Source organism: Notolepis coatsorum, assembly GCF_963971535.1.
Source record: "Notolepis coatsorum genome assembly, chromosome: 14".
NCBI lineage: Eukaryota > Metazoa > Chordata > Actinopteri > Aulopiformes > Paralepididae > Notolepis > Notolepis coatsorum.
The window spans coordinates 78,579,207-78,723,385 of NC_140178.1; the positions used below are offsets into that span (position 1 = coordinate 78,579,207).

Consider the following 144,179-nt stretch of genomic DNA (forward strand, 5'->3'; position numbering starts at 1 on the left):
ACATCCAATCTAAGGCCAATATGCATAAACATCTTAAAAGCTTCCCAAGATCTGATAACTCTGCATCCTTTGTTTCATAGTATGACGGGGTTGATTAAGGGGTGCTGGGTGTGTGAGGGTCAGTTGTGACACACTAGTGATTAATCCCCAACGCTGACGTGCAGACAGGGAGTAACTTTAGATCAACCAGTCACCAGAAGTCAATTTATTTTCAATAGAGCCAAGCGAGCTCTCGCATCGCCCCCACAACATACACATGATATGTTGGCGCTCAGCCCTTACCTGTGACGGTAACTACGATGTACTGAGGTGTGCTCTGAGCGTTCCCCGCCTGCGAGGGCGAGCCCTGAATCTCTGCAGTCACATACTGGGTCTGAAGCTGGGCCTGCACCACGGACTGGGCCTGGATACCGGCCGTGGGCTTCTGGGCAGCAGCGGGAGTGACTTGCTCGCTGGGTGCAGTTTGACCTGTGGGCGTGGCAGCGGCGGGAGTGACCACGGCGGTCTGAATCTCGGCCAGGAACTGAGGGGCAGAGGCGGAGTTGGACGCGGGCGACATGGTTACGACGGTAACGCCGACCCCCTGGGGCGTGGCTGTCGGCTGGATGTCGCCCACGTAGCCTGAGGTGGCCATGGCGAGAGCTAGGGGAAGAGAAGAGATGCACTAGTCATATACTGTAGCTCTGGCCACAAAGACAACAGGGAAATGTCATCAATTCAACATCTACTGACATTTTGAAAAGTGAGTAAAGTCAAATGAAACCAGTACCAACGGTTGCTTATCTACTACCTAACTTAATTTGTGTTTGTTTTCGAGACCTTTTCAGTGGAATTACACCGCTAGGGTCCAAGTTTATTTCCTGTCCACTTCTGATATTAGCAAACACCACAACAGGAAATACACTCTGGCCCGTTTGGGATGTTTATGTCGTTTGAAAAGGTCTATACTGAACTTAGTTTGATTTGATTGAGCCACGCAGGTTTTGCAGCTTCAACACTGGAGGCAAAAGGATTCATTCTACTTCCTCTTCAACAGCAACGTGGGACTGTGTCTGAGAGAGAGAGAACGCCTCTTCCTCAACTGTTCTGTGTCTGAGAGAGAAAGAGAGAGCTCCTCTTCCTCAACTGTTAACTGTGTCTGAGAGAGAGAATGCCTCTTCCTCAACTGTGTCTGAGAGAGAGAGAGCTCCTCTTCCTCAACTGTGTTAACTGTGTCTGAGAGAGAGAGCTCCTCTTCCTCAACTGTTAACTGTGTCTGAGAGAGAGCTCCTCTTCCTCAACTGTTAACTGTGTCTGAGAGAGCTCCTCTTCCTCAACTGTGTTAACTGTGTCTGAGAGAGAGAGAGCTCCTCTTCCTCAACTGTTAACTGTGTCTGAGAGAGAGAATGCCTCTTCCTCAACTGTGTCTGAGAGAGAGAGAGCTCCTCTTCCTCAACTGTGTTAACTGTGTCTGAGAGAGAGAGAGCTCCTCTTCCTCAACTGTTAACTGTGTCTGAGAGAGCTCCTCTTCCTCAACTGTTAACTGTGTCTGAGAGAGAGAGAGAGCTCCTCTTCCTCAACTGTTAACTGTGTCTGAGAGAGCTCCTCTTCCTCAACTGTTAACTGTGTCTGAGAGAGAGAGAGAGCTCCTCTTCCTCAACTGTTAACTGTGTCTGAGAGAGCTCCTCTTCCTCAACTGTGTTAACTGTGTCTGAGAGAGAGAGAGCTCCTCTTCCTCAACTGTTAACTGTGTCTGAGAGAGCTCCTCTTCCTCAACTGTGTTAACTGTGTCTGAGAGAGAGAGAGCTCCTCTTCCTCAACTGTTAACTGTGTCTGAGAGAGAGAGAGCTCCTCTTCCTCAACTGTTAACTGTGTCTGAGAGAGCTCCTCTTCCTCAACTGTTACTGTGTCTGAGAGAGAGAGAGAGAGAGAGAGAGAGAGAGAGAGAGAGAGAGAGAGAGAGCTCCTCTTCCTCAACTGTTAACTGTGTCTGAGAGAGTGAGAGAGCTCCTCTCAGAGTAGTTGTGGGGGAGGAGGACTGACGGGAAAGGCATTCAGTGTCCCGTTACCTAGTAATGTGATCACACAGCCACAGGCTCTGGGTTTCACCACAGTGTAGGCCTGTAGATGGGGGGGGATTCCTAATCTAATCTAATCCTAATATAAAACAACTAACCAAAATGTGATCTCATTGGATGTGCCCTGACAATTAATGCTTGTATATCTTATCGTGTGTTGTCATGTTTGTTTATATGTTTGTTTTAAAAAAGAATAAAAAAATAAAATACAAAAAAAAAAGATGGGGGGGGATTCCTAATCGCCTTCACGTTACGTCCTTATACTTTGTCCACAGGCGACATACAGTAAAAGAAAGGCCGGCCAGAAAGAAAGAAAAGGTGACATTTTGCCAGAATTTAGGCCAAGGGTCTTTTATTAGAACGCCCTTGGTGCCTTCTACAAGCCTTACTCTGTCTCTTTCAGGTGCACACACACACAGAGGAAGATAATACTATGGCTATGTCAATGTGAACGACGGTAATGTAAACAGCCTATTACATCAACTGCAAACAAGGCTGCTTTTTGTTATTGTTTGTTGTATTCATTGCATGTTCGAAATAAAGACTTCAAATCAAAATCAAAAAAGGCTGGTATAAAATACATTATTGACACACCTACAAAATAACAATGCCCCTTCAATGCCACGCCCTATTTCATATTTAGTGTCTGCCACCTGATATTTTCTCATGGCAATTTTTACTTTATATTATTCAATGCTGGTTATGTTGACGTTACTTTTCAAATAAATTCCGTAGGTAGCGTCAATAAATTGCCTACAACAATTATGAGGTGATACGTTTGTCATAACATGCTGTGTAGAATCAGACACGATGGCATTTTGAGTTATTAAACATAATACAATAGAATACAGCCACAAATTTACATAAATTTGCATATGACTCCAATCAGTTCACCAATCAGGATGCACCATCCCCCTTACTATCAAGGTCCAGCTCCACCAGTCTCCTGTCGCTATAGGGTGGGTAATTAAAAGGCTCATGACCTTGAATGAAGTCTTCTAGTATTGATTTCTCTCTTTGATAAGGCGAGGGATTTAAAATTTCAAAGCATCAATTTAAAAAAGAAAAGGGAAAATTCACAAAATAAAAAAAATAACTAGCTTAGCATTCCAGCACAGGTTCCCCAACGTCAGCAGCTTCAGTGCATTCTCATAGTGAGGGGGCATCCCCTCCTTTAGTGTTAGCAATGTGGCTCTTAACACAATCCTTCTATAAAACGTAATTTCCCTCTCATCACAACTGCACTGTAAACTACACAATTATTGGTAAACAGGAAAGGAAGAAACACTGCTAATTGTTGCCATATAGGCATGAAAAAATAAAAGAGCCAGGGGTTCCAGATTTCTTTCCCAGAATGATAACAAATGAGAGAGCTCTGTGGGACCTGCAACATTTGTCAATACTTGGGGAAAAACTACTGTCTATCATAATTTTTTTTACAACTGAGGCAGATACCATCAGTCATTTGATGGTTGCATTGTGACTGTAAAGTTTTATTGCAGGAATACCACTGCGCTCTGACCACCTGGTGCATTATCCTTGGATACATGCAGCTATCTTATATAGAAAGGGTCGCACTCAGTGACACATCATTCAAGAGCATTCATTTAACTGTCTATTGCACTGCACACAAAATGTTTTCGGCCATCAGGACTTGATGGATTGACCAAGATGAAGGCTGGGTGGCTGAAGTCGTTTTGTGAGCAACAGACAAGATGAACAATGAAATCATGATACATCACTGAGTGCGACCCTCCCTTTATAAAATAGATGTTTTATTGCATCACTGTGGGCTCTATGTTCCTGTGTAGTTCAATGGTCTTAACTGGAGAGGCCAATAGGACTGCCCTACAAATCTCATCTCATGACTGCAACTGAATATCTATACCCGTAGTTTACTGACTCATTTGATTCGATTAGAAAAATTGTATACAGAATATATGCTGACAATTGATAACTGAATACGTTCACTCTTTCATTGGCTTGTTTGGACAAACGCACGAGCACGACACACGCACGATTGGACACAGTGGACTAGATACATTCAGAAGGTGGTCCCTGGACTGGTGGTCTACCTAACGTTAGTCCACAGTGCCACAAAACATCTGGCCAGTATCGTGGGAACACTGATAGTTTTGTAACATACTGTGGGATTGCTGGGAGGACTGATAACGTTATCTTTATCAGTAGGGACAATTACTGGTGGCAACTCGTTCCATTGGAATAGTAGCAAGTAGCAAGTAGTTAGAATATCGCTAACGCTAGCTTGTTTCTCGTCATGACAGCTCCAGTGCTAGATGACCAGCTAGCACGGCAATTGGTAGCAACTGCAAGCTATGGTCTCTACAACAACCGCCATTTTGTAGCCTTTGCATTTGACATCGCCATAACAACGGCCTGCTTGGCCATGCATATGTCGCTGGGTCTTCATGGGAAGCATAATTTAGCATTACTCGACTATGCAGCCCCAACCAATTGCGCTCTAAATACGCGTTGCTGATGATCAATGAGCCAACGAGCTAGCAGGCTAACGTTAGCTAACATTGGAAGCCAGTTTGCTGTTATGGCTACTGAAACAACAAGCAAAAAACAACAGCAGCCTTTAAAACAAATGTCATTAGAAACCTTAGTCGACAGGAAAGATTTCTAATATGTTTAGAGTTTCACCTCTGATTCCGAGTGAATTTCCCACCGGTATTTTGCCTTTTTTTTTTTTTTTTTTAAGGATTCGGTTGTTGTTGTTGACTCTCGTTGCTGGGTTCTTGTCGCCAGGGCTACCGTGGCTATGGCGCTTCGTCCTCACCAGGGCAACTGTTGCTACCCACCCGGTGTAGTCCCGCCCCCTTCACCGTGCTGATTGGCTTAGTACTCGTGAACTGTCTTAAGGCCATAGGACCCGCACATTTGTCAATACAAAGCCTTCTATCTCCATTTGAGGGGAAATCCTGTCTATCATAATGATGAATTTTTACAACTGACGCGGATACCATGTCAGGGAAAGTTATTGGTGCATTATCCTGCTTATCAAAATTCTACATTCTGTGATTTGATAGTTACATTGTGACATGTTGTAATGTTTTATTGCAGCTGTACTCTGTAGATCTATACCCACAGTTTGACTCCATTGATCTGGTTAGAAAAACAACATTGCTTTCAACCCTTGTATTGGCTTGTTTGGACAAACCCACAAACGACACACACACACACACACACACACACACACACACACACACACACACACACACACACACACACACACACACACACACACACACACACACACACACACACACACACACACACACACACACACACACACACACACACATTTTAATACTTTATTTGGTTCCACAAATTATATTACATAAACCGGTCATGGTGCATTTGTGTACATGGCCAAGACTTCCGAACACAAGTACACTATATCTACACCTATACCCAAGGTCAGCCATCACACTGAGCAGTGGTTGGTATTTGATATACTTGTCCCGGAAGGCCTGGTCCATGTACAGATCAAAGGTACAGCCTACTTCTATGACCAGCACCTCCCTGTGGCTGGTGTCAACAAAAACAACGTCCGGTGTATTTGGTATGTTAGCAAAAACATCGTTGGTAAGGCCAAACCACTCTGGTTTCACTCTGGCATGTTTGTACATTGCTGCACCACACACACACACACACACACACACACACACACACACACACACACACACACACACACACACACACACACACACACACACACACACACACACACACACACACACACACACAGGGTAAACAAGAATACCCTGAAGACTCTGGCAGGATGTTGACAGAATCCAGCTATAGGGCGACAATAATGTGGTCAAGAGGCATGGTTTCTATCTTTAGCCTTTAAACGGCGTGGTTTATTCATTCACATGGTATAAGCAGTAGCACATGAGTCCTCCTCTCCGTGAGAGGTAGGTGGGAGAGAGAGGTAGAGTAGGAGGAGACATCTCTATTTATACTCGCCACCTGGTGGTGTCTTGAGTGGCTCCACCTAGAGCGCCCTCTAGTGGAAACAGTTATATATGCAGTTAGACAGTTACTAACAATCCTACATAGAACCCCTGACTTCAACACAGGAGCACTCATTCAAGGGTACTACGACTATGCTTGCACCTCATGGTACCAAAGCACCTCAAAGGCACTAAAAACTAAAGGTACCCATGTACATGTCAAAATACTTCCCAAAGGTCAGTGAATACCACGATCACAACACCAGAGGGAGCTCCACAAATCATGTTAAACCCAGATTCGGCTCAAACAAGGGACTAAACACGTTTCGCAATTATGCCACATCAATGTGGAACGCCCTACCCAAAGCTGTAAAGGAATGTGAATCACTACCCACTTTAAAAAACACTCTCAAAGAACACCTACGGGAGACTGCAATTCGAAACTGGCCCCTGCAAATGTCCTAACCCAACCCCCTCCAATGTACAGTAAATGTTATGGTTTGAAACCGACCCCAACAGCACGGCACAGACAGGTAGTTCAGAGTTAGCCAAAGACTAGGGCGTATTTATTTCTGAAACAGGAATGAGCGAAATAACAATAAGAACAACAAAGGGGAGAATGTTCTTGTGAGAGAAGTCGAACCGACTGAGGAAGCTGGCCCACCTTGCCTGCCGGCCGTTGAGGCGCTTGGAAGCACGGATGTACGTCAAGTTCTTGTGGTCCGTCCAAATGGTGAATGGTTCCTCGGCCCCCTCTAGCCAATGACGCCACTCCTCCAAGGCAGCCACTACCGCCAGCAGCTCCCGATTGCCGATGTCATAGTTCCTCTCGGCAGGGAGGAAACGACGTGAGTAGAAGGCGCACGGATGTACCTTCTGGTCCGTTGCCGACCGCTGGGACAAGATAGCCCCTAGTCCAGTATCCGAGGCGTCCACCTCCACAATGAACTGTCTCTTGGGGTCTGGGTGGAGCAAGACCGGGGCGGTGGTGAACCTCTTCTTGAGGGAACGCGGCGCAAGCCGCTGGGGACCAGTCGAACGGCAGGGAGGGAGAGGTTAGCCTGGTAAGTGGTTCCGCCACCTGGCTGTAGTTCCGGATGAATCTTCGGTAGAAGTTTGCGAACCCGAGGAAGCTCTGTAGCTCTTTCCAAGAGGTGGGTTCCGGCCACTCCTCCACGGCCCGGATCTTGCGAGGGTCAGCTCGGGTCAAGCCGCTCTCCACGATGAAGCCCAGGTAATCGACGGAGTCGGAGTGAAATCGGCACTTCTCTGCCTTGACGAAGAGCCGATTGTGGAGGAGGTGCTCCAGCACACGGCGGACATGCTGGACGTGTTCCTCGAGGGTCTTGGAGAAGATGAGGATGTCGTCCAGGTATACCACCACAAACTCCTCCAGCATGTCACGGAGGACGTCGTTCATGAGCGCCTGGAATACCGCCGGAGCGTTGGTGAGGCCGAACGGCATCACCAGGTACTCGTAGTGGCCCCTGGGAGTCTTGAAGGCGGTCTTCCATTCATCGCCTTCTCGGATACGGACCAGATGGTAGGCACTCCGGAGGTCCAGCTTGGTGAAGACGGTAGCCTGGGTGAGGGGCTCGAAGGTGGAGTTCATGAGAGGAAGAGGGTACTTGTTTTTTTTTTTTTTTTAAACTCAATTTTTATTTGCATTTTTGGATTCCAAGCATACAAACAACATCATCTTTGAATATTATTTTCATATCAGTCGGTCTTCCAGGTACATAATACATAGACATAATGTACAACACCGTTAAACAGACATAAACAATAAAGAAAAGATTTTAATACCCAAAAACAGAAATAAAAAATACCGACTTAAGCAAAAGTTCCACAGACATAAATAATAAATTGAAAAAAACATAAAACAATTGTCATACCCAAATAATAGAAATGGAAATTACTAACTAAAGCAAAAATGTGCGACATGGGTTCAGAGACCCTCCTTGAACCTCTTTCCTCCTTTACCCTTCGCCCTCTTGTGTTGCATTTGTTTCTTCCTCTGTGATGTCGTTTTCGTTCCCCTTATAATCCTCCCACTTTCCCCATCTTTCCCCAAATGTCTCTTCCTGTAGCCTCAGCATGTGTGTTATCCTCTCCATATCCTGTATCTCTTCCACTATTCCTACCCATATTCCTGTGCTATTGTCGGTGGGTCTTCTTTGTACCACAGTCTTGTTATTGCTTTTCTGGCCGCTATCAACATTATCTTTATTAAATATTTGTCCCCCCCTTGTATTCCCTCGTGTGTCAGGTCTCCTAAGTAAAGCACCAGTCCTGTTTGTGGTAACCCGTATCCTAATATTCTGATCATTGCCTCCCCTATCTCCTCCCAATACCCCTTCAGCTTCTGACATCCCCAGAATATGTGCGTGTGATTTGCCCCCTCCTTCCCACACATCCTCCAACATGCTCTTTGTGTTGGTGCATATTTTCCCTTCAGCTCTGGGGTTATAAAGAATCTGATTATGTTTTTCCATCCAAACTCTTTCCATATCCTCGATCCTGTTGTTGAATGTTGCACCTCGCATATGTTCCCCCATTCCTTCCCTGTTATTTCTATCTCTAGTTCTCTCTCCCATTTCTCCCTTATGTAATCGGTCGTGTGTCCCTTGCTGTTCATTATAGCCCGGTATATTGCTGATATTACTCTTCCTTGCCCCCCTTCGTATGCCCATACTATCATCTTGATTATTCCATTCTGTTCTTCGTCTTTGGCCCCCCTTATTTCTTTGTTGTAGTAGTCTCTAACCTGTAGATATCTGAAGTGGTCCCTGTTTTCTAGTCCAAATTTCTCCTTTAATTTTTGTAGTGTCTGCATTTCCCCCTTCTCTATCATTTTGCATATCGCTGTTGCCCCCCCCCCCTCTCCCACCTTCTGAATCCATGGTCTAACCTCCCTGGTTTGAATCTCTTGTGAGGGTACTTGTTCTTAATGGTGATCTCGTTGAGTTGGCGATAGTCGATGCAGGGTCGACGGTCTCCATCCTTCTTCCCAACAAAAAAGAAACCGGCCGCCACCGGGGAGGAGGAAGGCCGAATGAGGCCTGCTGCCAAGGACTCAGAGATGTACTTATCCATCGCTGCCTTCTCAGGGACGGTCAGACTGTAGAGGCGGCTGCCGGGAAGGGGAGCCCCAGAGCGGAGGTCGATGGCACAGTCGTAAGGCCGGTGAGGCGGAAGGGCCTGAGCCCGGGACTTACTGAAAACCTCCTCGAGGTCGTGGTATTCGGGGGGAATAGTCGAGAGGTCCGGGGGCGGCTCACAAAGGGAACTCCGGGGGCGAGGGACTGGACGCCGCCTGAAGACACTGGGCATGACAGGAGGAGCTCCACCCCCTGATGGTACCGGAGAACAACAGCACGGCACAGACAGGTAGTTCAGAATTAGCCAAAGACTAGGGCGTATTTATTTCTGAAACAGGAATGAGCAAAATAACAATAAGAACAACAAAGGGGAGAATGTTCTTGGCAGAGTTGTCTGCGGCTCTGCAGATCATCCCGGTATTGAGATGGAGAAGCGGCGTAGCGCCACTGCCTCTGCGGCTCTGCAGCTACTCCAGGATCCAACTCGGGGAGGAACGGAGAGAGAGAGAGAGTGGTCAATAAACAAGCCAACGGAATACAGAGGCAGTCCAGTCCTCCTTAGCTGAGTCCAGTATAAACACACGTGACTAAATCTTCAGTGTTACCAACACACAAGTTTAGCTGAGCCCAGTACAATCCCACGTGACTTAATCTGCAGTGTTACCAACACACAAGTTTAGCTGAGACAGTTGTTTAGTACAAAACAAAAACGGCAAATCTTCAGTGTTATCCAAACACACAGAAAACAGAGAATCCAAAAGGTTCGTTCCAAAAACTCACCAAAGCGCAAATGCGCAAAGCGGGCAACGAGGCACAGCTCCAACGGATGATAGAGATACACAACAGCGGCGACTTCCATGGACGTCCTGAAGAAAAACAGACGAGGCACAACAACGGGGGGAACAGGCAGTAGCAGTGGAAATCCAAAACGACCCGACAACGATTGACAGAAAGACCCGAGTATATGAAGGGCTCTGGGCGCTGATTACAAACAACCGACAGGTGCGTGACGGCAATTGGTACTTGACCTAGAAGCGTGTGGTGGCAATGAGCCAATCCTCCTCACAGTACCTTGAAGCGTGTGGCGGGAATGGGCCAATCCTCACAGTAAATGACCAAGTATGGCTTTGTCAATACTCCAATGTACAGTAACCTACTGTGGGATTTATAGAAGGGTCATTAGCTTTATGCATTATTTTAGTCCACACACCGTGCTGATTGGCTTAGTACTCGTGAACTGTCTTAAGGCCATAGGACCCGCACATTTGTCAATACAAAGCCTTCTATCTCCATTTGAGGGGAAATCCTGTCTATCATAATGATGAATTTTTACAACTGACGCGGATACCATGTCAGGGAAAGTTATTGGTGCATTATCCTGCTTATCAAAATTCTACATTCTGTGATTTGATAGTTACATTGTGACATGTTGTAATGTTTTATTGCAGCTGTACTCTGTAGATCTATACCCACAGTTTGACTCCATTGATCTGGTTAGAAAAACAACATTGCTTTCAACCCTTGTATTGGCTTGTTTGGACAAACCCACAAACGACACACACACACACACACACACACACACACACACACACACACACACACACACACACACACACACACACACACACACACACACACACACACACACACACACACACACACACACTTACAAGTACAGTCTCTGTTATAATTTCTTAATAATTTCGTACATTTATATAGCGCCTTTCAGGAAACCCAAGGCACTTAACAGAGGAGGGGGACAAACTAAGGGGAAGGAAATCAGAGGGACAATTGACTTGACTGGAGGCCATTGGAGGTGGATGAGGGTGGGTGTGATGTGGTGCCAGGGCTTGGTGTGGGTGAGAACCCTAGCAGCTGAGTTTTGGACATATTGCAGCCTGTTGCTGGGTAGCCCTGCAAGGACTGAATATTGGAGTAGTCCAGAAAGTGATAAAGAAGTGGATGAGTGTCTCTGCTACGAGGGGGAGCATGTAGATAGTGAAGAGGAGTGGACCAAGAACGGAACGCCTTGGTTGACTGGGGCAGGGGTGGAGTTACTGATGGAGATGGACTGTTTTCTGTCTGTAAGGTAGGTGTTATATTATTGTTCTCTTGGCCTCACCAGGTCACCCATTTGACACAGTAGATTAACCTAGTGGCAGATGTCCACTCCCCAAAATGCCATGTTGTGTGCTTGGTATCAACACATTAATTACAAATTCACTACCCCATTGTCATTTACCAAACGAGGGACCTTTGATTATATGAATACACAGATAGGGCCATGGGTTTATGCCTGCCTCATATTAGGACTTCTATGTTATCTGGCTTTGAAAATGTCACTGGCCCTGTCTGAGTCCCTCACACCTCACACCATAGGCTGTGTGGAGATTATGGGAGTTTGTCATGGCCACATAGGCATCAGGGTGAAAGGTGTGGATTTTATTGTGATACAAAAGCTGATGTAATTGACACAGTAAATTTCGCAGAGTAAATTTTACTCAAACTGAGTACATTTGACTCAAACTGATTTGAGTAAAATGTACTCAGTTTGAGTAAAATTTACTCTGCGAAATTTACTGTGTAGACTCCAGGGAGTTTTCACTTAGGGATAATTGAGGGAGCCACAGCAAAACCTCTGGATTAATGTCTTTGGTCAATGTTTATTAAAGGGCCCAAAAACACACTAATTTTGCCGTGAAACTGTTTCACAGGCTGTGTGACATACTGTACAAGCACATGGGCCAGAAATTCCAACAAACACTCCTGATTTGTACTGAACTTGTATCCCGAGGAGTGATGACCTGCTGTTCTTCAGCATGATTTCTTTCTGTCCATTACATTTACATTTGATTTGTCCTTCATTTCACTATATATCTTGTGTATGTATGTGATGAATAAACCTCTTGAATCTTGAATCTTCTTGATTTAGTCACTTCACTTTTCCACATGCTTAACCTTTATATTATAGACCTACCTGCCCATTACATAGATAATCCTTTTCTTTTTCATTGTGTGTGTGTCTGTGTGTGTTTTTAAAGTATTTAACCAAGTATGGAGGTACTAGCTTATTCCCTAACTGTGCTTATTATATCAGGCCCTCTACAGGAAGGGACAGAGTAGGCTGTTCTTCCGGAGGAGACTCAGGTCCTTCAATGTGTGCAATAGACTGCTGCAGTCATTCTACCAGTCTGTAGTGGCCAGTGTCCTCTTCTATGCTGTGGCATGCTGGGGGGGGCTACATCAACTCGAGGGACACCAACAAACTGAACAAGCTGGTGAGGAAGGCTAGCTCCGTGGTGGGAGTCGAGCTGGTCAGATTAGAGGCGATGGCAGAGAGGGGGATGAGAAGGAAGTTGGCTGCTATCCTGGAGAACCCCTCCCACCCCCTCTATGACGAGCTAGTCAAGATGAGGAGCACGTTCACTCACAGACTCATACCCCCCCGACACTCAACTAACCGCCTCGGACAGTCCTTCATACCAGCGGCCATCAGGCTCCACAACAGTGGGCAGGGACGCTGCCAGACATCCAACTAGAACTACTAGGAACCTAAAAAGGACAATAACACTACATTATGCATACTGCACCTTATGTGATACTGTGAATACTGTATATTTCAGTTAGTTAGATAGTAAATTATAACACTACCTTGTGCATACTTATGCATACAGCACCTTATGTGATACTGTGAATACTGTATATTTCAGTTAGTTAGATAGTCAATTATATTGACTTGTTATTTTTGTTTACACTGCTTGTGTTGTTTTTACTACCTGTACCCCCCCCCCCATCCCCCATGCTGCTATGATGCCTGAATTTCCCTAAGGGGATCAATAAAGGAATATCTTATCTTATCTCCATAAATTCTTGCCATGTTTTCTGTGCAAAATCTAGTAAAAGGAGTAAAAGTATAAAGTTCCCTAAAATGAAAATATGCACATTGATTGATTGATTGAAAACTTTATTAACAGATTGCAGAATGGGTACAATACAGTACGGCTCAATACAAAACAACTGCTAAGAGGATGCAGACCAGAAAAATACTTTCGTCTTGTTTACATCAGGGTCCCCCATTTTCAATTCATCAGGACATTTATGACATACAAGACATACAGATATACAGAAATGTGTAGTAAAAAGTACATAAAGTACAAGGAGCTCGAAAGTACAGTACTTGAGTAAAAATACATAGTTACTTTTCACCACTGATTTTCAAGAACACAATTCAACAGAACATCATTATAAGGTCTTGAAGGTCTGAAGATTGATTTCTTGTTGAAATAGTACCATAAAAAATGTCATGTTACTGGGAGTCACCTCTATTATAATGTATATTATGTTGGTATCAATATTTCGACTATTTCATAGGCTAATAATGCCAGTCATAGGGAGCCTTAGCTATGTTTACCGATGAAGTATTTAACCTTGTAGAAGAAACATTGCTCATGACATAAACCTAGACATACATGATTTATAGACATAAAGTAATGTAAATCTCCAGGGTCTAGTTGAGCGGCGTCCTGGTGAGTTTGGCACAGTAAATGGTAAGTGGCTGCTTTTATATAGCGCTTTACAATTTGTTCCTCACATTTTACCCATTCACTCACACATTCACATACTGACGGTGGAGGCAACCATGCAAGGTGCCAACTTGCTCATCAGGAGCAATTAGGGGTTAGGGGTTAAGTGCTCAAGGACACTTCGACACGCTGCCTGGGAGGAGCGGGAATCAAACTGGGAACCTGCGGATTACCAGACGACTGCTCTACCTCCTGAGCCACTGTTGCCGGCAGTAACTTCCCACCTTATGTGCAAATGGGTGAGGTAGAATATAATGCATCATATCTTCAGAAAGCTCTGAATTTGTGTTTATATAAGATAAGGGCCCCATATTTGATCTTGAAATGGGACACTGTCTGATTTTCATGTATCAACCTTTTTTTTTTATTATTATTATTTTTTTTTTTAATCCACTTTTTCTCCCATCCCAATTTCGTATCATCTAATTCAACCCTCCCCTGTCACGGACGCTGTTTCTTGCCTCCCACAAGCCGGCTGCAATGTGGACTAAGTCATACATAGCACAAGTCCCCTCCGGTACTTGAGGTAACAGCAGTCGCATCTTTTCACCTGCGCAGCTCGATCTCTCAGTGGCGAGGAGTAACGCGTGGGAGGCTCACGCTGCCCCCGACACTTCCTGATTCTACTGCGCAGGCGCACCAACCGACCTGTAGGAGTCGCTGTCCACAACGCCCGATCCCCACCCTTCAGTTTCCCTCCCTGTAATACGGCCAATGTGTATTACTGTGGACGACCAGCTAAACTGAAAGCAAATGTGGAGCGCTGGGCTCGAACTGACGAGCCCAGCGTCTCCAGCATTTCGTGGCGAGTGCCTTGCCCACTACGCCACGTAGCCGCCCCCTTTTTATTTTATTTTATATCTTTTACTGCAATATTTCTCTACGGAAATGTGTCAATTGGCTATCTCCAGATGACTTCTGAGCGAATGCGTTTTGGTTTCAGCGTGAACATCACAAATGAGATAATAGTCAGCATTAGTAAGTCAGTAGGTCAGTGAGTGAACCATATAGGTTAGTCTTTACACAACAAGGCTGACGTCAGATGCCCTTTAGGGGCCTCATATCAATATGTTGCAATAGTCACTGGAATTACCTATATGATAATAGCATGTTTTGCATAATTAGATGCACTTTAAGTGGGTTCTTACGTCATCGTGTGACTTACGTCATCTGCCCATAGAAAAGGGCCTGAAAATCGAGACCTGAAATGAAAGGCGTGCTTGACATCCTGAAATGTGTTTCCGGCACAATCAGATTACAGAGGCCTCTGACATCGGCTGTATTGGTTAATTATGCCAACTTTTGGTCCAGGTTTTTGTCTCCATAAAGGTCTCTGGCTCTATCTCTCTTATCTTTCTGCCGCTCTCACTGGGGTCTGTGTGCGCAGGTAGCATGTCTCCCTGCAGGGCGGCAGACTCCTTTATAAACCAAGCCTGGGTCACCTGAAAAGTCACACCACTTGCAGAGACAGAGAGAGAGACAGAAAGAAGCTCAAAACGACCAAACAACCCAACAGCGCCAGTTAGAAAGGAACGGAAGAATTTCCTCTCATTTCAACCGTCTCTCTCTCTCACTTCTATCTTCTCGGGGGCCCACTATGTGGAAAGCTGTGATGCTCGCTGTGTGTCTACTGGTGGCTGGCATCCAGGCTATGGAGGGCCCAACATACGGGGTGAAGCTGTGTGGCCGCGAGTTCATCCGAGCGGTAATCTTCACTTGTGGAGGCTCACGCTGGAAGCGGTCCCTCCGGAGCGCAGGTGAGATACGGGCTGAGCACTGCATTGTGGTGGGGTTTCAAGTAGTCTCATAGAGATTGAGATTTATTTTGGAAGACGTAACAGACATGCATGCAAGTTACAGACAGACAACCTCAAAACAATGAGCTAACCCTAGCTAAAAATGTATGTATATGCAAAAATAATATCACGGTATTTCAATCATTCTTGCTCACTGCGATGATGGTTGTGACCTAAATATGATGGAAATACCATAATCAAAATCAAATCAAATCAAATGTACTTTTAAGGCCCGACATGATACCATCTGTCATTAAATTGGATTATACCATGGGTATTATTTAAGTACAGAAGTGGTACCATACATAACTTTAACTTTAATTATACTATATAACAATAATAATAATAATACTTTTTTTTCTTAAGGCAAGAAACACAGTTAGTAACAATCAAATACAAATGTACACAAAAACGTTCATAGTTAGGGTACATTCCGAATTTTGAATTTCTCCTATTTCTACCAATGATGTTGACGATCAGTAGAGAGTAGGGACCTTTTTCAGCACAATCCATCCTGTTCTTCATACCCGCAGCTTCTGGCTAGTTAGCCACAAAACGAATTGTAAAGTAATGAAATTATATGCTGAAACGTACTCCACAGTGGAATCAAAGCAAAGAAGTTTGTTTTTAAGTATGTGCTTTTTACACATTAACATTAGGCTCTATTGGAGCTGGGCATCCAGTATGAAGCACAGCATGGCCTGTACTGAGAAAGGGCTCTACCCTTCGACAGCAGCATATAAACAACCCATAGGAAAATGTTGTTGCTTATTGGTGGCTCTTCAAGATTCAAGAGATTTATTTTGTCACATACATACACGAGACATAATAGTGAAATGAAGGTGGCCGTGCCCGCTTTGATTGTGCAAACAATTCAAATAATAATAGAATAGATAATAAAATAGACATGATAAAAAGTACTAAGATCAAATACAATACAATACTAAGCTTACGAATTAAAGGTAATGAGTCCTATATACACTATTATACAATATACAATTAGTTATACTATATCTAACTATGCTATACTAGCACTAACTATCAATTGTATTGCAGATACTTTACTGAGAGATACTTTACTGTCAGTTGCGCAGAGCGGTGGGCAGGACACACGCAACAGTAGATTAGAATAGATTAAAATGTATTGTCATTATACAGCACAAGTGCAGTACAATGAAAATAAGTTGGCATCCAACCAGAGTGCAAATGTAACAGTAAAGTGCAATAGTAATATACAATGTACAGGTGATTAAACTGAGTATAAAATATATTAATTAGTACTACTGGGTGTAGTACTAATTTATATATAGCTATCAGCTAGTAGCTGTAAGCTACATAGAAACCCACCAGAGACCCTCTGTCCCACTGTAAAACATTCTATTTAGATTTTCAAGTAACCTATTTGCATAAATTATGAGTCTGCTTTACTAATATTACCAATGTAAACAAATGTTTTACAGCCACAAAATACAGAGAATACAATAATGAAATACTCATATTTACCTGTTATCTAGTATTAGTCCTGTTATCAAGAGCTCAGCCAATCAAGAGAGATTGGAAACATGTCTCCCTTCCTATTTCTTATCAAGGAAACTATGAAATAAGATAGCGTCATCACGTCAGAATACCAGCGTTCTATGTTTGGTGGCAGTTTTATTGAAGCCTATATTAAAATAAAAAATACAGTATACAAGCTATCTGAGGAAATATACATCAACCAATATATAAAATGTTAGCTAGTTAACAATGCAAGAAATTACTGATGATTCTGATATCCGAGGTAATAACCTGTTTAAATGACGAGGAGATGGCTGATCCCATTCAACTCAATGTTGGCTGAACTGAAAGTTTGCCAGTGACGTAACGACCCTTCCTTCTTTTATAGTTTACTTGTTTCTTATTTTTGGTGGTGGGACTACCCATTTATTTACGTTTGAATCACCGATTGGGCCTTTAAAAAAACAACAATGCTGCTGTGCTGTCTCACCTGACCACCTCTCCCCTGTGTCCTCAGGAGAGCTTTCAGAGGACCCCTTCACCTCCCCCGAGGATGACTCCTCTGAGGGCTGGAGCCAGGACGCCACCCTGGAGGGTCTCTTCCAGCAGACCGGTGACCTGGGCCTCCACAGCCCGTCCCGGGACGGCCAGGACGGGGCGTTCAGGAGGCCTGTGCGTTCCCTCATCTCAGAGGAGATCCTGGAGGCCCTGCGCAAGGCCGACCGCAAGGGCCGCGACGTGGTGGTGGGCCTGTCCAACGCCTGCTGCAAGTGGGGCTGCAGCAAGAGCGAGATCAGCTCCCTCTGTTGAGAGGACCCCCCGCCCCCCATCTCTGTCACCTCTTCCTACACACACACACACACACAGGAATGGAGGCACACATACAGTAACACACACACATATAGATGTGCACACACATTGACCTACACACACACACATGTCACTTTCACCCACCCCTCCATGTTTCTTCTGTACTGTTTCTGTCTTGGTTTGTGTGGACTGTTGTGTGGACTGCCTGGAGAGGCTGATAATGTGTGTAACGTATAGAAAGGGCTGCAAGTGGTTGAAATACAGTATGTCTCCATGTTTCTATTTTTATTATTAAATGCATCCTGTCTCACCGTAGTGGACGAGTAGCCTTTTATTTTCATTCCACGACCGAGCTGTTTTATTGTCCACTTTTGTCACCTCAACTGTTTTAATAAAGACTTGATTTGCATTGCCTATATTCTGACTTTACGTTAAAGGGGAAATCCACCTGAACTCAGAAAACACACTGTGCTATACGTGACAGTTAAGTCAATTATCTATAAATGGTAAATGGTGCATTTATATAGGCCTAGTGCTTTACAATTGGTTCCTCAATTGGTACCCATTCACTCACATATTCACACACCGACGGCAGAGGCAACCATGCAAGATGCCAACCTACTCATCTGGAGCAGTTAGGGGTTAAGTGTCTTGCTCAAGGACACTTTGACATGCTTCTCGGGAGGAGTGAGAATCTAACCAGGAAACTCCGGATTACCAGACGACTGCTCTACCTCCTGAGCCACTGTTGCCGGCAGTAACTTCCCGCCTTATGTGCAAATGGGTAAGGTAGAATATAATGCATCATATCTTCAGAAACCTCTGAATTTTTGGTTGTTAATATAAGATAAGGGCCCCATATTTGATCTTGAAATGGGTCACTGTCGGATTACCAGACGACTGCTCTACCTCCTGAGCCACTGTTGCCCCAATCTATAAACGCCCTGAGCTGGAAATCAGAGCCTTAAGACTTGAATTTGTGGCGTCATGACGTGACACTTTTGGAGTCCGTTGACATTGGATTAGTGACCAACTTTGTGGGCTCACAGCATTTCTGTTTGAGGGAATCAGAATGAGAAAATGTATTCATATCCCAGTAAATCACCATGGGCACTACAGCACTGTCATAGTGTCCTAGGTGTTCTTCCACTATTCACTGTCGATGGAGCAGCTTCAGGAGGAGTCACTTGATGACATCATCACTATAGCCATGTCTCTCAGTTGTTCGGCTTAAAGGTCAGTTAGATATTTGATTGTTTAGAATGAGAGACATATAGACATATATAAACTCAAATCAAGTTAAAAAAGCATGTAATTATTGGTTGAGGCAAAACGGTCCTCACTGTTAGAGGACCTTAATGTGACAGCCGTTTAGACTCAACCTTGCTTACTTCACAAAGTCTAATGTGGTTTGAGTCTGCATAGTTCTTGTGGTAACAAGGGCTGGGGTAGAGGATGTCTCAATCAAATGACTCAACGTCCTGTATAAACACCTATAGAAGGTTTGATTGATTGAAAACTTTATTAACAGATTGCAGAATGGGTACAATACAGTACGGCTCAATACACACAATTGTTAAGGGGATGCAGACCAGAGAAAGATTTTCGTCTTGTTTACATCAGGGTCCCCCATTTTCAATTCATAATGACATTAATGACATACGCAACATACAGATATATATCTTGACATTTCTGACATACATGACATACAGGTATACAGTACTGTTACATTTGTGACATACAAGATATGCAAATATACAGTACTGTTAAACAGAGATCCTAACAGATAATATACATACGAGGGGGAGGAAACTGTACATTAGGAGGGGGTGGGTGGGTGGGTGGGAGGGGGGTTTGGACATTTACGGGGGCCAGTTTCGAATTGCAGCCTCCTGTAGGTGCTCTTTGAGAGCGGTTTTGAAGGTTGTGAGTAGGGCGTTCAACATTGGCATAATTGCTAAACGTGTTTAGACCCTTGTTTGTGCCAAATCTGGGTTGAACATGATTTGTGGAACTCCCTCTGGTGTTGTGGTCGTGGTAGTAGTGTATCTTGTAGACCAGGCCCATTGCAAGTTGCTGTACTCTGTCGTCTACTCTAAGCCATCCTAGGTTGTCAAAATGGGCAAGGGTGAGGTGGGTTTTAGGAGTAAGGTCAAGCAGTAGTCTGACCAGTTTGTTTTGTGATGTTTGTAATCTTGTTTTGAGTGCCATTGAGGTGCTTTGGTACCATGAGGTGCAAGCATTGTCATAGTACCCTTGAATGAGTGCTCCTGCTAGAGTCTTCAGGGCATTATTGTTTACCAGAGAGGAGATCCGGTACAAGAATTTTGTTCGTTGGTTGACTTTTTTATTACATTGGATGCCATTTTGTCACAGGAAAGATTTGCCTCTAGGATGGAACCCAGGTATGTAATTTCATCTTTCCTTGTGACAATATTGTCACCCAGTGTAACAGAGAAGCCGTTAGTTTTGCTGAGTTTGTTATTTGATCCGAAGAGAATAGACTCTGTTTTACCCAGGTGTAATGATAGTTTGTTATCAGCGAGCCAGGTGCAGATTCTGCCGAGTTCTGAGCTGAGGGGTTTTTCAACCTGTAACTTGTTCTTGTCAGAGACCAGCAGGCTGAGTCGTCCGCGAACAGGAACAAGTTGCAGTCACAAGCTGACGACATGTCATTTGCATAAATTAGGAACAGTAACGGTCCTTGTGGAACACCACAGCTCACTGGGAGGGGGGGGATTATGGGGATAGAGTACCGTTTACCTCTACCATCTGTTCTCTCCCCTCCAGGTAGGATTGCATCCAGCTCACTGATAAACTATCAAAACCAATTGCTTTTAGCTTGTCAATCAGAATGGAGTGATTGACAGTGTCGAAGGCCTTTTGTAGGTCCAGCATGACCATGCCACAGTATTTGCCCGCGTCCACCTCGTTTGATGTGGTCGTTCAAATAGAGGAGGCATGTGTCAGTGGAGTGGAATGTTCTGAAGCCAGATTGGAATTCGTAGATTCGATTTTTTTCCGCTAGGTACAATCTTTTCCATGACTTTCGAGATGGAGGTAAGAATAGAAACAGGGTGGTAGTTGCCTGGGTCTAATTTACTGCCTTTTTGTGCAGGGGGGTCACTCTCGCAATTTTGAAGTTTTTGGGGACGTGTCCCTGTTTTATGGAGAGGTTTATTATGTGTGTGATGACTGGGGTGATGGCGGCTGCTGAGTCTCTGAGGAATTTGGAGGGGATATTGTCATGGCCAGTGGCCTTGTTAGGTTGGAGGGTGCTCAGTTTTTTGAGCACCTCATCTGTTGTTACCATTTCAAGTTTGAAGTCGTCTTTGCGGACCCCTAGGTTTTTGTAGTAGGCTAGGATGTGTTCTACCCCGAAATGCCCTGAGTGGGAGGGTAGTTTATTAACCAGTGTTGTGGCTATGTTTGTAAAGAATATGTTTAGGTATTTGGCCACATCCAGCTTGTCTGTGATGAGCGTGTTTTCTGTCTTTATTTTAGTGTTTTGCTGCAGCCTAGTTGGTTGTTGAGTAATTTCCAAAGTTCACAGGGTTTGTTTTTGTTTTCCTCAGTTTTGTCATTGATGAAATGTTTTTTTTTGCGGATTTGATCATGGTATTTACATCGTTTCTTACCCTGGTGGTTCTTGTTGTTGAGTATTGTTGTGAATTTGTTTGAATCCAAGCCATGTTTCTTCAACTAGTGTACCACTGAGCTCATCTGACCAGTCCAGGCTCTCCGGTTCTTGGTTAAAGGCCTCGCTAGAGTAGGTTTTGAGGTCCCTAGATGTGACTGTTTTGTGACAGCCGGCCTTTTGTCCCGGCAAACAAGCCACACTTTCCTTTTTGCATTTCCCATCTGCATTCAACCCTATCCACATGTTTTAGTTTAATTCTGTTCCACTGGCTCTGCTCAGGGCTGTCCTGTCCTGAGGCCTTCCTCCAACTAAATATCACAAAGACCCAGGATATGGCCATTGAATTATCACCCACCATCTCAGACCTTCATCAAAGGTTCTAGCATAACATTTGTAGAATATAAATAATGCAGTATATAAGAAGGGGCATTTAGTTGTACTTCCTTAGGATTTAGTAATGTGTGTTGTTCAGTGTGTTCAGTGTGTTGTATGCCCAGGTTAATTAATTATATTATAGTTTTTTTGTAGTACTTGTGTTGTTTTTTTGTGCCCAAGTTTCCCATCTGGGATAATAAAGTGACTGAAGTATATTCTAGGGTGGATTTTCACTGTAAGTCTCAAATGTCGTTCTGGGGTCAGTTGAAATTAGCCAGTGTCTTTTTATAGGGCTTTGGCCGGGACATACTAGTCTTGATAAAGGAGAGGGGGGGCGGATGAAATGAAATGACCTGTTGACAGAAATCTCTGAAAAGGGGAGTAGGCAGAGCCGCAAGCCCAACATCTGGGCGGGGCTTCGTGGCTTGTACTCTGTTTGAGGGAGTAGGGTATATCTGCAGAGCCACAGAGCCCAACGTCTGGGCGGGGCTTCGTGGCGTGGACATGGCTTGAGGCGGGGCTTCGTGGCGTGGACGTGGCTTGTGGCATGGACCTGGCTTTGCACTACTGCGCATGCGGATGAGGGGGGGGAGGGGGGGCGCCAAACAGCCTGCAAACTACCTGGCGTTCTATCGCCATGCTCTAAGACAAACTCTAACCTTAACCAACTTCGAAAGAGTGCCTAAGCTTAACCGTCGAAAGAACTTGCCGTCACGCTCTAAGACAAACTCTAACCTTAACCAACTTCGAAGAGTGCCTAAGCTTAACCGTCAAAAGAACTTGCCGTCACGCTCTAAGACAAACTCTAACCTTAACCAACTTCGAAGAGTGCCTAAGCTTAACCAGTGTAGAAACAGGCCTTTATTAACAGATTGCAGAATGGGTACAGTGACCGTCACAGGCCCGGATTGATTGATTGATTGATTGAAAACTTTATTAACAGATTGTAGAATGGGTACAGTGACCGTCACAGGCCCGGATTGATTGATTGATTGAAAACTTTATTAACAGATTGCAGAATGGGTACAGTGACCGTCACAGGCCCGGATTGATTGATTGATTGATTGAAAACTTTATTAACAGATTGTAGAATGGGTACAGTGACCGTCACAGGCCCGGATTGATTGATTGATTGATTGATTGAAAACTTTATTAACCTATTAACACACCTTTCACACCTATCATACCTATCACACCTCTCACACCTATCACACCTCTCACACCTCTCACACCTATCACACCTATCCCACCTATCCCACCTATCACACCTATCACACCTATCCCACCTATCACACCTCTATACCCATTCTGCAATCTGTTAATAAAGTTTTCAATCAATCAATCAATCAATCCGGGCCTATGACGGTCACTGTACCCATTCTGCAATCTGTTAAATCTGTTAATAAAGTTTTCAATCAATCATTCAATCAATCAATCAATCAATCAATCCGGGCCTGTGACGGTCACTGTACCCATTCTGCAATCTGTTAATAAAGTTTTCAATCAATCAATCAATCCGGGCCTGTGACGGTCACTGTACCCATTCTGCAATCTGTTAATAAAGTTTTCAATCAATCAATCAATCAATCAATCAATCAATCCGGACCTGTGACGGTCACTGTACCCATTCTGCAATCTGTTAATAAAGTTTTCAATCAATCAATCAATCAATCAATCAATCAATCAATCCGGGCCTGTGACGGTCACTGTACCCATTCTGCAATCTGTTAATAAAGTTTTCAATCAATCAATGAATAAATCAATCAATCCGTGCCTGTGACAGTCACTGTACCCATTCTGCAATCTGTTAATAAAGTTTTCAATCAATCAATCAATCAATCAATCCGGGCCTGTGACGGTCACTGTACCCATTCTGCAATCTGTTAATAAAGTTTTCAATCAATCAATCAATCAATCAATCAATCAATCCGGGCCTGTGACGGTCACTGTACCCATTCTGCAATCTGTTAATAAAGTTTTCAATCAATCAATCAATCAATCAATCAATCCGGGCCTGTGACGGTCACTGTACCCATTCTACAATCTGTTAATAAAGTTTTCAATCAATCAATCAATCAATCAATCAATCAATCAATCAATCCGGGCCTGTGACGGTCACTGTACCCATTCTACAATCTGTTAATAAAGTTTTCAATCAATCAATCAATCAATCAATCCGGGCCTGTGACGGTCACTGTACCCATTCTGCAATCTGTTAATAAAGTTTTCAATCAATCAATCAATCCGGGCCTGTGACGGTCACTGTACCCATTCTGCAATCTGTTAATAAAGTTTTCAATCAATCAATCAATCAATCAATCAATCAATCAATCCGGACCTGTGACGGTCACTGTACCCATTCTGCAATCTGTTAATAAAGTTTTCAATCAATCAATCAATCAATCAATCCGGGCCTGTGACGGTCACTGTACCCATTCTGCAATCTGTTAATAAAGTTTTCAATCAATCAATGAATAAATCAATCAATCCGTGCCTGTGACAGTCACTGTACCCATTCTGCAATCTGTTAATAAAGTTTTCAATCAATCAATCAATCCGGGCCTGTGATGGTCACTGTACCCATTCTGCAATATGTTAATAAAGTTTTCAATCAATCAATCAATCAATCAATCAATCAATCAATCCGGGCCTGTGACGGTCACTGTACCCATTCTGCAATCTGTTAATAAAGTTTTCAATCAATCAAGCCGGGCCTGTGACGGTCACTGTACCCATTCTACAATCTGTTAATAAAGTTTTCAATCAATCAATCAATCAATCCCGCAGTGCAACGTGACCCAAATCAGCCAATGCCCGCAGTGCAATACTCCAATTCAGCCATTGGGTGGGACGGTCACGTGACCCGAATCAGCCAATGGAAGCGTGCGGGACGCGTGAACACTTAAGGTAACCTACTTGCGTTCAGCGTTTCTCTGATTGGCCACGACGCCCATGTGACCGCGGCAGAGCGGAAATAGGCTGCTGCTCCGGCGAAAGAAAGACAGGCATTCTATTGTCATGCTCTGCGACAAACTCTAACCTTAACCAACTCCGAAACAATGCCTAAACTTAACCCTAACCTTAACCAACTCCGAAAGAATGCCTAAACTTAACCCTAACCTTAACCAACTCAGAAAGAATGCCTAAACTTAACCGGCGAAAGAAAGACAGGCATTCTATTGCCATGCTCTAAGACAAACTCTAACCTTAACACTTTGATCGCCATGGTTAAATTCATAATTCACCATCCCTCACCATCTCTATTTGTCTATGGAGAAGTTGCCCTTCTTTGCAGGGCTATAACTTTTTAAATTGTATTGCTAAATTGACATTATTATGGCCCATTCAATGTCCTATATCTATTGTTCAGGGTGTAGCAACGTTATACTTTTTCATTCACATATTCATACTAAAATACGGTCTAAAGTATGAGTATGTTTTTATCGTTTTCTGCAGCTTTCTCCAGAACTTGATTTATTGCCCCAAATGCATTATATTGATGATCAAATACAGTTTGGTAGGAATCTGTGCGAGATAAAAAATGTCAACTGGACGTGGTTCTAGGAGTTACTACGTATGATCTGATGTTGACCGGATGGGCGGGGGGTCGTTTATAATTCCGTGGGCAACGTTATATCATTCATCTAGTGTGGGTGATATGATCATCAGAGCAGTTAGTAAAGAACACGTTGGAAAATAACGCTGGATCTTACCGTATCTTCCTCGCGCCGTTGGGCGATGAGCGTGGAGCAGAGATATTCCTATTATGGGATGTATAAATACCCGATCCATTTCCAGGTTGTATAATAGTATATACGTCCAAATCATGTTGTTTGTCGAGTTATTTGCACCGATCGGTGTTCACTGTGTCCTGCTAATGATAGTGAGTGCCCGGACGAAATATGGGTGAGCACCACTTCATCCACATGACTTCCTGTTGGGCGATCTGCCGACCGGCCACCAGATGGCGCTCTTGAACCGTTAGAGAGTTGAGTGGAGCTCAGCAGTATATCTCAGGTCCCCGGGGGAGAAATATGATTTCGATCACAGATTTTTGAAATATTGATATCAAAGACGTGTTATGGCGTCTTCGGCAGAATGAGCATGGCGGGGAATGACGAGTTTCGGCGTTTCCGGCGATTAAAGTGTTAACCAACTCCGAAAGAATGCCTAAACTTAACCCTAACCTTAACCAACTCCGAAAGAATGCCTAAACTTAACCGGCGAAAGAAAGACAGACGCTAGTTACGTTTATATAGAGAGGCGATAAATTAATTAAACGTAAAAAAAAGAAAAAAAAATTGGCGTGATTCGAACTTGTCACCAACTGGACCGCAGGCTGCACAGGAAGCTGAGGAACGAGTTGAGCTAACCGTCGATGTTAAAACAGGGGGAATTGCGTATGCATAATGCCGCGGCAACCTGCGCGCCGCTGCCGCTCTGCCGCTGCCGCCTGCCGCGTCGCCGCGGGGGCGTGCTAGGCGTGGTCACCTGGGACGCTGAACGCAAGTAGGTTACCTTAAGTGTTCAGGCGTGCGGGACCTCAGCCTGCGGGACCTCAGCCTGCGGGACCTCAGTGCTGTGGTCCTGCAGCTGGATACTATTGGAGTTCGGGGCTTGTACTCTGTTTGACTGTGCGTGGGCGGGGTGTCGGGGCTTGTACCTTGTTTTGTTTCCTGTAAAACCCGGAAGTAGTCAGTTTGTGCTGTTTATTTTTAACCCTAACCCTAACCTTAATCTTAACCACCCTAACCCTAACCTTAACCTTAACCCTAACCCTAACCTTAACCTTAACCCTAACTGTTTGTGTTAAATAACGAGACAGGAGACTAGAGCGTATCCACTGTGCATCTGTATTGAATCCCAACCCATAACACAACAGCGTACCTTACATCCTGGTCCCTGCTGGACCGTACCAACACACACACCATTGTGGGGGGGTTTATATAACAATCCCATTCTCTTGTAACATCTCCTTTTTTTTAGATAACAATAGTTACAGCATCCCTTAGTGCACATTATTATTATTACAAGAAACCCCATAAACGTCCTTATTTAAAACCCTAACCATCTGTTCTGTGCATTTTTTTCCATTTTTTTCCATTTTTTTTTTACACCATACCATACCATACCCATTAACCAGTCTCTATAAGTCCAGTCTTTGTGGCACTCTCACCAGCCTACCACTGGCCGTCCTGTACTCTGGCGCCGGTGGAGGGTCCACCACAGGCTGGTACAGGTCGCTCCGCCTGAATGGCCTGACTTCCTGGGTGATAGTGTCATTGCCCGTGTTACTGTCCATCCCTTTGCTGGGCGGACTGTGTGTGGCTCCTCAGGTGGGCCGCTGTGCTGCACTCTGTGTTGCTCCGGGCGGCGTCCAGTCACATCCCCCTCCGCTGGTCGCAGGTCCACCCGGTTCCGCCGGTAGAATGTCCCCTCGACATCCACCAAGTACGATCTGGGGGCCACCGGTTGCAGGCACACTCCTCTCCTCCACTTGCCCGTCCTGTCTCCAGGCAGGGGCTTCATTCTTATGTCCTGGCCGATACACAACTCGGGCAGATCTCTGGCCGACTTGTCGTAACCCAGCTTGGCCGTTTGATGCTTAACCCGCAGCTTCTCAGGAACCCCCGTGACCACGCTGGGGCCCAGGAGCGAGTCAACGACCGGAAGTGGGGTCTTCAGTCTCCGGGACATCAGTCTCTGCGCTGGGCTGCTGAGCATGCCCTCTGTGGGCGTGTTCCTCCACTGCAAGATTGCCAACCATGGGTCGTTACCTGCACTAGCTGCTTTCTTGCACAGGTTTTTCACAACTTTCACTGCCGATTCAGCCTTTCCATTAGACCTTGGGTGCCTGGGCGAGGACATGACATGGTCGAAATCCCATTCTTTTGCAAACTTTCTAAATTTCTCACAGTCAAACTGAGATCCACAGTCTGTTACCACCCGGTCAGGCTGCCCGTGGCGTGCAAACTGGGCCTTACACCTTAACACCGCGGTGTCTGCTGAGAGGTCAGTATTTCCCAGAAATCTGAATAATGATCAACCATGAGTAGGAAGTCCTTGCCCGCTTGTCTGAACAAATCCATACTGACAATCTGCCATGGCCGTGTTGGGAGTGCATGCGACATCATTGTCTCCCGCTGCTGCTCATGAGAATATTCATTACACGCTGAACACTGGCTCACGTAATCCTTGATTTCACCCTGCATGTTGGGCCAGTACAGTGTGTCTTTGGCCTGTCTGTAGCAGGCATCTCCGCCTACATGGCTGGCGTGTATGCGTTTCAACATTTCTGCCCGTAACGTTTTCGGCACTATGACTTGCTGACTTTTGAAGAGCACCCCATCTTGTGCGCTGATCTCGTCCCTGATTGACCAATACTCTCTGATCGCCAGGGGAGTCTCCTCCCGGTGATCTGGCCATCCCTGGAGCACTGCCGCTTTGAGCAACTGAAGGGTTTCATCTCCCCCAGTGTGTTGCCTGATCTGATTCAACCGCTGGCTGGTGACATTCAGATAATCAGCCTGATTAATCTGTTCAGTGTCCTCTTGTGCCCTCTGCAGGTTGCAGACTGTGTGTTTCATGTATCCCGTGTCAGTCCTCTGTGGTGGAGCCGTGGCCCTGCTCAATGTGTCACTGATGTGCATGTCCGGGCCTGGCTTGTATGTGACCTTGAGGTTGTAGTTCTGCAGCGTGAGCAGCATGCTCTGGAGCCGTTTGGGTGCAGTGAGGAGGGGTTTGTTGAATATCGAAATGAGTGGCTTGTGGTCCGTTTCCGCCACAATCTCCCCCCGTGCATACAGATAATAGTGAAAGCGTTGGCACGCAAACACAATACTCAGACACTCCTTCTCAATCTGTGCATAGTTCTGTTCTGTCTGAGTCAGTGCCCGCGATGCGTACCCTACTGGCTGACCCTCCTGGAACAGACAGCAGCCAAGTCCTTTCTGACTTGCATCACTCTGGATGGTGACCGGCTTGGTCACGTCGTAATATTTCAGGATCGGGGCCACTGTGATCAGACGCTTGATCTCCTCGATCGCCGCACCATGTTTGGGAAGCCAGTGCCATGGGACGGCCTTGTCCAACAGCCTCCTCAGTGGCTCGCATATCTCAGAGAGGCGGGGCATGAACCTTGCGAGGTATGTCACAAACCCAATAAACCGCTGCACCGCCTTGGCGTCCGTGGGGTGTGGCATGTCTTGGACCGCCCTGACCTTCTCTGGGTCTGCCCTGAGCCCCTCTGCTGACAGGATGTGTCCATGAAACTTGACTTCTCTGAGCCTGAACTGCAGTTTCTTCAAACTTAGCCTCAACCTAACCTCTCTGCACCTCTCCATGAGTGCTATCAGTTTAGTGTCATGGTCCTGTATAGCCTCCTCTTCTGTCTCCCCACAGCCCACTACCAGTATATCGTCTGCGATGGGCTCTACTCCACTGAGCCCTGCTAAAAGCTCATGCTGCTTTCGCTGGTATATCTCTGGGGCCACAGACACCCCAAATGGCAGCTTTAACCAACGCTTCCTGCCCCAAGGTGTCCAAAATGTGGTGGTGTAACTACTTTCCTCGTCTAGCCTGCACTGTAGGAAAGCATCCCGTGCATCCACAAGAGTGAAAATGCGAGCCCTGGGCAGCTTGTATAGGACATCCTCCAGCGTCGGCATTAAGTAGTGAGATCTCCTTAAAGCCACATTTAATGACTTTGGGTCTATACATATCCTGATCGGCTTCTCTGGCCGTCTGACAATCACCATATTGCTGATCCATTCTGTTGGCTCCGACACTGAAACCAAGTGGCCATCTTTCTCATATTTATCTAATTGTGCCTTCACTGCCTCCCTAAGTGCCACTGGAACATTACGTGGAGCAGCTTGCACTGGGGCTACATTACTGTCCAACTCAAAATAAACTTCACCTGGGACTGATTCCACAGGGGCGTTGAAAACCTCATCGTACGTACACACAAGCTGCTGCCTGGTTAGTGGGACTGAGCTGCTATGTCCTACCATCAACAGCTCCTCAGGGATGGTGAAGCGCATTAAGCCTAGGCGCTCACTGGTTTCACCTGACAAAAGGGGTCTCTGACTGCTTCTTACTACCTCGAAGGTCAGCTTGTGCGTCTTCCCTCTCACTACACACTCGGTTTTGAATAAGCCAAATGAGGGAATTGATTGACCTGAATACAGCACCAACCTTGTTTGGCTGGGCAATAGCCTTGCTCCAGGGCCCAGCCTCCTCATGTCTTTTATGCTCATCACATCAAGTTTCTTTAATAGTTGTCATACAGAAGTACAGAATACTTTTGTACAAAATGCTTCTTACTGTTGCGCTCCAGAGACTGTGCATGACAAGATAAGTATGAAATAAAAACATAGTAAAAATTAGAAGAAAAAAAAAAGAGGTCACAGTGTTCAGTTTAGACATATGTACAATGTTCGTAGACGTAGTTACCATACAATATACAATACTGTGCAGTGTACTAATATACAATACTATATAGTGCAAGGCATAAATGGACGAGGTGCAGTTTAGGTACAATTCACAGTAGGTGTACGAGTTGTAGTGCAAATCCTTTATCAATAAATATAAAGTGTAAGTGTGTTTGTGTGATCTAAAGTGTGGAGAGTGGGTGCTGCAGTGTGTTGTTTGTTTGAGTGAGTGTGTGTGTGCGTGTGGGTGTGTGTGCTGTGTGCATTTGATGGTTGTTGCATAGTGATTATTGTTCGTTTAGCGATTATTGTTCGTTTAGCAGCCTGATGGCCTGGGGATAGAAGCTCCTTCTGAGTCTTTCTGTGCTCGCCATAAGACTCCGGTATCGCTTGCCTGACGGCAGCAGTTCAAAGAGGCAGTTGTTCGGGTGGCTCGAGTCCTTAATAATTCTCTTAGCCTTCCCCTTGCACCGCTTGTTGTAAATGTTCTGGAGGGTGGGAAGCCCCCCTCTAATTGTGCGTTCGGCTGAACGTGTCACTCTTTGTAGTCTGCTACGGTCTTGTGCAGTGCTATTCCCAAACCAGGAGGTGATGTTGCCGGTCACAGGTTGCCCCTGAATCTAACTGGCACCTCTGCAACCCTCCGTTAATCTTTAAATTGGCAAACCATTTTTTTCCACCTCCCTGAACTGCCCCTATGCTCTCTGCCGTGTATATGTGAGCCTCTGCCTCCCCACTGTACATATTCTCAAGGTATTCAGTGTCAATGTCTGCTGTATGTAGCTGTCGGGTGGCCTGGCCTCTCTGCATGCATACTACAGCAAAGTGATTTGAGTTTTGCGCAAATGCGGCAGGTCTTGCCATAGGCTGGGCACTGTTCCCGTCCGCGCCTGTGCGCAGTGCCGCAGAACCTACACGCAGCGCTTGAATTCGCGCCTGGCGCGTAATATTGAGGCCTGTCAGAACGTTCCTGCCTAGGTGGATATTGCGACCTGTCAGAACGTTCCTGCCTAGGTTGATATTGCGACCTGTCAGAGCGTTCCTGCCTAGGTTGATATTGAGACCTGTCAGATAGTTCCTGCCTGGGTAGAACTCGTGGCCGCCGGCCATCTGACGCATGTACAGTCTCTGGTATCATTGCTGATGTCTGATGTCTATCCTGTGTCATTGCCTTTATTCTAATATCAGTCATTTCTGCAGCCCGGCATATCTCAATGGCTGATTCCAGTGTAAGATCTTTCTCTCTGAGTAGACGACGGCGCACACTCTCATCACACACCCCCAGCACTACTTTGTCTCTTATCAACTGCTCTCTGAGTTGCCCATAATCACAAGAAGACGCCTTCTCCTTCAGCCTTGTTATGAATGAATCTATGGGTTCCCCTTCATCTTGATTGCATTTCCCAAACCCATATCTTTCAAAAATAATGTTCCTTGTTGGCTTAAAATATGCATCTAAAGCAGGAATGATGACGGTCACGTCCTTCCCCTGGTCCGCCGTAAGTCCTAAATTATGTCTGTATATATGGCGACATTCACTGCCCATCACGCGTCGCAAGATTACTGCTTGCACTTCTTTTACCTTGTCCTCCAATCCCGCTGCCAGTATGTAGTCCTCAAATTCCGATCGGAAATTATCCCAGTTACTTGCGAGATCGCCGCTCATCTTCATCTCCTCTGGTGGCGGTATTGCTGTTGCCATGGTGATGCTGTGTTTTTGTTTGTAGCTTAGCTCGCCGCAAACGCTCACTGCTTCACTCCCCGACTTCTCCTTCTCCTCGATTTCCTGTGCCGTAGCGCACCATATCCGTATAATTACTCACGTAATTATAGCCACTTCTGACACCATGTTTGTGTTAAATAACGAGACAGGAGACTTGAGCGTATCCACTGTGCATCTGTATTGAATCCCAACCCATAACACAACAGCGTACCTTACATCCTGGTCCCTGCTGGACCGTACCAACACCAGTGGTGCAGTCGTGGTCACACGCGGTTACACGCAGTGTTACTAGATGATCACTGAGGCAGAGTGATTACACTGCTGATGGTCAGTGACGCGCACACATATGCACGCACAGTGTTACCAGTTCCCATATTACGACTGCACCACTGACCAACACACACACCATTGTGGGGGGGTTTATATAACAATCCCATTCTCTTGTAACACTAACCCTAACCTGCAACACGGAACACAGAAATGCAAATGCTGTCGAGTCCTCACTGCTTGTAAAAATAAACAGCACAAACTGACTACTGCACAGTCAAACAGAGTACAAGACACGAAGCCCCGCCCAGACGTTGGGCTTGCGGCTCTGCAGATATCCCCTATTGGAAAAGGGGGGCGGATTAACTTGAAAAACATGGCCCACAGAACGTTTTAAAATATTTTACAAACAAATACTGTAACATCTCCGCCGATCGTGTCAAGATATTATTACAGTATGCAAGAACGACATTTGGGCAGCTCTCGTGATGAGGTAAGTAATGTATTACTATTACATACGTTTTCTGTGTAGTTAACGTAACGTAATAGTTGTGGGGATTATAGTTATTTATGGCGATATATTGATTCGTCATAATGTCGTCATAATAGTCAATTGTTTTCAGTATTGCCTGTAATCTAGACAACTGTACTGCTATTGACAATTTGATAATAAATAATAAAAGTATCTACCATACATACATCATTATAACCAATTATTTGGCGATATCTAGTGCACTGTCTGTTTTCTCAATTAAATAAATGTATACGCCGCTATCATTGTTTTGTGTAGGGCATGCTAAACCAATTCTCATAATCTTCCCCGTGTAAACGCCTCGACGCTAGTTTCCGTACAGTTAACTTCTTCCAGCATTGATTGATTGATTGAAAACTTTATTAACAGATTGCAGAATGGGTACAGTACAGTACAGCTCAATACATACAATTGTTAAGGGGATGCAGACCAGAGAAAGACTTTCGTCTTGTTTACATCAGGGTCCCCCATTTTCAATTCATCGTAACATATATGACATATTCCAAATTCCTCAGAGACTCAGCAGCAGCCATCACCCCAGTCATCACACACATAATAAACCTCTCCATAAAACAGGGACACGTCCCCAAGGACTTCAAAATTGCGAGAGTAACACCCCTGCACAAAAAGGGCAGCAAATTAGACCCGGGTAACTACCGCCCTGTTTCTATCCTTACATCCATCTCGAAAGTCATGGAAAAAATAGTATACGAACAGATCGAAAAGTACCTCGCGGAAAAAAATCTAATCTACGAATTCCAATCTGGCTTCAGAACATCCCACTCCACTGACACATGCCTTCTCTACTTGAACGACCACATCAAACAAGAGGTGGACGCGGGCAAATACTGCGGCATGGTCATGCTGGACCTACAAAAGGCCTTCGACACTGTCAATCACACCATTCTGATTGACAAGCTAAAAGCAATTGGTTTTGATAGTTTATCAGTGAGCTGGATACAATCCTACCTGGAGGGGAGGGAACAGATGGTGGAAGTAAACGGTACCCTATCCCCCCCCCTCACAGTGAGCTGTGGTGTTCCACAAGGAAGCATACTAGGACCGCTACTATTCCTAATTTATGCAAATGACATGTCGTCAGCTTGTGACTGCAACTTGTTCCTGTTTGCGGACGACTCAGCCCTGCTGGTCTCTGACAAGAACAAGTTACAGGTTGAAAAAGCCCTCAGCTCGGAACTAGGCAAAATCTGCATATGGCTCGCCGACAACAAACTATCATTACACATGGGCAAAACAGAGTCCATTCTCTTCGGTTCAAATAACAAACTCAGCAAGACCGACGGCTTCTCGGTTACAGTGGGTGACAATATTATCACAAGGAAAGATGAAATTACCTACCTGGGTTCCATCCTAGAGGCTAATCTTTCCTGTGACAAAATGGCATCCAATGTAATAAAAAAAGTCAACCAACGAACGCGATTCTTGTACCGGATCTCCTCTCTGGTAAACAAGAATACCCTGAAGACTCTAGCAGGAGCACTCATTCAAGGGTACTACGACTATGCTTGCACCTCATGGTACCAAAGCACCTCAAAGGCACTAAAAAACAAATTACAAACATCTCAAAACAAGCTAGTCAGACTACTACTTGACCTGACTCCTAGAACCCACCTCACCCCTGCCCACTTTGACAACCTAGGATGGCTTAGAGTAGACGACAGAGTACAGCAACTTGCAATGGGCCTGGTCTACAAGATACACTACGCGACCAAGGTACCCATGTACATGTCAAAATACTTCCCAAAGGTCAGTGAATACCACGATCACAACACCAGAGGGAGCTCCACAAATCATGTAAAACCCAGATTCGGCTCAAACAAGGGACTAAACACGTTTCGCAATTATGCCACATCAATGTGGAACGCCCTGCCTAAAGCTGTAAAGGAATGTGAATCACTACCCACCTTCAAAAACACTCTCAAAAAACACCTACGTGAGACTGCAATTCGAAACTGGCCCCTACAAATGTCCTAACCTAGTTGTACAGTAAATGACCAAGTAAGGCTTTGTCAATATTCCAATGTACAGTGTAAAATGTGTGTGTGTCCCCTACCCAACCCCCCCCCCCCCCCCCACCTCCAATGTACAGCCCTCACCCAACCCACCCAACCCCACCCCACCAACCTCCTCCAATGTACAGTTTCTACGCCAAATGTATATACACTCCTTTTCTGGACACTTTTGTATCACAAACAGTACTGTATTTGCAAATCTGATATGTCATAAATGTATAGATGTAGCAGTACTGTCTATCTGTATGTCATGTATGTCATATATGTTATGATGAATTGAAAATGGGGGACCCTGGTGGAAACAAGACGAAAGTCTTTCTCTGGTCTGCATCCCCTTAACAATTGTATGTATTGAGATGTACTGTACTGTACCCATTCTGCAATCTGTTAATAAACTTTTCAATCAATCAATCAATATGACATACAGATAGACAGTACTGCTACATCTAGATACATTTATGACATACCAGATTTGCAAATACAGTACTGTTTGTGATACGAAAAGAATCCAGAGAAAAAGTATACATTTGAGTTGACGTAGAAACTGTACATTGGAGGAGGTTGGGTAGGTGGAGGGGGGGACGGGGACGGGGGGCGTCTACATTGGAGGTGGTTGGGGGGGGGGGGAGACACTGTACAAACTAGCAAAACTGTACATTGGAATATTGACAAGACCATACTTGGTGATTTACTGTACATTGGAGGGGGTTGTTAGGACATTTACAGGGGCCAGTTTCGAATTGCAGTCTCCCGTAGATGTTTTTTGAGAGTGTTTTTGAAAGTGGGTAGTGATTCACATTCCTTTACAGCTTTGGGTAGGGCGTTCCACATTGATGTGGCATAATTGCGAAACGTGTTTAGTCCTTGTTTGAGCCGAATCTGGGTTTAACATGATTTGTGGAGCTCCCTCTGGTGTTGTGATCGTGGTATTCACTGACCTTTGGGAAGTATTTTGACATGTACATGGGTACCTTGGTCGTGTAGTGTATCTTGTAGACCAGGCCCATTGCAAGTTGCTGTACTCTGTTGTCTACTCTAAGCCATCCTAGGTTGTCAAAGTGGGCAGGGGTGAGGTCAGGTGGGTTCTAGGAGTAAGGTCGAGCAGTAGTCTGTCCAGTTTGTTTTGAGATGTTTGTAATTTTGTTTTTAGTGCCTTTGAGGTGCTTTGGTACCATGAGGTGCAACTTCAAGCATAGTCGTAGTACCCTTGAATGAGTGCTCCTGCAGAGTCTTCAGGGTATTCTTGTTTACCAGTGAGGAGATTCGGTACAAGAATCGAGTTCGTTGGTTGACTTTTTTTATTACATTGGATGCCATTTTGTCACAGGAAAGATTTGCCTCTAGGATGGAACCCAGGTAGGTAATATCTTCTTTCCTTGTGACAATATTGTCACCCACTGTAACTGAGAAGCCGTCGGTCTTGCTGAGTTTGTTATTTGAGCCGAAGAGAATGGACTCTGTTTTGCCCATGTGTAATGATAGTTTGTTATCAGCGAGCCATATGCAGATTTTTCCTAGTTCTGAGCTGAGGGTTTTTTCAACCTGTAACTTGTTCATGTCAGACACCAGAGCACATTCCATCTCACTATTTTTAGTTTTACATGTATTTTTAATATAACTATTTAGTTTCATACATGATGAGTAGACTATACTTTGCTTAAAAATGGCATCACGGGCAATGTCTTCCAATAACGCTACAACACAACAGTTATGTATAATAAATAGGCTACCTGCATGCATGACCCTCCCTGGAGAATATTCACGAGATGGGAGACGGTGGTTCATTGAGTCAAGTAGCCTAATCGTCCTAGAAGTCCCTGAGGAAATATACAGGAAACCTGTATACAAACCTACCAAACAATAAATGATATATCGCTCTCTCAGTCTCATGTGATTGTGTGTGTGCATGCATGCATCATGTGTGTGTGGTGGTGTGAATCACTGTGCCTTTTGATGTGTGTATGCACAGCATGTGTTGTGCGCTTAGCTATGCACTTGTGTGTTCTTCAGGACTATGTGCCAAATGTGATGGATAGGTGTGGGACCAAATGCCTTCTTTCCATCTTTCTGGTTGCCCTGTCAGGATGTGTAGCTCTTCCAGGTAAGGAATAGTGTCCACAGAGCCAGAAAGTGAGACTAAAAGACACTTAATATAGTGGTTCCCACAAAGTGATTATCCTGACATTCACGGTTTCCACTGTTGCTTGTTTATGTTACAGTGTGTCTTTTATTAGATGTAATGGGTGTAGGGGGTAATGGATGGGGGACATTAGCGATACGCTGATATTCATATTTTGATACCAACATTTTGTGTCATGGCCGATAACTGATATTTACCGATATCGATATGTCATCTGTAAATTCTCTATACTGAAAGTTATATGATATGAAAATACTATAACATGGAAAATAGTCTGTCTTTATTTAGTTTATTAATGTTTCTGCAGTCTATTTCAATGCTTTGTGCTCATGCAAGTACCAAAACAAAACCCTGTGGCAAAGAAACAAGAACCTGTGCAGTTAGACCAAGTATTGTCCTTTTCTGGTCATCGGACTGATTCCGTTAAATAAAATAATTACTGATAACGGTCAATAATGATATAGCCTCGATATATCGTGCATGACATGAAAACGTTTGGAAACCCCTGTACTATACAATGGTACAAATACTGTATATATACTATGAATAAGGCTACTATAATGTAGGCTTGCCACATTAGTCTGTGATACCGGTGTTACTCTGTGTTCAGGCATCCACTGAGTACATTACTTGCCCACCAGTCTATGCTTCTAATTTTTTTAATAAAAAAAAACCCATTTAGTTCATTTGTGCATGAATGCCCACAGTCATCAAATAAAAAATGTAGTATTTGTAAAATACTAAGCATGTTATCAATACTTAGTCAGACAACATTATAAACTGAAAGTCTGTGGACGGCAGAGCTATTTTATAAGTCTGTGTAGCAGCCGTCGGATAGAACATTTACGGAATGTATTACTGTCTGTTTGTTTATTTTAAAATTAGAACCTATTGTCAACTATCTGTCCAACAAATTTATACTTGTCATTGAAAATGTATTAAAAACACATGGACAGACACGGCGGATCAATGTAGCACATAACGTTAAAGATCAAAGTAAGCGCTCTACAGATATTGAGTGTCATTTCGTAAAATGCCCGGTGTCACTAGTAATACCGGTGTTGTCATGAGTTTATTAGTCATGGGAAATTCCACATCACTACGGCAACCCTACTATAATGTCTACTATCAATAGGAGTCTTTCCTTCCTTCCTCCTCAGCCTTAAACCTCAGCGTTGAGACATGTTGCTCCTTATTGCAGTTTGTAGTGTACAGATGGATGAACATTTAATTTAATTTGTATTTGTTCCGTTCATGGTAATGCACAGTTCCATAATAGTATAATTTCATAATAAAAGCACCTCTCAATTTGTACCTTCCATGAGCGAAAAGGAGCAGGGAGAAGAAAATCGTATTTTGCCTGCCCCTTACTCTAAACAATAAATAAACACTAGAAATAGATAGGTCTGTCAATTACACACATTTAACAGTGAATACTTACAATATCATGAAAAAAGTTATAGGGAAAGCTATTACCCCTGAACTTCAAAAAATTAAATCTAATTGTTCTTTCTTTATACATTTTCTTGAGCTGGGAAATATTTGTACAACTCTTCATTCTGTAGAGAATTACACCATTTGATGCCACATACAGAAATACACATCTGCTGTAAAGTAGTCTGTGCATGCTGGTGCTTAAAATTACATTTCCTTCTATGGTTCTCGTCCTCGGAACTAAAGACATTAGGATGTACAGATGGATTCACATTAACATAATTGGTCACTTGCCTCAACATGTGTGCCTGTTATTTATGGACTAACAGTTTATGCTATGGATTCCTGGTACTTTCCCATGGCATGCTGGACTAATTCAGAGCTGTTGGTCAACACATCGCTGCTCCCTGGCTGCATGTAGCTATGCTTCACATCGCAGCCGGTTAAAACAAACGTTCAGTAATTGTTTTATCAAACACTCACGAGAGGTTGCTAGGTGACATTTCTAACGGAGAGCCTTATAGGGAGTTGTAGTGGTTACGACGGTCATTGTTGTTTCCGGCCGGTCCACCTCGCTTGAAATTGCAATGTATTTCCAATGGACACATTTCTAAATCGTCTCGTTTAAAACAAATAAACCATGAACATTGGCATGGTGTACCTTTCTGTGTGTATTCATCCACAATCTATAGCTCAACATGAAGCAATTCGCAATTAATCGTAAAATAATTACGTATTAATTTTATTTCAACCAAAAATGCTTAAACAATAATGTTGGTGATAGAAGGGAACTCATTTTGTGCAAAATGGAAAGCTTGCCAATGTTCATGAGGCAGAATTATTATAATAGCCGATAATAAATTTTCCCAATGATAAATCCCTATACGGGTGGACCGCGCGGGAAACTAAAGTGACATCAGACTACACCTCCCTATGTAGCTAAAAATATTACAACAAGTGAGAACAACTTGGTTTGTTTCCTTGTGAAAGGTCTCTGCTTTAAGTATCTTGTTGTAAGCCAAATTAATTTGTGCAACACCATTCACCGTTTTGGGATATGTATGAGATTCTGTGGCATCAGCTTTTCTTTTAGTCTTTGATGTGAAAAACTAAAAAAAGGGGTGAAGTCCCCCTTTAAATAGTTGTGCCTCTTCACCAACGTCAACAAGACTAAACCTGTGTACATGAATGAATGAAAACTTTATTTAACAGATTGCAGAATGGGTACAATACAGTACGGCTCAATACACACAATTGTTAAGGGGATGCAGACCAGAGAAAGATGTTTGTCTTGTTTACATCAGGGTCCCCCATTTTCAATTCATAGTGACATTTATGACATACACAACATACATGACATTTATGGCATAGGGACATACATGATGACATACATGTATTTAGTACTGTTACATTTGTGACATATACGATATTCAAATATACAGTATATACATGTGATGGGGAGGGGACTGTACATTAGGAGGGGGTGGGTGGTTGGGAGAGAAATATACATACGGCGGGGAGAGAATATATACATGCGGTGGGGAGGAGACTGTCTATTAGGAGGGGGTGGGGGTGGGGGTGGGGATGGTTGTTCTTGGCGGATGCAATGTTTCTGGTTCTGGTAGGGAAGAGGAGTTGGCGACGGCGTATGGGTGTTAAGTCTCGTTTCCTGTCTGGGGAACATAGCTCGCTGTAGTGTGTCCTGTGTCACTTCTCATTGTGTGTGGTTTCTAGAAAGGGGTGGAGTGGTGGGTAGTTCCTGTACTTACCAAGTCTAGTGATCGACACACACACGCACACGCACACACACACACACACACACACACACACACACACACACACACACACACACACACACACACACACACACACACACACACACACACACACACACACACACACACACACACACACACACACACACACACACACGTGTCCCACGAAGTGTGGCGGAAACAATGTTAATATTTGAGTATGATCTGTGAATTGTTATAAAGTATTGGAAACGTGTGTGTGTACATAAGCATGTGCATGCGTCATCTCTGTCTTGTGGTTAAAATCTTTCTCTCTCTCTCCTTTGCAGGTCCTCCATCACCACCCTCTGTTCCCCAGTGCCATATCCCCTATGATGAGTATGACTGGACCATCCTGTGTGTGTGGGAGCCAGGAGGGGACACTCACGTCCCCACCACCTACACCCTGCAGTGGGAGTCTGCATACACAAAGTAAAGACCACCTCCTTTCCCTTCGAGCACCCAGGGGTCAAATTTTTACCCCCCCCCCCCCATGTTGCCTACCGTCCCAAGCCTGATCTGTTAGCCGAAGCTATCTCTGTCCTCGTGGCTTTTCTCCCCTACCCTCCAGCTTCTAGGAGGCCGGAGCTATCTTTGCTGTCTCGCTGTCAATGCTTGTCTGCGCAGTCAAAGCTGTAGCCTATTTATAATATTTAGGACATGACTTGCAATACTCTCGAATATTCGCTAAAAATTCTGTGGGTATAGGGTCAATACAGGAAGTGGAGGAGTTACATTCCATGACAGTTTTTTAAAGCTCAGTTGATGTAATGCAAGCAAATTTTCCTATGGTTACTTTTTCGCAGGGTTTGCTGATGGTGTCATGTTTGTATCAGGACTAATGCTGGTTCTAATTGAAGTTATTTAGTTATTGAAGAATAATGCTAGTTCTTCACATTTTGATGCAGATGACTGTGGAGGGTGGGGGCAGTGTTGAGTAGCTGGTCGATGGCTGAGAATAATATTCTAGAGTTTCCAACATTCTCTGTGATAATCTTAGAAAAATTGTCCGCTCGCAGTGGACAGTGAGTTTGGTTTTCCTCCATTTTCGTTCAGCAGCTCTATAGATTCTATTTGTCTGACCAACACTGCTATTATTTAACCATGGGGAGATTTTGTAACTTTTCTTTAACACAATGCCCGCCATCAGCAGGGGGCGCTGATCCCCCTTCAGCGCCAGGTCTTTATTCAATGTGTTATTGCACAATTTTTTTTGTATTGGATTCTATTATATGTTGTACCCACTGTATTGCACATCGTTGCGGGCAAGACCTCCCGCATTTCATTGTACGTGACAAATAAAACTCTTGACTTGACTTGAATGGATCTAGTTTTAGAATGCCAAACTTGCGAGTCCTAAAACTATATTTTATATTATAGCTATGGATCTAATAACGCCGTCGACTGTCAGTGAGTTGCTTCTGGTCAACATGCAAAAAACAGATCATCCGTACATTTCCTTTTTATACCGTTTTTAATGAGTATAGTTTGAGTGATTCTGAGTAATTCCAGGAAAAGACGAGAAAAGGCATTTTAGTGTCACGTTGTAATTTTTCGGCTGATTATCTAGCCAGCCCCCCCCCCCCCCCCCCCCCCCCCGCAGCCAACGGTAAACAGTCACACACAGTCCACACAGATAGCTTTGATCGCGGGAGAAAGAAATATCAGATCAACGCAAGATTTTATATATAGTGCAAGCAGGAGAAAAAACAACCAGGTGCTCAAAAGGAGAACTTGGTTAGCTCAGTTCAATATAGGTTAAGGTGCTCTTGGATCACCGGGAATGCAGAGTTCAGAGAAGAGAGTCGATCCAGGCACTCAAAAAGATGTAAAATCCAGAGGGAAGATGGTTAAAAGGCCTTTATTAAAGGTGGCTAAGTCATTTAAAATCTAATCAACATGTTTCGACCATAGCGGTCTTCATCAGGATTAGAGTAAAATGTACAAACACATCACCCCCTTACATACCCACAGGTGAGTGTCAGGTGAAACAATCAAGCAATAAACACCAAATGATTGAACCGAGTGATGATTGGAAGGCACACGCAAGGGCGGAGCCATCAATCAGTGACAGTGTAGAAAAAGAAAAAATATATATCAAACAGGCTATAAGTATAAGCATAGATAAATAATCAGTAAGCAATATACAGAAAAATATAATAGCCTATGTAGCCTATGTAAGGTACAAAGAATACACACAATACAATGGCAATAAACATATAGGATAGAAATCAAAGATAACACATGAAGTCAATATCCTCATTTAGCCCAGGGGCATTAAAAACACTGAGTGCCACTCACGAGATATCTCGGGTTTTTAATAGTGACGTTGAATCACTGTGGAAAAAAGCGCCCCCTGTCGTCTCCCAGATGACATAAGTGATTTTGGAATGGACTCAATGAAAATGAATGGGGAAAAAAATCCGGTACTCCACATTTTCCAGTCCACTGATCCAGCCGGGGTTACCACAGTTCATTCTGGAACCTCAGATCCCCGCTGATCATGGAGTTCTACAGTATCGCGTTGGATCCATACACGTATCGATTTTTTCGAATGGTGATCAGGAATTGGAATATACCAGTTGGATACCATCTGATGTCAGGTAAGGACTCTATGTTATCAGTGTTAGGATAATCAGAGTAAGTTTGATGAAGATATAGGCTGTTTTGTGAAATGTCTTCTTTCGGTTTCACTGTAAAAGTCCGAGAGGAAATCAACGAGGCGATTATCCGCGCGCGGCCGTAATGTGCTTGCGTGCACGTATAATATTGATCATCTAGCGTTTATTTGAAAACGATTCATAAAAAGGCTGACGAATATCAACGTTGTGGAATATTCCACTAAAAGACGATTTTCATAGAATGCTCCAGAATGAGCTGTTTTTTATATCAAAACGGGGGCTTTTCTAACTGCTCTGAAACGGAAACGACGCGATAAAAAAACAATCTGCCTTGACAGCACTGACTGGAAAATAGTCTTTGATAATGCGATGGGCAGATTAGACACATAGCCATAATTTAAAACATAGATTAGGCGATATTAACGTTAACATTGGCGCCGATGGTGGCATTCAGCCGGTAAAAAGGAAAACCAGGCGTGGCGCTCAAAGTGTTAAGAGCGTCAAGGCTATGAATCCAGAATGTTTCCCTCTGATTGAGTTTGCGGATGCGGTCTCCGCCCCTAATAAGAGGTTTGATATGTTCAATGCCCACAATTTTCAGTATAGAATCGTTATTGTTGTGTACTTCTGTGAAATGTCTGGCTATGGGATAAACATGATTTTTGGTTCTGATGGCATATTTGTGTTCAGCTAAACGATCCCGCAGACGCCGCTTGGTACGACCTACATAGAAGATGCCAGGACAAGTACATGACAAGCGATAAATGACATGAGTGGTATTACAGTTAATAAAGTCATTAATCTTGTATGATCGCTGAGATTTAAAGTCAGTGAATGTCTTGGTTTGTATGACATTGACACAGTGTGGACAATTCATACATTTGTAGGTTCCAATAGGTCTCCTAAGCCAAGACTCCTTAGAGGGAGGAAGGTAGCTATGAACTAATTTGTCTCTTAATGTTGGAGCACGTCTGAAAGAAAAAACTGGAGGTTGAGGGAACACTTGTCTGAGAGTGGGGTCACTATCAATAATGGGCCAGTTCGCATTAATGATGCGCTTAACGTGTCCCGCTGCTGTGCTATATTGGGTCACAAAGAAGGGGCGGGACTGAGACTCGTTCCGTCGTCTACTTTTCTTGAGCAAATCAGACTTATTAAGTGTATGTGCCTTATTACGTGCCCTTGCCACTACATCTGGATTATACGATCGATTTTCAAATCTGGTAGTCATATCAGCAGCCTGTTGATGAAACTCACTATCACTATCACAAATACGACGTAAACGTTGAAATTGACCAAAAGGAATGTTGTCGATCATGTGAGGGGGATGGAAAGAGTCAGCTCTCAAGAGGGTGTTACGTGGAGTTTTCTTTCTAAAAATGGTGGTGTGTAATTTACCAAATATATCTTTTGAGATAGTAAGATCTAGAAAGTCAATAGTTGTTAAAGAATATTCTATGGACAGGCGGATATTGTTATTTAAAGAGTTGAGATAACTATGAAAAGCCAACAGTTCAGATTCATTGCCATCAAAAATAAATTATAGATCGTCAATATACCGGCCATACCAGGTGATATTGTGATACCAAGGATTGATAGGGTTGAGCACATACAACTTTTCCCAAAGGCCTAAAAAGAGACAAGCATAATTAGGAGAAAAACAAGAGCCCATAGGGACACCCATAACTTGTTTGTAAAACCCATCTGTGAACATAAACACATTGTTATGGATAATCCATCTGGTCAAGTCAACAAGAAACTTGGTAGGGGGCAAAGCATCTCCTCTATCAGATAAAAAGTGTGTCAATGCTGTAAGACCTTCCTCATGATCTATGTTCGTATACAGACTTTCAACATCCATAGTTACTAAATAATGAGATTCTAAATTGGTAAGGTTAGCTAAACTATTGAGAACATCCGTAGTATCTTCAATAAAAGAAGGGAGTTGCTTAACATACGGTTTAATGAAGAAATCAATAAATTTAGAAGCTGGTTCTGTAAGGGTACCGTTACCAGATATAATAGGACGACCAGGAGGGTTGTCAAATGGTTCCTTGTGTATTTTAGGAAGTAAATAGAAAGACGCTAAAGCAGGATGTTCGACCAATAAAAACTTAAGATCCTTATCAGAAATCCAATTAGCCTCCTTAGCATGGTTAAGTATTGTATGAAATTGTAATTCATACCTTGCGTGTGCCTTCCAATCATCACTCGGTTCAATCATTTGGTGTTTATTGCTTGATTGTTTCACCTGACACTCACCTGTCCTGTGGGTATGTAAGGGGGTGATGTGTTTGTACATTTTACTCTAATCCTGATAAAGACCGCTATGGTCGAAACATGTTGATTAGATTTTAAATGACTTAGCCACCTTTAATAAAGGCCTTTTAACCATCTTCCCTCTGGATTTTACATCTTTTTGAGTGCCTGGATCGACTCTCTTCTCTGAACATTTTATATATAGTGTTCTTACCTCGTCTCTGATGTAATGGGGGTTAGTGTTCCATGCCATCGTTGTAAAGGCCTGCCTCGCCTGAGTATTTAAACCCCGCCCCCACGGCTCCGATCGGCTCAGAAAACACACCAGACCGTTTCCAATGGAGTGCAATAGCTCCGCAAGGCAGTAGAGGGCGGTGTTGACCGTCTGCCAGCTCAGACACATTCACCAGGGTCTGCAGCCATGAATTATGAATAGATATAGCGAATAAAAGAAATAACTATCATAAAAACGAGTTAACTCGTTTTTGGCGATATTCGATTGGCGGGCAATAACGAGTTAACTAGTTTTTGGCAATTAATGTGTTAATGGAGCGACAGCATCCAGTGTATATGATAGGGTGTTGTTGAGATTTTCAACCATGCAGTTTAAAGAACAGTTCAGGCTGGATGGTTCAGTTTGTCTCATGATGTTTGATAACTTCTCTTCTGCGATGTCATCTAGAATATAATAGAATCTTTATTGTCATTGTTGGTACAACGAAATTTTGTTTGGAACATCACCACTGGCATACAAACATAAAATATAGCATGCTGTGAGCTCCGGGCCGCTGCGACTGTGCGCGCCGCCATCCTGAGTACATCTAGTACTCTTCGCTTTACAACGGTTACCGTTTTTGTCTCTGTTAAATTTAGGTTAGCATTGAAGAATACACAGTGATGGTCAGATATAGGTAATTCGATTACTGATACTTGATCAATGTTCAGCCTTGTTGTTATCACTAAGTCTAGGGTTTTACCATGTTGGTGAGTGGGTTAATTTACATGTTGTATTAGCTCAAAGCTGTCCAGTAGGTTGATAAGCTCAGTAGCCTTGGGGTCGTTCTCATTTATATGAATATTCAGATCTCCATGATTCATCTCAAAGTAGAGTACATTGAAAATAAGTTGGCATCTAACCAGAGTGCAAGGTAACAGTAAAATGTATAACAATATACAGTGTAACAAGTGATTAAATCGAATATACTGTATATAATGACGCTGCTATGTACATATGCTAATCTAATGTATCTACAGTAAGCCATACTGGCCAGTGTAGGTATGTGATATATGCAGTGTGTACAGTGCACAGAGTGGGTAAATATACAGGTATGTAAACAGGAATATATGCATACTATTCATACAGATATATGTATATATAGATAAATGTATATACAGTGTTATTGTACGTAGCTAGCCTATCATACAGTGTTATATGGGTAGACTAGGTTGAGGTAGGTAGTTACGAGTACAGTGTAAGGTAGTCGTTGGCAGAGAAGGCAGTAGATGGAGTATTGATTGAGTATAGGCAATGGAGTTCAGAGTTTATACAGTATGGATGCCCCTTTTGACTTGGTGATAAGAAAGCTAGTCTTAAAGTCATACGATATTTACTGTAGATTAAGGACTTTTACAATTATGCATACCGCCGTACAACTCTGTTTTGATATGATTACATGTTTCACGTTATGAAGTGTGCATCATGGTTTGATATGAGGTGTTAGATTTTGTTGACTTTTAATTAGGGATGTCCGATATTATCGGCCGACCGATATTATCGGCCGATATCGGCAGTAAAATGTGATATCGGAAAATATCGGTATCGGTTTAAAAAAAAAAAAAAACAATAACAATATTTGTTATATATATATCCAGTGAAATTATTAGTTACCTGAAATTATTCAGTTTTGGGGGGGGGGGGGGGGGGGGGGGGAACCCTGCATATATCGGTATCGGTTGATATCGGTATCGGAAATTAAGAGTTGGACAATATCGGAATATCGGTATCGGTAAAAAAGCCAATATCGAGCATCCCTACTTTTAATTAATGTTACTTATCCTGTCTTCTTTCATATTTAGGACTCTGCGTTGTGTTGTTGGATGTTGAAGTAAAGTCAATACAATTAAATCTCCCCTTTAGATAATATATGCGACACACAGACTCCCTTCTTTTTTTTTTATACAATATTTGTATTGGGTTTTACAGTACACATTTCAGGTTTTCATTGTCGTCAGTTATTGTTAATTCCTTTTCTCCACAAGTTTATACAAGTATACCCACATACCCCCTCCCCCCTCCCCTTTTCTCTCTTTTAGCGTCTTTGAGTCTGTTTTTACGTACATTCATTGGTACCTCCAGTAAAATAGCTCGTACATAAATAAAAATAATTGAAAAGAAGATAATAAAATAAAAATAAATAAATTACATCTTTATAACACCTTCAATGACGTGCCTCCGCTCTTCCCTGGGGTCTGGGCCACGACTGACCGCGGGAGAGAGCGGGGGGACTCATCCTATAGCAGCCCTCAGTATATCTTCCCTTCTCAGATAGTCATTAAATGGTTTCCATATATCCTCGTAAACCTCTATATTGTTCCTGAGGATATATGTTATTCTCTCCATAGACATGCATTGTGCCATGTTCTTAATCCAAGCACCGATTGTGGGTGCGTCTATTTTCTTCCAATTGAAAGCTATTGTTCTTTTTGCCTGCAGTATAGCAAAATCAATACATTTAAATTGTTTGGTTCTCAGGTTGAGATTTACTGGATATAGGTGTAGCAATATCATTTTGGAGTCTAATGGGATATTCACTGACAGGATATCTTTGATTTTATTCACCACCTCCCCCCAGAACTTCTTGATCTTGTCACATTCCCAAATACAATGTTTAAAAGTTCCCAGAGCCTCGGTACATTTAAAGCAACTGTCTGGTGTGTTGCTGTTGTATTTATTCAGTTTGACAGGGGTTATATAAGTCCGCATCAGCCATTTGTATTGAAGTAGTTTTAAGCTAGTGTTGGCTGTTTGTGTCTGAGCCTCCTCACATGCTCTCTTCCAGTCCTCGTTTGAGATCTCCTCTCCCAAGTCCAGCCTCCATGCCTCCAATCTAGATATTGACGTCTCATCTGAACCAGATACAAGCCAGTTATAGAACATTGATAACAGGCCTTTGCTATTGCAGTTCTTGATGATATTTTTTTCTAAAGATGAAAGTGTAGGAATTGCCAGTGATTGGTTTTGCAGAGAGGAAATGAAACTACTCAGTTGCAAGTATTTAAAGAAATGCTTCATTGGGATGCTGTATTTTATTGATAGTTCCTCAAAAGACATCAAGACCCCCTCTTTGTAAAGGTCAGATATTTTACTTATTCCTTCTTTTGTCCATAGTTTGAATCCGGCATCCAGTTTGCCTGGTTTAAATGAGACGTTTCCCCAGATTGGGCTGAATTGCGACATGGAGTTGTTTATTTTCATACATTTCTTTACCTCATACCATACATTAATCATGTTAAGCACTATGGGGTGTGTAGTATGTTTTCTTAAATATTTTGGCTCAGCTGAATACATGTATAAATGTAGTGGTAGTTGCATTGGGTATGCTTCCACTTCCATCCATGATGGAGGGTCTTCCTTAGAAAAATAAAACATTACAGTTCTCAATTGTGCAGCCAGGTAATACCAATGAAGGTTAGGACACGTAGGGCTGGGCGATATGACGATATTATATAAATATCGGGTACAGTTCATTAACGATACACTTTTTAAACGTATCGTGGATATCGTGATGTTTTGCCCTCGGGTTCTGGTTAGAGGATTGTGTCGCGTCAATCTGGTCCACACGTTCAAACCTGCACAACCCCGCCCCCACGCTACTGCATCAAAGTTACTTATGATTAACAAAGGCATTCGTTTTGTGGCATTAACGTTATAGTTACATGTTCAATAACATCAGCATATTTACCCGACCATAGCTAGCATTGTTTTGGTTGGTCATTCATAGCTCAGTTCCTTCCTTTGCGCAGAGAGCACGTACTGAATTGTACCCATTCTGCAATCTGTTAATAAAGTTTTCAATCAGACAAATGTATATAAAAGCTTTTATTATAACATTTGTTGCAGTAAAATCATTATGCCTCGTTTAGTACTCCTGCGGAGCGCTGGTAGCCTATTCGTGGGCCGTGGGGAGCTAACGTTATTAGCCACGGTAGGTTTGTTGTGGTTTTCTGTCCGTGTAGATCAATGGCGGACTTACCGGAAGTTAAAAACGAATAAGCGCTTGCCGATTGGTGCTAAGAACAGCAGGGCGGGTGCAAGCGGTGTGACGTAATTGGCAGAATCGACTGTCAATCAAAATTATTCTGTTGCCGTCTGAATGATGAATGAATGAGAACTTTATTAACAGATTGCAGAATGGGTACAATACAGTACAGCTCAATACAACAACAGTGGAGGATGAAGACCAGAAAAAGACTTTCGGCTTTTTTACACAAGGGTCCTCCATTTTCAATTAATCAAAACATTTAGAGACATACAAATATACAGTAACAGTAGTTTCATAAAACTTCTAAATGCTATTGATTGATTAATTGATTGATTGATTGATTGAAAACTTTATTAACAGATTGCAGAATGGGTACAGTACAGCTCAATACATACAATTGTTAAGGGGATGCAGACCAGAGAAAGACTTTCATCTTTCAATTAATCATATTTCATATCTAAATCATATAATATCTCATTGCTAAATATATGCAATATATAATCTAATAATCCAATAATCTAAATCTAATATGTAATATAAAAATGCTAAATGCATGGGTATTTTGGCTTTAATGTTAGCTTGCAAACTCAAATACTGTCTTGGTAAGCCTCATAATGAATTGTTTGGGGAAAAAAAGAAAAACATTGTGATGTGTATCGTGTATCGCCGAAAGGTCAGAAAATATCGTGATATCACATTTAGGCCATATCGCCCAGCCCTACGTCAACCCCCCTGCATCAAATGGAAGGTACAACAGAGATAGGCGGACTCTAGGACACTTCTTACACCATATACATTTTGAGATGAGAGACGCAATCTTTCCGAACATTCCTACCGGTGGTGCCAAAGGGATGTTTTGAAATAAGTATAGGAACTTTGGTAGTATGGACATCTTTAGTATGTTTATCCTCCCTATCACAGAGATGGGCAAGAACATCCATCTATCTATGGATTTGAATACAGAGTCTATCATATGTTCATAATTTATTGATGCTATATTTTCTATTTGTGGTATTATTTTGATGCCCAGATAGGTGAAACTGTTCGAGAGCTTGAAAGGGAATTCTTGTTGGTCAGCGGTTTGTCTCTCATTGTCATTAAGCAGCATAAGTGATGATTTTGAGGCGTTCAGTTTATATCCGGAGATACTACCGAACTGATCAATTATATCAAGCAGTGCGGGTATCGATGTGTCTAGGTTTTTTAGGAACAAAATGACATCGTCCGCAAAAAGGGCTATTCTGTGATCGCTATTACCGATTTCAATCCCATGTAGCTGTCTGTTAGCCCTGATTGCTATTGCTAGCGGTTCGATAGCTAAAATGAACAAAAGCGGTGATAAAGGCGAGCCTTGAGGGCAACCCCTGGTGATATTAAAGGGTTTAGATGTCACTTCGTTTGTTAGTACCTCAGCTACAGAGTTTAGGTGTAGTAATTTGATCCAGTTACAAAAGTAATTTCCAAATCCAAATCGATCAATAACATCAAAAAGATAGGGTTGGCCTATCGAAGGCCTTCTCCGCGTTGAGCGAGAGAAGACCTGTGTCCCTCTCTCCTTTTTGGTTGTATAGGATGTTGAAGACCCGTCTGACATTGTGAAATCCCTGTCTCCCTTTTATGAATCCATTTTGATCGTCTCCCACTATCTCTGGGAGCACGTCCTCTATTCTTTTGGCCAAGATTTTACTAAGGATTTTGGTGTTGTTTATCAAACTTATAGGACGGAGGTTCTCGCATTTAGTATTGGTTTTGCCTGGTTTTGGGAGCAGAATAATCAGGGCCTCTTTCATTGATGCGGGTAAATAGCCATTAGCAAAGGATTCTAGGTACATTTCAAAAAGGGGGTTCACTAATTTATCTTTAAAATGTTTATATAAGTCAATTGAGAGGCCGTCTGGTCCCGCTGTTTTTCCAGATTTTAATGCTCCTATGGCCTCTGATATCTCTATGTTTAATTGTTCGTCCAGGGTTTTCTTCAGAAATGTTGGCGATGTTAAGGTTATCAAGAAATTTTGTTTGTGTATCTTCACTAATGTTATATTCTGAGCTATATAGTTTTTCATAAAAGGTTTTAAATGTTGTGTTAATCTCTAATGGATCGATTCTATTATTTTCATTTCCATCCTCCATATTAGTGATTGTCCTCTCAGTCTGCTGTTGTTTGATGCGCCATGCAAGGAGTCTACCAGGTTTTTCTCCTTGGTCGTAATAATTCTGTTTTAGCCTCATCACATTTGCAGCAGCTTTATCGTATGTTATCTCGTTGTATTGAGTTCTAAGTATTAATAATTGTTTTGAAATGAGATGTTCGTTCTGTCCTTTCTGAAACCTTTCATTCTCAAACATTTTGATTTTGGATTGCAGATCTCTAATTTCTTTCATTCTTTCTCTTGTCATTCTACTTGTGTAGCTTATAATTTTACCTCTAATATATGCCTTGAAGGCTTCCCATCTAATTGTGGCCGACGTTTGAGTCGTATTAATTTCAAAGTATATATCAATTTGTTCTCCCAATTTTTTTTTTTAATTTAGGATCTTTCATCCATTTTGTTTGAAATCTCCATTTATGAGATTTGTGCATCAGTTTTGGTTCCACATATACCATAGACACAGCTGCATGGTCTGATATGACTGTGCTGTTGTGTTTACATCCTCTAATGTTAGATAGTAGTTCTGCTGATATCAGGAAGTAATCTATTCTGGAGTAACTTTTGTATGTACTCGAGTAGCAGGAAAATTCTTTCTTTGATGGATTTAGGTGCCTCCATATATCCAGTAGGTTCAGCTCTTTTATAAAATAGTGTAATGTTTTCCTGCATCTTGTGTGGGTGTTGTCCACTCCGAAAGATCTATCTTCCTTTGGGTCGAGGGTGCAGTTAAAGTCCCCAGCGATAATATATTTGGCTGGTAGTGTTGAGATTTTTAGAAATAGATTATTATAAAAGTTAACGTCATCATTATTGGGTCCATATACGTTGATTAAATTGAGGTGTTCAGAGAGAAGGCAACCTTGTATAATCAAGAATCTACCGTTAGGATCCTTTATCACCTCTTCAATTTGGAATGGAATAGACCTGTGTATTAGTGTCATTACACCTCTAGCATTGGTAGTGTATGAGGTTGAGAAGACCTGTCCTGGCCACCTCCGTTGTATTTTAGGTGTGTCGTTCGCTAGTAGGTGTGACTCCTGTAAAAACACTATATTGGCTTTTAGTTGTTTTATCCTGTTCATAACTTGTTTTACTTTAGTAAGCTTTTGAAGGCCTCTGCAGTTCCATGAAATATATTCAATTAAGGTATCTGCCATTTTGCATTAGTTCTTTTGTCTCCCTGAGACTGTTGTAAAGATTCGGATGGCATGGTGTAACGATACAGAAATAAGAAAAAAGTAAAAATAAAAACTAATAAAGTTGGTTGGTACCATAGTACAGAGAGAGAGATTACCCTACCCCTAACATGCCCGAGTTGGCCACTCGGGCAACCCTTAACCCTTACTAAGTAGCTTCCTTTTCGAGCTCGAAATATGTCCACATCGCTGTGAGGAATCATATTTCCTTTACCTCTACTCTATACTACCTGAGGTGTGTGACCGTTGGTACAAGAAAAATCAAACATGAACGGGGTGCATCAAAATACACATTTCCAGCGTATTGATTTGTATGGGTGCTAAAAGTGTTACCATCCATGTAAAAACAATACATGCAAAATATTTTTGCAATACGAGGTGATTTAGATGTGCAACGGTACATCAGTACATGCTGTCCTCTCCCAACATGGCCTGCTGTTAGTGTCTGTGTGTGTCTGTGTGTGTGTCTGTGTCTGTGTCTGTGTGTGTGTGTGTGTGAGTTGCAACATTGTTTCATCTCGCACCTGGTCCTGCAATTTTTGGGGGGATGGGCGGGATGGGCCTATAAATAGCTTTACCTGTGTGGCTCTGCATCAGAGTTTACTCAATTCCCCCAACTCCACCATCACCCACCACATGATCCAGCTCTCCAACTATATCTCCAGCTATCCAGTTCTCACAAGATGGCGTCGCCGCCCTTAGGCTCCCGCCAGAGCAGCCGCAGCCTGGTCTTAGGTCTGGGCCCCAGCATAACCAATGCAGATGCCATCATCACTGGTGCCAAACTGCCAAGTGGTCGCCAGATCTTGCGGTGCATGCTGTACAACTGCGACACGCAACTGCATGCCAAGCGGCCAGGTTTGACCGGAGCCTTGTCACGGTTCCATGCGGCTAAGGACGTTTTGGAGCAGGTGCAGCCATTTTATGGAAAGGCCAATATTCCAATGGTGAGTGATCGTCGAGCATGCGTCAAGATAGTAGCGCTTGTCGATGCTAGCAACAAGCTGCGGCACATTCCAAAGGCCAGGCGCTCCAGTGAGGCTACAGCTCGACTGGTGGACGCAATGGAGCACAAGCTGGATGCCACATGTGGTCTCCAAATGCAGAGGAGCTGATCTGTGACCCAGAGGACATTGCTTTCCTGGCCAGCATGAAGGGCGACAGAGTGGCCACATTTGGAGCATTGGATGCCAATCTGCAATCCAAGTTGAAGCGGCGACAGGAGCGTGACGCAGCGCAGCAGGCATGCTTTACCAAGGAGCAGCAGGAGATGACTGCGAGGTCCAGCATGGCGGTGGTGTTGGAAAGCGAAAGTGATGAAGACAGCAATGCAGATGAAACAGCTGCTCCACCGGCTGAGAACACACCCACCCGTGAGCGTAAGAAGACTGGCACCACAGCCTTCATTCCATCAGACATTCTCAGCCGGCCGAGTCTTGTGTCACTGGCTACACGGTTGAAGATCACACCAATGCAGCAGGCTGCCTTCACGCGCGGTCTGATCGAGGAATCCGGTGGCAATTCGGCAATGGTCTCCACATCCTACGCAACAGCAGACCGAGCGCGCCGCCACGTGTTGCAGGCCATCAGTGAGGACCAGCAAGAACAGTGGACACCACCTCCCATGTGCACCTTGCACTGGGACAGCAAGTTGACGCCAATGCTCAACAATGTGCGCCAGTTGGAGGAGCGTCTGACAGTGGTGATCGGAGACGCGGAGCGGCTCAAACTGCTTGGTGTGCCAGCATACATGAAGGGGACTGATGAGGCATGTGGAACGATCATTGCCTGGCTGACATGCAAGCTGCTGCAGGACTGGTGCTGCACCGATCAGGTTGTCAACATGGCATTTGACACCACCGCGTCAAACACTGGCCATCTCACGGCAGCCTGCATTGCCATCCAGCTCTCACTGGGTCGACCACTGCTCTGGTCCGGGTGCCGGCACCACATCGGCGAGGTGCTCCTCAGCCACATCTTCACTGACCTCAAGATGGAGACGTCACGCTCGCCAGAGGTTACATTGTTTACACGTCTGCGCGACAACTGGAACCTGTTGCCACACAAGGACAGCGGCCCATTGGCCCGCTACATTCCTGGCGATGCCGAAACACCGTTCCTGGGCAAGTTGCGTGCTGAACTAATTGTGTGCGCTGCAGGAGTGCTCGACTACAAGCGAGGCGACTATCGCGAGTTCGTGCAGCTATGTCTTGTGTATCTGAGTGCAGACAGTGCAGAGCACACTCCAGTTAACTTCCAACGACCGGGAGCACTGCACAGGCGCGGTGGATGGCTAAGCTGCTCTACACTCTCAAGCTGGCCTTGATGGAGCAGCACATTGCCTTGCTTCCTCAGGGGACCATCACTACGCAGCAGCAGGTGCTGAAGATTCGGGCGTTTGCCAACTTCATCACGCACATCTACGCAACGTGGTGGTTGACCTGCGACACGGCCGTAGATGCGGCATAGAATGACCTTACACTCTACCACAACCTGTACGCATACAAGTCTGTTGACGAGGGCATCGCAGCATCAGCGATTAAGGCGCTGAAGCGGCACCTATGGTACCTGTCAGGCGAGATGCTGCCCCTGGCACTCTTCAGCACCAAGGTGCCAGTTGGCGAGCGGCGCGCACTTGCAGATGCTATATTGGAGCACAAGCCGGCTGATATATCCATGCAAGCCCCACAGCTCCGCTTTGGCACTGGCTTCGGCAAGCCAAAGTTTCCAACCCTTTCGCCGACCACCAGCTTGGCTGACCTCGCCAACCCAGACTGCTGGTTCGGCATGCACCTGCTGCACATCGATCCCGCGTTTCTTTCACTGGATGTAGAGGATTGGGTTACCAGTACAGCATTTCAGATGGGTGCAGTGAATGTACGTGCCATCAATGTTGTGAATGACTGCCGAGCGTGGCGTCAAACTGACGTCAGACTTTGTGGCAGCAGCCAGGAGCGAGGAGCACCTGCAGAATGTGCTACAGGCAGTTGAGCATGGCCGCTCAACACAGCCAAATCTTCGCTGCTGCAAGCGCAAGCTGGACCAGGTCTAGGACTCTAGGATGCTTGAGACATGTTTGAAAGACTATTTCAATGTTGTTATCAAACATTTTGTTCTTAAATGTTAGGGTTAATAAATGTTGTTCTCAAAAACTATTTCTTGCCGTTTTTGAAATTGCCTTGTCATGTTATCTAGTAAAACGCCCAAAAAGGCCAATTTTCATATATTTCACATGCTGTGTGGTACCTCTAAATCTCAACAAATCTTTCCCAAACTTTGCACAAATCATTTTTATGTTTGTCCGAACAGAATGCAACCCCACACAGATTGATATGTTGAGATTACATTTTTGCATTGCAATTTGATGCACCCAACATCAAACATAAATCAAGTGTGAACCGTTAACACTTTAACTGCCGAAGCTCTATTTGTCTATGGAGAAGTTCCCCTTCTTTGCAGGGCTATAACTTTTTAAATTCTATTGCTAAATTGCCATTATTAGGGCCCATTCAATGTCCTATATGTATTGTTCAGGGTGTATGAACGTTAAACTTTTTCATTCACATATTCATACTAAAATATGATCTAAAGTATAAGTATGTTTTCATCTCTTTCTGCAGCTTTCTCCAGAACGTGATTTATAGCCCCAAATGCATTATATTGATGATCAAATACAGTTTGGTAGCGATCGGTGCCAGATGAAAAATTTCAAATGGACGTGCTTCTAGAAGTTTCTACGTATCATCTGATGATGACCGGATGGGCGGGGGGTCGTTTATAATTCCGTGGGCAACGTTATATCATTCATCTAGTGTGGGTCATATGATCATCAGAGCAGTTTATATTGAACACGGTAATAATAAACGCTGAAACTTACCCCAGTCTCCTCCGGCCGTTGGGCGATCAGCTTGGAGTAGACAGTTTTCTATTATGGGATGTTGATCAGATGAACCATTTCCAGGTTGTATAATACTATATACGTCCAAATAACGTTGTTTATTGAGTTAGGGCGAGCGATTGATTATCCAGTGTGTCGAGATGGAGTCCTGCTAACGATCGCGAGTGCCCGGACGAAATATGGGTGAGCACTTCCTGTTTGGCGCGTCACTTCCTGTTGGGCGATCTGCCGATCGGCCACCAGATGGCGCTCTTGAACCGTTAGAGAGTTGAGTGGAGATCAGCAGTATATCTCAGGTCCCCGGAGGAGAAATATGATTTCGATCACAGATTTTTGAAATATTGATATCAAAGACGTGTTACGGCGTCTTCGGCAGAATGAGCATGGCGGGCAATGACGAGTTTTGGCGTTTCCGGCGATTAAAGTGTTAATCGAAGCTTCGAATTAAAATCGAAGCTCGGCCCCGAAGCTTCGATTGCCAAAAAAAGCTTAGAAGGTCAGCCCTAGTTACATCACCTATCTACGTTGAGGGACACGTTACAGCAGCAGTCAGTTGTGTAGTTTACTTCCCGACAAAGGTAAGAGAAAAAGTACAAATAAAAAAATTAAAGTGAGAGTGCCGAAGCAACAGTTTGTGTTATCTGTTGCTTCTGCTAGGCTATTGTGGATGACACAAAAGATAGGTTATATAGTGCTAAACGAACAATGAACACTACACAACAACAACCATCAAACGCACATAGCACACACATCCACACGCACACACTCACTTTAAACAAACACACTGTAGCACCCACTCCACACACTTTATAGCACACACTCACTTTAAACAAACACACTGTAGCACCCACTCCCCACACTTTATATTTATTGATGAAGGATTGCACTACAACTTGTACACCTTACTGTAAATTGTACCTAAATTGTACCTCATCCCATTTCTGCTTTGCACTATATAGTACTGTACATTAGTACACTGCATAGTATTGTATATTATATGGTAACTGTAACTGAGGGGTACAATTCCCTGACTGTATTGATAAGTATGGTATCATTAAACCACTACCGTCTTATGTACTTTAATTACTGGCCATACAGTACATGATATATATAATGATGAACACTTCCCACAATGAAATCGGTTCCACACAAAGTTGTAATTAAGTATTTATTGCAGCAAAAGGTACATAATATACTTCTCTATTTCACTTTGAATGCGCTTATAAGGCAAAGGAATGTGCGTAGGCAAATCAATAACGAATGTCCATTCTCTGGTTACGCAGGAGGTAATTATACAACCTGAATCTTAGGGAATTATATCTATGGTACACTAGTAATATATAGCGGGAGATACTGGAAGGGTCCCCCCGGTTGTAAGCCAGCAAGGGTAGAGGATCTGTCGGTAATAGAGTCTGGGTCAACGATGATAAGGAGACTCCGAGTACGGGAGACGGTGCAATAAGATCTTGATCCACAGACGAATACAGCTGTTCTCCGTAGCCTGTAGCTCCACAGGGAAGAAAGCTAGCCTGCCTCAGGCTCTCTGAGGCGCAGACTCGACGTGGCTCCTCACAGGGTAAATCCCACACACGTGTGGGCGTCGGCGATTCTCCGCTCCATTAATTACAGGACCAAAAGCAAATATAATCCAGCCGTAAAGGGCTATGCAGTCGTCGGGTAGATAATCCAGTGTACATGTCCACACGGTCCTCGTCTAGGGCTCCTCGGGTGAAAGCGCCATGAAAGCAGCCCAGCCTGGATAAGCACTCTAGCTGATACGAGGAAAACGTTGGTGATGCTGGTCACTGTAGAACTTTAGCCGCACGATACACTATACACAAATAGACTATTACTGACTTAATAGAAATATGTCGCACTCGACGGTATAGCGCCAAACTCTGACACTTCAGTTATTAATTCGCACGCGGTCTCAATGCTCTATTTGGGGCCAAACAGGCCATACTTCACCGCACGTAGTGTCGTGGGTGAGGCTCCAACTTATTGGGTAACAACACTGCTGTATCCACCTGCAACGTATTTATACGCTTAGATGAATAAACTAGTACCAGCTTTATTCCTGTCTCATATCCTTGGGCAATACCATTCTTGTCCAGGCATGTCCCCGGCGGTGACTTTGAACCTGACTTTGGAGGCATGGCCTTGGCGCCTGTGGACCGCTGTCCAATAGGAGAATGAAATATTATGGTCTGTACTAGGCTAAAGGGATATTCCGTGTATATGTACAAGGAATATACAAGGGATATCAAACGATATACAAATATTATGCAATATATATCAATCAATAAATATATATATTCGGTTTAATCTGATCCTTTGTAACAGCCGCCTCCTAATTAGTCCCACCTAATTAGCTAAGCAGAGACAGATTAACCGCACTGTCCACTACTCAATGTCTGTTGTGAGAGGTAGGGCAGTTCACAAAGTCATGGGGTCATCGATAGTATCGGGGAGCCTTGGCAACTCTATTAGCCTCGCCACGGGTCGGGTGTAGATCCGCCCTTGAACGAGCACTTCGGCTGCTCGGACCTTTCCGTCGGCACCGGTGATCACTTTGCTTACGCGGCCAGCCGGCCACATAGCTCGGGGTAGTGACTGGTCGATAATCATGACGACTGTTCCTTCTGTCAAATTGTCTCTCTCTTTCACCCATTTCTGGCGGGTCTGTAGAGACGGTAGATAGTGGAGTAGGAAGCTGTTCCAAAACTTGTCAGCCAATACTTGACTGTACCTCCACATTCTTCGGCCGTTCGCTTCTTCAGGCCTGTACATTGTCTGTGGTAGCGCGGGGTCCAGCCGCCCCATCAAGAGTGTGTTGGGGGTTACTGGGTCGACATCTGCTACATCACTTGAGACATAACCGAGGGGCTATGAGTTCAATACTCCCTCGATCTCCGTGAGGACTGTCATTAGGACTGCTTCCGCCACGGTCTGGGCCCCAAGCACAGCGTACAGGGCTGTCTTTATTGAACGTACTTCTCGTTCCCAAGTTCCACCGAAGTGAGGTGCATTCGGGGGATTAAACTGGAAGTCAATCTGGGATGGAGCGAGGTGGGTCTTAAGTTCTGGGCCCATAGCTTGGAAGCTCTCTCTCAGCTCTCTTTCTCCGCCTTTGAAGTTTGTCCCGTGATCAGACAATAATATAGACGGTTTGCCTTTCCGCGATGTGAATCTTCGGAAGGCCATAAGGAATGAGTCTGTGCTCATGGTTGGAAGGAGTTCTATATGCATCGCTCGGGTGGTCATGCATTTGAATACAATACCCCACCGCTTCTCGGTTCCTCTTCCTTTCTTTACATACAGCGGGCCGAAACAGTCCATACCGGTGGAGTGAAAAGGCTTGTCGCCGAGTCGGAGGCGACAGGGAGGTAGGTCAGCCATCCGGGGTATACTGGGCTGCGCTCGCCATTTACGACAGTCTAGACAGGTTCGCTGGAAGCGCCGCACTGCTTCTCTCCCTTGCAGTATCCAATAACGACGTCTGATCTCCGCAAAGACTCTCTCTGCCCCGGCGTGATGCACATCCTCGTCGTATTTCTTTATGATCAGCTCTGTGACCTTGTGTCGGCTGTTTAAGACTATCGGGTACTTGACGTCATCCGGTAAGTCTGGAGCTCTCCGCAGACGACCACCCACTCTGATGAGACCATGGGCGTCGCTCTCGGGGGCTAGGTGGAGCAATCTGCTGTCTGACGGGACGGGCTTTGCTCCCTGTAGACAGTCTAGCTCATCTGGAAACGAGTCTCTCTGGGCTCGTTGTAGGAGAAGAAGTTCTGCTTCTTCGTAGTCAGCTGCAGTAATGTCAGTAGTGAGCTGAACCTCTGGGTGGTGCCACAGGAATGTCTTTAGCTGCGCACTCTCTAGGGTGAGGCAATCGTCTATGTCGGGGTCTGTGGAGACGGGTGTGTTCAATCCACAGAACATAGATTTCTTGTTCTCGGCCTCCTCTTTACTCGCTTCCCGTGGGGTGGGTGTAGGCCACTCTTCTTCCGGGAGCTTGAGGAACTCTGGCCCGTCACTGTATAGGTTGTGACGGGTGAGGTCATCCAGGGACATTCCCCGGGTGATGACGTCAGCTGGGTTGTGTTTTGTGTCCACATACCTCCAGCTTGCTACTTCTGTTAAATCTTGAATCTCTGTGACTCTGACTCCCACGAAGACCTTGTATCTGCACGAATCAGACCGGATCCATGTGAGTACTGTCGTGGAGTCTGACCACAAGATTGTTCTTTGCACCGGAATGGTGAGTTCACGTTGGATTAACGTGGCGAGTTGCGCTCCTGCTAGGGCTGCGCAGAGCTCTAGACGCGGGATAGATTGTTGCTTGCGTGGGGCTATTCTTGAGCGAGCCAGGATGAAAGCTGTATGTATTTCTCCTCCCTCCTCTCGGGCACGCAAGTAGGCCACCGAACCGTAGGCTACTTCGGAGGCGTCGCTGAAGACGTGCAGGTCCATCTGGCACGTCTCCGGCCTCACTGTGGGTGGGAAGTAGCTGCGGCGTATGTTGACACCTGGGAGTGAGCTGAGTTCCGTCTCCCACTCTCTCCATGTGGATGCAAGGTGTTCGGGTATGGGGTCGTCCCAGCCCTGGTCCTTGTCCCATAACGCTCTTACAATCATCTTTGCCCTGGTGGTGTAAGGTAGAATACATCCCAACGGGTCATATTGTCTGGCGAGTGTTCTGTATACACTCCGTCTGGTGGTCGGTAGTGCAGTCGACCTTCCCTGCTCCTTGGTCAGGGGTGTGTGTTTATAATGGAGCGAGTCTGTTTTGAAGCGCCAGACTAGTCCTAATGTCATTTCTTGGGCTTCTCCTGGGATGGTCGCCATCCAGGTCTCGCTGCTTGCTGCCTTGTCCTCGGGGGAGAGGCTGCGCAATACTTGCGGGTCGCTGCTGGCCCACTGCCTGAGATCAAAGCCGCCTTTGATCAGGGAGGCGCGGAGCTTGAGTAGAAGGGCCTCGGCTTCTTCTGGCGTCGAGACGCTTTGCAGACAGTTGTCCACGTAGAAACTATTTCCTACACTTTGTCGGACCTCTTCATCGGCTGCTGGGTCCTCTGCGACGTGTTTTTGCAGTGCAAACGTAGCACAGCATGGGCTGCATGTGGTTCCGAAAGGGAGGACTTCCCATTCATAGATGGCTGGTTGCTCATCCCCGATCCTCTCTCTCCATAGGAACCGCAGCAGGGGCTTGTCCTCCTCCACTAGTCTCACCTGCAGGAACATCCCTTTGATGTCGCCGCTGATGGCCACCTTGTCTTGGCGGAAACGTAGTAACACGCCTAGTAGAGAGGGGCCGAGTGTTGGGCCGGGCAAGAGCTCTTTATTCAGATTTTGTGATCCGATCTGGTAGCTGCAGTTGAACACAATACGATCCTTGCCGTTGTGGTGGACTTTGTGGTGCGGCACGTACCATGATTCGGTCGTCTGATCGGCCTCTTTAATGTCAATTTTCTTTATGTGTCCCGCTGTGATTAGCTTGTTAATCTCAGCGCGGTACACAGTCTCTTGAGCGGGGTCTCTGGCTAGGCGCCGCTCTGTGTTCAATAGATACCGCTCCGTCGCTTCTTTTGGGGCGTGGAAGGTAGGCATACCCTCTCGCCTCAGGAGTGGAGTTGCGTATCTCATCACTCCGTTGACTTTGACTCTCTTTGTCCCCTGCTCGAGGAGGGCTATAGCGTAAATGTCTTCCTTGGAACGAATGTCTTTCTTTTCGTTCTTAAAGGGCATTGTCTCTAGTGTCCAAAGCCTCTCGACATGCTGTAGGAGGGTGGTGTCTTCTTCTGTCACTCTGGAGTGGAGGCAGCTAGTGGCTGCTGTTCGGTTAAGAGACTTAGCGAGGGGGCCTTGTAGTGTCCATCCTAGGCGGGTCTCGACTGCTGCAGGACAGCCTCTGGGCCCTGTGTGGACCCGGTCAATCGGGACGATGAGGTCTGCATGGTCGGAGCCTATCAGCAGGGTCGGGGTGACACCGTCTATGAGCGGTATAGGTAGTTGACGCAGGTGCACATATTTATCCATCAGCTTGGCGATGGGGTAGGTGTACTGCGACAGGCCTATTTCTTGGCTGGTGAAAGCGTTAGTAATCCTATACCGTCTCTCTGGCTGCCCGCTTGCTGCGATAGTGAAGGAGACATTCTCGCCCTTTATCGTCTTTAGATCTCTTCTTATTGTCCGAATCGTCATCTGGTTTTCGCTCCCCCGCAGCCCCAGCTGGGCCGCAGCGGACGCGAGGAGAAGGGTCTTCTCTGACCCGTCGTCAAGGACGGCGTAAGTGTCCATGACCTTGTCTTGGTAACTCAGTGTTATGCGGACCACCTTTAAGAGCACCCGGGCGCCCCCGCTGCTGGCGGGGTCAATGTACATAACACTTGCCTTTGTGCTGCTTGAGGGTGCAGGCTTTCTTCTGTTACTGTCATGTAGGACATCTAGGTGGGCTCCGTCACACCGACTACACCTCTTCTTTAAGCGGCAATCGGCTGCCATGTGACTGCGCGCACATCGGTAACAGCGTCGGTTGGACTTTATCCATTGACTCACCTCGTCGGCGGTCATCTTCTTGAACGTGTCACATTGTGACAGCCAGTGTTCCTTTTCGCAGTACGGGCACACCATCTTCCACTTCTCTTTCATCGAGGGGGTACTGTGGTTCTTGCTGCTCGGTACTGATTCTGATTGGTGCATGACGGTCACCAATCTGCGGCCATCGTTTGCTCTCCTAAGTCCCTCTCTGGAGCTTGGTGTGCTCCGCATGAACGTATCCAACCGTAGGCTGTTGACTTCTCTCGCCAGGAAGTCGGCTAGGTCTAGGAGGGATGGCTCGGGACCATTAGGATCACGGTGGTCTCTTTGCCGCCTGAAGCGCTCTTGTCGGGCGGGCGGAAGCTTCTCTAAAATCCTCTCGACATTAGAGTTTGCGTACAGTTCGTGCATACCCTTTTCTCTTTGCGCCCCCAGCATCCCTACCAGGGATTGTATCTTGATAGACAGGTCATCTAGTGAGCGATTGTCTGTGGCTGGGGGTAGGCGGTCAATATGCCTTATCTCTTGTATTACGTAATCCCATATGCGTCCATATCTTTGGTCGAGTGCTGCTAGAGCCGCGGTGTATGGGGTAGTAGAGGTGGCATAGGCCAGCGCTATATTGTGCGCTCGGGGCACCTTGAGGTGCTTCAGTAGGATAGCATATTTGTACGGTTCATCAGCTACATCGGACATCATTGTCTCTAAGCACATTCGTAGCTCTGTGTACTGTGCTCTGTTCTCGTGTGTGAAGTCCGGGAACGTCGGTGTGCCAATGTATGATGCCATGGATGGCTGGCACATCGGTGAGCGTTGGAAGAGAGGCCTCCTAGGCGAGTCTCCTCTTACGCCTCTTGGTGGGCTGGTACCTGCTGGATACCATGGCCCGCGTACCCAGTTGCTGTTCCTCGGGGCTGGTCGTGCGTCAAGCTCACCCGTGAGTTGAGTCGGGGGTCTGTAGCGCAGAGCCGCGGGGGTAGAGCCTGGGCTGTACTGGACCTCCTGGTCCTGTGGAGTACTGTGCTGCTGTCGGGCTTGACTCTCTTCCTCTCCGTCTTCTTCTTCCTCTGGCAGGTCCTCTAGATCCTGTAGTCGTCTATTTAGCCTCTCCGCGGTGTAGACCGTTTCTTCCTTGTAGCTGGGTCTCACTTGGACCGGTCGGGGAAGGGGTTCGGAGGGGGGTATAGGCTCTCTCTGGTGGTCGGGCTCAGGGTCGCTTGATCGGGTAGGGGAGGGTGCCCTTGACCCTTGTCTTGACGAGGCCCTGGAGCCCCGTGCGGAGGGAGGAGGTGTTGCCCTGGTGATCAGCTGCTCCATTATCTGCGCTTGTTATCGGTCGCGCTCGGCTTCGCGCTTGGTGAGAGCGAGGTCGCGCTCTGCTTCTCTTTGGGCACCGGCAGCGGCGCGCTGGGCTTCGGCGGCGGCGCGCTGGGCTTCGGCCCGGTCCCTTCCCATATTCTCTTCCGTCTGAAGGCGTCTAATCTCTAGACGTATACGATCTTCGTCGCTCCGTTGCTGCGCTTGAAGGCGTTCTCTTTCCATGGAAGAATGTTCGCGCTCACTAAGCGTCTGTGCTTGGAGTCGATCGCGCTCTGTTGAGGCTGCCAGGCTGGCGAGGAAGGCCTGTGCCAGCATCTTGTCCGCCTCGCTGGGGGAAGACGCTGGTTGAGGTGATCCGCCCCTGGTAGTACTCGTTGGAGATCCGTTCTCTTGTGGCGAGTCGAGGAGATCCATCTCCGGGGTGCTCGCCTCTTCTTGTAGTGGGTCGAGTTCCATCCCTGGAGGGCTGTCTTTATCCTGGAGCTCTCCGGGGACTACTTCTTCGGTCTTGGCGGGGGGTAAAGTCATGTCAGGTCCCTCCTGGTCTCCACCGTGAGCTTGGTCAGTTACGTTAGAACCCACTAGGGCCTCTATTGGCGGGGTAACCTGGTCGATAGGGTCGGACATAATTTTACTATCTACTTTTTCCGCGTTTACCGTCTGTAGAAAGCTAGGTAGTATATTGGCAACGTAATCCTCTAAGTACTGAGGTTTCTGCCGTCTACGCTGCGGGCGATCTACTTTAGGAGAACCGTTTTGTGGAGTGTTCATCATTGGCCATGTCAATATTAATACCACTATATTAATATTACGCTAGTTACCCTCCGGCTCGAAGGACCAATTGTAACTGAGGGGTACAATTCCCTGACTGTATTGATAAGTATGGTATCATTAAACCACTACCGTCTTATGTACTTTAATTACTGGCCATACAGTACATGATATATATAATGATGAACACTTCCCACAATGAAATCGGTTCCACACAAAGTTGTAATTAAGTATTTATTGCAGCAAAAGGTACATAATATACTTCTCTATTTCACTTTGAATGCGCTTATAAGGCAAAGGAATGTGCGTAGGCAAATCAATAACGAATGTCCATTCTCTGGTTACGCAGGAGGTAATTATACAACCTGAATCTTAGGGAATTATATCTATGGTACACTAGTAATATATAGCGGGAGATACTGGAAGGGTCCCCCCGGTTGTAAGCCAGCAAGGGTAGAGGATCTGTCGGTAATAGAGTCTGGGTCAACGATGATAAGGAGACTCCGAGTACGGGAGACGGTGCAATAAGATCTTGATCCACAGACGAATACAGCTGTTCTCCGTAGCCTGTAGCTCCACAGGGAAGAAAGCTAGCCTGCCTCAGGCTCTCTGAGGCGCAGACTCGACGTGGCTCCTCACAGGGTAAATCCCACACACGTGTGGGCGTCGGCGATTCTCCGCTCCATTAATTACAGGACCAAAAGCAAATATAATCCAGCCGTAAAGGGCTATGCAGTCGTCGGGTAGATAATCCAGTGTACATGTCCACACGGTCCTCGTCTAGGGCTCCTCGGGTGAAAGCGCCATGAAAGCAGCCCAGCCTGGATAAGCACTCTAGCTGATACGAGGAAAACGTTGGTGATGCTGGTCACTGTAGAACTTTAGCCGCACGATACACTATACACAAATAGACTATTACTGACTTAATAGAAATATGTCGCACTCGACGGTATAGCGCCAAACTCTGACACTTCAGTTATTAATTCGCACGCGGTCTCAATGCTCTATTTGGGGCCAAACAGGCCATACTTCACCGCACGTAGTGTCGTGGGTGAGGCTCCAACTTATTGGGTAACAACACTGCTGTATCCACCTGCAACGTATTTATACGCTTAGATGAATAAACTAGTACCAGCTTTATTCCTGTCTCATATCCTTGGGCAATACCATTCTTGTCCAGGCATGTCCCCGGCGGTGACTTTGAACCTGACTTTGGAGGCATGGCCTTGGCGCCTGTGGACCGCTGTCCAATAGGAGAATGAAATATTATGGTCTGTACTAGGCTAAAGGGATATTCCGTGTATATGTACAAGGAATATACAAGGGATATCAAACGATATACAAATATTATGCAATATATATCAATCAATAAATATATATATTCGGTTTAATCTGATCCTTTGTAACAGTAACTCAGTTACGTCTATTCTGCATCGAACATTGTACATATGTCTATACTGAACACTGTGACCTCATTTTCTACTTCTAAATTACATGCTATACTATCTTATTTGATACTATCTTGTCTAGCAGTCTCTGGAGCGTAACAGTAAGAAGCATTTTGTATGAAAGTATTCTGTACTTCTGTATGACAACTATTAAAGAAACTTGAAACTTGTTCGTGTTTATGTAGCCTACTCACCCAACAGGACAAGAAGTGAAAGTTTAACAGTTTCCGAGTGTCATCAATAGTCCATTCTAGGTTAACTGGCTCAGTTATACAGCTAGCACAGCCAGCTAGCCTACTAGATAGCTTGTCGGCTAACCTGCCAATACGACCAGCTATGCGATCTTTTGGTTATTTAGGCACAGTCACCGTTTTCAGATAGTTTTGGGTGAAGTCGGTTGCCAAAGCTGAGTCTTCGAATCTGTGTGTCGAGTTGTCCGGTAGAGTTATCCTTAGAACTGCAGGATAAACAAGTCCATACTTCACTCCAGGGCAGGTTCGCAGCAGGCGTTTCACCTCTCCAAAGCTAGCTCGTTTCTTAGCTACTGCCGTTGTGTAATCCGCGAAGATAGAGATCCTTTTCCCATCGAGGAGCAGGGGAGACCTTTTCCCCGCTTGCTGCATCATATCGTTGCGTACGTGAAAGAAGTGTACCCTGATGACAAACGGACGTGGGGGCTCTCCTTCTCGGGGGCGGCTTTGCAGGGTGCGGTGAGCCCGGTCCAATATCGGCTTCTCCTCCAGGCCGAGTAGCTTTTGGAGCAGCCCGGCTATGTACTCCGTTGGTCGTGGACCCTCTGCTCCCTCTGGTACACCTAGCAGACGGATGTTGTTTCTCCGCATTCTGCTCTCCATATCTTCGCATCTGTTGTCTAGGTATTCTACCCTAGTCACCAGGGAGCCGACGGTGGTTTCCAATTCGCAAATGCGGGTGCTGTTATCTGTGGCATTATAAGTTATATTTCAGCACTGATATCAACAATAGTTCATCAAGTTCGGTTTAAATGACTGTTCAAACACCTACTCAACATATGTGTTCAGTTTGATAGGAGTATAATATATAAGTTTAGTCACACACTCAGGAGCGGTGGGGAAGCGTGTCTTACATCCTCCTCCTGCTGTCTCCAGTCCCTTCCTCCCTTCTTTTCTTAACACAGGTTTATGCTCTCAGGTTCTCTCTGTGTGAGCTGAATACCGAAGAAGCCAAGATCCTCTCTCCTCCAAGCTGAAATACCGGAGAGCCCAGATCCTCTCTTTCTCTGGCATAATAGGCCCATTTGTTATCACCCTCTCCTTTGGTTATCTCCCTTTCTGGCACCTAAAGTTCAACACAACCTCTGGCCTCCTAGATTTGTTCCCCCTGTGAGAGACGCCATCTGAATACCCATCTGAATACCTATCTAATCTAGCTAACTAACTAAAATGTTGACACTTGATGTATTACCAGGTCAGAAATAAGAATAGACTGTTCTTTTCATATCAACACTCTCGGCTTAAGGTCCAAGTGAACTTAGAGCTATATAATCAGGGCTTGACATTAACTTTTTGGCTCACTAGCCACTCAGCATTTTCACCAGCCAAAAATCACCACACTAAATATTTTAATTTTTTTTAATGTACAGTCCCCTCCCCATCATATGTATATACTCTGTCAGGATCTATGGGTAACAGTACTGTATATTTGCATATCGTATATGGCACAAATGTAACGGTACTATATACCTGTATGTCATGTATGTCCCTATGCCATAAATGTCATGATGTCATATATGTTGTGTATGTCATAAATGTCACTATGAATTGAAAATGGGGGACCCTGATGTAAACAAGACGAAAGTCTTTCTCTGGTCTGCATCCCCTTAACACTTTGAATGCCACGCCCGAGATTATTCGGGTTTACCCCCCGCGGGTTCAATGCCCACGCCCGAGAATATTCGTTTTATTCGTTTTTTTTTATTAGCAATCTGAAATCGTATTGCATCAAGCGAGTCTACCGTTGGAGATCCAGCCACCCCAGGCGCTCAGATGTGAATAAAGCGCCCCCTATCGTCTCCCAGATGGTAATTCACCCTTTTGGATTGAACTCAATGAAAATGAATGAGAAAAAAAACCCTGCACTCCACATTTGACTTCTCACTCATGCAACCGCCGTCGACCAGTTTCACTCTGGAGTTTCAGAGCAGCGGAGATGTGTTTTTACAGTATACACAGTGAATCAATAAAAAGATTGATTTTTTTCGAATGGCGATCAGGAATTGGAATAATCCATTTGGATACCATCTGATCTCAGGTAAGGAATCTATGTTACCAGTATTAGGATAATCAGACTCGTTTTCACAGAGATATAAGCTTTTATGTGATTATGTGATATTGCTGTTTGGCTGTGCGCGCCGTCAGGAAATAGGAGAATCGATTTTCAACTCGCGGCACGAGCGTGCATGCGCACACATATACTATCGATAATCTAGCGTTTATTTGAAAACGATTCATAAATAGGCCCAACAATGACAACGTTCTAGAATATTCCAGTAAAAGGCGATTATCATGGAATGTGTTGTTTTTTCCGTGAAAACGAGTATTTTTCAAAATGCTAGAAAACAGAAATGAAGCGATAAAAAAACAATCTGCTACGACAATGTTGACTGGAAAATGAGTCTTTGATAAGCGACGGGCAGATTAGACACAGAGCCATAATTTAAAACATAGATTAGGCGATATTAACGTTAACATTGGTGTAACTGAGGGGTACAATTCCCTGACTGTATTGATAAGTATGGTATCATTAAACCACTACCGCTTTATGTACTTTAACTACTGGCCATACAGTACACGATATCTAAATATGATGAACACTTTCCCACAATGAAATCGGTTCCAGACAAAGGTAATAATCAAATATTTAATATAGCAAAAGGTACATATGATATTTACCATTACATTTATGATTTGAATGCACTTGTAAGGCAAATGAGTACTCGTAGGCAAATCAACACTGAATGTCCAATCTCTGGTTACGCAGGAAGCAAGTATACAACCTGGCTCTTAGGGAATTAGATCTATGGTACACTGAATGATATAGCGGGATGTTCTGGAAGGGTTCCTCCCGGTTGTAAGCCGGTAGGGGGGGTAGGAGAACCGTCGGTAGTAGACCGTCTGGTCAACGATATCTAGGGAGACTTCAAGTACAGAAGACAGTGCAGTAGACTCTTGATCCGCAGATGAATACACCTTGGTTCTCTTGTAGGCTGTAGCTCCACAATGAAGAAGAAGCTAGGCGACCTCAGTCTCTCTGAGCGCCGACTCAACTTGACTCCTCTCGGGGGTAAATCCAACACTCACAGGCGTCGGCGATTATCCGCTCCACAAATCACAGTACCAAAGCAAATATATTCCAGCCGCATAGGGCTCAGCAGTCGTCGGGTAGGTAATCCAGTGTACATGTCCCTCGGTCCTCGTCTAGATCTCCTCGGATGAAGGCGCCATGTGGTCGGCCCAGCCTGGTTAAGACTCTAGATAACACGAGGAAGCGTTGGAGATGCTGGTCACTTCAGAACTCTAACCGCACGATGCACCATACACGATAGACTATTATTACTTAATAGAAATACGTCGCACTCGACGGTACAGTGCCAAACTCTGACAATTCAGCTATTAATTCGCACGAGGTCTCGATGCTATTCTAAGGCCAAACAGGCCATACTTCACCGCACGTCGTATCGTGGGTGAGGCTTCACGTTCTGTTACTAAGTTGGGTAGAAGGGTAAAGGACTAAGGGATTTCTACATTTACTTGCGCCATATTTATATGCACGGTGAACAAATAGTGCCACTCTCATTTCGGTAGCCGTATCCCTGAGCGGAGCCGGGGCTAGTACGGACATGTCTCGTCGGTACCTTTGAACTTGACGCCAGGGGCTGGTCCCCTGGCGCCTGGTCCTTTTGTCCAATAAGAGAATGAACTATTATGGGCTATAGTAGGCTAAAGGGATATTCCGTGTATATGTACAAGGAATATACAAGGGATATCAAACGATATACAAATACTATTCAATATATATCAATAAATAAATATATATATTCGGTTTAATCTGATCCTTCGTAACAGCCGCCCCCTAATTAGTCCCACCTAATTAGCTAAGCAGAGACAGATTAACCGCACTGTCCACTACTCAATGTCCGCTGTGAGGGTCAGTCAGTTCACAAAGTCATGGGGTCATGGTCGTCATCGATAGTATCAGGGAGCCTTGGCAGTTCTATTAGCCTCGCCACGGGTCGGGTGTAGGTCCGCCCTTGGACGAGCACTTCAGCTGCTCGGACCTTTCCATCGGCACCGGTGATCACTTTGCTTACTCGGCCAGCCGGCCACATAGCTCGGGGTAGTGACTGGTCGATAATCATGACGACTGTTCCTTCTGTCAAATTGTCTCTCTCTTTCACCCATTTCTGGCGGGTCTGTAGAGACGGTAGGTAGTGGAGTAGGAAGCTGTTCCAAAACTTGTCAGCCAATACTTGACTGTACCTCCACATTCTTCGGCCGTTCGCTTCTTCAGGCCTGTACATTGTCTGGGGTAGCGCGGGGTCCAGCCGCCCCATCAGGAGTGTGTTGGGGGTGACTGAGTCGACATCTGCTACATCACTTGAGACGTAACCGAGGGGCTTTGAGTTCAATACTCCCTCGATCTCCGTGAGGACTGTCATTAAGACTTCTTCCGCTACGGTCTGGGCCCCAAGCACGGCGTACAGGGCTGTCTTTATGGAACGTACTTCTCGTTCCCAAGTTCCACCGAAGTGAGGTGCGTTCGGGGGATTAAACTGGAAGTCAATCTGGGATGGAGCGAGGTGGGTCTTAAGTTCTGGGCCCATAGCTTGGAAGCTCTCTCTCAGCTCTCTTTCTCCGCCTTTGAAGTTTGTCCCGTGATCAGACAATAATGTAGACGGGTTTCCTTTCCGTGATGTGAATCTTCGGAAGGCCATAAGGAATGAGTCTGTGCTCATGGTTGGAAGGAGTTCGATATGTATCGCTCTGGTGGTCATGCATTTGAATACAATACCCCACCGCTTCTCGGTTCCTCTTCCTTTCTTTATATACAGCGGGCCGAAACAGTCCATACCGGTGGAGTGAAAAGGCTTGTCGCCGAGTCGGAGGCGACAGGGAGGTAGGTCAGCCATCCGGGGTATACTGGGCTGGGCTCGCCACTTACGACAGTCTAGACAGGTTCGCTGGAAGCGCCGCACTGCTTCTCTCCCTTGCAGTATCCAATAACGACGTCTGATCTCCGCGAAGACTCTCTCTGCCCCTGCGTGGTGCACATCCTCGTTGTATTTCTTTATGATCAGCTCTGTGACCTTGTGTCGGCTGTTCAAGACTATCGGGTACTTGACGTCATCCGGTAAGTCTGGGGCTCTCCGCAGACGACCACCCACTCTGATGAGACTATGGGTGTCGCTCTCGGGGGCTAGGTGGAGCAGTCTGCTGTCTGATGGGACGGGCTTTTCTCCCTGTAGACAGGCTAGCTCATCTGGGAACGAGTCTCTCTGGGCTCGTTGTAGTAGAAGAAGTTCTGCTTCTTCGTAGTCAGCTGCTGAAATGTCAGTCGTGGGCTGAACCTCTGGGTGGTGCCACAGAAATGTCTTTAGCTGCGCACTCTGTAGGGTGAGGCAATCGTCTATGTCGGGGTCTGTGGATACGAGTGTGTTCAATCCACAGAACATAGGTTTCTTGTTTTCGGCCTCCTCTTTACTCGCCTCCCGTGGGGTGGGTGTAGGCCACTCTTCTTCGGGGAGCTTGAGAAACTCTGGTCCGTCACTGTAGAGGTTGTGACGGGTGAGGTCATCCAGGGACATTCCCCGGGTGATGACATCAGCTGGGTTGTGTTTGGTGTCCACATACCTCCAGCTCGCTACTTCTGTTAACTCTTGAATCTCGGTGACTCTGACTCCCACGAAAACCTTGTATCTGCACGAATCAGACCGGATCCATGTGAGTACTGTCGTGGAGTCTGACCACAAGATTGTTCTTTGCACCGGGATGGTGAGTTCACGTTGGATTAACGTGGCGAGCTGCGCTCCTGCTAGGGCTGCGCAGAGCTCTAGACGCGGGATAGATTGTTGCTTTCGTGGGGCTATTCTTGACCGAGCCAGGATGAAAGCAGTATGTATTTCTCCTCCCTCCTCCCGGGCACGCAAGTGGGCCACCGAACCGTAGGCTACTTCGGAGGCGTCGCTGAATACGTGCAGGTCCATCTTGCATGTCTCTGGCCTCACTGTGGGTGGGAAGTAGCTGCGGCGTATATTAACACCTGGGAGTGAGCGGAGTTCCGTCTCCCACTCTCTCCATGTGGATGCAAGGTGTTCGGGTATGGGATCGTCCCAGCCCTGGTCCTTGTCCCATAGCGCTCTTACAATCATCTTTGCCCTGGTGGTGTAAGGTAGAATACATCCCAACGGGTCATATTGTCTGGCGAGTGTTCTGTATACACTCCGTCTGGTGGTCGGTATTGCCGTCGACCTTCCCTGCTCCTTGGTCAGGGGTTTGTGTCTATAATGGAGCGAGTCTGTTTTGAAGCGCCAGACTAGTCCTAGTGTCATTTCTTGGGCTTCTCCTGGGATGGTCGCCATCCAGGTGTCGCTGCTCGCTGCCTTGTCCTCGGGGGAGAGGCTGCGCAGTACTTGCGGGTCGCTGCTGGCCCACTGCCTGAGATCAAAGCCGCCTTTGATCAGGGAGGCGCGGAGCTTGAGTAGAAGAGCCTCGGCTTCTTCTGGCGTCGAGACGCTTTGTAAACAGTTGTCCACGTAGAAACTATTTGTCACACTTTGTCGGACCTCTTCATCTGCTGCTGGGTCCTCTGCAACGTGTTTTTGTAGTGCAAACGTAGCACAGCATGGGCTGCATGTGGTTCCGAAAGGGAGGACTTCCCATTGATAGATGGCTGGGTGCTCATCTCCGATCCTCTCTCTCCATAGGAACCGCAGCAGGGGCTTGTCCTTCTCCACTAGTCTCACCTGCAGGAACATCCCTTTGATGTCGCCGCTGATAGCCACCTTGTCCTGGCGGAAGCGTAGTAGCACGCCTAGTAGAGAGGGGCCGAGTGTTGGGCCGGGCAAGAGCTCTTTATTCAGATTTTGTGATCCGATCTGGTAGCTGCAGTTAAACACAATACGATCCTTGCCGTTGTGGTGGACCTTGTGGTGCGGCACGTACCATGATTCGGTCGTCTGATCGACCTCTTTAATGTCAATTTTCTTTATGTGTCCCGCTGTGATTAGCTTGTTAATCTCAGCGCGGTACACAGCCTCTTGAGCGGGGTCTTTGGCTAGGCGCCGCTCTGTGTTCAATAGATACCGCTCCGTCGCCTCTTTTGTGGCGTGAAAGGTGGGCATTCCCTCTCGCCTCAGGAGTGGAGTTGCGTATCTCATCACTCCGTTGACTGTGACTCTCTTTGTCCCTTGCTCGAGGAGGGCTATAGCGTAAATATCTTCCTTAGAACGAATGTCTTTCTTTTCGTTCTTAAAGGGCATTGTCTCTAGTGTCCATAGCCTCTCGACATGCTGCAGGACTGTGGTGTCTTCTTCTGTCGCTCTGGAGTGGAGGCAGCTAGTGGCTGCTGTTCGGTTAAGAGACTTGGCGAGGGGGCCTTGTAATGTCCATCCTAGGCGGGTCTCGACTGCTGCAGGACAACCTCTGGGTCCTGTATGGACCCGGTCTATCGGGACTATGAGGTCTGCATGGTCGGAGCCTATCAGCAGGGTCGGGGTGGCACCGTCTATGAGCGGGATAGGTAGTTGACGCAGGTGCACATATTTATCCATCAGCTTGGCGATGGGGTAGGTGTACTGCGATAGTCCTATTTCTTGGCTGGTGAAAGCATTAGTAATCCTATACCGTCTCTCTGGCTGCCCGCTTGCTGCGATAGTGAAGGAGACATTCTCGCCCTTTATCGTCTTTAGATCTCTTCTTATTGTCCGAATCGTCATCTGGTTCTCGCTCCCCCGCAGCCCCAGCTGGGCCGCAGCGGACGCGAGGAGAAGGGTCTTCTCTGACCCGTCATCAAGGACGGCGTAAGTGTCCATGACCTTATCTTGGTAACTCAGTGTTACGCGGACCACCTTTAAGAGCACCTGGGCGCCGCTGCTGCTAGCGGGGTCAATGTACATAACACTTGCCTTTGTGCTGCTGGATGGTGCAGGCTTTCTTCTGTTACTGTCGTGTAGGACATCTAGGTGGGCTCCGTCACACCGACTACACCTCTTCTTGAGGCGGCACTCGGCTGCCATGTGACTGCGCGCACATCGGTAACAGCGCCTGTTGGACTTTATCCATTGACTCACTTCTTCAGCGGTCATCTTCTTGAACAGGTCACATTGTGACAACCAGTGTTCCTTTTCGCAGTACGGGCACACCATCTTCCACTTCTCTTTCATCGAGGGGGTACTGTGGTTCTTGCTGCTCGGTACTGATTCTGATTGGTGCATGACAGTCACCGATCTTCGGCCATCGTTTGCTCTCCTAGGTCCCTCTCTGGAGCTTGGTGTGCTCCGCACGAACGTATCCAACCGTAGGCTGCTGACTTCTCTCGCCAGGAAGTCGGCTAGGTCTAGGAGGGATGGCTCGGGACCGTTAGGATCACGGTGGTCTCTTTGCCGCCTGAAGCGCTCCTGTCGGGCGGGCGGCAGCTTCTCTAAAATCCTCTCGACGTTCGAGTTTGCGTATAGTTCGTGCATACCCTTTTCTCGTTGCGCCCCCAGCATCCCTACCAGGGATTGTACTTTGATAGACAGGTCGTCTAGTGAGCGATTGTCTGTTGCTGGGGGTAGGCGGTCAATATGCCTTATCTCTTGTATTACGTAATCCCATATACGTCCATATCTTTGGTCTAGTGCTGCTAGAGCCGCTGTGTATGGGGTAGTAGAGGTGGCATAGGCCAGCGCTATGTTGTGCGCTCTGGGCACTTTCAGGTGCTTCAATAGGATAGCATACTTGTGGCGTTCATCAGCTACATCCACCATCATTGTCTCTAAGCACATCCGTAGCTCCGTGTACTGTGCTCGGTTCTCATGGGTGAAGTCTGGAAACGTCGGTGTGCCAATGTATGACGCCGTGGATGGCTGGCACATCGGTGAGCGTTGGAAGAGAGGCCTCCTGGGCGAGTCTCCTCTTACGCCTCTCGGTGGGCTGGTACCGGCAGGGTACCATGGCCCGCTGGTCCAGGTACTATTCCTCGGGACTGGTCGTGCGTCATGCTCACCCGTGAATAGAGTCGGGGGTCTGTAGCGCAGAGCCGCGGGGGTATAGCCTGGGCTGTACTGGACCTCCTGGTCCTGTGGAGTAATGTGCTGCTGTCGGGCTTGACTCTCCTCTTCTCCCTCTTCTTCCTCTGCCAGGTCATCTAGATCCTGTAGTCGTCTATTTAGCCTCTCCGCGGTGTACGCCGTTCCTTCCTTGTAGCTGGGTCTCACTGGGACCAGTCGGGGAAGGAGTTCGGAGGGGGGTATGGGCTCTCTCTGGTGGTCGGGCTCAGGGTCGCTTAATCGGTTAGGGGAGGGTGCCCTTGACCCGTGTCTTGACGAGGCCCTGGAACCCCTTGTGGAGGGAGGGGGTGTTGCCCTGGTGATCAGCTGCTCCATTAGCTGCGCTTGTAGTCTGTCGCGCTCGGCTTCGCGTTTGGTGAGATCTGCTTCTCTTTGGGCACCGGCAGCGGCACGCTGGGTGTCGGCCCGGTCTCTTGCCATATTCTCTTCCGCCTGAAGGCGTCTCATCTCCAGACGTATGCGCTCTTTGTCGCTCCGTTGCTGCGCTTGGAGGCGTTCTCTTTCAATGGTAGAATGTTCGCGCTCGCTAAGCATCTGTGCTTGGAGTTGTTCGCGCTCGCTAAGCGTCTGTGCTTGGAGTTGTTCGCGCTCGCTAAGCGTCTGTGCTTGGAGTCGATCGCGCTCCGTAGAGGCTGCTAGGCTGGCGAGGAACGCCTGTGCCAGCATCTGGTCCGCCTCGCTGGGGGAAGACGCTGGTTGAGGTGATCCGCTCCTGGCAGTACTCGTTGGGGATGCGTTCCCCTGCGGGGAGTCCTGGAGCTCTATCTCCTCGGCGCTCTCCTCATCTTGTTCCGTGCAGAGTTCCATCTCTGGAGGGTTGTCTTCCTCCCGGAGCTCTTGGGGGACTACTTCTTCGGTCTTGGCGGGGGGTAAAGTCGTGTCAGTTCCCTCCTGGTCCCCACCGTGAGCTTGGTCAGTTACATTAGAACCCACTAGGGCCTCTGTGGTCGGGGTATCCTGGTTGATAGGGTCGGACATAATTTTACTTTCAGCGTTTACCGTTTGTAGAAGGCTAGGTAGTATACTGGCAGCGTAATCCTCTAAGTACTGAGGTGGCTGCCGTCTACGCTGCGGGCGTTCTACTTTAGGAGGACCGTTTCGTGGAGTGTTCATCATAGGCCATTTCAATATTAATACCACTATATTAATATTACACTAATTACCCTCCGGCTCGAAGGACCAATTGTAACTGAGGGGTACAATTCCCTGACTGTATTGATAAGTATGGTATCATTAAACCACTACCGCTTTATGTACTTTAACTACTGGCCATACAGTACACGATATCTAAATATGATGAACACTTTCCCACAATGAAATCGGTTCCAGACAAAGGTAATAATCAAATATTTAATATAGCAAAAGGTACATATGATATTTACCATTACATTTATGATTTGAATGCACTTGTAAGGCAAATGAGTACTCGTAGGCAAATCAACACTGAATGTCCAATCTCTGGTTACGCAGGAAGCAAGTATACAACCTGGCTCTTAGGGAATTAGATCTATGGTACACTGAATGATATAGCGGGATGTTCTGGAAGGGGTCCTCCCGGTTGTAAGCCGGTAGGGGGGGTAGGAGAACCGTCGGTAGTAGACCGTCTGGTCAACGATATCTAGGGAGACTTCAAGTACAGAAGACAGTGCAGTAGACTCTTGATCCGCAGATGAATACACCTTGGTTCTCTTGTAGGCTGTAGCTCCACAATGAAGAAGAAGCTAGGCGACCTCAGTCTCTCTGAGCGCCGACTCAACTTGACTCCTCTCGGGGGTAAATCCAACACTCACAGGCGTCGGCGATTATCCGCTCCACAAATCACAGTACCAAAGCAAATATATTCCAGCCGCATAGGGCTCAGCAGTCGTCGGGTAGGTAATCCAGTGTACATGTCCCTCGGTCCTCGTCTAGATCTCCTCGGATGAAGGCGCCATGTGGTCGGCCCAGCCTGGTTAAGACTCTAGATAACACGAGGAAGCGTTGGAGATGCTGGTCACTTCAGAACTCTAACCGCACGATGCACCATACACGATAGACTATTATTACTTAATAGAAATACGTCGCACTCGACGGTACAGTGCCAAACTCTGACAATTCAGCTATTAATTCGCACGAGGTCTCGATGCTATTCTAAGGCCAAACAGGCCATACTTCACCGCACGTCGTATCGTGGGTGAGGCTTCACGTTCTGTTACTAAGTTGGGTAGAAGGGTAAAGGACTAAGGGATTTCTACATTTACTTGCGCCATATTTATATGCACGGTGAACAAATAGTGCCACTCTCATTTCGGTAGCCGTATCCCTGAGCGGAGCCGGGGCTAGTACGGACATGTCTCGTCGGTACCTTTGAACTTGACGCCAGGGGCTGGTCCCCTGGCGCCTGGTCCTTTTGTCCAATAAGAGAATGAACTATTATGGGCTATAGTAGGCTAAAGGGATATTCCGTGTATATGTACAAGGAATATACAAGGGATATCAAACGATATACAAATACTATTCAATATATATCAATAAATAAATATATATATTCGGTTTAATCTGATCCTTCGTAACAATTGGCGTGGATGTGGGCATTCAAGGGGGTAAAAAGGAAAACACGGCTGGCTCTCAAAGTGTTAACAATTGTGTGTATTGAGCCGTATTGTATTGTACCCATTCTGCAATCTGTTAAATAAAGTTTTCATTCATTCATTCATTTATCTGTATCATGTTCCACCATGAATGCATGAAAGGGGGACACACACACACACACACACGTCGTTTCTGATTATTGATTACCAATAACGGCATTCGTTATTGTAGCATCATACACTGAGCGGCTGGTTGGCTATGCTAACAAGGCCTGATCAGCATGAAATCTACGTGAAATCGTTCTTACCTGTGGCCGGTTGGATCCCAAAAAGGAGTTCCCAGTTATTGATCGCCATCTGGTAGATCGACATGTCCATTGGCTGATGCTATATATTCCTTTACATTCGGCGTCGCAAAAGGTATTCCATGCGATCTGATGAAGGCATAGCTTCATGCTAACAGAAAAAGTAGGCCTAAATGAAAAAAATTTACATCCGGTCTGAAAACAAGGAGTACTCTATTCTCGAGACAGCACCACTACCAGGATCTGGCCGGTAATGCACGTTTCTGAATTGTTGTGGGAGTTGTAGTATTATGTAGTATCACTTGCATAGACCACTACACTTCCGCGTTACATTGAAATCGGGGAGGAGATTGCGGGGGGAGCATATGAATGAATGTGGATGAGAGCCGTGATGTAAGTGGTTGCCGATACGGCTGTGGGGGTGCTAGAGACATGATCGAATAGACGTTTATGCGCCTCAATCTCCTGAACACGGCGTGACCCATTCCTAATCGATCAGAACTAAATCGGCAGAGAAAAAGCCCATTTTAAAGCACCTATTCCGCATGCACATGCGCAGATTGCCCATGGAGTCTGGACGACGCGAGATGACGCATGAATGAATGTGGACTGTTTCATCAGAGGGGGGAGCTTCGGTGGCCAGTGTCCTTTCAGCCGAACAGGATAATGAAAAAAATTATCCCACTAAATGGCCAGACGCGTCTTATGGCGACATCTACAATTACCTCATTGAGTCTCCAGGTAGACTAATGTTTATATTTAAGTGCAGCGGTCTGTAGCCACTCACATTACCACCGAAGCTCCGCCCTCTGATGGAACAGTCCACATTCATTCGTGCGTCATCTCGCGTCGTCCAGACTCCATGGGCACTCTGCGCATGTGCATGCGGAATAGGTGCTTTAAAATGGGCTTTTTCTCTGCCGATTTAGTTCTGATCGATTAGGAATGGGTCACGCCGTGTTCAGGAGATTGAGGCGCATAAACGTCTATTCGATCATGTCTCTAGCACCCCCACAGCCGTATCTGCAACCACTTACATCACAGCTCTCATCCACATTCATTCATATGCTCCCCCCGCTATCTCCTCCCCGATTTCAGAATCCCGGAAGTGTTGCGGTGGTCTATTGACTTAATTATTGCCGATGCCTTTTGTAGACTACAATGTTTTTTTTTCATAGAAAAAAAGTCACCGGCCACTGTGGCCGGTAGAATGACGGAGTTACCGGCCACAGTCGAATTCTACCCGCATTTGGCCGGTGGCCGGTGCTAATGTCAAGCCCTGTATATAATTGTCTTAAATCCTTTAGAAGTGTGCATCATGCATCTGTGGTTTATAACAGCATACTAAGTACCCTCATATATCCCCTCCCTTCCCTCCACCCCATATGCCCAAGTGAACAAAACAAAAACATAAACCAAAGAAAGTATATTTTCTGAAATCGCACTTTATATAACTTAGTATACCTTTTATATGTTCAGAAAATACACTCATTGTACTTTACTTTACTCAAGCTTTATTCAAAGTGTGATTAAATATAATGAAATTATTCCATTGATGTGTTCTTGGATACTTTTGCCGATATAGTACATGTAATTTTTAATACATTTACTGAAGTACAACTTAGGTTTTGTAAACATCTCGGGTGTGTACTTAAATATACTAAGTTGTGAAGGAGCAGTTTCTAAAGGTTTCTTTGACTTCCTTTGTCTGCAGTAAGAGACCAGTGAAATCTCTTTTCTCATCTTTTTATCTTCTCCTTTTTCTTTTCTTTTCTATTTTACCTCCCCCCCCCCCCCCCCCCCTTTTTCGCTCTTCTCTTCTATCCTCTTCTCTCTTCTCCTCTCACAGAGGACAGGTGGAGGGGACCAGGGTGAATGGGTCTATCCCACGCGACCGTATTTCCAGCCATGCTAAACTGAGCGTGTGGGTCCAGGCTGTCAACCAACATGGCTCTGCCACCTCAGAGAGAGCTACCTTTAACACAGCTGACATCAGTGAGTCAAGCCACCTCAGAGAGAGCTATCTTTAACACAGCTGACATCAGTGAGTCAAACTACCTCAGAGAGAGCTACCTATAACACAGCTGACATCAGTGAGTCAAGCCACCTCAGAGAGAGCTACCTATAACCAGTGGTGCGTTATTGAAATCATCTGGGGTTGCACGCACCCAGTGGTGCGTTATTGAAATCATCTGGGGTTGCACGCACCTAATGGCGCCACATGCACGCACGCTCCCGGCGCGTGCGCGCGCTCCCGCGAATGCGCATTTAATGTCCCCTCGCTTGAGCACAGACTAAAGACAGTGCCTAATTTCCTCTACGAATGGAATGTAACACATGTCATTCACAACAAGTTAGGTTTGAATGTATCTGAGAACGTATTTAACACACCTGACGACCGGCGCTATTGATATGCAAATAGCGAGTACGTATCTGGGGTTGCAGTGCAACCCCGTCCCATGAAGAACGCATGCCTGCCTTTAACACAGCTGACATCAGTGAGTCAAGCCACCTCAGAGAGAGCTATCTTTAACACAGCTGACATCAGTGAGTCAAGCCACCCCAGAGAGAGCTATCTTTAACACAGCTGACATCAGTGAGTCAAGCCACCTCAGAGAGAGCTATCTTTAACACAGCTGACATCAGTGAGTCAAGCCACCTCAGAGAGAGCTACCTTTAACACAGCTGACATCAGTGAGTCAAGCCACCTCAGAGAGAGCTACCTTTAAAGGTCAACCTCCACGTTGTATTTTTGTTCAATAAACAATGTGGACTAGGCCAACAGTGGCTTTCATGAAGAAGGGAAAAAAAAGTATTGAAATTGACCCAGTTTTAGCGTTTTTATCAAACATTTTGTCTGCCCAACACAATCACCACGCACGTGCATATTTTAATCAATGGTTCATAACGTGCGTGTGTAATCAAAATGATCGTCACAACAAGTGCAGGACAACAGGGGGCTCACCAGGGGGCGCTGAGAGTCACACAGCTAGTGGCAGGCAGAGAGCCTTGCTACCATAGATATATGCTTGCTACTAGCCGAATGAAAATGTATCTGTTTCACCTCACTATTGCTCCGTGATTATAGCCATCCATCCATCTCTAAAGCTAACCACTATTTGTAAAAGCCACAACCACGTTACCATATTTGTAATAATGTAAATCATTGTGTCGTTGTACACATATTGTGTTTATAACGTTAGTAGAGAACATAGCTTAGCTTGGTAGCTATTGTGCTAACAACATATCCCGACATCCGGCTCGCTGGCCGGCATGAACGGCCGACCCAAAATGGTTCTCTCCTCTCTGTAGTACACCCCGTCCCCACGGGTGCCCTGCCGGGGGGCCCATGGACGCGATGGCGGCGGCAGCCGTAGGGTGCTCGAGCCCGTAAAGGCTAGTGTTACACGATAGCTATGAGCTAACTAGCGCTGCGGGCTCCGGCGCCCTGCGGCCGCCGCTGTTGTCGAGTCCACAAGCTCCTCCGCGGGGACGGGGGCACACAAAGAGGAGAGAACCACCCGCAGGGACGGCGGGCTATAGGCTAACGTCAGTGAGTGTAGTGGTCCCGACTGCGTGTAGCAGGGACGGCGGAGATATAGGCTAACTGTGATGCACCGAGTGAGCCACCATTGATCTAGTACTATGACCCGGACGGACATAAGGCATACGTTTCCTGAAGTGACGTCACGGCCGTGCTAGGTGCTAGCGTCTGATAAGCTTTTAGATTCGGCTCATTAATATGCACCTGTTGTCCTGTTGTGACGTCGGCGTTTGATAAGCTTTTTTGATTCGCGCGTGCATGTTATTCGTGCGTGGACCTTTTTAACTCTTTCAGAGTGGCATTTCCGGTGTCAAATGGAAAAAAATAAATAATGAAATTATATACCAATGATGTAAACTACCCATAATTGATCAGTAGGGTTTAACCTGGAGGTTGGGCTTTAACACAGCTGACATCAGTGAGTCAAGCCACCTCAGAGAGAGCTACCTTTAACACAGCTGACATCAGTGAGTCAAGCCACCTCAGAGAGAGCTACCTTTAACACAGCTGACATCAGTGAGTCAAGCCACCTCAGAGAGAGCTACCTATAACACAGCTGACATCAGGGAAGACAGACAGACAGAAAGACTCAGAAGAAGCTTCTATCCCCAGGCCATCAGGCTGCTCAACGAACAATAAACACTATGCAACAACCATCAAATGCACACAGCACACACACCCACACGCACACACTCACTTAAACAAACAACACACTGCAGCACCCACTCTCCACACTTTAGATCACCTAAACACACTTTACACTTTATATTTATTGGTAAAGGATTTGCACTACAACTCGTACACCTTACTGTAAATTGTACCTAAATTGTACCTCATCCCATTTCTGCTCTGCACTATATAGTATTGTATTAGTACATTGCATAGTATATTGTATATTGTATGGTAACTCAGTTACTTCTATTCTGCATCGAACATTGTACATATGTCTATACTGAACACTGTGACTTTTTTTTTTTACTTCTATTTTACATGCTATACTATTTTATTTCATACTATCTTGTCTAGCACAGTCTCTGGAGCGTAACAGTAAGAAGCATTTTGTATAAAAGTATTCTGTACTTCTGTATGACAATTATTAAAGAAACTTGAACTTGAAACTTGAAACTTGAGGGAGTCAAGCCACCTCAGTCTCGGGAGGGTGTAGACTACCACATGTCTCCTCCGATACATGTGGAGTCTCCAGCCGCTTCTTTTCACCTGACAGCGAGGAGTTTCACTGGGAGAGCGCACCGCTCTCAGAGGTCCACACTATATCCCACAGATCCCCCCCTGCTGAAAAGGCGCCCTGACCGACTAGTAGGAGTCGCTAATGCAATAACCAGGACTCGTACCCTCTCCGGCAAACACTGCCAATTGTGTTCGTTGGAATGTCTGACTAAGCCGGAGGTACAGCACTACCGGGAATTGAACCCGGGTCTCTGCGTGGTAGGCTTTACACTACCCAGACGCCCCTCACATTTAGTTTGTGATGGATAATTGAAGCAGATTAGGATATATCAACTGCCAAATGTTCACTGTATCTCAGTATGTATTTATATATACGTATATGGTTATTGGCCTCATGGGGATCACTGACCAAAGTTGATAAGGATTTCCCTTTACTTTATTAACCAAATACACTGTAGTCTGCTTCCCTTTACATTACTGACCAAATACACTGTAGTCTGCATACATACTTGGGCTGGGCAATTCATCAAGTTTCAATTTCAATTAGGATTTTGGCCTCAACCGATCATGAAAACAAGATAATCGAGATAAAACTATTATTGTGCTGCATGCCATGTTGACATTTAGTCTTATGTTTTAAATGCAGCGCACCCCTCCTTCACATCGGTGTGCTCCGCCACTCCCCCCAAGCCCACACAGTAGTTTCAGATTGTGTTGAGAGGGAGGGGTTTCTCTAGTTATTTTGAAACATCTTTGGTAGCTTGTAGAAGATGGCAGCCTTTGGTCAAGAAGAAAGGTATAACAAATTTGTCGTTGTCATATGATGATCTTAAATCAGTGAGTAATTGTGTTTAATAATTGTGATTTGAAAGAAAGAAATAAGAGTCAAAGCTTCTCTCCCTATTCTCAAATGTGTACTTGGGTGTGATGTTATGTTACCAAAATTCATTTCATTTGAGTATGCTGTACATGTAAACTATATCTCTCTTTTCAGTGAAGCCGTCCACTCCCAGTGTCACAGACCACAGCGAGGAGCCACTGGAGATCGACTGGATGCCCGGCTGGTGCGGTACACAGGGGCACGGCGACTGTGAGATTCGACATCGGACAGAAGGGAACCGGGCCTGGTCTGAGGTAGAGAGAGAGAGAGAAGCCTCTTTTCTTGACGATGCACAGATAATCGGGTACAGGCAGTGCCTGGAGTTGCACATTCACACATGTAGCACACAGCATGCGAATCTCTGTGGCAGACACGTTTGCACATATGGAAATTCTGCGCTTGGTTTAGGCGAGGGGTGGCGCCTAGGTAGAGCAAGGCCCAGTACTGATATGATGCCTAGACCAAATATTCCCATCAACACACGCCCACATATTATTTGCCACCTTAGAGATGGGTGTCATCTCCGAATGCCAGCAGTGCCAACTTGGGCCAGATGGGCATTAGAAATGTCATTGTATCATGGCATCAGCGAGGAGGATAGTACCATTACATAATGAATGGGGGTGTAGTTTGGTAGAAAATAGTTCCTACATGAAGCTGCTTACAACAAGGTATGTGAATTATCTTGAGTAACCGGGTCTATTTTTGGTGTTTGGAGCGCTACAAGCCAAGTGCCATTCAGCTCCATTGTATTTGAGTAACGGCAGCTGTAACTGAGGGGTACAATTCCCTGACTGTATTACTAGATATGATACTTACTACCACTACCTTTGTACTTAATATTCGGCCACCCAGTACACGGCATAAATATATTATCATGAACACTCTCACGTAGATGAAACGGATCCAACACAAATGTACGAATTAGAAACAGGTCTTTATTTCTACACAGCGATGGTGTGTAGAATAAGCACTTAATCACTTAATTACATTTATGAATTGAAATAGTATGCACTTTTATGGCAAGGAGTATTCGTCGGTATATCAATAGAGAATGTCCAATCTCTGAAGGCGCAGGTGGTAAATATACGACCTGGAATAGTTAAGGAATAACAGCAATGATACTTTAATGATTATATACTAGATACACTAGAGGGGGTTAATCCGGTCGCTTGTAAGCCGACAGGAGTAGGAGGGGGGGGGGGGTAGAATCCGGCTGCCTCGTCCGGCCAAGGGTATCCCAGGTGAACCCACTGTAGTGCCGTTCAATGCACCGGCGATCCTTGGACCACAGATGAAAGCAGGTGGACTCTTTGTGGGCCGGCTCTCTCCGGTCCACGGGGGAGAGACGTGAAGCGACCTCGTCTTGCAGAGCGTCTCCTCACCTTGCGTCCTCTCCAGGGGGGGGGGTTCCAACACACGGCAGTGTCGGGGGTCTTTATCCATGGAATAATCAAAGTATCCAAAGCATAATCCATGCCTGGGAAGGCGGGCTGTCGTCGGTAGAATAATCCGGTATACAGGTCCACTCGCTCGTCGGCTCTGGGGCTCCTCGGGTGCAGCTTCACATAGGGTCAACTACCCTGGGTAAGCAGCCAGTTCTCTGCCCGAAACGATGGGGTACTGACTACGGTAGTATTCTCACCGCACGAAGCACTATATATTAACAGACTATTATTAGCTTAATAGACTACGTCCAACTCGACGATATAGTGCCAAATATGACTATTCAAATATTAATATACACGATGTCTCAATACCGATGGTAGGCGAACTTGGCCTTACTCCCACACGTGGCGTCGCGGGGAGGCTTTACGTCTGTGACTCTATTGGAGGGTAAGAAACTGGACTGAAAAGAAAGTCCTACTTTAGTAGCGCAGTATATATACGCACTATGAACAAATAGTCCCATTAGTGGTGCGGTAGCCAAATTCCTACGCGGAACTAGGACTTGTTCGTACATGTCGAGCGGTACGTTTGAACTGGGTCTGAGGGGTATGGCAGCCTGGCACCAAGGTCTCGACCAATAGTAGAATGGAGACTATTATGGGATGTTCAGTAGGCTAGAATGGATATTCAATGCATATTGTACAAGGAATATACAAGGGATATCAGGGAATATTAGAGAATATACAAATACAATTAAATATATATATATAAATAAATATATATATTCGGTTTAATCTGGCCCTTCACAACAGCAGCCATCTTCACCGCAGAAATTTCCAAAACTAGACAAATCACACAGGAACTATCGAGGTGCATAGATAGCACTCTGGATAAGGCCAGAAATATATATATTATTATAATTTTGGGTGAACTGCCCTTTTAAGTAATAGATAATAAATACCATTAGTATGCAGCAATGTGGTATTTAAGGTGTTGTTGTTGGAGTAATAATAATAATAAATAGGACTTATATAGCACTTTTCTAGAACTCAAAGTTGCTTTACACTAAGGGGCGGTGGTAGTGAGACAAACAACAGACAAACACACAGGGATGGATGGGGGGGTTGTTACATTTACATTGTCATTTAGCTGATGCTTTTATCCAAATCGTTGTTGATGAGGTCGTTGATGATGTTATTTTGTTATGTTGTTATATAGGTAGAAGGTAGATTCCTTGGCAGCTATATGATGGAACATCCTCAGCCCTGCACCGTCTATGAGTTCCAGATACGCTGTAACTGTTCAGGCTCTGGGGGACTGATGAGCGACTGGAGTCCAGTCTACATGGTAGAGAGTGCAAAGGCAGGTCAGTGCTCATGGTAACATAGTCTGGAGGCACGTTGGTCAATTGACCTGTCTCAAACCCTAGGGAAGCGACGGTTGTGATTTGAGGATCAAGGAAATAGGGCAGGGTTTGAGAAAGGTCTATAGACCCCGAAACCATGCTATGTCCGACGACCTGTACGTGCATTCGGTCACCTTCGCCAAGTCAAATGCTTTCATGCAGAATGTCCCTGGAGCTCCCCCCCCCATTTTTTTGTGGAGTGCAATAAGGCAGAGGCAGAGCTTTACATAAGATGAGGTTGATGAAAATGGGGTATATAGGTAGAGCTCAGAGCTGAAGGTCTTTTTTCAATCAGTTTTGTGAGAATAGATAATAATCCGCTTATCTTTCTCTCAGCCCCTGTTGGAGAGCTGGATGTATGGAGGGATTGTAGCATATCCTCTGCAAACTCCGAATGTTTCCTGATGTGGAAGGTATGCAAAGGAATGACCAAAAGAAATAAAGGATTCTTCCAGCATAGGAAATACTTACTCCTTTCACTACCACACTACAGAAGGTTAACCCTTTTACTGCCACACTACAGGGTAACCCTTTCACTACCACACTACAAAAGGTTAACGCTTTCACTACCACACTACAGAAGTTTAACCTTTTACTACCAAACTACAAAGGGTTAATGATTTCACTACCACACTACAGAAGGTTAACCTTTCTCTACCACACTACAAATGGTTAATGCTTTCACTACCACACTACAGACATACCCCAGTGAGTACATACCCAAGTAAATGGAAGATTGCTCCACTTCTACAAGGTCCATTTGCATGTTATTGGTATCTAGGGACATCTATGGAACTCAGGTCTTGGTATTACCAGTGTCAGAAATATTGTGTCTGTTACTATGCTTGAGTAAATTGTAATGAACCAAAGGAGAATATAAATTATTATTATTATTCAGGTTTTTTTCCATCTTTGACGGTGAAGTTCAAAAGCAAAAAGATGCCACTGAGCTCATTCCGCTACTTCTTGAGAACAAGTATAATAAAAGGCTAAGCAAATAAACAAAGGGCAGCAGATTATTTACATGGGTTTTTGTAGATACAGTACTGAATTTTGCCATCCGGACACATGCAATATGAAATATAAATATAGAATATCAGGCCTATGGGGCGGCTGATTGGCGCAGTGGGCAAGGCGCTCGCCACTAACGCAGGATACGCTGGGTTCGAGCCCAGCTCTCGGCGTTGCTACCGGCTGGCCGGTCGTTCATACTAACACAATTGGCAAGTGTTAGAGGGTGGGAAAGCCGGTGGGTGGGGATTGGACGCTGTGGACAGCGACTCCTACAGGTCGGTTTGGTGACGCCGGTGCGGCGGAAGCAGGAAGTAGCGGGCGCAGCGTGAGCCTCCCACGCGTTACTCCTCGCCACTGAGAGTTCGAGCTGCTGCGGTGAAAAGATGCGACAGGCTGCCTCCTCGTGTACATTTACATTTAGTCATTTAGCTGACGCTTTTATCCAAAGCGACTTACAAGTTCTGTACGACAAGCCATCAGGAAGGGCACAACTCTTATCAGCTGAGTAACAATGTTCATCAAAGTGTTGAGTGCTACAGTGTAGGTTAGTTTATTAGGACAAGTGCATGACAGTAAGGTTAGTTAGGGTTAGATATATTTTTATTTTTATTATTTCAGATAATGGTTGAAGAAGTGCGTCTTTAGTCGACGGCGAAAGATTGGACGGGTTTCGGCTGTTCTAACTGGGGTGGGTAGTTCATTCCACCATTGTGGGGCAAGGACTGAGAATAGGCGGCTTCTCCTTGATGACCCTCCCGGAGCTCGGATAGGAGTAGGTCTGAGGCGGCCAGAAGATGCAGAGCGTAGGGGTCTTGAGGGTGTGTAGTTGGAGACCATTGACCGGAGGTAGGCGGGAGTGGTTCCCTTTGCCGCACGGTATGCTAGGTGTACCGGAGGGGACACGTGATGCAAGGCTTCTGTCCTCACTACAGCCGACCAGTGGGAGGCATAGTCTAGCAACGTTCAAGACAGGGGAGGGAAGAATTGGATAATACGAAATTGGGATGGGAGAAAAATAGAAAATGGGGAGAAAAAGTGGATACAAAAAAAGAATATCCGGCCTATAAATGACCTTATTATGGCCAAGTGATACGTCTATGGATCGGCACAGATCTCCTCTCTTCAATGCCAGTTAAATCTGGATTTAGTACCACCAGGCGCCCGGTAGAGAGAGCAAAGACCATGAATCAAATCTTATTATTCTGTTATTTCTGCTTAATGTCCATAGTTCCGCGATTTTCTACCGGATTGAGATGCGTTTTTCTCCTAGACGTTCACAGAAAGGTAAAGAAACAATATACGTTGTATTTTATGGCAATAACGTTGAGGTTTGTTCGACCCGTGATATATAAACACGACATTCCAGTCAATTCTTGTAAGAAGAAAATGGTGTTCCTTCCTATGTCTGCGGCTGGTGTGAGCAGGGTAGTGTAGTTCGATCGAAAGGCCTGGGTCTCTTTTTCTGGACTACAACGATTTCATAAGTGCTTCTTGTTCTTGCGTCTAAATCAAACATTTTCCGATGCAATGCGCAGAGATTTTTTACAAGCTCATATTTCGCTAATAACACTTAAAGTCATTGCTAAACAAACATAGTGCTGAAAATATACACTACATTGACTGCTGTTATGATAGGGTTAGGGTCTTTACTCTTGGCTTAATTTGAAAAAGAAACACAACATCACTTAATACCGACTGTATTGATCTATTTGTGCAACGTTAAATAAATTGTTAACCTGTAGTGTGGTAGTGAAAGCTTAACACTTTGTAGTGTGGTAGTGAAAGGGTTAAACTACACCTTTCCTACTTAACCCTCGGAGTCATCCTCCTCCCGTTCTCTTTATCTCTGCCAACAGAAGTTGCCGAAGGCGAAGGCTTGCGGCCACATCCTGGGTTATGAGGTGACGTTATCTCGTGGTAATGGAGCGGTGACGGTAGTGAACGTGTCGGCGGCCGGAGCCGGAGGGCAGCTGGCGTGTGACGGGGTTCAGTGCCGCCTGGCCGCCTCGCTGGCGGATGTGTTGGTGGCAAAGGTGGCAGCTTACGGTGAACACGGCGCCACAACGCCTGCTCCTCTGACCATGACGGTGACAGGTAAAGTTCAGATTACCTTTGTCATTATTTTGTAATTAAAGTGTGCTCAACTGCAATTTTACACACAATATAGTAGTCGTTTTTTATTCAGTCATCACACAATACAATATGCACAATCATTCCAGAATCGAATTGATTTTAGATTTTCTAAGCAGGTCTACATAGACACCGAAGCAGGCACCCATGCCGTATGATTTCGGGTATAGAGAAAACAACTAATGACAGGAAGAATATATAATAAAATGAAAATACAATAACAAAATACAACAAGCCATCAGACCACAGTTTTTAAAGGGAGCCCATATGGGAAATATTGGTGATCTTCTAATCTAGGAGATGAGATTTCAGTGCTCTTTCGAACTTCAGAAAAAAAGATTGTGGAGGCAAAGAGTTCCACAACTTTGACCCTCGGTAGAGTAAACAAAACGGAGATTGGGAAGTGCGGGAAAGGGGTGGTCTAAGCAAACAGGAACTACGTGTGGGGTAATTATGAATTTGGTGATTGTGGGCAAACATGTCATGAAAAAAGGGGGAAACCCCCTTGGTAACCTTCAAAAATAGCTTTATAAACCAAAAGCAAATGACTTCTTAACACTTTGAGTGCCAGCGACGAGATATCTCGTTAGTTCATGCCAATCGTTGAGTGCCAGCCAACGAGATATCTCGTTTTTAATCGTTATTTTTTTTTTAGCGATTTCCATTCATATTTCATCAATCTAGCCTCACGTTACCAGTGGGGATCTGTCTGAACTCTAATCGGGAAAATACCGCCCCCTATCGTCTCCCGGATGGTACTGCACCCCATTGGATTGAATGAAACGCATGGGGAAAAAAGAGTCCGGAATCCACATTTTACTTCTCAGGCAAGTAACCCGAGCCGATCGGACTCATTGTGGACCATCAGAACAGCGTGGAATATATATTTCCAGTACCCAGCGTTGGATCAATAAACCGATTCTATAGCGTGCATAAGTACACATATACTATCGATAATCTAGCATTTATTTGAAAACGATTCATAAATAGGCCGAAAAATGACAACGTGTTTTGTGTATTCCAGTGTATTCCAGTAAAGGCCGATTATCACAGAATCTTCTGAAATCTTCTGAAATGAACCGATTAAAAAAATAATAATAAAAATAAATCCGTTTCGACAATGTTGACTGCAAACAAGTCATTGATAAGCGACAGCCATATTAGACACATAGCCATAATTTAAGATATAGTTTATGCGTTCGCAAATATGAGAGCTCCATCATTGAAGTGGGTGGTGGCATTCAATGGGGTAAATAGGAAATGGAGGCCGGCACTGAAAGTGTTAAATGTATATCAGCATTGTTCCACAGGTTAACCCCAACAATAGAAATACATCTCCTTTTAATCCCTTTCTTAGCTCTTTGAACAGTAAACTTACAAACGTCTCTCAAATCATATTTTTTCATGTATTGAAAAGACCTTTGCACACAGTCCGGGAGTAACTTTGCTTTAACTCTACATCATTTGCATTATTTTATAATAAACCAAATCATAAAGTTTCAAAACATGAGTGTTGCTGAGCAAAACAATAGTTTTAAATTTTTTTTTATCTAAGTTTTCTCTCATTTTCCATTTATTTATTATAAAAAAAAATGTTTTATCCCTTCCCCAATTTCGTATTGTCCAATTCTACCCTCCCCTGTCTCGGAACGCTGTTAGGCCATGCCTCCCACAAGCCGGCTGCAATGTGGACGAAGCCTTGCATCACGTGTCCCCTCCGGTACTCGAGGAGGCAGCCGTCGCATCTTTTCACCTGCACAGCGCAATCTCTCAGCGGCGAGGGTCTGCGTGGGAGGGACACGCCGCCCTCGTCACTTCCTGATTCTACTGCGCAGGCGCACCAACCGACCTGTAGGAGTCGCTGTCCACAACGTGCGATCCCCACCCACCAGCTTCCCACCCCCTAATACTGCCAATTGTATTAGTATGAACGACCAGCCAAGCTGGTAGCAACGCCGAGAGCTGGGCTCGAACCCAGCATCTCCTGCGTTGGTGGCGAGCGCCTTGCCCACTGCGCCACCTAGCCGCTTGCAAAACAATAGTTTATATAAAATGATATTAATAATAGTGAAAACGAGCGAGGGTGCATGCGGTAAAAACCGTGAGACCGCTCCGTCACCCATACATTGATTGCGCAATAGCCTACACCTGTGCCTATATCCAAAACCCATGCGCTCCGCGCCACCACCCAGTGATGAACTTAACAAACTACAGACATACCACAAAAACAATCAAATAGCTCCTACAATGAGACTTTATAAACAGTGGATTTGTGTGGTCATAGTAATCAGCCTTATAAATGCTCCGAATGGCCCTATATATGGCCCTGTATACCTCTATACAGGAGTCGGTGGGAGTTTAGGCGTTCATTTACATTTACATTTAGTCATTTAGCTGACGCTTTTATCCAAAGCGACTTACAAGTTCTGTACGACAAGACATCAGGAAGGGCACAACTCTATCAGCTGAGTAACAATGTTCATCAAAGTGTTGAGTGCTACAGTGTAGGTTAGTTTATTAGGACAAGTGCATGACAGTAAGGTTAGTTAGGGTTAGACTTTTTTATTTTTTTATTTTTTATTATTTCAGATTGGTTGAAGAAGTGCGTCTTTAGTCGACGGCGAAAGATTGGACAGGTTTCTGCTGTCCTAACTGGGGTGGGTAGTTCATTCCACCATTGTGGGGCAAGGACTGAGAAAAGGCAGATTCTCCTTGATGATTTACATTTACATTTACATTTAGTCATTTAGCTGACGCTTTTATCCAAAGCGACTTACAAGTTCTGTACGACAAGCCATCAGGAAGGGCACAACTCTATCAGCTGAGTAACAATGTTCATCAAAGTGTTGAGTGCTACAGTGTAGGTTAGTTTATTAGGACAAGTGCATGACAGTATGGTTAGTTAGGGTTAAATAATTTTTATTTTTTTCTTTTCTTTTTTTAATTCAGATAATGGTTGAAGAAGTGCGTCTTTAGTCGACGGCGAAAGATTGGACGTGTTTCGGCTGTCCTAACTGGGGTCGGTAGTTCATTCCACCATTGTGGGGCAAGGATTGAGAATAGGCGACTTCTCTTTGATGACCCTCCCGGAGCTTGGATAGGAGTAGGTCTGAGGCGGCCAGAAGATGCAGAGCGTAGGGGTCTTGAGGGTGTGTAGTTAGAGACCATTGACCGGAGGTAGGCGGGAGCAGTTCCCTTTGCCGCACGGTATGCTAGGTCGAGGGCCTTGAAGCGGATTCGTGCAGCAATGGGGAGCCAGTGCAGGTCCCTAAGAAGTGGGGTGACATGGGCCGACTTCGGTAGGTTTGAGATCAGGCGCGCCGCTGCGTTCTGAATGAGTTGAAGAGGCTTAGTGGCAGTGGCCGGGAGGCCAGCTAGCAGTGCGTTGCAGTAGTCGAGGCGGGAGATGACTGTTGATTGGACGAGGAGTTGGGTGGCTTCTTTTGTCAGGAAGGGGCGGATCCTTCTGACGTTGCTCAGGAGGAATCGGCAGGTTCTGGTTGTCGCTGCGATGTGAGCAGAGAAGTTCAACTGGTCGTCGAGGACAACACCAAGGTTCTTGGCGGTCGGGGACGCGGTCACAGCTGCATTCTCGACTGTGATGGAAAGGTCGGTCAGGTGGGAGGTGCCATTGCTCAAGGACACTTGGGACAGAGGAGTCTGATGATATTTTCTTGATTCTCCAATCACAACTGTTGCTACCCTCTGACAAAAGAGGGTAGGGTTTGAGATTTGACATTTATCTCTGGAAACACATTTGTATGATCAGTAGTGTAATCTTATATCTCTTTGTATCATGTATCTGAAAACTAAAGTAACTCCACGCCTTTTATTTTTACCTTGTTTCTTTTCATTAATAATGTGGTTCTCTATCTCTCACAAAGGTACACAGAGTGAACAGCTAGCTGTTCATCTAAAGATGGATGAGGAGAGCATGCGTGTGTCTTGGGATCTTCCCTCACAATCTACTGAAAGCCTGAAGGAGTATGTGGTGCAATACAAGCAGGCGGGACTTCCTCCGACTCAGGGATTTGATTGGATTAGAGTAAACAAAAGCCAGAAGTCAGCCATTCTAAGAGGTATGCACGACTTGGATGGTTTCGTGTTCGATAAACTGTGTAAAAACTATGGTATCTATATTTTGTCTCACTGTGGAGAAGACACATTTCCTGTCATGTTGGCATATTCCTTTAAAGGAAAAATCCAAAGGTGCAGGTCAAATAAAGTGTTGTCGAAAGTGAACTGGGCTTGGGACGCTTGACATCGAATTTCTGGTGCAAGCCGCCATAGAGCAACACACTGGTTGACCGTATGTGTTAACAGGCTGGTTTTTGGGTTAAAATGTGATCTTGTCTCACGACCGTTATGGGAAAAACCTCCACCCTACTTGTTCTCCCTTCCATCATGCAATAGAATAGAAGTAATAATAATACCGGTAATAATAATAATAATAATAATAAAGCTTTATTTGTATAGCACCTTTCATACAGAAACTGCAGCTCAAAGTGCTTCACAACAGTGCAATAAAATAGTTCTGTTTCATTATGGCTTTCGCTCAGCATCATCTGCACTGTACTTCACTTCGTGCACGAGCACTGAATAAAAAATTCCACCATGTACCTTTACATCCCAACATTCGTCTGGCCACACCCCCATCCGCTTACCTTCATAAGCAGGTGTGTGGTCACCTACTCGCCTCCTTCTTCACTTTCACCACAAGGAAGTGCCTTCGGTAGATCCCACACTTGACGAGGTTGTTAGCTGAAGAAAGTTGAGACGTGATTACATTGTTGCTTGTTTTTTTCTTCTCTCATATTCGACAGAAAAAAACGAAGTCATAATGTCTACTTCGGAGGGTCGCGCTCGCAACGCTACTCTTCACCAGCGGTTCTCCATTTCCGCCTCCGTCGTGCGTCTTGGAGCGGGGCTGAGACCTCTCTCGTGGTCGGCAGCCACGCCCGGTAGGCGTCCGATGGGTAGTTTGCCTCTCCAAGGAGCTGGTACACCAGTGCCGTCTCCTATGAGATGGCCTGGTTCCGGCTCTGGTAACACTGGAGGGGGGGTGAGATGTCTCCTTGGGGCGCCTCGTTCGAAGATGTTGGGGTAGAACCTCTGACTCGTCGGCGGGATGCCCTGCTATCAGCCACATCGGAATGTGGCTCCTTGACCAGTAGCCTGCTGTATGTGAGGGATGCGGGCTCGGAGGAGGAAAGTCTGCAGGGGGAACTGCATGCTTTGTTTCCCGAGCTCATGGCGGCGGCGGCAGTCGCAAACGGTGTGCCGCTGCCGCAGCCACTGCCTGTTCCTGTCCCTGATGATCTCATAGGTCATCTATGGCAACGTCGCCCGGTGAGAGGGGTGGACGTTGTCTACCCATTTTTCCCCTCAATGGCGGCCTATGTCTGTCAGGGCCAGGTGGTCTCCCACATCATAGGCCTTACTCCTGCCTACGTGCAAGTCACGTGGGTGGCGGGTTTGGTCGACGGTATGAAGGAGGGCGTGCCACGGCTTGATAGGCCGATGGCGGCGCTCCTTTGTCCGGAGGTGGTGTGGGAGCCGTTATGGAAGCCGGTTCCCCAAGGGAAATCGGCGAGGCGGTTGGCATATTGGAGCGACCAGTCATTTATCACCGGAACACAATCTCTAGCTGCCGCGTCTAACATCGCGCAGCTGGTGAGATTCATGTCCGGGATATTGACGGGCGGCACGGAGCTGACTGATGTACAACATGACCAGCTCGCCCAGTCGGCAGGAGCCATCCTGCATCTGACTCAGCCGCAGGCTATAGCCGCTGCGAAAGTGCGCGCCCTGGCAACTCTGGTCCAGCGCCACCTTTGGCTGGAGCAGGCTTGTGTGCCGGAGAAGAAGAGAGTTCCACTTCTGACGGCACCCCTCTCCGATGCTGGACTATTCGGGACGGCCCTGCAATTGATGACCTCGACTTGCAGAGAGATGCAGGAGGAGCGCTCCCTGCTCCAGCCTCATTTCCCCCCTCCCGATGTCGCCGGTGGAGTCAGACGGCCGCCACGTCGTCGAGCATCCTCCGCCGTGGCCGCCGCTGCCACCACCGCCACTGCTGGACCTTCGGGGAAGAAGGCCAGGAGGAGAGAGGGCGCCTCCGCTACGACAGCCGGCCCATCTACGCCCGGAGGCGATGGTAGGGATCGTCGAGACCAGCCGCCGATCGTTTATCGGCTCCACGAGATGGCAAATCCCGAGCGGCTCGTGGCAGGCGTCGCTAGGACCCAGTGACTTTTTCTTCCTGTGGTCCCCCCCCTGTTTCCCTTCCCGGCCCTGCTATGATTTTGTTCAAAAATAAAGAGTCCCCTCTAAAGGGGGACTGTATTTTTTGTTAACAAACTGTGTGTTTATTCACCAAACATATGATGGGGTTGCAACGTGTGAATCTTCGCTAGTATGGGTTGATAGGAGGGTTACATTCATGTTAGAGCTTAAGCAAGGCCTGCAGCCTACACTCGGTTGAAAAAGGTTTTTTTCTGCCTCTACCTGAATCTCCACATAAAGGTAAAGGCTAGTTGTGTGCTCTGTTGCTTACACAGTGATATTGAGCTACAACACTATTGTGTTGGGTTTGCAGTAATGCTCGTATGAAAACATACCACGGCTCAGCCGTTCTCTCTCTCTCTATCAATGTTTTTCTGTGTTACAACATGGATGCGGGTGTAGGATTCACACACACACGCGACCTGGTCTTGTTATAAACCCTGTTCACAGATTATCTGTGGTTAGCGTGCATTGTATTAGCTTGCGCTATTCATTAGCATTGCTACTAAAGGTATCATATGGCTAGTTGTTGTTGTATGCAAGGGTTGGGCCTGTGAGGGGGTACCGGATAAACCCCTCCTTCCCTCTTCTGATTGGTCAGGGGGTTTATTCCTCTCTTATTAGTTCAGTCAGGGCCAAGCTGTTAGGCGGCTTGGCAGGGAGGGGGGGGGGGGGAAGGGTTTCCCAGACTCTGCACCTATCACAGGCGTTGAGTCTTGGGTTTCCCCCCGTCGTAGCACACGTCACTACGCACGTTGCTATTGGACGATGGCTTCCGTGAGTTAGACCCGTATGTAAGGTCTGTTATTGTCAAGTGTCGGGATAGAGTGTAGGAATTAAGGTTCCACTACGCTCGATATACGCGTACGGTTGGTCACATGACTCAATGTTACCGTGACTTTTCAATCTATGGCTCACGTGGGAAGTCTCTCTGGGGAGTTCCGTCTATCCTCTGTGGTAGGGATGACGGGATATAAAAATGTAAACAGTTTTTATCCTCGGCTGCGTCAAGTGGGATTCATGTCAGTCGGTGTTTCTTTCTTTTTTAATAAAAGAGTGTGGAGTCGTTGTCGTTCTCCCAGGCGCCTTGAGGGATCAATGTGGGGTCTGGTTAGACTGTCCATTGATGTGTTTTGTGTCCCGACGCATACATAGTGCTGGCTCGGGGTGTTTCTGATAAGAATCATGCGGGTGGCTAGTACGCCTTGGTTACTTGTTATTAAAACAGCGTTTTTATAAAGCAACTGGGATGGGTTTTTTTCCCTCTTCCGAGAGCCTGTTACTGGGTCTCGACGGATTCTCGTTCATATCTGGGGGATGTTAACGGAATAGATCAGAACATAGGGGTCTCACGCCCTTGGGCTGGGCCACCGAGCACGGTTCAAACCGGCCCGTCTGGGTGGTGCCCTCTTTTCATGTTTTAGATCAACACGCATATCTGCCCCTTCTCCTGGAGTAGGCATGTCGGCGTGGTTAGGGCACGGGACTGGTTCTGGTCACGCTGGTCCAGGTCAGTTAACCCGTTGTCCGCCGGGTATGCAGATCTGCTGTTCTGGTACCCTGAGGGACTTGGGCTTTTTTCAGGGGGAAAAATGCCGGGTCGGCCCGGGTGTCACAGGGTTAGGCGTTATGGAGACCCTTTGTTGGGTACTCTTTTGTACCTGGCACTATTGTAAGGGGCTGGTTCTCCTTCTTTCGCTCCTTTCTCACGCATGGCGAAGAGGGAGCTGTTGGGGTGGTCTTCTGGACCCCCTCTGGTAATCCTGTGTGCTTCCCGGGCCGCCGGGCCCGGTCCGAAGTAAAGTTTTGTTGATACCGTAGGCCTGGGATAACCCTTTTTTGGAAACTGAAACACTTGTACTGCGGTATAGCTGGTGTATACCCGCAGGTGTGTTTTGGAGTTTTTTCTTGAGGGGTTATAGGAACAACCACCGTCTGTACCGAGAGGGTAGTTGATTCCCTGGTATGTTGGAGCAGAGTCAACTCCCGGGTTAACCGGTTGAGTGTGCCCCTGCACGTTCATGACGTCTGCCAATCATGTCAGCCTTCTCTGCCTCGACCCCTCTGGGTGTTTTTTTTTTAATGGAGGCTCATGGTGATCGACAACGCCAGCATACGCCCCTTCCGCCGGGGGGGCTGTTTTCAGTTGACTCCTTTGGCGCCTGTCTCGTCCGCAGTGCTCCAGGCTCAGGTTACAGCCTGCTGCCTAGTTCCCCGGTGCGCTGCCTGCTTCCGTTGGTTGAATTTTTTGAGTGCTTACGGCCATGCTGACTGCCTGTTCTGCAGGGTCAGTGTGCCAGGCGGTGTGCTATTGGGGGGAAATTATCCGAATACGCTGGCGATGTGGGGGGCGGTGTCACTAAGTGACCGCCTGGTGGGGTCTTGATGCCTGGCGTCATTGACCTCTCCGGGCCCCCTTTTTCCAGGGGATCCAGTCCCTTCAGTGGGTCTGGGTCTTCCTTCGCGCTCTGCTGCTACAGCCTTGCCACGGGGTTGGGTTTGCTCTTGACCCCGTGATTTTGGGGGCAGTAACGAGGTTTGTTCCTTCCGTACGTTCCCTGGTGGCATGCGGGTTGTGCGTGTGTGTAGTCGTGGGGTCAAGCCACGGTCTGCTCACCCTGTGCGTTGAGTTGCTTGAGTTCCTCTTCGCACGGTCGGATCCGTCTCCCTCCCGTAAGCCTCCAATAGGGAGGGTATCCCTATTAGGGAGGGTCGGGGGGCTCGGTCCTCCCCGGTCTGATGGTTGTGGGGGGCCTCAGCGGGGTACATTTGTCGAGCTATGGCTCCCGCTCAGCTCCTCTTGTGCAGATGATGCTGAGCGAAAGCCATAATGAAACAGAACGTAAGGTTATGTATATAACCAAGTTCTGTGAATTATGGCGACGCTCAGCATCAGACGCCGCTGCGGCCCTTGATCTCGCCTTGTGGTGAAAGTTTGGGAAGGAGGCGAGTAGGTGACCACACACCTGCTTATGAAGGTAAGCAGATGGGAGTGTGGCCAGACGAATGTTGGGATGTAAAGGTACATGGTGGAATTTTTTATTCAGTGCTCGTGCACGAAGTGAAGTACAGTGCAGATGATGCTGAGTGTCGCCATAATTCACAGAACTTGGTTATATACATAACCTTACGTTCTGGATTACTGTTTAACAGTTTAAAGTTGTCTTTGCCTTCTCTGTTTGGTATCCACAGTTTAAAACCTGACAGTCTTCCCTCCTGTTTGATACCCACTTTGACCCTTCGAACCTCCCATACACCAGAAGTGAATAGAAGATGGTGGCTGACATTTACAGCAACCGTCTAACTTCTTAAGCATTGATTGACAATTTTATTGACAATTTTATTAACAGATTGCAGAATACAGAAGCTATGAATGTCCTATGAGGGGGGATCATTCTTTTAAAAGTACTGACCCTTTCCTTTAACAGAGTTTCATTTTCAGAGCAGCAGCTTTACCATTGGTCTCTGTCTCCATCTACAGGTCAATTCAAGAATTGCACCGCCTACCAAGTGTCCTTGTTTGCCATATTCCAAAGTAGTTCTAACCAACAACTTTCATCCATAATTGGATATGCCTCGCAAGGGAGTAAGTATTGGCATTTAACATGCTTGCAAGCATTGTCCTTATAGGTGAACATCTCCTCATATGTGATCTATTTTGCCTTCATATTGTCATGTTGTGGCCAGTGGCGGCTGGTGAATTCTTCTCCAGGAGGGGCGCTATACCAAACATTTTGCAAACATGTACAAGGCACGCATTGGCGAATATTATCACCATTGCCATCAATCAATATATGATCACAGTCAGTCAAATGCAACCACGTTTCCAATAGCCCTACACAAACACAGCTCTCTCTCTCTCTCTTCCACCTTTTGTTTCTCTTCCTCTACTTGTCTCTTTCTCTCCTCCATCTCTCTCTCTCTCTGATCCATCCAATAATAATAACATATGTATATCTTGTCATTTTAAACAAGTTACCATTCATTGTCCGGGTAATTATGGCCCCCCCCCGCGGCGAAATTAATAAATTATTTAGTTCAACAACAACACAGCATCGCTCAGAGAGAGAGAGAGAGAGGGAGAGAGGGAGAGAGAGAGGGAGAGAGAGAGAGAGAGAGAGAGAGAGAGAGTCCAGACTGCATATAGCTTGTTGTTGTTGTTCTTACCGAACCAGCTAACTACTAGCAAAGCGTATTTCCTCGAGGCGATGTCACGTGCCACTCTCAGCCAATAGAGTGACTACTTCGGGCACTAGACCAAGCGCTCTCGGATATCGTATTTGATTGTGTTATGTTGTACGTACGTATTTATTTGCCCTGTGAGTTGCGCACGGACCGTGGAGCTGAGACCGAGCGCCCATGAAAAGGGGTTTGAGGGGGCTAGGCCGCTAGGGGCCGGGGGGCGTGAATACTTTCCTTTCTTCTTCTTCTTTTAACCAGGGAGGGCGGCGGCCTAGCGCCCCCTATTGACCAGCCGCCACTGGTTGTGGCCCTGTGTTGTGAAGCTCAACTGGTAGAGTGTCCCACTAACACTGCCAGGTTTGCGGCTTTGTTTTCTATTGTGGTCGAACATGTTGAAAATGAATGCACTGTAAGGTGCTTTGGGTAAATGTTCCACTATTGAGATTATGTTATGTCTCCCGCCTCGTTAAATTGAGGATTCTCTCTTTCACTCAGTCCCACCCAGGGTTTCCTCATTCAAGGCGGTTTCTACTCACGCAACCCGTGTCAGCCTGTCCTGGGTTCCTATTCCACTGACTCAGAGGAACGGCGTGATCCTTTTTTATCAAATAGGAGTGAAGGGCCATGAAGGTACAGTATGACAAATTGATTACTTAGGTGTTCTTTTTTTTATCCACTTTTTCTCCCCATTTTTTCAATTTTTTTCTCCCATCCCAAATTTCTTAATGTCTTGAACGTTGCTAGACTATGCCTCCCACTGGTCGGCTGTAGTGAGGACAGAAGCCTTGTTGCATCACGTGTCCCCTCCGGTACACGAGGAGGCAGCCTGTCGCATCTTTTCACCGCAGCAGCTCGAACTCTCGGTGGCGAGGAGTAACGCGTGGGAGGCTCACGCTGCCCCCGCTACTTCCTGCTTCCGCCGCACCGGCATCACCAGACCGACCTGTAGGAGTCGCTGTCCACAACGTCCAATCCCCACCCTCCAGCTTTCCTCAGCAACCTTTTTGACATGGAGTGCCTGTTTTAAATATAGTTGTAACTAGTGTGCCTCAACAATATTCCATGCATTGTAATTTTTTTCTTCTCATAATCAGGTCTTTTTAATGATAATTTTTACGTCATTATTGTTATTGTTATTATTAACAATATTATTATGATGGTTGTATCAACCCTAAATCTGAGTTGGGGGGGGGGGGGGAATGCAATGCAGACAAACAGCTGCATACAGTGCAACCATTTCACTCACATTTGCCCATTCATTTTTGGACACATCACCTAATGGAGAACACCAGGATGTGAATGGAGGGTGAATGTGAGGTATATCGTGTAAATACGTTTTGATTGATCGCAAGACTACACTGTAAAGACAATTATAATAATAAATTACCAGAACTTAAAAATATTGAGTTCAGTTACTGTGCATTAAGGTTTTCAGTTTTCAATCCAAAATAAGTACACAACCACATTATTTCAACCTAATAAAACTATGTTTATTGTCATTGTTTTAAGAACACTAGTTGACTTGGTAATACTCACATTTTGAGTAAAAAAAATGGCTTTTAACATGTGCAATGTTCAATGAAATAGAAAAATAAATAATAAAATTTGTTGATTAATCCCACTGGTCACAATAGTGACCGTAATAATGTTTTTGTTATAAGGCTCTGCAAATGTTACTGAATGATGTAGCAATGTATTTCCAGCTAAATTGAAATAATAAACAAATAAAGGGTCTCAATTAAATATGTGGTAGTAAAAATAACCTGTGGGAGGATTTCAACAAGATAAATGCGACAACAGTGCAAAATAGTTCACTATAATATTTCAAAGCAAAAAAAAATATATATATAATATATATTTTTTTAATGCTGACCCCTGTGCCTATGAAAATGCCCCTGTGTGCCTATGCAGGCACGCGTGCCTAGGGTTGCCTACCCCTGCTCTAACACTTGCCAATTGTGTTAGTGTGAACGACCGGCCAGCCGGTAGCAACGCCGAGAGCTGGGCTCGAACCCAGCGTCTCCTGCGTTAGTGGCGAGCGCCTTGCCCACTGCGCCAATCAGCCGCCCTTACTTAGGTGTTCTTAATAATAAATTAAATATAATACATTGGATTTATATAGCGCTTTTCCAAATGCTCAAAGACACTTACCATCCACACCTTCTCTACTCATGCAAAAACTAGAGTGGACCTGTCTACACTGTGACAGTACTATTTGTCTTTAACTAGACTTCCACCCGTCTGTTCTAGTGTACTACAATGTGACTGGTTCCTCTAACTAGACTACCACCCATCTGTTCTAGTGCACTACAATGTGACTGGTTCCTCTAACTAGACTACCACCCATCTGTTCTAGTGCACTACAATGTGACTGGTTCCTCTAACTAAACTACCACCCGTCTGTTCTAGTGTACTACAATGTGACTGGTTCCTCTAACTAAACTACCACCCATCTGTTCTAGTGCACTACAATGTGACTGGTTCCTCTAACTAGACTACCACCCATCTGTTCTAGTGCACTACAATGTGACTGGTTCCTCTAACTAGACTACCACCCGTCTGTTCTAGTGTACTACAATGTGACTGGTTCCTCTAACTAAACTACCACCCGTCTGTTCTAGTGTACTACAATGTGACTGGTTCCTCTAACTAGACTACCACCCATATGTTCTAGTGCACTACAATGTGACTGGTTCCTCTAACTAGACTACCACCCATCTGTTCTAATGCACTACAATGTGACTGGTTCCTCTAACTAGACTACCACCCATCTGTTCTAGTGCACTACAATGTGACTGGTTCCTCTAACTAGACTACCACCCATCTGTTCTAGTGCACTACAATGTGACTGGTTCCTCTAACTAGACTACCACCCATCTGTTCTAGTGCACTACAATGTGACTGGTTCCTCTAACTAGACTACTACCCATCTGTTCTAATGCACTACAATGTGACTGGTTCCTCTAACTAGACTACCACCCATCTGTTCTAGTGCACTACAATGTGACTGGTTCCTCTAACTAGACTACCACCCATCTGTTCTAGTGCACTACAATGTGACTGGTTCCTCTAACTAGACTACTACCCATCTGTTCTAATGCACTACAATGTGACTGGTTCCTCTAACTAGACTACCACCCATCTGTTCTAGTGCACTACAATGTGACTGGATCCTCACACCGTGACAATAGGACTTTCCTGATGCAGCATCTCCATCCTGGTGAGGAGTATGAGGTGTGGATCAGAGCCATGACAGAGGCGGGACCCGGACCCAACGCCACAGCTAGGTTCAAAACCACGGATCACCATGACTACGGTATTGCATCACCTGTTTAAAGGGATAGTTGAGATTTTATTTTTAACATCTGCCCTATTTTCTACTCACCAATGACGGTGTTGATCGGTAGAGTCCTTTCTCAGCACCTTATACCTGTTCCTCATACTTAGTTGGATAGTTGGTAAGTATGCATGAGGATTGTGTTTTGATTAAGACTCAAGAACAAAATAAAGGAGCTTGCCATGTTTGGTTTAGATAAACAATGCTGATTACATTACAGGGTATAAGGATCACTGGCTGGCAATAGAGACATATCAGTGTAAATCAATCTCTCTCCCTCTCTTTTCTCTCACACACAGGCTACACAGTACCAGTCATAATAGGGACAGTGACTATGGCTGTAGCCTGCATCATGTGTACTGTTCTCAGTGTCATCAGGTGAGAGGATGGTCCAGCGTGAGATTCTACCTAGGATACGTTTCTCACTCATGTTATGTTTCCCTCTCATAGTCCTTTCTTCACGCCTCTTGTCGACCTTCTGTCGGACACGTCATCTCTCAAAGATTTGGATATCTTCCTTGCGAATTAGCTAGTATGGAAGGTTTGACGCCATCTTTTCTCAGTCCACCATTATCAGAAATTACTTTCAACAGGTAGTAATAACTTTGGCAGCAAACAGAAGCAAATCAAGCACATGTAGAAATGTGAATGTTTAGAGGAGTTGACCATATTCACCCGGCGGCCATTTTGTGCTTATGTCATGCAATTCCTTTCCACCCTGTTCCCAAATGGCCGGCGTGTGAATACGGTAAATTGAGCAAGAATGATGCATTAAATTCAAACAGACAAAAGACGTAACAGTCCTCTTGTCTAATGGAGGGATGGTGTGGTCTCTAAACTGTGGGGGAACCCCCCCCCCCACACACACACACACATAGCCTACATTATACCTAACCTCGTTCCCACAGTTTTATCTCCTCCGTGACATTATACCACAGTTAGTTCAGATCTCTCATCGTGATTGGCTGAGCAACATTCCAATGAATGCTAAAGTCTCTGGTAAAGCCATTTAACTCTCGTAGCCTAGCAATGCCTTTTGTTTACTGCTGCACTCTACCATCTTACAGCAAAATAAGTGTTTGTTATTCATAAAACTGTGGTATAAGTAAGGGATACCCGGATAATACATGACGAAGTGTGCGGTTATCAAAAAATAATGGCACACCTTGGAGTGTATTATTCCACTTATACCATGGCCACTTGCCAAATACAAAAAAAGATGTGCCATTTATTCATATTTTCTACATTTGAATATATATAAACAAATATGTTATTTATGCTTTGCTCACTGCTGACTTTCAGTATAATCCTTCTGCGCTACCTTAGCAACTGCTTGACAACTACCGGTCACTTGACTGATGCCGGTGACAATTACCCAGAAAGCTAACTTTATGCTAGCAAGCCTTTCTGTCAATAGCTTTAATAATTTCTATGCCTACCAACTTTCAAGGCTTACAATGTGTAGATCAATAAAGCAACCTGTGTCAGCAGCAAGCATATTGTCACATATTGTCATACTATGAAGAATATCTGTCACTATAGCTTTTTTCTTTGCCCCCAATTATGTCTTATGTGTAGGGTTAAGAAAAAGAACTGTCCCTTGGTGCTTCAGTGTTTTTATGAAAAAGTGCCAGACCCCGGCAACAGCCTCATTTTCCGACAGATGAAGTACCAGGTAAGAGACTGATAGGGCAATTGGGGGCACAGCGCCCTATCTCAAACCCCTCCGTCTTTTATTGATACTCCAATCACAACTGTTGCTTCCCACGGACAAACAAAGTTTAGAGGACACTGAGAACACCCGAACAAAGTTTGTCCAAGGAAAGCAACAATTGTGATTGGAGGATCAAGAAAAGAGGGCAGGGTTTGAGATGAGTCAATTGGGTTCTAATCTATGGAAAGGGATTCCCATTGGTTTTTGTTATTTTGTCATAATAGATGGAATACATTTGACTGATTACTGTTCTGTCATGTTTAAGCTCTTTCCTCCAGTAATCTAGTCCTGACAGATGTCCCGTTTACGCTCTCTTTCAGTAATCTAGTCCTGACTGATGTCCATACTGAAGTGAAAAATCAAGTTCTCGGCTTCTGTGATCATTGTTTCAGAATCACATATTATGAGTGTTGCAAAGTTAAACATTTGAATCTTTTATTTCCATGGCCTAAGGAAGTTCAATCTGTATTAGTGAATATGAGCTACTCTCTCCCAAAGCCAGAAAAGTAAGAATCTAACTTGTGATGTCATCAAGTATAAATTCTGGCGCTGCTCCGTTGACAATGAATGAGAGACTGTTTTCTTGGACCAAATCAAATCAAAATCAAATCAAATTTATTTGTAAGGCCCGACAACACACGTTAATGTCCCCATGGGCCGGACACATCTTCTTTAAACAAGTCAAGAAGAAACATAACAATAAGTCAAGAACAAAACAAGAACACCATAAGGTCCAACAAATTTAAAATAAATGCAAATAAATGATTGAATGCAAGCACTCCCAGACATACCCCACGCGAAGGTAAGGAAAAACTCACTAAAACCTAACAATAGGGGAAAATGCACCACAGGCAGTGTGGAGGAGAGAAACCTTAGAAGGGCCATTCAAGGGGGATCTCCCTTCTTAGATGTCGGTGATAGTAGTGTTGCAGACTAACAGCTGGTAAGCATGCACTCATGTGTGTAGTGAAACACAGATGAGTGCATGCAATAGCAACTGAACATTTTGAAAAATTAAAGATAGAGCTGATAGCGATAGCAACTGAACATTTTGAAAGATTAAAGATAAATAAATAATAATAATTTAGGACCTGCTCAGAGGTCATTAACCCTTTATCTGCCAGGGATTATTCTGATCTTAATCCCCTATCTGCCAGCGCTGTAAGTCTATGGGGATGTTCCCCTTCTTTGCAGGGCTATAACTTTTTAAATTGTATTACTAAATTGACATTACTATGGCCCATTCAACGTCAAGTTTCTATCGTTTAGGATGTAGCAACGTTCTACTTTTTCATTCACATATTCATACTAAAATATGGTCTAAAGTATAAATATGTTTTTATCGTTTTCTGCAGCATTCTGCAGAACGTGATTTATAGCCACAAATACATATATTAGATCATCAAATGTAGTTTGATACCGATTGACGTCAGATAAAAAAATTCAATTGTACAAGGTCCTAAGCATCATGCCTCATCATCTGCTGGTGACCGGAGGGGGGGGGGGGTTTATAAGGGCGCGTTCACACCTACTCTGTTTGGTCCACTTTAAGTGGACCATGGTCCCTTTAGATCGATAGTCCGTTTGGTTTGTACAGGTGTGAACGCAAACCGAACTATAATGAGGACCAAACAACCGAACCATGGTCCTCTTGAAAAGTTGGGACTCGGTTCGTTTCAATCGAACTATAGTACCTAATCCAGGAAGCAAAGTAGCCTACTCCTCTCTAGACTGGCGCCGCACGCGGACAGTCTCTCTCTTCCTCCCTCTCTCTCTCTCCTCCCTAGACGCAGTCTCTCTCTTCCTCTCTCTCTATAGACTCGCGCCGCGCGCACCCCCCAACTTTCTCCTGCGTGAGGAGGACATTCGCGGACATACTCTCAGATAAAGAAAAAAAAAGCTTACAAACTTTTTGGGTAATTTCATAATAGCAGCGTGGACCAGCTCTGTAACAACAACGCATCTCGAGCTGCTTCTATGCAGCTGTCTAGTAGTTGACAGCTTACGCAGGAAGGAAAGGTCTCTCTCTCTCTCTCTCTCTCTCTCTCTCTCTCTCTCTCTCTCTCTCTCTCTCTCTCTCTCTCTCTCTCTCTCTCTCTCTCTCTCTCTCTCTCTCTCTCTCTCTCTCTCTCTCTCTCTCTCTCTCTCTCCTCTCTAGACGCAGTCTCTCTCTTCCTCTCTCTCTATAGACTCACGCCGTGCACACCCCCAACTTTCTCCTGCGTGAGGAGGACATTCGCGGACATTCTCTCAGATAAAGAAAAAAAAAGGTTACATACTTTTTGGGTAATTTCATAATAGCAGCGTGGACCAGCTCTGTAACAACAACGCATCTCGAGCTGCTTCTATGCAGCTGTCTAGTAGTTGACAGCTTACGCAGGAAGGAAAGGTCTCTCTCTCTCTCTCTCTCTCTCTCTCTCTCTCTCTCTCTACTCTCTAGTCCAGGGGTTCCCAAACTTTTCAGGAAATTCAGAATGCCGCGAAGCAGTAACACACACAGTGAACACATAGTTAAGTACGACTGACGGATGCATTGCAACTATGTGTGTTACTGCTTTGCGGCATAAGCCCCATAATACTCTCCCCGCTGTTGAAAGTCGGAGCACGGAGGGTCGTTGATGAGCGCAGCGATCCCGCTCGCGGTAGCCCCTCTCCCCGCTGGCGAAAGCCTTATCGCAGCACGGCTGAGGGCCGCGCTGCGGCTCATGCGCATGCGCGCGCTCGGCCAATCAGAGCGCAAAACGGCAACGCGGAAACCGAACAGCGTTGTAGAAGGCATAGACGCCTCCTGTCCGTCTTCGTCAAGGACGCCACAGCGTTAGCGAAAGATAGAGCTGATAGCGAATCTATTTGAGGCACAGGGGCGGCACAAAGAGGGTCGCGTCCTTCCCGTCTTAATCGCGGGACGTCCAGCACTCCGGTCACCACTACGAGACCCTATTGGACCCTTGGATATTCTATTGTAGTGTTCTCAGTTCTGAAACAGAAAATGTACCTATGAACTTAGAACATTCCTGTGTCCTCTATAAACTCCTTCCCAATTCATTGTCTCATGGCGCAGCTTCAGACTTTATACCTGATGACATCATAAATGAGAGATTTAGCACTTGCTCATTTTCACTAATATTTGTGTACCGTCTCAGACCAGCATGTATGAATGCTGAAATTGGGCCCTAGTTCCAGTTCAATTACTGGATGTAGTTTAACTACATTAAAATCTTTGCTCAGTAGTTAGCTACTTTGGGTTGTGTAGTTTAGGTGGGATCATCCCTATGTTCCCCGGGTTCTATGTTCCCCGCTTTGATTGATTAAGAGATTGAAAATCTTATAAATTTTTATTATTTTATTAATTATTAATGTCCGCCTTGTTTCGAACGGTTAAGCTTAGGCCCTCTTTCGAACTGGTTAAGGTTAGAGTTTGGAATCAGGGCTGGTGGTCTAAAATGTTCAATCAATCAATCAATCAAAGCGGGGAACATAGAACCCGGGGAACATAGGACCCGTTTAGGTAGTTAATTACAAACTACATATTTCCCTAAAACTTTCCCTAAAAAGTGAGGTTTTGCCTGCTCTGGTCACTGAGGCTGCGGTTACACTAGGGCCATTTTCGTTTAGTTTCATTCGCTTTTCAGAATGCTGCGTATTGGCAGGCAAGTAAGAGTTAAGTTAGACGTCGTTTTGTCTCGTCTACTATATACATGTAGTACAATGCCAAAGCAGTAGGCGGCGATGTAGTTCAAACATGAAGGCCATTTTCAACCAATCAGAAAGGTTGAACGAGACACTCCACATCCTGCTCAAAATCTCAAAAGCCACCATCTTTATACCTCGCATGACCCATTTAGCCACATAGCATTTATTTTTCAGCAAGAAATAAAGTGCAATAAACAAAAACGGATACATTCACTGTGTTCTGCCTCATTTGTTGATGATTTGTTGATGAAACAAAACTAACATCAACACAATTGACCACCAAGAGCGGAGTTTAGTCTCACAAAAATATCGCCGATTTTGTTAGCTTATGTGCTAACGTGATTGGGATATGCCAGTATAACAGTATAGCATTGTGGCTAGCAGCTACATAGTGCTAGTATAGTGCTAGCAGAATGAATGGATGTAAACGTTATTAACAGATTACAGAATAGGTACAATACAATATGGCTCAATACAAACAATTGTTAAGGGAATGCAGACTGTTGTAGCTTGGACTGGGCTCCTTATAACAATAACTTGACAACACGTTGGTAGCCACAGCTACTTGGGACAGCTCTGCTGTAAACACTGGAAATAACCATGCGGGTCTCTACTGCGCATGGGCATTGGGCAGAACGGCTCCGTATCCGGCTCGCGCATATTACATGACACCATTGTCGGCGAGTTTCCAAAACGAAAACACCTTTTCAGCGTTCCCGCTAGGGGAACGCGTTTTCCTCCCAAAACTGCGTTTCTTTTTAACTTGGACATGTAAACGTAATCATTCAGCAACAAAAACAAAAACCCCGGTGTAACCATGGCCTGAATCAAACACTCCCACACTGTACTCTCAGTTCGGTTGTTGCACCATGTAACTATACAAGATTCCACACTCGGTATGAGAATGTTTTCCGCAATGTAATTTGGATGTAGTTTAACTACTTTTTTAAAGTAGTGTTAGCTTGACAAGCACATTTATTTTTAGAGTAGTTAAACGGGATAGTTTGGATTTTTTTACATTACAGATGTAGGGGTGTAGCGGTACACAAAAGATGTAGGGTTGTAAAAAACCCACAGTATGGTACGTACCTCGGTTTTTTAAGTCAAGGTTCGGTACGGGTTTTCGGTACAGTGGGGGAAAGTTTGGCTTTCCATGTTCCACTCAGGGGTGATGCAGTGTGCAGTAACTAATTGTACTTGTAGGGCTGTCAACGAATATTCTATATTGAAATTAATAATCGACTTGTAAAAAAAATAAGAAATTATAATAATAATTATATTAGATTGTGAAAAAAACAGCCCCCGGTGGGCAGTCGTTAGTACGGTAGTTAACATACCATTGTATTCATTCGGTACACAGCCGTTCGGTACGGTACACACTGAAACGGCTCGGTACGGATACGTGTACCACTACCTTTACACCCCTAGTGTACAGTATGTTGTTGTTCTCCAATAGTTCAGTGGCTCCTTGTGTTTGACGTGTGTACGGTTACGGTATGTTATTGTTCTCCCGTAGTTCAGTGGCTCTGTGTTTGACGTGTGTACGGTATGTTGTTATTCTCCCGTAGTTCAACGGCTCCTTGGCGTGGATCTGCATGCCGATTCCAGAACCCAAGATCTCCCAGGTGGAGGTGGTGGAAAAGCAGCCCCAGGCCCACGAGACGTGCTCCCAGAAGACCCCCTGGTCCTCCACTAGACCGACTGAAGAGGTGGTGGCCGAGCAGGGCAGGCAGACGAATGGGGATCGGGGAGAAGAACCCATCAGAGAGTGGGATTCCTCAAGCTTGTCAGAAGAGGACGAGTTTGTTTCGGGCTACGAAAAGCACTTCATGCCCACTCACTTGGATGTACAATTAATTCCTGACTCAATACAGTGACATTTTATCTCAGAGTTTTATTTTCATACTGTGTCTTACACTGACTGTAGTTTATGTGAAAGGTAAAGATAATGATGTGACGAGGAATGTCACTGAGCCATTCTATCTTTTACGTGTCAGTATTATGTCTGACTTTTACATTTCATGCTTGGATATGTGAATGAAAGAACAATGTTTTTGTATGAATCTCCTGGTCCAGTCAATATTACATTTAATTAAACATCATGAAAAGCAATTGATTGATTGATTGATTGAAAAGTGTATTAACAGATTGCAGAATGGGTACAGTACAGTACAGCTCAATACATACAATTGTTAAGGGGATGCAAACCAGAGAAAGACTTTCGTCTTGTTTACATCAGGGTCCCCCATTTTCAATTCATCATAACATATATGACATACATGACATACAGATAGACAGTACTGCTACATCTATACAATTATGACATATCAGATTTGCAAATACAGTACTGTTTGTGATACAAAAGTGTCCAGAAAAAGAGTGTATATACATTTGACGTAGAAACTGTACATTGGAGGAGGTTGGGTGGGTGTGGCTGTACATTGGAGGTGGGGGGGGGGGGGGGGGGGGGTTGGGTGGGGCACTGTACATTGGAATACTGACAAAGCCATACTTGGTCTTTACTGTACAACTGGGTTAGGACATTTGTAGGGGCCAGTTTCGAGTTGCAGTCTCCCGTAGGTGTTCTTTGAGAGTGTTTTTGAAAGTGGGTAGTGATTCACATTCCTTTACAGCTTTGGGTAGGGCGTTCCACATTGTGGCATAATTGCGAAACGTGTTTAGTCCCTTGTTTGAGCCGAATCTGGGTTTAACATGATTTGTGGAGCTCCCTCTGGTGTTGTGATCGTGGTATTCACTGACCTTTGGGAAGTATTTTGACATGTACATGGGTACCTTGGTCGTGTAGTGTATCTTGTAGACCAGGCCCATTGCAAGTTGCTGTACTCTGTCGTCTACTCTAAGCCATCCTAGGTTGGCAAAGTGGGTGTTAATATACAACCGGAGCCTCGCGTAAAATACGAATGTATGAGGCCTCTTTTTTGGAAACACAGAGCGGCACTAGTAGCCGCAAGTTGCGTTTTACAATGAAACGACACTATGAACAACATAGCAGCCAGCTACCAACCGTGAGCACAGAAATTGCGCCTGTTCAAAAGGCGTGTTTTCCGCAGCCCCACGTTCTCCGTGTCACCAGCGAAAGACTTACAATACACAGACTGAATGAAAAAAGAGGGGCAGAGCCCTTGGTTATGTGCTATGTACCTTGCTTGCAAGCTAACATAAATAGCAATACCAATTGTGAATTCAGAGTCTACGCCTGTTTTAAAAAGCATGTTCTCACTGAACCCAAAACTCTCACACACAAGAGAACGCCACCCATCAATTTTAGCTGTTATCAACAGAAACAACAGGCCCTCATTACTCATTTCATACGAGAGCTACCTCAAAATACACAGTGAATAAACACACGCACATTACAAACAAACCTCGTCACTCCTTTAGAGGGACCTTTCTCATTGTAACGTATAGTATTTCGAGGGCAGAACAGAGGGAGAGAGAGATGAAGGAACCTGCTGCTGCAGTGACAGTACCAACACAGTGCAACATTACAAGATGCCGTTGCCGGCCCTACCTGAGCACGGCCCAGTTCGACTACTGGATGCTGTGCGACGTTCACCGGTCTACTGTCACTGAACTCTGAAGAAAGTCCAGCAGCGCCTCTCCCCATGTTTACACCCCGCGTCCACTCCATGCAACATCTGTGATGTGCTGGTAAGAGACGCAGGGCCTCAGCATTTTCCGCAGAGACCGGGGGACTTGAACCCTGTGGCCTGTGCATACTCTTCCTTCTACCACTGACCACCTCACTCGTCGGGGATCCGTTTGATGTTGCCGGAGCCGATGGCTTCTGAGCAGCACCATACTCTGCGCCGTTTGCCATAGCGAACGGCGGAGGCTGGGAGAAGGAAGTGCTGGTGGAACCGCTCGACCACCAGCCATAGCTGCTCACCGAATGACGGGAGCAAGCAGCGGCGGGGGGCTTGCGCCGTAAGTCAACCCCGGAGGGGACACCGGAGTCGGAGGGCCTCTCACTGAAGAGGGGCGCTCAACGGTCTCTGGACGGTATGCACCGAGCGCCGCCGAAGCTCACCCTCTCACCACAAACGTGGAGTCAGGGAACCTCCGAGGCCCACAGAGGAGGTTGTGACGGAAATTGTTGGTGATGCCATCCTCCATAAAAACAGCAACCACCGAGAATAACTAAGCTAAAAGCCACTTGCATGCCGTGTGCGTATAGCGAAACACTGGCACACCCCTCACTTATATGCATATGAGCGGAAGGGGCGTGGCCGGGCAAGTAAAGATGCAAGTAGCGGAATTCTTTCAAGGTCACGCTAGGTGACTGGGACATCCCATAGGGAGCAGAACGTGAACCAAAAGACGAAATGTAACTTGTCCACCAGAAGAAAGTCATTCAGACGATTGGAAGATGGCCACACCTGGGAACTGGCAACTTAGAACGTGCTGATGAACAATCAAATAAAGAACCAGCTGAGTGTGCGAGTTGGAGTGAAACTAATTGGCAACTCAAGGAGATTCGGTTGAAATACAGCAGTGGTGGAAAGTAACAATATACAAGTCTCTTTGGATAAAAGCATCAACTAAATGACTAAATGTAACTCACATTTAGAATGTGTAATTTTACTTATGATGAAGGGGCACTTCACCAAAATCCCATGCTGATTTATTTTGCATGCATTTAGTTTTGACAGTTATTGAGAAATTAGTTTGAATATGGCCACCCGTGATGTCATCGGGGACATTGAATCCTTGTGTTTTACTGGAGGTACTAGAGCACATGAGAGAGAGATTACATATTCACATTGTGTCAGACCTTATAAGGAAAGTTTGATTGATTGTAACCACGCCCCCTTTTGAGATGATTTATGACCCCATAAGTCCCGCCCCCTTCTCTGATTGGTCGAGGATTCAAGGAGGCGAGACTTCCGGTTTCGAGGGGAGGGACATCCGGTTTAGGAGGGGAGGGACATCTGGTTATGGAAGGGGAGGGGTTATAAGGGCGGGGGCATCCGGTTTCAGATTTTTTTTTTTTTTTTCAGATTAAACATTTCAGATTAAACATTTCACAATATGTATTTGTGTATTTTAAGAATATGCGTTTGTGTATCTTAAGAATAAGTATTTGTGTATTCCAAGGTTTTCAGAATAAAGTTTCAGAATAAGTGTGTGTGTGTGTATCTTAAGAATATGTGTGTATCTTAAGAATAAGTATGTGTGTATTCCTCTATCTTCAGAATAATGCCAAATGCAAAATACACTGTATCTATCTTCAGAAATGTTCAATAGCCGTTCTGTCAGTTTGCTGTTGGTGTGTAGAATATTTCAGAAAATGGCTGCATGGAGAGTGCTTTCTTCCAAGTGGCATGGTTTCTACCAACCCCATGAGACCAGCATCTCCCCTGCTGTGTGTGTTCTCTCAACCGACTGAAATGACGCGCTACAGGTTCTCTGCAATTCTGAAAGTGACACGTTTCTGAAAGGGTGTCTAACGATGGAGGTTGGTCCCAAGGAGGAGTATGAAGATAGCGTATGGGAGGGCTTGAAACTAGTGTATGCACATTGTGTCACTGGGGACCAGATTTATGACCCTCAGAGTTCTCCTTATCTGTAGAAAAAAAACTCACGGCCCCCAAAGGTGTGTGTGTGTGATAATCTGTTTGGCCCAATGGTGATTAGAGGTGTGAAAAGGTCTCATTCAAATGTTTTTTCAGAAAAGACACATTAATATCGGTGTTGGGACATGCAGTTTGGGGATAAGCAGAGGTGTCAAAAGGGGGGGGGTGCCTTCAGAATATGTGTGTGTGTGTGTGTTTATTAAAACCCTTTTTTTTAATTCTTTTTTTCTTTCCCGAACGTAGGAGAAGATTTACAGACGGCCTCTGATACGATCAAATGGTTAGATTCGATTGCATACGGTACGTTTTTATACATTTATACGGTGAGATTACGACAATGTATTTTTACTTAAAGCCTCCCCATAACATGTATTTGTCTTTTAAAACTCCTACAGATGGAAACGCATGGTTGGAGATAGAGGATGACACCTCTGTAAACATCGAGGGAGAGATTGCTGACTTTGACAAATATTGTGAGTATACAAAGCATCCTCAGGTATATTAATTGTATCGTGAATCAATAAAAAAAAAATACTAAGTAGAGGAGGGGAGTTCATACTCTGGAGGATATTTATGATAAGAACGGCCTCCGTGCGTTTCAGGACTTAAGAGAATTTTATGATCTTCCCGGCGAGTCCATCTTTCTTTACCTTCAACTAAGGTCAGCGCTGAGGGCGCATGGCGTGCCGTGGGCTCAAGCTTTGCACCCACACCCCTTCCTCAGGCTCATAGTGGACAGGTCGACCTCCAGAGGGTTTGTCTCAGACTTTTATACGCTCTTAATTCAATCCACGTATAAAAATGTATCATTGGATACAATCTGGCGTGTGGATATCCCGGAGTTGGACCCCGAGTTTGACTGGGATGATGTTTGGGCAAATGTGGCATTGTCTTCCTGCAACCCCAATCACCAGCAAATTAATTTTAATTATATTCATAGGACCTATCTTACACCTAGGAAGTTATTTGCTATGGGACTGATAACCGACTCTCTGTGCACTTTGTGCTCTCAAAAGGCCACTGGCACTTATATGCATATGTATTGGGATTGCCCACCAGTGGCCCGCTTCTGGAGGTCAATAACGGACAATCTTTCAGATCTGTGTGGCTTAACTATCCCATTCACAGCTGTTACGCTACTCCTGAACGATATAACAACACTACCCGCGTCCGTACAACTGAAAAGGGTTGTCCTAGCGGGCATCACAGCAGCGAAGAAGCTAATAGCATTGAGGTGGAAGGAGCCTGAGAAGCTCACAGTGATTAACTGGTCCCTAACACTGTTGGATGTGATTTATCTTGAGATATCCACAGCGCGGGTGATTGGGGTAGGGCAGGCTGGGATTGACCTGTGGTTCGCAGCAGCTGAGAAGGTCAGGACCGCCGTGTGCGGCTGAGCGGGGTTGGGGTGCTTGTTCGGGGGAGTCCGGCGGTCTCATGGGAGGGGGAGGAGGAAATGTCTTGTCTGTCTTGTCTTTTGTTATGTCTTGAATTTAACTGGGGATTTTATTGGGGGGCAGCTATTTAGCTATTTCTTCACTATTTGGTCATTTATTAGATAGCCCCCCTTGAAACCTTGAAACCTTGAAATTTTGAAATTTTGAAATTTAAAATTTAAAAAGGTTGAACTCTATTTTCTTTTCTTTTTGTCTTTATAATTTATAAATAGTTATTTCTGTATTATTATTGTTTTTGTTATTTTCCTGTGAAGTTCTGTGTATTGTGATTGTGGTTAATGTGTTGTCTTGTTTCATGTAATTAATAATAAAAGAATTTGATCAAAAAAAAAGAAGAAAAGACTAAGTGTGATATTCTTCTATACAGCAAAGGACGTTGCAGACGAATGGGACCCTGAAACGATTTCAGAACTCGATCGCATCGATAAAGAAGCTATAGGCAAAATATTAATGGCCTTGCACCATGATTCAGCCGTCATCCCGCAAGATTTTAATGACGACTGGGGGGTGGATATACTAGCCCAAATTGACTGTTTCGAGAAGACAGGTGTGTGTGTGTGTAAAACGATTATAGTATTAGGTCATAGATACATATGGTCTTTATTCTGAAACTTTATTCTATTCTACACAGCTAACATTACCGACGACGAATGGAATCCAGAAACACTGCATGAATTAAATGCCATTGATCAACAAGCCATCGATGACCTCGTCGCCCTCCACACCCCGAAGGCCCTCGACGACCTCGATGTCTCCAGCGAGCCCAAGGCCTTCGTTCCACCCCAGCCCTTGAATCCTGAAGCACCATACTCTGCAAAATACAGACGTATAGTATTATCATGCCACGCCAGACTCCATGGCGCTGTACCATATAACAATGATTTACGTAGATACAGGCATCTTAGAATGTAGCTAACCTGTGCGGGGTAGTCGTTTTTTCTTTTCTTCTAAAGACCTATAACTAATTATGGAGGGAGATTTAAGCGATGTGGATATACAAGATTGTTCAATGCTTGATACGGCTGTACTTGAAGCCTATCTAAACAGTGATGAGTCTAACCCCTTGCTATTCGACATAGATCTAGAACCCCCACGTGTCATGACTATCCCTATCACCAAACCCTCCAGATTATCTTCATACAATAGAGATGCTTAATATGCTTGCAGGTTTGAATAATTCGACACACAATACCCCGGTAACTGAAATCACGGATTCCATACAACCCAACCCGTCGTCGATCGAAAATGATTCCTTGTTAGCTGCTATACATGAGGCACAGACTAATATTCTAGAGTTATACACGAATACGTCGATCGAAAATGATTCCTTGTTAGCTGCTATACGTGAGGCAGAGGCTAATATTCTAGAGCTATACACAAATAGTTACGATGATGATGACAGCGCTCCTATAGATTATACGGATATGGAGGAGTTATTAATAGAATTAGATGAAATACAAGCAACAGTGGCGCGTGCCGTACCAACAACAGCTAATGAGACACGCATACCCCCTACCCTCTCGACACCTCCCTCAAACACAGAGAATCCTACTATACAAACTGGTAGGGGTCGAGCTACAATACATCACCGTGGACGTTTTAATAACATAGAGTTGAGAGAATATTTTAACTTAAACCCTACGAAGGGTGTACCAGACTACGTTGCATTCCATAATAATATTACGGACACCATGGAGCGTCTGCTAAGTAGAATTCAGAGCGAGACAACAGATGGAGACTTCATACAGGTTTCGTTAATGGGTGAAGGTGTGCAAAACGAGGTTTATAGAAACCTACATAAAGGTTGTGAAAGTCTTGATGAATTCTACCTGATACTTGATCAGATAGTGCAATCAAATCAAGCATTACTCGCAGATACATCCTTACAACTGATGGCCCAAGGGCGGTTAGGTGGCGTAGCGGAGATTGCGTTCGTCACCAACCCCGGAGCTGTGAGCTGGATTCGCCTGTTCGAATCCAGCTCACAGCTCCGGGGTTGTCACCAGCTTGGCTGGCCGTTCACACTAATACAATTGGCAGTATTAGAGGGTGGGAGAAGCTGGCGGGGTGGGTCCGGGTCGTTGTAAACAGCGACTCCTACAGTTCGGTCGGGGCGCCTGCTAAGCGCGGATGGGACCTGAGTGGGATAGTGTGATCCTTCCACATGCTACGCCCTCTCGGAGAATATCCGCGCTGCCAGGTGAAAAGAAGCGGTTGATTGGCTGGACGTGTGTCGGAGGAAGCACGTGATAGCCTCCACTCTCCCAGATGATCTGACTGTGGGGGGTAAGTGCGCAGCGACCAGGAAGGGGATTGGGAATTGGCATAACGACTAACATTGGGATGGGAGAAAATCGGAGGAAAATGGAGGGGGAAAAAGATAAAAAAAAAAAACTGATGGCCCAGATCGTGCACGTCCCTACGGGGGAAGGGGTTGGAGGGAACAGAAGAAAAATCGACGGTCTACTAGATAGCGAGATCCTCGCTAAGAAGAGATGTTTCTTAAACATCATAACTAACCCTAACGATCAACAATGCTTTGCCACGAATGTTGCATTACTCTTAGACCCTTCTATAAATCAGGATATTGCCTACCAGAGAGGTAATGATTTACACACACTTGCAAATCTTCCTGAAGGAGGTGTGAGTTTCACCGATATACAACGCTTCGAGCGGGTTTTAAATCGTTCAATAGTTGTATTCTTTCGAGATGCTAAAGGTTTCTCGCATTATAATTCAGGGTTTGAAGGAGCGGAGCCAGCTCTCTATCTCTTGCTACATTCCGGGCATTACTACGGAATAACCAGACTGCAGGGTTTTCTAGGCACAACGTACGTGTGTCCGGGGTGTTTTGCGGGGTACACGCGAAAAGGGGGACACGCCTGTAAGACTACCTGTTCCATATGTCACCACGCTGATTGTCATACAGTGCCAAAAGCGCTACAGAAATGTAAAGATTGCAATCGGATTTGTCAATCGTCTTTCTGTTATGACCAGCATAAAGCAAGGCTTTCGACCGCGCTAAAACAACAATCTGTTTGCGAAGCCAATAAAAAATGTGAAAAATGTGGTAATGTATTCTACATCACGGCCACGAAACCAAAAGAACACGTGTGCAGGATGGCTTCCTGTTACACATGTAAGGACCCTTTACCTAACGAGACAGCCATACGTGATCATAAATGTTATTTCAAAACATTACCCATCGAGACGAAGCCTAAAGCCAACATCGTGTTTTACGATATTGAATCATTTGTGGACTGCAGTAACAGGCATGTGCCGTATCTCATTTGTAGTCAGATTAATAATCATAAAGACTTGTGGAAAGGTCCTGATTGTATTAAGCAGTTTCTTAAACATTTTCGAAAACGCTGCTTTGCAGGTCACACCTTCATTGCCCATAATAGTCGCGGTTTCGATAGCTATCTAGTTTTAAATCCGATGGTTAAAGACGGATTAACCCCTGATCTAATCACACAAGGTAGTAAAATCCTATGTTTAAACGATAAAACATTTCGACAACGCTATATTGATTCGGTTTCCTTTCTGCCAATGAAATTAAGTCAATTGCCCTCCGCCATGGGATTCACAGATCAAATGAAAGGGTATTTTCCCCATTCATTCAGCTCTCTAGACAACCTTAACTACATAGGTCGCTATCCTGCACCCGAGTGCTATAACCCTGATGGAATGTCCACGTCAGAAAGAGCGAAACATTTTCTTTGGTACGATAGCGTTAAGACAGGTGTTTTTAATTTTGCATCAGAGGCGCTACGTTATTGTACCAACGATGTGGATATACTTAGCCGTGGATGTCTGAAATTTCGGGAGGATTTCATTAAAGAAACAACGGTCGATCCCTTTCAGTCTATCACCATAGCAGCGGCCTGTTTACGAGTTTTCAAAACAAAATATCTAAAAGCAGACACTTTAGCCGTACCAGATCCAAACAATTATAGAAGTCATAAATGTTACTCTAGTGCTGCCATACAATGGCTCGAATACATGTCTAAAAAACATGCTATTTCCATAAAACATGCTTTGAATGGTGGTGAAACACATGTTGGGCCTTACTATCTAGACGGATATCATGACAGCGGCCTAGAGAAATGCGCTTTTGAATTTTACGGCTGCTTCTTCCATGGGTGTACAACATGTTACAAGGCCCATGATTTGAATCCTTTGACCCGTAAACTGTATGGAGAAATGTATATAGATAGTTTAGCTAAGATAGATGCTTTAAAAGCCACGTACGGCATCGAAACAACGGTGATGTGGGAGCATGAGTGGAAAGATTTGAAAGATACAGACGTACAACTTCAATTTTTCCTTAAACAATACCCGTACAGTCTGACAGAGGAATGTTTTGATCCTAGAGATGCTTTGTATGGAGGACGTACATCCGCTATTAGATTACGTTACACAACCACAGCCGATGAGACAATATCGTACAATGACGTGTGCTCTTTATATCCTCACGTTATGTGCAGTTCAGAATATTTTTACCCAACAGGTCATCCAGTTATTATACGCAGTGATTTCAAGGACCTAAACACTTATTTTGGACTGATCAAAGCAACTGTAGTTCCTCCGCGGGGGTTATACTTTCCGGTACTCCCCTATAGAGGAAACGGTAAACTCCTATTCCCTTTGTGTCGAACGTGCGCTCTCGCAAACAATCAGGATAGTGATTGTCTGCATACTGATGTAGAACGATCATTAACAGGTGTATGGATTACCCCCGAGTTAAACAAAGCTATAGAGGTAGGGTATCGTGTAGCAGAAATCCATCAAGTATGGGATTTCCATGAACGTAGTAACGATATCTTTGGCTCTTACATTAAAGCTTTCTTGAAAGGGAAGACCGAGGCTAGCGGTTACCCCTCTGACGTGATCACTGAGGTTGATAAAGATAGATATATAGCTGAATACCATAGCCGCGAAGGGATACTGTTAGATAAGGCCTCAATCATATCGAACCCAGCAAAAAGGTGTCTGTTCAAATTGATGTTGAATTCTTTCTGGGGTAAATTTGCCCAACGCTCTAATTTACCAAACACTGTGTTGTTAAGAGACCCTGCAGAGTTCTTCAAACTTTTATTCTCTGAAGAATATGATGTCAAGTACTTTTCATTCCTTAATGATGACGTAGCACTAGTACAGTGGTGTTATACAGAGCGTCATCTTCTCAGTCAAAGAAATACCAATATTTTCATAGCATCCTTTGTGACAGGCTACGGGCGTATGCATCTGTATAGCTATCTGCATAAACTTGGCGAAAATGTTTTATATCATGACACAGATAGTGTGATTTATAAGACAGGTAAGGATGGTATGAGTTTGCCTTTAGGATCCTATCTAGGCGAGCTGACTAGCGAGTTAGGACCGGGCGAATCTATCATCGATTGGGTAACCTGTGGACCCAAATCATACGCCTATCGTACAAACCAAGATAATGTTGTCTTGAAAGCGAAGGGCATAACCCAGATTTATGATAGCTGCAGAACGGTTTCATTTGGGACTATGTGTAATTTAGTTGAACATTATCTAAAACGTGACCCTTCATCACCCGACCAGATCCTCTATGTTCCCCAATTCAATATAAACAGATGTAAAAAAGATTTATCTCTATCTAATGCCAACGTCTTGAAGAGGGTCAGAGTGGTTTACGATAAAAGAAGATTATACTCTGACGGTACGACGAAACCTTTTGGGTATTGAGTAAAAAAATAAAAATAAAAAATGGAGTTTACAGCAGAATATGATTTTGATCCCCGTTTAGAGCTCCCTATGTCCACAATTATAGCGGGTCCAAGTGGCTGTGGAAAGACCAATCTTGTACAAAAAATATTAGAAAATTGTAATGAATCTTTGTCAAATGTACCAGATAATATTGTATGGATTTATGACTGCTATCAAACAATGTATGATGAATTGTTGAAGACAATAAAAATCACTTTTGTCAAAGGGTTGCCAGAATCATTTAACGATGAGACATTATTCCCTAACAGGTTTTTTCAGCGGGAGAACATCTTGAAGTGGCCAACATTTTTACCCAGTACAGGCATCATAGGAATGAGTGTTATAATGCTTACACAGAATCTATTTCAACAGGGTAAACATAACCGCACAATTAGTCTCAACGCTAGTTATTTGATTTTATTTAAAAACCCTAGACCCTTTCGCCGTCGACTAAAGACTCACTTCTTCAACCATTATCTGAAATGATAAAAAAAAAAAAAAAAAAAAAAAAAATCTAACCCAGACTAACTTTAATGTCATGCACTTGTCCTAATAAACTAACCTACACTGTAACATGCAACACTTTGATGAACATTGTTACTCAGCTGATAGAGTTATACCCTTCTTGCTGTCTTGTCGCACAGAACTTGTAAGTCGCTTTGGATAAAAGCGTCAGCTAAATGACTAAATGTAAATGTAGAGATAGATTACAACTTTCAGTATTAGCGGGTCAAATGTACCCCGGTGAGCGCTCTATTCTACTGGACAGCTTCAAAGAGGCTACAAAGCATCTATATTCTCATCTATTAATAGATTTGCGACCACACTGCCCTGACCAGTTGAGACTTAGAACCGGTCTAACACCCCAGGAAGGACCTCCAGTGGTCTACATAAAAAAATAAGGAACATGTCGTGTCGTATACGGGGTCATATGGCTGTACTGAAAGCTTTATATAACAGTCCCCCTATCATTCGAAAGCAGATGTTAACTAGGGCATCACCAGATCTGTTGAGATGTGTGTGCGAGATAGCATTAAATGTCTTGAAAGGTGTTATACCCCTTAAAAACGTCCACACACATAAACTACGAAGAAAAAAGAAGATCCTAAAGATCTTGGCTGATACCCGAGTTAATCTGTCAAAAAAGAGAAAAACGCTTATGCAAACTGGGGACGGTTTTTTTCTACCGCTACTCAGCGTAGCAATCCCCTTTTTAACGTCTTTATTCACAAAAAAAACCTAATGATGACCAGCATGCAAAAAATGATACTTGTCCCTAAGAGTCATTGGAATCAGGTCTCCTCGAGCAGGATGACAACTCCCAGGGAGCGAAATTAACTTTTTGACTCACCGGCCAGTGGCGGGTAGATGGGAAGAATCTACCCGCCAAGCATATTTCTTACCTGCCAAATCTTTTTGATTAAAAAAAAATATATATATATTTTATATAAAAAATTTTTTTAAATAAAATATATATTATATAATCATACTTGTAGTTGTATTATCTGCGAGACATCGCCACCACGCAATAAGTCAAAATGCTCGCTATCTGCAAACAGCTCCACTGTTTGTGTGTATACTTGAGTAGCCTCCAGCTCCAGCAAGGATTCTCCGGCGATGCAGCTAGACCCTATACTAATACTCTACATTCAGCATGCAAGGATTCTCCGGCGCTGCAGCTGGACCCTATTGGTATAATATTGCGGTTCTTTGGTCTAATCACATTCATCAAGCCCTCAGCTAGAATACGCATTGAATCAATGTTATAAGACATTGATATCAGGAGCTATCTGTAGCTACTGCTAGCCCGCTAGATAACGTTAAGACAATTTAGTTTACTGGGACATATAGATCTAACCATTCTGAGAGCTTAACGTTAGCACTAGATGCTGCGGGCGAGCTGCTATCATTCTGAGAGCTTAACGTTAGCACTAGATGCTGCGGGCGAGCTGCTATCATTCTGAGAGCTTAACGTTAGCACTAGATGCTGCGGGCGAGCTGCTATCATTCTGAGAGCTTAACGTTAGCACTAGATGCTGCGGGGCGAGCTGCTATCATTCTGAGAGCTTAACGTTAGCACTAGATGCTGCGGGCGAGCTGCTATCATTCTGAGAGCTTAACGTTAGCACTAGATGCTGCGGGCGAGCTGCTATCATTCTGAGAGCTTAACGTTAGCACTAGATGCTGCGGGCGAGCTGCTATCATTCTGAGAGCTTAACGTTAGCACTAGATGCTGCGGGCGAGCTGCTATCATTCTGAGAGCTTAACGTTAGCACTAGAGCTGCGGGCGAGCTGCTATCATTCTGAGAGCTTAACGTTAGCACTAGATGCTGCGGGCGAGCTGCTATCATTCTGAGAGCTTAACGTTAGCACTAGAGCTGCGGGCGAGCTGCTATCATTCTGAGAGCTTAACGTTAGCAGTGGCACTAGAGCTGCGGGCCGCTCTGTGTTGATACGAGCAGAAGCCAATAGTATCCCGCTGCAGGGCTGGCCCGGCTGGGCGGATATGACTCGTTGCCAATTTTTTTTTCAAAATAAGAATATCATACGAACCGAATGCTGCTAACTGCCGGAGCCATCGATATTATGACTCTAGCTGCGCTTGGGCCGGAAATGAGACCCGCACAGATTTTCAAAATAAGAGTATCGTTATGAACTACACGTCTACACGCCACACGGCGGGCAGGGCTCTCAGTGGCAAGCGCCAAAGGTAAAAACTGAGCGCCCCTGGCGGGCGGCAGGCTTTAATTTCGCCCCCTGACAACTCCTATTAATATTTCCGACAAAGCGTCAGATAAATTACATACAGGAATGTATAATATTCTGAACGATATTACAGATAAAGAGGAACAGGTGTTGCCTCCAATTGACACCAACGCATCGCGATTACATAATCCATCTGTATATGCATCGGATTCGGATAAAGCCAAGAAAATGAATATTCTTCTACATCGTTATTTGGGTTTACTCAGACAAAAAGAACAAGATACCCCCAAAGTTATACCTATGGAAACACCGATAGAAACGGCAGAGGTCAGAACCCTTCAAGATATAGACCAATTAGTCTCTGCACTCCCTGTTAGAAGTCAAATAAAAGCATGCTTGATCATGCAACAATTAAATATTATACCCACAGAATCATGGAATCTTAAAGGCGAGTTTATTCACGACAGTATCCCCATAAAAGGATTGCATGTGTTGGATTATTTAAAAACATTGACTACTACCTCTAAACATACTGCACCTGGGCCCTGTTTCTTGTACGTGGTTCAACTAAGTCGATCAAGATGTCATTATCCAGCTTCAGTTAACCCGATGTTTGAAGCCGGGATTTTCCTGTTTCACGAAGGTGGATTCAGTCTCGTTAACTCAAGCCAGACTTGCGACTCAGGCTAAATGCGCGCGGCCGTTTTAGGTGAAAAGCCAGCACGTATCGATGGCAGAGATCCTGATTCTCAACGGCATTGATTGATTAATTGATTTAAGACTTTATTGACAGATTGCAATACGGCTCAATCGCCTCGCCGACAAGTTAAATGCGTTATCTATAGGCTAATTCTAAGTCCCTCATTACCTCAATCAATCAGATTATATTTCTTTAAACTTGCCTGCTGGATTGAATAATCAAATGAGATCTTGCTAGCGAAAATAATTAGTTAACTGTTATACAGAATTACGATACGGCTCTCTTACCCATTGATTGATGTATAGTCAATCTTTAACTTATCTCCAATGTGGTCTAACGGGTTGTTCTTTTGACTTTCACACGGACGACCGGGGTTCAAGACCCTAGTCGTCTCCTTCTTTTTGCAATATAGGAATAATTCAATTTGGTGCACGTTGAGAGCTATATAAAGAATGACATCCTCAATGCATGTAGATTTATAATATTTTAACTTAAAACCAGGCTACTTTGGCGTATAATCATTAATATTATATTCAAAAAAATCATATTGGAAACACCGGGATTTGAACCCCGGTCGCTGGGTTGGCAGGCTTGAGCACTACCGCTGGGCCACTGGGCCAGATGGGATAAATTCATTGTTTATACATTAATGAACGAGAGACCCGTGTTTAGAATATCCTTTGTTTTGAATGAAGTTTATCTCTTTATCCTCATTCATTAATGTGACGTCAACGGCTCATTCAATTTCTCAAATCCGTCAAACAGCGCATCTCATCAGACATCTTAATCCCAGTTACAATTAAAATAACCACATAATGTGTACATCGCACGAGCGAGCGCCACCGTCGCCACGGTATATATAACGTGCATTATTTAGGACAAAGTGAATTTAGTATCAGCATTTTGGGTCTATTTTACATTTCAAAAACCCCCTCTGGAAGAATGGAGCACAAAAACGTAATTCAGAATGGTATAATGCAGATCGTAGACTGTGGGAATAGTTTCAGGAAACGAGCTGTCACTTTCTTTGCGGGGGCGTGGCTCTGCGTGATCCGGCTAACTTGAACTTGAACTCTGCTTTCGACCAGGCTCAAACTTTTGGATATGTTGTCATGGTGATTTGGAAAATCCACGTACATGAAACCGGAAAGTCCGGCTAACCCAGTTATCCAGTTAAAGTTATCCGGCTAACTCAGTTATCCAGGTACAAGAAACAGGGCCCAGGTCCTGGTTGCCTGTTCCTTAATGATAAGCAAGCAGTGCAAGAATGCGGAAGCATTCTACCGTAGTGGCGTGCGGTAATGCGCCTTTCATTTTCCGCCGCCCAGCGCCCAGGTGCGTGCACCGGCGGCGGCGTGCTCGCTCAGGTGCGTGCGTGCGCCGGCGTGCTCGCGCGAGGTGCCCGTGCATGCGCATGAGATCCGGCCTTGGTTCGACACGAGCGGAGCTCAATATATATAAGTCACCGCCCCTTATTCAGTATCCAGAAATAGCTCAATTGGCAAGACTGCATAGCTGTGTATCCTATGGCTTGTTTGCTGGCGAGTTTGAATCCCATCAAAAAAAATTTTTTTAACGTGATTTTTTTTTTAACGTGTATTCTTTCGCCGGTTAAGGTTAGGCATGGTTAAGGTTAAGGTTAGGCATTGTTTCGGAGTTGGTTAAGGTTAGAACGGTTAAGTTTAGGCGCTGTTAAGGAGCTGGTTAAGGTTAGAGTTTGTCAAAGAGAATGGCAATATTCTTTCTATGGTTAAGGTTAGGCATGGTTAAGGTTAAGGTTAGGCATTGTTTCGGAGTTGGTTAAGGTTAGAACGGTTAAGTTTAGGCGCTGTTAAGGAGCTGGTTAAGGTTAGAGTTTGTCAAAGAGAATGGCAATAGACAGCCTATTTCCACGCGACAGCTCCCAAAGCGGGCCTGAAAAGAAAGGCGCTTTACCGTAGTGGCGTGCGGTGACGAATGCTTCCGCATTTTTGCACTGCTTGCTTGTCATTATGCTACACGCGTCCTGGTTATGATGTTTTTCTACAAACCTTATCGGAGGTTAATATACCTCTATCATATATTGGGAATAAAGATGCACGTTGTTCTTTGAATGCTCTAAAGACAGGTGTTAATGTGGAGAGAGCTCTCTACGACATGAATTCACCTTCTGAAAATCCTGGCACCCGAAGAAAAAGGAGACGGAATAATGAACCAGATACAGACTGGCTCAGTTTGTGAAATGCATTTATGTTTTGTATTTAAAAAAAAAAAAAAAACAAAGAAATACTTTCAGCATGTGTGTTTTATTATATTTGTTACATACGTTCATTTAACATTCTTAAACTACAATAACAATGAAATACTTTCAGAATGTGTGTTTTATTATATTTGTTACATACGTTCATTTAACATTCTTAAACTACAACACGCCTGTCTATGGTTACCTCTGCATTTTAATATACACTTCTTATATTTCATGACAAATCTACTAACTAGGAGGTAGTTTCTCAAAGTATCTCCTGTATAATGTTTAAATATGATATCGTTCAAACTGTATCCTTGTGCTCGTTGACACAGAAAATATACACAATGATGTCCACAAAAGGCGGATAATTCATTCTGCACGCTGCGAGTAGAGTAGTAGTAGGCCTCTGTTACATTTTCTTGTAGAAATTCACTAATGTCTGATGGGTATGCTTTAGAGTTAGGACTAAGCCCGAAGGAATAAAAAAAAGAAACCCTCTCGTTCGTTATCAAGACACACAGCGAGCCAGTGCATACCTGGTTTATTACTGGGATCGGTATTAACTATAAAACAGAATGGTCTAGTCCGGGTATTCTGTAAATTACTCTTTAGTTCATTACAAGCCCAGACACCGTGAAAACGCGACCCCAGCAAGGATGAACATAACGTTTGCAATTCTACATTGTTCATAGTCTAATAGTAATCTACCAAAACCTGTCGCCGGTCATTGATTTCAAGAATTGAGTCAAAACACGCATATACGATTAGCGTAGCTGTGGTGTGTAAAGGCTGTTGAAATCTCATCTCCAGACGTAGATTCCCTGTAGCAGCGGGCGAGGATGCCAACCCGTCCTCATCAGGGTCGAGATTAAAATAATATAACCCATATCCTTCTAGAAAATCCTTTCGATCAAAAATCAGAGCAGAATCCTTCAGATGACGGCCTGTGGCTGTGAATAAACTGTAGTACTCCCTCACAGCGTTTCCTTGTGCAAACTGTGGTTTATAAGCTTTTGAAGGGATCTGACGACCGTCTTGACTTAAGGCTGCATATTCTAAATTAAAATGTTGGAAATTAAAAGGATTCCTAATAGGGGTACCATTATAAGCCTCGTGGTCAACTAAACCTAATATTACGTATTTCGGTAGCAAACCCAGAAAGATGTTTTCGTGGGTTGACACCCTCGAGTTAATAGGGATAGAGAATGTTTTTACATTAATACGTGCTAATGGATATAGTGCATTTCCCCTTTGTAACGCAGATGCATGGCCCAACTGTACGGCTGGGGATACTACGACCTTCTTTACGAATAAGGTCGCACTAATAATATGTAAAATGAAACCCCCATCTAGCGCTGACATTATACAGAAACCGTCTTTAGCTCTAGTGAGTTTTATTTTTAAATCAACCTTATTTAATAATAGACGATCGCTGGAAAATATATCTGAATGTATTCCACCCAGGAGATGAAACTCACGGGATAGAGCACATTCCCGACCCCTGGTTTTTAACCCCTTATTTCCCCCTGCAGCTATTAGACGTATATCATCCATAGATCCGCCTGTATCTTTAGCGAACAAGCCGGCAGTAAATTGGCTATTCAAACTATCAGGACAATAATTCAGTAAAGTCTCAATCATAGCTCTATAAGGATGTGTAGAACTAGACTGACTGATTAAACGATCCTGGACTGTTACATCTACTTGGCTAAAAATTGTGTTTAACGGATAATTGATTATAGAGACATCCGCATTGGCTGCCAGATTAGTACCATCGCCATTGGTGATCTTCGCCTTTAAATATAGTAACGTATTATTGAGATCGAGGTATCGTTCTCCTTCACCTGGTATATGAAATTCTATAGGAGAATCTCTAGTTAAAGCTGTTATGGGTGATATTTCAATATAATCGCTTCGCTCGATCGATAGTTGTGTATAAGGGGCTGCAAAAATATCCAACTCGGATCTAGAGCATTCTTGGGAGCGTTGATGGATCATGTTTCACTTAGAATATATCCTTTACACGGACACGTTTCTTCGTCGGACATCTTCTTTGACTAACACCTCGTGTTTTAACCTTCTTCTTTTTATAAGGCTTTTTATTAATACACCCTGTAGATCTACACCCAGGAGGTATCCTTCTTTTCGATGACCTCAGACCATAACCGGCACTGCTCTGGTCACCCATCCTAGTGGTGACCTTCTGGATCACGTCATCTAAAACCTCTTTACCTAGATTTTTAGCCGTGTGTGGTTTAGCTATGTTAATACCAGTTTTAAGAAAAGGCATAACAAATTTGAATAATCTTGAGAAGATAGACCCTATCCCTCGACCATATTGCACTGGGGCCCCAGCAAATCCAGCTAAGCCGTGTCCCACCTGATTTACATAATAATTAACGAAACGGTTTGGATGGATGTATGCGTCCATAATATCTTTACTTCTTTTTTTATTACACGCTTACGTTCAAGGGCTTAAAATTTAATTTCACAATCACTTTCCCATACGTATAATTAACTAGCTGGTCTGTGTCTGTCTTGATTTCTATTTGAATAGTATTTATATCGGTTTTTGATACCCTAGAATAATGCACTCGATCATAACGTATGTTCACTATGTCTCCGTATGAACCCCTGATTTGTACCGTGGATAATAGAGGAACGAACGAGTCCCCTACGAGCTGATGGTCTGACAGGTTTGAATATATGAATAGATTATATACACCAGAACCTAGATCCGCAGGATAAGGGGCCTCTATATTAGCTAAATCATACCATTTATAGCATTTCAATCCTATAACATAACATAACCCTGGAGGGAATCTCACCTCATACACTCCACTCCCCGTAAACTCACATCTATTACTAATCTCGTTATAAAGGAGCCCCGCCTTTTTATCACCTGTCGTGCGTAGACTATCGGCGATTAGTTTTATTAATTGTTTAGTATTTCTATAGTAACCCCCTGAACCTATCCTTATTGTTTCAACCACCATGTTAGGATGATGTTTTAGGTGCCTACATTCAAAATATGCTGACTCTGGAGGTCAATTGTACCATGTGTGAGGGTATGTTATCTCTGCCAGACTGACTAACCACTCTGCTTTTAATTGAAGGGGTTTAGCCAGATTAATATTGAAACTAGAAGCCTTATTCTTGGGGAATATAGACATGCATGCGTTGGAAGGGAGTGTGACGTAGAAGCCTTCCATTGTGTTAATTAATATGCGTAATTATGAATACCTCCTTAAAAAGTCTAGAATTATATAACACCCCTTATTCACACATTTGTGATAGTACTCTTTAAGATGTAAGAATAAAATTTCGGGACTTCCGGTACGAGAGGAAACGGGTAGCATGCGTGTGCTGGAGCTCCTGGTCAAATAAGTAAAAAAACGGATGAATAAAGACCCGAAAATAAATAAATAATGGAGATGCAATCAAGGAACAAGGAGGAAACAAGGAATGAGAAGAAGAGAGAAAATGAGGGATCTCTGAGAAGGGAGAATCTGAAGATACAAAATCCCCGTCGCGAGGGAGAGAGGGACCAGGTGGAAGGAGGAGGTGGGCCGGCCGCGCTCGACAGGGAAGTGCCAGGATGGGCGGTCTGCATGCAGGCCAAGATATTGGCATATATGAAAACAATGACGGACGCAATATTGGCGGATATGCAGACAATTACGGACACGATAAGGACCGATGTCGGGAGGCTGGGGGAGGAATTGAAGACTGAGCAGGAGGATATCGGGGGAGAAATGGATGCGGGACTCGAAGCGGTCAATGAAAAGATGGTGGAACAGGGTGAGAGCGTGGCGGCGTTGGAAGGGAGGGCGGCAGAGGCGGAGGAATGGGAAACGAAGATACACGAAGTACTAACAATTGCAATTCTACAACAAGAAAAAATGAAGGAAAAGCTGTCGGACATGGAAGGGAGACCGCGGAGAAATAATACCCGGTTATGGGGATTGGAGGACGGAGTGGAAAGGGAGTCTATGGCCCTGTATGTGGTGATGGAGATTCAGAGAGCCCACGGGCCACGGGGCGCCTGGGCCGAAGCAGCCCGCTGGCAGGCCCCCCGAGAGCGGTTACTATTAACTTTTTGAGATTCGAGGTGAAGGAAATGATAAGGAGACGTGAAGGAAGAGACGAGGTGAGACACGGGGAGGCGAACGAGAGGAGTACATAAAGAACGGATTAACCACCCCAGCTATAGACAATAATGCCCAATGGAACACATACACGAATGCGCACTATAATCACTGCAGATGGAAATAATTAGGAGGGTAAATATACAACACATAGAATAATTGGAGGAGTAAACATGCTACACACAGAGAATGGAGAACTATAATCACACAGAGGTTTACACACATTGGACTGGGATGAAGGAGAGTCAATGGAACATGGGACTCGAATCACGGGAGGACTGGAAGGTGGGGGTCTCGGAACAGGAGGAAAAGCAGACAGAGAACTGGGGTCCTCGGCCGTCGTGCCTGGGCGGTCAGATGTCGGGGCCGGGGGGGCACCGGGCTTGGCGTCGCGGTGGGTCGGGGGGCCATTGAGGCGTGGTGCTTAGACCTTCTGCGGACCTGGGCTTGGGGCTCTAGTGGGCCAGGGGCCTGGCGGTCGGGCGGGGGTGGGTGGGGGCTCTGGGGGCTCGGCTCTGTGCATGGTGGACCAGGATATGGGGGTGTTCTATCTCTCGGGGAGGAGGGAGGGGTCTCTCACAGGGGGATCAGAGAGGCTGGGCTTTGCCCGGCGGGGCCCTGTGTGTTGGGGGGCCGATGGGCGTGGGGTGGGGCTCTCGGGGGCATGGGGAATAGCGGGCTTGGCTCAGTGGGGGGGAGTCCCCTATCCTTTCCTCTACTGGGCCTGGCCCAATTGATTCAAGGGACCTGTGTCGATGGGGGCCCGGCTACGGGCGCAGCGGCCTAAGATATGGGGGGCGCCAATGGGCTCAACTCAGGGGGGTGGGGGTCAGCGTTTAGGCGGTTTGACCCGGGAGAGTGGGATCCCGTGGGTTGTGGGTTGGTTGTGCGTGGGGTGGGGGGCTTGGTGGCATGGGAGGTAGCGGGCTTGGCTCGGTGGGGGGGAGTATTGCCCCTCGCCCCTCTACTGGGTCGGGCCCAATCAGATTCAAGATGCCCGTGTCGCTAAGTGCTGGACCCCGTGTGGGACGGACCTGGGATGCGGGGGAGCCCGGTTTCTAGGGGGGGAGGGTGGGAGGTTCCTCTTGCGGGGGTCTGGGAAGATGAGCGCAGCCGAGTTCAAGGGGCCTACATCATTGTACTGTTGTGTTATTGATGTTATTGTATATGTTGTGTTGTATGTCTATAAGTGTTCAATAAAAATGTAAGTTAAAAAGAAAAGAAAAAATTTAATTTCGCCGGCCACCCCCTCCATTTTACCAGCGGGTACATCTTACTATTTACCCTCTTATCTTCAATACATTTCTCTATCTTGTATGTTTTATTCACCCCTTCCACAATATTTTGCAGCTCCAATTCGTAGAAAGCCCCTTTTACCGTTTCACCATCCTGGTCTTTTAAGACATTCACCACCGGGACACGGGGTAAACGTTTCTCTATAATAAACGTCTTGTGCGTATAAGTCTGCTCATAACGCTTGTCGAAGGCAGACTTATATCGAGATAAACGTACAGTCGTCCCTATATCAAACTTAAATCTAGGTTTTTTTTTATGAGCTAAAACTGATGATCCGTACAGGTTCTGAAATACCTGTAGTATGTTATGTTTAGAGACCTCTATAGGTCTCATCTTAATACTGGAGTGAAACGTTTTATTATAACTATGAACCATATCCTGTAACATGTCGATATAACGAAAAGTATTTTTAGCTGTAAAAAATCTCCACATCCGGTCCTTCAATGTGCGGTTCAGTCGTTCGATAACGCTCGCCTTCATTTCACTTCCTGTTGCGAAGTGATGTATGTTGTGTCGGTGTAACAATTCTTTAAAATTTTTATTAAAAGATTCTTTGCCTTCATCCGTTTGTATTTTTACTGGCGTTTGACTTTCGTCTAAAACATTAGCGAAGGCTTTTGTAACAGCTAAACCTGTTTTATTTTTTAAAGGCCGTACATACACCATCTTTGAGAATACATCAATTACAGTCATCAGATATTTAAAACCATCGTTATACTGTGCCAAGCTTTGCATATCGCATAAATCAATTTGAAATTGATATAGAGGTCGTGGTACGAATACTCTGTTTCTATTAAAGGGGAACTATCTTATAAATGGCCTTTTTCAGTGTTTAGCATTGTTTCCTAGCTATGTGGACTTATATTAATATGATCTATGTCTCTAATTCTCATATTGGCGCATTCTTCCAATTCTCCCCTCACAATATTCACCCTCACTGAACTGAGTCATCTGAAAATGTGATGATTTGTGATGTCAGAAAGACACCGCTGCATGATAATCATCATGTCCCGCAGCGGTTTACCATTGTGGTTGGAGCCCAGGCTCAAAACGGCTTAAAGGGGAACTATCTTATAAATGGCCTTTTTGAGTGTTTAGCATTGTTTCCTAGCTATGTGAACTTATATTAATATGATCTATGTCTCAAAATTCTCATATTGGCGCATTCTTCCAATTCTCCTCTCACAATACCCTCACTGAACTGAGTCATTTGAAAATGTGCCTATATGTGATGTCATAAAGACACCGCTGCATGTTAATGTTCAGGCGAAGACGACGCTGCGCAGTGGTTTAGGAGCCCAGGCTCAAAACAGCTCGAGATCTTGAGGTAGAAAAATGCTGTTTTTGAGGACTTGATTAGAAATACAAAACAATGAATAAAAAAAATATATATATTACAGAGGTGTTCCATAGACTCACAGGAATTGTGTAAAAGTGCCCAAATAGTGAAAGAAATAGTAAAATAGTTCCCCTTTAAGATCTTGAGGTAGAAAAATGCTGTTTTTGAAAACTTGATTAGAAATACAAAACAATGAATTAAAAAATATATATAATTACAGAGGTGTTCCATAAACTCACAGGAATTGTGTAAAAGTGCCCAAATAGTGAAAGAAATAGTAAAATAGTTCCCCTTTAAAATGTATTCTAGCAGGCTCTCTCTTCCCAGGAGCAGTCGCATTTTAATCTCCTCTCCCTCCTCCAGAGAAAACACCTCAAGGCCTCTCTCTTATCGGCTTGGAGACGTCCATACCAGCCCTTACAGCTCGTTTCACCGGCCTAGATCTGCACTCGCTGGAGAACGCTCAGACGTTTTTGACCTTTTTCTTCTTTCTTTTTTTTTTTTTTTACAACAGAATCCTCAACTCAACTCGACTTTTGACCGTAATATGGATCTAATAAGCTGGGCTTTTACAGCGATTGATCGCATATTCTCTACAAGGAAGCAGAATGCGGATGACCCATTATGCCCTCTTGGGAGCTATCAGGCGGGATACACCATAAATTCATACGGGACCTGGCTCGCAATATGCTTTTTCCCACTGGAGATAAACGACGTTGAGGACGTATATCTTCTAATTGTCATGCTGCTCGGCCTGGGCACCGTCAGCTGCTGGATCTGGTACTGTCTGAAGCTAATTCGGAAGAAGTTGATTTCCCTGGCCAGGGATCTGGCCGGGATCAAGGAAAACCTTATGGAACTGTTTAAGAAAATGGCTGACCTAAGTACCCTGCGCGGTGATGAACATTTGAGCTCCAAGACCATGTTGGAAAGAGGCGAACTCTATCATGTAGACGAACAGTCATGCTTGAAGACAATTCTTGAGAGACTTGCTTCTAACCATGCAGAGGAACTTTCGCGGTCACAGGCCATACTGGACATCACGTCGGAAATTAGGGACGTGAAAATAAAAATGCCACCGTACCGTAATAGGGGATACGACGATGGTGACGATGATTAGACAAATTGACCTGATTTTAACTATATGCGGCATTTCTGCCTCGAGCTGTATGTTATCACCCCCCCCCCCCCTCCCCCTTCCCACACCCTCCTTATCCTTTCTGCTGTGGAACGGACCGAGGCCAAGGTCAACGCGGAGGAGTTGACTCTCCGGCGATGTGTGATTCTGAGAAAGAGGAGACGAACTGTACTTGTCTGGAAGAGATAAGATTGATGAGGCCCCCCCTACCCCCACCCCCCCACCCCCCCCCCCCCCCCCCCCCCCATCCGCCCCTGCTGTTGTGACTCATCTGGCGCCATACGTATGAGAAGTACAGGCTGCCTCTGATGCGCGACGGTGGGGGCCCCCCTTGACTGCTCCACAAACCAAATTCCTTACCCGAATTTCCAAGGCCCCCCCCCCCCCCCCCCATTCCGCCCCCCCTCCAGTTCACCAGGCGCGATCCACTGTGTTCACATGGTGGAATGCAGCCGACTATCGCATACAGTGTCTCAGGCCTCCTGTAATGATGACATGTGTCAACAAATGTACATGTTTGTTGAATTTATGCTGTGCCATTGTTACTGTAAAAATGTAATGATTGTGTTGTTGTTAATATCATTAATGAGACGTTGAGCTGTATGTGTGTGTCACGAATTTCCCCAAGGGGATTAATAAAGGAATATCTTATCTTATCTTATCTTATCTTATCTTATCTTAGTGTAGCTATCCTGCTTTGATAGCCATGTTTTAATAACATGTATTCCTACTTTATCTCCTGTAGAGAGTTCCACAGCCTTACGCAAGCGTTCTACACCTCCAAACGAACCAAGATTTGCGGGGTCATAATATATTTTAGCTAGTATGCCGTCCATATTTTCAAACCACCTCTCCCCTAGGAATATAATACATGAGTGAATAACTAAACAGGAGATTTTTTTTTTTTTTTTTTTAATACACCATTTTTTTTCAGAAATAAACAAATCATACTCTATAGACTTTTGCCAGTTTTGGCACAGTGGACATGAACAGAAGTACTGAATCGTAGACTGCCTCAGTATCAATCTCTGGGTAATCAAGGTGTATTTCCTTAATCAATTCCTTCAGACATTCGCTATTCTTAAATGACTGAAATTCCCTGCATTCTTAGCGGGGATGGAATGGCTAAGGAGAGCGCTGATGGTAGGAATCAGCTCACCACTCCATAACATAGTCAGTAGGGCCGCTTCGTTGACCACGTAGTACAATGCGGGTTCAAACAAGCACTCATGATGACGCTGGCTGGGGTGCTGAATGCTACAACCATAACACTGCTCGATGAGATGTTGATCGATACAGCACTTCAACACTTCGGCCAGAACTAGTTTAATGCTGGCAATCATTAAATGGTCTAGGAATCCAGGTCTCTCGTCAACCACAACTGGCAGTATTGTAAGTCGTCTCCTGTCTGTGACAGGCATGTCTTGCGGAAAACCAGATTCAGGGGTGTGGGACCGCCATTGGCTGTTAGGTTCTGTGTCCCCAGCCGCTCCATCGGCTACGGTGTCTTGTGATGACAGATCAGGTGTTTCGCAGGTATTCATCGTTAGAGGAATGTAGAGTAGCGGTGAGTTGGATTCATCAGACTCCTGTTCGTATCCAGTGTAGAGTTCGTATCCCGTGTAGAAGGAGGCCATGATCAGTCTTTAAAGTCCGTTGTAACTTTATTTTTTTTTTAAATGGTATTTTACGGTTAATAATAATAATAATACTTCCTTCACACCCTCGCCAGGACCTTGGGTATCGTGTTCCTCTGATTCGTTGTATGGGAATAGACGTCTTTTTAGATTATCCATATCTGCTTGCACCTTTAGCATCTCGCTCGTGACAGCTCCACATGTGTGAAGACATTCTAACCACGTGTTCACCGGAACAGTAAATAGAACGGTCTCGGGCCCAAAAGCATACCTCTTGAAAATTGTCATTTCCCCCACCCCACTAACGCCGGGATTGTTATGTATAGAAATACGTGCTGTGTAATATACAAAATAACTTTCTATGTCACTAGACCCTGTTAACAGCTTGATTAGCTGGCCTTCCTTGAGTTTTCTAACGGCCACACTGTCTAGCGCGTCAAAAGAATTATTTTTTATCTGTCAGAACTCTCTCTCGCTTAAATAGAGCTCTGGCCTTTCTCCAAGGCCTTGGAAGTCAGTTAGACCCAGTTTGTATATCACCACTCTATCTAATCTGCCATCATATTCCAGACTCAGTAATCCATCGGATGTAGGCCATACTTCATTATAAATGCCCCGTCCATATCTGCAGGGTGCCCTTAACAATGCCTTGATACGAGCAAGTCTGTCCGCTGTGTGTATAACCGGTGTGCAAATATTGTCAGCCATTATGCTCGTGGATCTATCAGTCACATTCAGAAACATATATATATAGCTTTTTTTTTCTATACAACGCCCCCATTTATGGCGTGCGCAATATCGCACACCTTCCAAAGGCAAATACATACACCAATAACACCCCCTATACACATACCTCCAATGCTACCCCGTATTAGTAGCCTATTAAAGGTCTCCATCAATATAATACTGTTTTGATCATCCTCTGATAGATCTACAGTAATAGGGGTTTCTAAGGCCGTTGTAACCTCTGCCTGTGTTAGGGTTTGAAACCGACCTCAAACGCACGGCACAGACAGGTAGTTCAGAGTTAGCCAAATACTAGGGCGTATTTATTTACAGAGTCAAAAAGGAGTCAAGTAACGATTTCGAAACAACAAAAAAGGAGACTGCCTTCGGCAGAGTTATCTGCGGCTCTGCAGATCCTCTTGGTGTTAGAGGTGGGGAATCGGCGTTGACGCCGTAGCGGCTCTGCAGATACTCCCAGCTTCAACTCGAGGTGGAAACGGAGAGAGAGAGAGAGATCAATAACAGTCCAACAGTACACAGAGGCAGTGCAGTTCCTTCCTCCCTTAGCTGAGTCCAGAACAAACAAAAACGATAATCTTCAGTGTTCTCCACAACACACAATTTAGCTGAATCCAGTGCAAACAAAAAATGATACTCTTCAGTGTTCTTCAAACACACAAAACAGATAATCCAAAAAGGGTTTGGTTCCAACTCACCAAAGCGCAAACGCGTAAAGCGGGCAACGAGGCGCAGCTCCAAACGGAGGAACAAGGTATTCACCAGCGGCAATCCAAAGATGTCCTGGAGGGAAAGTAGACGAGGCACAGCAACGGGGGGAAAGCAGGCAGAAGTATTCAAAACGACCCGACATCGATTGAAAGAAGGTCCCAGTATAAGAAGCCTCTGGGGCGCTAATCACAAACTATGACAGGTGCGTGCTGGAATTGATACTTGCTCCAGAAGCGTGTGGCGGGGAATGCACCAATCAACACAGTACCTTAAAGCAGTGGTTCCCAAAGTCGGGGTCGCGACCCAAAGGTGGGCCGCGAGCAGCCACGGATGGGCCGCGAGATGATTTAAAATTTTTTTTTTTTTTTTTGTCAGGCCACTGAACTTAGAAGCAGGCCAGGACAGTGTTTCTAGTTGTATTCTAAAATTCTTTTCTATTGTATTCTAAAATGTGACTATATGGTTTTATATTAACTTAATAAATAAAAAAAAAACGAAAAATCTACTTATTTCAACGAACATTTCAAACTAAATAACAGATTATGCACATAAAACGCTGAAAACAACCGAAGCAACAATAGTATTTTAATGAGGCTATTATTATTATCATTATTATTTTGCAACAGGTTAGCCCTCCCATAAATAGCACATATAAATGAATAACTAACTTGAACTAACTTAATAGGATTGAAGTGATATTTGGCTTAAAAAACCGGTCGCCTGGCAAAAAAAAAAAAAAAAAAAGCCAGACGATGTGCATTGGGCCGCGGCTCTCTGACGCCTTATTTTCTGGGCCCCGGCCTGAAAAGTTTGGGAACCCCTGCCTTAAAGGAGCGTGTGGCGGGGAACGAACCAATCCTCACAGCCTGTGAGGACATACTTCCTCTTTTATTTTTTCACCGAGATATTAGAAAGTGTTGTGAAGGCACCCCCCCCCCCTTTTGACACCTCTGCTTATCCCCAAACTGCATGTCCCAACACCGATATTAATGTGTCTTTTCTGAAAAAACATTTGAATGAGACCTTTTCACACCTCTAATCACCATTGGGCCAAACAGATAATCACACACACACACCTTTGGGGGCCGTGAGTTTTTTTTCTACAGATAAGGAGAACTCTGAGGGTCATAAATCTGGTCCCCAGTGACACAATGTGCATACACTAGTTTCAAGCCCTCCCATACGCTATCTTCATACTCCTCCTTGGGACCAACCTCCATCGTTAGACACCCTTTCAGAAACGTGTCACTTTCAGAATTGCAGAGAACCTGTAGCGCGTCATTTCAGTCGGTTGAGAGAACACACACAGCAGGGGAGATGCTGGTCTCATGGGGTTGGTAGAAACCATGCTACTTGGAAGAAAGCACTCTCCATGCAGCCATTTTCTGAAATATTCTACACACCAACAGCAAACTGACAGAACGGCTATTGAACATTTCTGAAGATAGATACAGTGTATTTTGCATTTGGCATTATTCTGAAGATAGAGGAATACACACATACTTATTCTTAAGATACACACATATTCTTAAGATACACACACACACACACTTATTCTGAAAAAAATTAAATAAAATCTGAAACCGGATGCCCCCGCCCTTATAACCCCTCCCCTTCCGTAACCAGATGTCCCTCCCCTCCTAAACCGGATGTCCCTCCCCTCGAAACCGGAAGTCCCGCCTCCTTGAATCATCGACCAATCATAGAAGGGGGCGGGACTTATGGTTCATAAATCATCTAAAAAAGGGGCGTGGTTACAATCAATCAAACTTTCCTTATAAGGTCTGACACAATGTGAATATGTAATCTCTCTCTCACATCTCATCTTTAGAAAATGTTTTAATAGAGGGCAAAAATCACTAATCTTTCAACATAACAGTGACTTCTTCAGAGTGATACATGGCATTAGAAACAGACTATTTGAACCCTTCCCACAATTGGAAGCCTGTTGCTTAGGCTAAAGATATGGAGGGGCTAGCCCCTTTCGTGACTGTGATGCACACCAACAAGGTTTGGCTGAGTGAATCCACAGTCCCTTGCTCCCCCATAGGAAACCACTGTAGTAAATTCCCACAGAACCCTACAATAATCTGAGGTTATTGTAGTACAGTACAAATGAGATTGCTTATCTGGAAGGAGGAGAAAGGGATCATATTGATAGAATTGTTGATCTCTTCATCTGACTTAAAGCAGATGAAGAATTAAACGTGTAGCCAGACAAAACCATGAACTATAGTCCAATTCAACATTTATTTGATCAGAGCCAGAGGCCAAGGTGAACAGGACAAAAGATTATCAGAAAACATTAACAGGGCTGTCTGTGTACAGAAATCACAATCAGGTTTGCATTCTCAAACCTCAATATGTACATAAACAGTCACTTGGTAACATAATTTGAACATACATTGACCATACTGCACACATTATACATGAGTAAATCTGGTTTCAGATATTAAGGATTACACTAAACTTAAACAACAAATGGTGTTTCCCATGTATTTACTCACATAAAATGCAAACAGCACAGCATCAGTCAGTCTCTCGGTGGTGGAGCGGTGGAGCCGCAGACCCCTGGGGTTGGTTTGGTCTGGGGCTCCCGAACTACCATTTTGTATCCCCTTATATACTATAATTTCTAGCCAATAATGGTACATTTTACTAATACAGTTGATCCAATCAGACGTCTTCTGTGGGCGGTCTCCTGTGGGGGCTGGCAGCCCCCACCTCTGGGTTTCTCTGTGGGGGGGGGCCGGCTGCCCCCACCTCCTTGATCTCCTGTGTGTTCCTGTTGGGTCTTGTCTCACGGGTGGGGGCTGGCATGATGTCATCTGGTGGGGTGGTGTGAATACGCTTTGACCCTTTGGGCCATATTACCATACAGTACTAATCTGGTCACAAGTAGGTGTGACCTTTGTCTGTTCAACTGTCCCTGCGTCTCGTTCCTCATTTAGCCCTGCAGCCACTTCTGCTAAACAGTATACAAGGCATAATGTTATGGTTTCCTAATTATTCACACCTATTAATTATGAAATTCAACGTCAATATTACCACACCACCCTATTTTAACTCTGAAGAACTGGTCCGATGCGAAACGTTCGTTATACAAGTATCGCAGAGAGATTTCAAAGGTACTCACAGTTGCACAAGGGTCTTGGACAGAGAAACGCAATGGTTTGAAAGCTCGGCGTTGCTAATACACATTTTAAATAATTTGTATAAATGTGTAAACATCACAGAGACGGCAGTGCGGCTCTGCAGATATACCCTACTCCTCATTGTGGCGTTCGGGGGAGAGCAGCCATACGTTCTTTGCTGTTTACACGTTTATACAAATTATTTAAAATGTTTATTAGCAACGCCGAGTTTTCAAACCATTGCGTACATAAAATATCAAATCCGAATCAACCATGTGTTGCAATGGCAATAAAGTATCTATCTATCTATGTACAGTATATATTACATCATACATATATCAAATACTTCCCTACTTTTACCAGAGTACTATCTTATCTGGGTATTTCTACTTTTACTTAAGTCAAGGAACTGTGCACTGCTTCCACAATTGAGGATTACAAGGAGTGGAGAGCAGAGAAATTAACCTTGCCTTAACACTTTCAGTGCCGGCCATTAACATGGTAAAGCATGGTTAAATGCCAGCACCCACTTCAATGATAGCGTTGTGAACGCATAATCTCTGTCTTAAATTATGGCTATGTGTCTAATCTGCCCGTCGTTTATCAATGACTTGTTTGCAGTCAACATTGTCGAAACGGATTGTTTTTTAATCGGTTCATTTCCGTTTTATAGCATTTTGAAAAGCCCTCGTTTTCAAGGAAAATATAAAGATTCCGTGATAAAAGGCATTTACTGGAATATTCTGGCATACACAAACACGTTGTCATTTTTCGGCCTATTTATGAATCGTTTTCAAATAAATGCTCGATTATCGATGGTATATGTGTACTTATGCACGCTATAGAAGCGGGCTGAAAAATTGATTCTCTCATTTCCTCATCAGCGATCACAGCCACACACACACACACACACGCATAGGGCAAACGCTGAGATATAGGTGAAAATAGCTCTGATTATCCTAAGACTGGTCAAATAAATTCCTTACCTCAGATCAGATGTTATCCAAAAAGATTATTCCAATTCCTGATCGCCATTCCAAATATCGATCACGTTTATTGATTACAGTGTTGGGTACTGTAAATACATAATCCACACGTTTTCCGGGCCGGCGAGCACAATGGATTCTTCAGTTGGCCTTGACGGAAAAGTAAAGTTACACAGGGAGAGACGATAGGGGGCGGTATCTTCCCAATTGAGCTCAGAGAGAGTCTCCAGCACTAACCTGAGGCTTGATTGATGAAATATGAATTAAAATCGCCAATAAAAAAAAATACGACAAACAAATGCTATACAGCGTTGGCGGGCACTCAAAGGTCGGCATGAACTAACGACAAAAAGCGTGGCTGGCATTCAAAGTGTTAAAGGGGCTTGCCAACATTATGGGAAATGCGCTTGCCGTCTTCTCCAGAGTCAGACAAGAAGAGATACCAATTTCCTCTCTGTGTGTTCATTAGCTGGTTGCAAGCTAGCCTAGTTTACCACAACTTAATGGAAGCGGATTCCATTTTATCCAAAGCGACTTACAAGTTCTGTATGACAAGTCAGCAGGAAGGGTACAACTCTTTTAGCCAGGCCTGGACTGGCCATCTGGCATACCGGGCATTTTCCCGGTGGGCGACGCATCTTTGGGCCGTTATGATTTGAAAAATCTTTTTTTATTTTTTTATTTTTTTTTAACCCTTGTGCCTCCTTAGCAACTATTTCCTGTATTTAGCCTTTTTTTGTGCGTGTGTGCGTGTGTGTGTGGGACTGAGGTACATGACTGGGAGGGGGCTGTGGTACATGACAGAGGGGGCTGGTACATGACTGAGAGGGGGCTGGTACATGACTGAGAGGGGGCTGGTATACTGGACTGAGATGGGGCTGTGGTACATGACTGAGAGGGGGCTGGTACATGACTGAGAGGGGGCTGGTACATGACTGAGAGGGGGCTGGTATACTGGACTGAGAGGGGGCTGGTATACATGACTGAGAGGAGAATGGTACATGACAGAGGGG

General features: G+C 45.0%; 3 protein-coding genes across 4 annotated transcripts in view; 2 read left to right on the plus strand and 1 right to left on the minus strand.

Moving 5' to 3' along the window:
* rfx1a (regulatory factor X, 1a (influences HLA class II expression)) overlaps positions 1–634 on the minus strand; it is a gene marked incomplete at both ends in the record, with an annotated part of 41,258 nt that extends 40,624 nt beyond the window's left edge. Inside the window, 1 exon segment of the mRNA XM_084329152.1 lies at positions 283–634. Within this exon segment, the coding sequence (XP_084185278.1) occupies positions 283–634 (352 nt within the window).
* A 14,687-nt stretch (positions 635–15,321) lies between these two features.
* On the plus strand, positions 15,322–17,827 carry rln3a (relaxin 3a; the record flags this gene model as incomplete). The annotated part of the gene is made up of 2 exons (XM_084328534.1): positions 15,322–15,481; positions 17,535–17,827. The coding sequence occupies 2 exons, from the start codon at positions 15,322–15,324 to the stop codon at positions 17,825–17,827; spliced, it is 453 nt and encodes a 150-aa protein (XP_084184660.1).
* A 19,024-nt stretch (positions 17,828–36,851) lies between these two features.
* On the plus strand, positions 36,852–111,691 carry il12rb2l (interleukin 12 receptor, beta 2a, like). 2 transcript variants are annotated; one of them, XM_084328843.1, is made up of 14 exons: positions 36,852–36,930; positions 40,487–40,628; positions 80,693–80,838; positions 84,570–84,709; positions 87,063–87,210; positions 87,586–87,662; positions 90,120–90,357; positions 94,278–94,472; positions 100,160–100,264; positions 101,356–101,490; positions 104,012–104,176; positions 104,497–104,575; positions 105,776–105,872; positions 111,173–111,691. In XM_084328843.1, the coding sequence occupies exons 1-14, from the start codon at positions 36,858–36,860 to the stop codon at positions 111,479–111,481; spliced, it is 2,049 nt and encodes a 682-aa protein (XP_084184969.1). In that variant the 5' UTR covers positions 36,852–36,857; the 3' UTR covers positions 111,482–111,691. The 2 variants fall into 2 exon arrangements, with proteins under 2 accessions (XP_084184969.1, XP_084184970.1); XM_084328844.1 differs by lacking the exons at positions 87,063–87,210; positions 87,586–87,662.
* Positions 111,692–144,179: the final 32,488 nt, after the last annotated feature.

Excerpts from the sequence above, each read along its gene's own strand:
- il12rb2l (XM_084328843.1), top strand. The coding sequence starts at position 36,858 with ATGGATAGGTGTGGGACCAAATGCCTTCTTTCCATCTTTCTGGTTGCC. Across the intron at positions 87,211-87,585 it reads GGTAGAGAGTGCAAAGGCAG|CCCCTGTTGGAGAGCTGGAT; the intron begins GTCAGTGCTCAT and ends TCTTTCTCTCAG. Across the intron at positions 104,177-104,496 it reads CACGGATCACCATGACTACG|GCTACACAGTACCAGTCATA; the intron begins GTATTGCATCAC and ends TCTCACACACAG.